The 144,179-nt window shown below is 43.3% G+C and overlaps 3 long non-coding RNA genes and 1 pseudogene across 6 annotated transcripts; 2 read left to right on the top strand and 2 right to left on the bottom strand.

Moving 5' to 3' along the window:
- The first annotated feature begins 1,105 nt into the window (after window positions 1-1,105).
- LOC131514932 (uncharacterized) lies at window positions 1,106-7,505 on the top strand. Of its 2 annotated transcripts, XR_009263352.1 has the most exons (3): window positions 1,106-2,395; window positions 5,262-5,858; window positions 5,982-7,505. It is a non-coding gene; the product is annotated as an uncharacterized LOC131514932 (long non-coding RNA). The 2 variants fall into 2 exon arrangements; XR_009263351.1 differs by lacking the exon at window positions 1,106-2,395 and having other exon boundaries at window positions 2,740-5,858.
- Window positions 7,506-31,727: 24,222 nt separating this feature from the next.
- LOC131514929 (uncharacterized) lies at window positions 31,728-119,271 on the bottom strand. 3 transcript variants are annotated; one of them, XR_009263349.1, is made up of 5 exons: window positions 119,129-119,271; window positions 100,729-100,804; window positions 58,278-58,353; window positions 36,577-36,804; window positions 31,728-31,850 (listed from the first exon to the last, which is right to left on the bottom strand). It is a non-coding gene; the product is annotated as an uncharacterized LOC131514929 (long non-coding RNA). The 3 variants fall into 3 exon arrangements; XR_009263348.1 differs by lacking the exons at window positions 31,728-31,850; window positions 36,577-36,804; window positions 58,278-58,353 and adding an exon at window positions 88,082-88,408 and having other exon boundaries at window positions 119,129-119,241; XR_009263347.1 differs by lacking the exons at window positions 31,728-31,850; window positions 36,577-36,804; window positions 58,278-58,353 and adding an exon at window positions 93,479-93,799 and having other exon boundaries at window positions 119,129-119,241.
- On the top strand, window positions 63,475-108,801 carry LOC131514930 (uncharacterized). Its single transcript, XR_009263350.1, has 3 exons — window positions 63,475-63,576; window positions 65,176-65,329; window positions 108,514-108,801. It is a non-coding gene; the product is annotated as an uncharacterized LOC131514930 (long non-coding RNA).
- On the bottom strand, window positions 112,225-114,051 carry LOC131514928 (protein BEX5-like; annotated as a pseudogene).
- Window positions 119,272-144,179: the final 24,908 nt, after the last annotated feature.

Raw genomic sequence — 144,179 nt, 5'->3', positions numbered from 1 at the left:
TATTTATCAGGTGCATATGATACCTACCATGTGTTTATAACCTTATGCCCATTATTTTATTTAATACTCAAAGCAACCTGTCCAGGCAGATGCTGTGATTATCCCCATGGTAGAGGTGAGATAGCTGGTGCTCTGGAAGAAGTTTCTGAGACACCGTTGTGGAGCCTAGAGGGGCAAGCTAAGTAAGAAAACATAACATAATTATAAGGGGGGATTGAGGCTCCCACTGAAGGCAGACTACGTGAGTTCAAGGTGAAACTCAGTACAATCACTGTGTTCGCTTCAGCCATGCTCTGGCAGCCCGGAGCAGCTGGTGGAGTTTACCTGGTCTTAGAATCTCTGCCGACATTATCCCTCTGGTGTTCCCTTGGACTTCATGGCTAGGAGTCCTCTGATCAAGAGGGGGCAAGCTAATGAAAGGAAATAGAAATAACCGAAACGTGTTCTTCAGCCTGATGGAGACGAGTAATTCTCATTGGCTCTTGAGTAGCCGAGATACTTCAAAGCTTCACCGAAGCTTTCCACCCCACCCTGTCCCGCAGAACTACTTGGCTCCCGGCCTGTATGATCTTAACTCCATTCAGGAAATACCGGTTAAGAAGATTCGGGAGGAGCCCCTGGGAGACGGGTGAACTTGACAACCCAGGCAGCCTGTGTTTTGCGCAGCTCAATTGTTTGCTGACTAACAGGTGGAGGGGGTAGAGGAGGAGAGAGGAATCCTCACCAAAGAACTGGGCCATTTGGGTGGAGTTGCTTGGGTCTTTCATCAAAAACCATCATACCAGCCACCCGTCGTACAACCAGGGCAGGGCAAAGACACTAGCTGTGAAGGTAAAGGCTGCTTGCTCCCTTTGACAAAAGCCAAATCCATCGGAGAAGGCGAGGAGGGCTTGTATGATCTTTCCTAGACAGGGGAAGGGGAAACAGGTGGGGAGGTGCTTACATGGTTGACTTAGGAAATAATAGCTACCTTTTATTTTAATTACTGGAGGAAAGGAAGAAGACGGTGTTCTACCACCTCGAGCTTGCAGTTTTTGCATCCGGTCTACAAAACCAGCTCGTCTAAATTGCGTTGTTGGGACACGTGTCAGGATCTGGGCAGTGGAGCGTTCTGCAAAGAAAGCAGAGAAGGCGGTGGGAAGGTCCAACACGATGTCAGCTCGGAAGCAGGTGGAAGAGACCCATGTTCGTTCGCCTGGCAGGAGAGGGAGGCTCTGGCTCGCTCTCAGCTTGCTCTCTGCCCCCTGACTCTGCCTGTGACCGTGCAAAAAGCCCCCCTCCCCACTCACACCCAAGGAGATACTGAATTACTGATCTGGAAGGCAGTTTGGACGTCAGAAGTTTTAAAATGCTAACGCACAGTCAAGCTGAAACCCCCTGTTCACAGGGCAGCAGGTCTGAGCATGAAACGAGAAGAGGTTTCAGAGGGGAAAGGCTGTTGGTGTCCTCTCTACTGCCACGCAAAGACCTCATGTCAGGAGACAGGTTTCGGCTCAAAGGCAAGAAGAATGAAGGCTTTGAGCAGTCCTGAAAATCAAAGTGGCTTAGCAGTAAACAAGCTTTGACCAGGGGAGCTGACAAAGGAGAAGGTGGGCAGCCACGGACTGGGAATGTCGAACAAGGTCAGTGATGGCCCAGCTGTGCCAGGGCGACCGGAAGCACCGCCAAGCCCCTCACCCTTCCATCAGAGCTGCTCTGCTTTTTCTCGTTTTCTACACTGGGCTTTCCCACGAAGATTTCCTTTGAAGGGGATCTGCTGAAAAAAAAGAAGAAAAGGTTTTAAAACCACTGAGCTAGTTGACCTTTATGGCTATTACGACTCTGAAATTCTATAGTATTAAATCCCGTTTGATGTTTTCTAAGAAAGCAGGCTACCGATTGATGCCTTCTTCCGAAGTCTGAGGTGGGAGGAAGGGGAGTGTGAGAGGCGTGGAAAGTGTGAGTAGAAGAGGGAGGGCTTGTCTCAGGTAGGGGCCAGAGGCAGGAGCCCTCAGCCCTGTCCAGGCTTAGAATGACCTGGGAGCATTTTAATAACTGACCCCTCCCCAAACCAATTAAATCAGAGTCTCTGGGGCTGGTGTTTGGTCCTAGGTATTTATATAGCACAGCAAGGCTGACAGCCAATGGTTAAAAGGTGACCAGTGAGAAACGTTCTGTATACATTGAGGCCAAACATGTTAGACAACCTCAGACACAGTGGTTCTGAAACTTCAGGTGCATCAGAATCTCCTGGAAGACTTGTTGAAACACAGATTGCTGAGCCCCACCCCCAGAGTTTCTGATTCAGTGGGTCTGTGACCACCAGGCGCAAAATTTGCATTTTTAACAAGTTCCAGGTGACACTGATAATTGCTGATCAGGGACCACACTTTGGCAGCCATTGTTCTAACAAAAGGTTATTTATTTTTACTTTGAATTTATTATTATTATTATTATTATTATGCAAAAGGTTTTACTTTAGACATTAAAAAGAACCTCTTGGGGCAGCTGGGTGGCTCAGTCGGTGAAGCATTCGACATTGGCTCAGGTCATGATCTTGCGGTTCATGGGTTCAAGCCCCACGTAGGTAGGGGTCTGGGCTGACAGCTCAGAGCCTGGAGCCTGCTTCTGATTCTGTGTCTCCTTCTCTTTCTGCCCCTCCCCTGCTCATGCTCTGTTTCTCTTTAAATTTTTTTTTTAATTTTTACGTTTATTTATTTTTGAGACAGAGAGAGACAGAGCATGAATGGGGAAGGGTCAGAGAGAGGGAGACACAGAATCTGAAACAGGCTCCGGGCTCTGAGCTGTCAGCACAGGGGCCCGATGCGGGGCTCGAACTCACAGACCGCGAGATCGTGACCTGAGCCGAAGTCGGCGCTCAACCGACTGAGCCACCCAGGCGCCCCGCTCTGTTTCTCTTTAAATAAACATTAAAAAGAATTTAAAGAACCCTCCTGACAGCGCAAGACCATTTGCAGTGTGCACTCTTGCAAAAGTACGTTCACCTAGTCTGATCAAGAAAGAAACATCAAATACCCCCCACTGAGGGACATTCAAGGACACATCTGACCAGTAATCCTCCCAATTGTGAAGGTCATCAGAAACAAGGAAAGCTTGAGAACCTGTCATAGCCAAAAGAAGCATAAGTGGACGTGGATACGAAATGCAGTGTGGTTATCTTGGGTGGGATCCTGGTACAGAAGAAAGACACTGGGGAACAACTGAGAAAAGAATGTATCCATATTGGTTCATTGGCTGTGACAAATGTACCATACTTACGTAATAGGATAACAATAGGGAAACCTGGGTGTGGTGTAGATGGGAATTCTCTATAATATTACTGTGCTAGTTACAATAGTTCTGTAAATCTAAAACTGCTCTAAGATAAACAGAGTTTATTAAAGCAGGGCAGGGAGCGGGTGGAGGGGGGTGGGGGTGCTTCCTGGCTGTTATAATGCAAACCATTCCTGATGGCAGAGTTGTTGTCTCTGAAAAGCACCAAGGAAAAAGAAATAATTTTTAGTTGAATGAATCCCTGTTCTTAATAAATTACGTGACAGATCTTTGCTTCCTTTTATTTATAGTTTTGTGACTTTCAAATGATTTTTAGAGCTGCACTTTAAATATATATGTATATACATATATAAAAATAAACACACACACAACAGCATATTTACAGCTAAAAGACAAGGTAACTGGTTCCTCTTACTTTATTATACTGGAGCCATGCAATGGGAATACAATCCTAGATAAGAAAGTCACCTGTTGTAATGACTTACAATTCTTAATGGAAAATTTTCGACATTTTGGATATAGTTACCTGGACACCATTTCAATGGTTCTCTCTCCCTCTTCCTGGTTTTTTTTTTTGTTGTTTGTTTGTTTTGTTTTGTTTTTTGTTTTTTCTGTTCTAACAGAATCTGCTCAAGGTGGTCTGGATAAAGCAGAGTGCCCCAGGCAATATTTTGCTGCTGGTTTGTAGTTATGGATTACCTTATATCATTGGCTTCAAGAGTGAACTGACTGGGGCACCTGGGCGGCTCACCTCGGGTTATGATCTCATGGTTCCTGAGATGGGACCCCCGTGTTGGGATCTGTGCTGACAGGTCGTGATCTTATGGGTCATGGGTTCGAACCCCGTGCTTGGCTCTGTGCTGACAGTGTAGAGCCTGCTTGGGATCCTCTCTCTCCCTTTGCCTCTGTCCCCTCCTGCTCACACTGCGCTCTCTCTCTCTCTCTCTGGGTCTCTTTAAATAAATTGATTAACATTAAAAAAAGAACCTTATCAAAATCCCCATATTCACTTGAGTTTTCTGTGGGCTCACAGTGTGTGTGTATGTGTGTGTGTGCAGGTGCGTGCTGGGGGAACAACCTGACTGACCACTCTCTGGTTAGGTAAGTATATTAACTTTAATTACCTAATATTGATGTTATTTCCCTAACTTGCCTTTAGGTCTTCTCAGCCTTTATTATCAACTCTTCATGGTCCCGACTGTAGCACCTGGCAAGGTGCTTTCACACCTGGAAATGAAACCATAATAATTCAAGGGCAACCTAAACGCCCCATATGCAGGCACCATTTATCTTTCGGTGTCAGGTTTGGACCATTTATCTTTTCTTATCAAGTGGCTTAACTATACATTTGGGGAAGTTAAGTGAGGAAATGAGAAGCACTCTTCGAGACTGGCAGTGGTCTAAATAATAGCTTTAAAGTGAAAGTTCAGCCACCTGGTTCATCTTCCAACCGGGCAGGGGCTCCTAGGGAATAAGAGGGCAAAGTTAAATGTGAAACTCAAAATCTGAGGCAAAGGACTCTCATCACCTGGACTTTCCTTCTCCCTAAATGGGGCAGCAGTACTGGAAATAGTGGTAATTAAACTTTAGAGAGCTTTTCTGGGGTGCTAGGCACCATTGTAATGAACTCATTTCATCCTCACAGAGGCACAGGGAAGGGAACCACGTTGCCAACATTCACACAGCTGGGAGTAAAGCCAGGATTCTAATCTGGGTGATCTGGCATCAAAGCCCATGTTCTCAACAGGCTCTCCTGCCTCTCTTGGGGAGGACACCACGAGGGGTCCCACTCTTGACTAGACTCGCTAGAGGGCCTCCTCCAGGATCTGGACTGGAACATCCCAGGGACCTCCACAACCGCCTAAGGCCTAGGAAAGAGAATGTCTCATCAGTGAGCTGTATACTTCTGTCCATTCTGGTTCCTCCACAACTGTCACCGTCACCACCAGCAACTAGTAAATATTGATCGAGCTTCTCTTCTATGCCAGGTACTATGGATACCAAAATGAAAAGGAGACTGTGATCCTGCCCTCAATAGACACCTAAGCAAACAAGCCAACAAGATCGCAAACAGCCTCTGGTAACGTCCAAAAGAAAGCCGTGGGAGTCCAGATGGGCGGGGTCCCACCTTGCCTGGATTCGCAGTGCCATGATTTCCTTCCTCTCTCACTGAGTTTCTGTTACTTCCTTGACTTCTTCTACTTACAACTCACAAGCCCAAATGGCACAGATTTGAAGTTCTCTCTACCAGGTGTTGAGCTGTTCAGGAGGAAGATGTTCTGTTCATTTAATAAATAGCTTCTGGATGAATAGAGGCTCCGACTCAGCATATGTTTATCTGCTCACCGCCCCCCCGTCCCAGGAAACAGAGAACATTTATATCTGAGTTCCTCCTTATCCGAGGTTCGCTTTCCAGGGTTTCAGGTGCCTGCAGTCAACTGTGGTCTGGAAACAGATGATCCTCCTGACGTATGATCAGAAGGTCTCTACTAGTCAATACGACGTCACAGTGCCCACGTCATTCACCTCATCTCATCTCATCATACAGGCATTTTATCATCTCACATCATCAGTGAGGAAGAAGGGTGAGTACCGTACGATATTTTGAGAGAGAGACCACATTTACATAAATTTTATGATAGTATGTCATAATTGCTATTTTATTGTTGGTGGTTTTTAAAAAATTTTTTAATGTTTTATTTTTGAAGGAGAAACAGAGAGACAGAGAGAGAGACAGGGCACCAGTAGGGGAGGGACAGAGAGAGAAGGAGACACAGAATCCGAAGCAGGCTCCAGGCTCTGAGCTGTCAGCACAGAGCCCGACGCAGGACCTGAACTCATGAACCTCGAGATCATGACCTGAGCTGAAGTCGGAGCCGAACGTGCCACCCAGGTGCCTCTGTCGGTGTTTGTTGTTAATCTCTTCTGGTGCCTAATTTATAAATTAAACTTTGTCATAGGTATGTGTATAGAGGAAAAACATCATTATGTGTGGGCTTCAGTCCTCTCAGTGGTTTCAGGCATCCACTAGGGGATCTTGGAATGGATCCTCAGTGGACAAGGGGGACGACTGTACTCTCCCTTCTTCCAGGACAGGCACCTTTTCTGTTCCACGTGCAAGCTATGCTAGCAGCCTGGCCCACTCTTTGTATCCCTATCTACCACAATAACAAACAGTGTTGCTGAGGCATTGTTGTTGATGTGTTGCCTTTAAAAAACACCCTCTTGTCATGGGATAAGCCTCTTCCTGACGATGGACCATCCTTATCTGGCCTGCCAAGCAGCCCTGTTGCCATGGAGGGCCGATGGGATGAGGTGTGTTTTTCGCCTGCATCACTCCCACCGGGGTGTAACAAGGACTTTAGTGCACGTCATGCGTGGCTGGCCTGTGGCAGCCCGAGGCCAGGCTCTTCCTGTAGGTAAAACCCAATCAACTGATCAGCTGCAGATAATATCAAGACCTCTGTTTGATACGTTAACAGTGACAGACATGCTTCCACAATTCACAGCCCAGTACCCTTTGGCAACAGAGTCGTTGTGGGTGAAGAAAACACTCTAGTCACCAGCTTTGGGATGAGAGGGCTCGGGTTCATATAAACACAACCTCACGTCAACCCTCGTCACCACAGACTGTTTTGGGTCTTTGCACTCACCCTCTGATCTTGATTTCCTACATGACAATGTTCTCGGTTTATATGCCCTTTGGCAAGTGCAGCAAGCCTGTTTCCTGTTTCTAAACTTGTAGACAGCCATTCATGTGTCTCGCACTTGTCAATTTTAACCAGAAAACACCGGCCCCTTCTTGTCGCATTTTTACCTTTAGCCCAGGTTAAGAGGACCATAGGAGTAAAGCTGTTGATTCATTCGATAGAAAATTCTTAATTAATTTAAATTAACTTCCATAGGACTTGCAATTGCAAGAAGGAAGTAAGGGGAAATACACGCCTCCTTTCCTAAAGCCTAAAAAAATAAGTGGTGACAAGGCTAACGATTTGAAAGCATTGAAACAATACACGATTTAGTTTTTTTCTTCTGTTTGTCAAGAGTGAAGGAAAGAAGAAATGGTCGATGTACTTGTAACTGGCAGATGACCACCAAAATAAGAAAACTCTCAATACAGCAAGTAGGTCATTCGTCAGAATCAACAGGACCCGTGCACGCTTTGTAGGTCCAACACATTTTAATTACCCTAACGATTTGTGTATACCCTTACAATAAAGTTGATTAACCTCCTTCGCTGGTGAATGTTACCTAAGTAGTGCTACTATGTGCGAGACCTTGAACTTTTTCAATCTTAAGAGAATCTTTAAAAAACTCTTTAAAAATCTTTAAAAAAAAAAAAAGCCTAGGCTTTTTCTCTTAAGATGCTAACATTCTGTGGGCACCTGGGTGGCTCAGTCGGTTGAGCATCCCAACTCTTGATTTCGGCTCAGACCATGATCCCAGGGTCATGGGATTGAGCCCTGTGTTGGGCTCCATGCACACTTAAAGATTCTCTCTCCTTCTGCCCCTCTCCCCTGCTCATGCTCTCTCTTTCTAAAAGTAAAAAAAAAAAAAAAAGATGTTAACTTTCTGAAACCTTTGCAATGTACAATAAGCATTTACAAAAGCAAAGTATGCCCATCCAACAATTTGAAAAATACATTAAAGCAGAGGAAAAAAATGTTACTCAGAGGTAACCACCATTAACAGAGTAGGGCATATTCTTGCTTTTTGCTGACTGAGTTTGTGTGGGTGTTTTAAGCAAAGCTGACAATATACCATTTATATAATTATCATTTACTTTTTCTTTTGCTTGGTTTTTGTTTTTTACAAACTCTTCATAAATAAACGTATTGGTTACGTGACAGTTATCTTTTTTTGTAATAAATATTCTTTTTTCCTATAAACATGTTGCATAGATCACAGATTTCTTAATTTCTAAGTCAAAAGTTTGTCTTGACTGCACTAAGATTCTTTGGAAAAGTTAATCTCATTCATGTTTGGGGATGACTCTACCATTCTTCGGGAGATATAAACACATACGCGCGCGCACACACACACACACACACATCCTGGAACCTGACGCTAACTAAAACTGGAGATATGGGGTTCTTCTGGTCTTCCGTCCAACATGACTGCCATGCCCCAAGCTCCCTGCTGTGCCCTTGTGGTGCCTCCAGAAGTAGGGGGGTGATCCTCCTGATGAGCAAGGCTTCCATGTCTTTTCTGGTGAATTCAAGACACGGTACCTAATGTTTAACTTCCCTCAGTTAAGGGAAGAGGAGAGCAGGTGAGGGAGAGGGGGCACACTGGACATTTCCTAACATCTCCCCCCTCCAATTTGGTGCCTGCTAGGTCCTTATCTTCCAGGTAGAGGCTTTGACTCCCTTTATTGCCACTTGGATATACAAAGACACTGTTACTTGAGTTGGGAAGGGTGAGAATTGCCTGAGTGGGGTTAGAAAGCAAAGCCTGGATCTGTGGACTCCCATGTCCTTGAGTAAGTCAAGAGAGTAAAATTACCTTTTTTACTCTTGGGAGTCTCCTCAGATGATAGAACAAAATAGAAACTATTCTCCTAATAGCTTGTGTTTTCATGTAATAGATGTGGCCTAATTTATTAAACCATTGCTCCCAGAGTAAAATCCGAAGTTCTAATACAATGTACAGAGCTGTTCCCCATTTGGCTCCTGTCCCCAGTTGGCTCCTTGCTCCAGCCCTGCTGAACTTCCAAGTTCTCCAGCCGATATTTATCTCCAGGTCTTTGCATGTACTGTTCCTTTTTGCTGGAACACTCTTCCCTTCTGATTAATGTTTTCCCATTTCGGTTTAAACATCACTTCCTTTGATCAGGTTCCCTCTGCCCTTGGTTTCTGTAGCAAATGTCACAATTGCTTGCTTAACTGCTTATCTTCTCCCGAACTGAAAGTTCTGCAAGGGTAAGGATCAGGTCTGTGTCGTATTTGACTTCTGTTCTAGCTCAGTTTTTCACACATAGTAGATACTCAATGAAATATTGAAATGAGTAGTGGACATTTAGGACACATCCCGTTTTTATAAGCAATGCTGAAATGAGCAGATACTATGCATGATTATTTGTCCATATTTTTGGAAATTTTAAATTACTGACAATAAATTCTTGGAAGTAGGATTAGTAGGTCAAAGGATATAAACATCTTTGAGGCCTCTTGAGAAACAACAGATTGCTTTCCAGAAAGTTTTACACTCCTGCCAGCAGTGAATGAGATTTCCTGTTGCATTGTACTCTTATCAGCACTATTAGGAAAAGAAATTATTTTTGCTAACTTGATAGTAAAAAATTTTTCCTTCTGTTTGCCTCAATTTTGCTGTGGTTAAGTGGTGAGATGGATATTTTTCATCTATTTTAAAATTCATTTTTATCTGCTCTATTGTGAATTATCTGGTGTCTTTTGCCCATTCTTATTCTGAAATTTTCATGTTTTTCTAACCAATTTTTATAAGCTCTTTAAGGTTTTTTTAAAAATTTTTTAATGTTTATTTATTTTTGTTTTTTTTTCCAACGTTTTTTTTTTTGGGGGGGGGGGACAGAGAGAGACAGAGCATGAATGGGGGAGGGGCAGAGAGAGAGGGAGACACAGAATCGGAAACAGGCTCCAGGCTCCGAGCCATCAGCCCAGAGCCTGACGCAGGGCTCGAACTCACGGACCGCGAGATCGTGACCTGGCTGAAGTCGGACGCCCAACCGACTGTGCCACCCAGGCGCCCCTGTGTTTATTTATTTTTGATAGAGAGAGAGAGAGAGCGTGAGCAGAGGAGGAGCAGAGAAAGGGGGAGACATAGAATCTGAAGCAGGCTCCAGGCTCTGAGCTGTCAGCACAGAGCCCAATGCGGGGCTTGTACTCACAGACCGTGAGATCAAGACCTGAACTGAAGTGGGATGCTTAACTGACTGGGCTGCCCAGGTGCTCCAAAGCTCTTTATGTTTTAAAGAGGTTAGGTTATGGGGTGTCTGTGTGGCTCAGTCCGTTAAGCGTCCGACTCTTGGTTTCGGCTCAGGGCATGATCTCACGGTTCCGTGAGTTGGAGTCCCTTGTCGGGCTCTGCACTGACAACTGCAGAGCCTCCTTGGGATTCTCTCTCTGCCTCTTTCTCTCTGTCTCAAAATAAATAAATAAACTTAAAAAAAAGATGTTAGGTTATAATCATTATATTCATCATAGACCTTCCTCTGTATTTAAATGTTCATGTTTTCATCTCATATCCTTAAGTTCAGTGTTTTGATGTGCTTGGGCTCTCATCATTTCCCTTGAGATTTCTTACATGACTCCGACTTAGGGTGCCCTTCACCATTAGTGATAAAATAAATATTCTGCTATTTTTTCTTCGCTTGTATGTAGTTAGATTCCTTTGCCTGTGTGTGTAAGTACTTGTGGGTGTGCATTTATGTGCATGTGTTTCACCATTGAGAATTTAATGGGGAGGTGGGAAGGATCTTCTTTTGCCAAAAGGACTCACCAATGGTCTCAACATGATTTGTTAGATAATCTTTTCTTTCCTAATGAGTTAAGGTATCTCTTGTCACTAATTTAAAAACAATTTTACTTAGGGGTGACTGGGTGGCTCAGTCGCTTGAGTGTTTGACTCTTGGTTTCAGCTCAGGCCGTGATTTCAAAGTTTGTGGGTTCAAACCCCACATCGGGCTCTGCTCTGACAGTGTAGAGTCTGCTTGGAATACTCTTTCCCTCCTCTCTCTCTCTCTCTCTCTCTCTGTCCTTCCTGTGTGCTCTCTTCCTCTCTCTCTCTCTCTCTCTCTCTCTCTCTGTCCTTCCTGTGTGCTCTCTTCCTCTCTCTCTCTCTCTCTCTGTTCCTCCTGTGTGCTCTCTTCCTCTCTCTCTCTCTCTCTCTCTCTGTCCTTCCTGTGTGCTCTCTTCCTCTCTCTCTCTCTCTCTCTCTCTCAACAATAATTAAGTAAACTTAAAAAAACCCACCAATTTTATTTCACTTCAGTGTATCTTCCTGTAGTGAGTCGGGTTCTTCTTCACCCTGCTAGGACTCAGAGAGAGACTTTGAGGGGCTGGGTAACCTTCTCCTGCATTTGTTCTCTCCTGGCCATTCTCTCTTGTCTGCCTACTGGGAGCAGACTCACTGAGGCTCGACTCTGAGGCATTTAGGGAAAGTTGGACTCAATATCTGAAACTGGTCAAGGCACAATGCATTGGCATGAAAACCTACCAGGCTAATTTAGTCACATTAATAAATGTCTTTCTAGCATTATCAGAGTATAGCTTTCTTCGGTTTGTCTGGCATTAGATCTAAAAACACACAGCTTCTGAACAGATGCTCACTTAAAAAGTAAATACTCTGACAAGGACAGAATATCTGCAGCCTAGTATCCTAGTATTTAGAGACCTGAGTCTCTATGGTGATGGTTTCTTCTTTTACACAACACCGTGCATTTGTACAAAGGGGGGAATGCCAGTCTTAACTAACTAAGACAAGAGTCGACAAAATGTTTCCTTTACAGGAAGCCACTAGCCACACACTCAGAAAGGTGGTTGGGAGTAGACATCTCTATATTTAGTTAATGTGCTCTTTCTCTCTCTTTCATTCTTTCTTCCTTGCTTTTTTGCTTCCTACCTTTCTTGCTTGTTGGCATTCAACTCAGTTACACAGTGTCATAGTTCTTGCCAGTTGGTCCCTGACAAATTAGTCACAGAATTTAACATCTCAAGTTATGAAGCATTGTCAATATTAATTTTCTGCATTTTCCATAAATTGAGCATTGGAAATAGACACAAGAGATTATTTTTAAATTTTAAGAGGCAATGGGAGGAAAGGACTCTTGCTGCTTCAGGAAAGTATTGTAATTTATACCAAAATGCTGTAGGATTTATGTTTTAAGAGTTTTTTTAATATTTATTTTTGAGAGAGAGAGACGAGCAGGGGAGGGGCAGAGAGAGAGAGAGAGGGAGACACAGAATCCAATGCAGGCTCCAGGCTCTGAGCTGTCCACACAGAGTCCAACGCAGGTTTGAACTCACCAACCATGAAATCATGACCTGAGCTGAAGTAGGATGCTCAACCAACTGAGCCACCCCGGTGCCCCAAAATGCTATGGGATTTAGATGGAAGCATTTAAAGACCTGCTCAAACCCTGCCCAAAAATGTGGTCTGTGTTTTAAAATAAATTAGTTCAATATTTATCCTGAATTCAAATGCAACATTTTTTTCCTCCTTAGGCAAATCAAATTGACATTCCTTTTCTTTGTTATTTATTTATATATTTATGTATGTGTGTATTTTAGTCTATTATAATTTCTGCTTCTGGATGTGTATTTGGATGGTGTGGAGGTGTTACAAATATTCAAAATGTTCTAAAGTGTTGTAGTTTTATTTGCAAGTAGTAGACAGCAAGTAACAGAAAAACCAACTCATACCAGCTTACATGATAGAGAACCTGTTCCCCAGCTCCTACTCCCCCATCCTCTACCTCCTTACCTTGTACTTTTCCTTTTTCCCACAGCACTTATCACTGTCCAACATACTATCACTTTACTTGTTATACTTATTGCCTATTGTTTGTCTCCTTCTCCACAAGGACAGGGGTTTGTGGATTTGTGTTGGTTTCATGCATTAGTGTATTCTAAGGGTCTGGTACTGTGTCTGGCACATAAGTAGATACTCAATAAATATTTGTTGAACTCAATGTCACCAACTGAAATCCCTGAAAGGTCCAGGTGTCTGGTGAGGTGGAGTCCTTTAGCTCAATGATGTCATCCAGGACCTAGTTCTTCATTGTTTTCATGGTCTACTTTGTGTTCCTTAGTGTTGACTCTATCCTAAGTCAGGCTCCTCCTGTGATCCACAGATAGCTCTATCTCCGGGGATTGTCATTCAAATACAGCAAGGGTGTACAGAAAAGGTTTATCTTGCATTCTCAGCAGGAGGCCTGAGAGTCGCTCTGAAGTAACTGGCTTAGGTCACAGTCACAGTGGCCAGGAGAAAAGATGTGCTGATGGCTTAGCATCAGCTACATGTTCCCTCTTTACCACCAAGATGGAATTAGCCTTTCAGGAAACACATGGGTCCCCAAGCAGAGATTGAAGGGCTGCTGGAGAGGGGAAAGTGCAGAATGGATGTCCATGCTAGTCAGCAAGAAGCACGTTAACCAGTAAGGGTTTACCATTACAAGCAAACAGAATTTGGGAAATCCCCTCTCTGTGACTTCTTCTTAGTTTATGTGACCGGAGCTGAGATTAGTCTCAGTTTATGTGGTTAGACTGAGTTTATTTTCTCATTTTTTGGCGAGTTTGAGATTTCCTGAGTTGAAGGAATCTTCTAAAGGGATTCAGGAGAGCGAACAAAAAAAAAGCGCCGACTTTAAGGATTAAAAAAAAATGTTGCTTCTTCATTCTTTCAATTGATAGAACTTGACAGTGTTGTAAAAGAAGCAGTCACGTCACCCCTTTTCATTCTTATTCTTCATTGGCTCACCAGATGCTGGTACTTCTTCTTCTCCATCTTGGATTTATCGTCCAAGTCAGGTAGTGTAGAGAGAGGTCCCAGGTTTGTAGCCAATGGCCATGAAAAGTGTGTCACCCAGAGCTGCTCCTGGCAAGGCCAAACTCATCGCTGCCTGGAGAGGACCAGCTCACTGTGATAATGACTCCTTCCTTACCCTTCTGTGTCCCTGTATTTACTAACTCAGTATCCAACCACAAGTACAATGCTGTTTGATTTGGCTACCCATAATTCTTTAACACAGGTGCAGGTTACTACAGGGAGGTGCCGGATATGGTGTAATTTCCTAAGTTATGTACCAGGTCAGCATATGTGCCAGAAGGTGTAATTCAGTCTCCGGGATCTTGATCTCCTATCTTATTCATGAGGGAATTACCCTCACTTTCTAATACCTCAGCTTACAGAAGTAATATATAGAAATATATATTACAGAAACATTACTTTCTAATACCTCAGCTTACAGAAATAATATATAGAAATATATATTACAGAAATAATATATAGAAAAAAAAAATATATATATATAGAAATAATATAAGTGATCATTGTCTTCATTACTCCAGCTGGCTCCTCAGGACAATATTGTTCCTGTGGAGTAGTGTTAATCAAACATGAATTACGTGAGGACGAAATATGGCCACTTACCTGTGCGTGGTCCAGTCCCTGCCACCCTCGACAACTCCATCTCACGCTGATTTCCCCTTTGTCATTCTATTTCAAACACACTAGCCTTTAAGTTGCTGAAATAATCCAACATCTTTCCTTCTTTAGGGTCTTACACTGCCTGGAGTCAAGTTCTGCCTTCATCACTTGCTAGCTGTGTGATGAAGGTATTATTTATCCTGTCTATGTTTCGTTTTACTCATCTGTGACGTGGAGCTAACAATAGTTCTACTTCACAGGACACTGTGTTAGCATTAAAGGGTATATATGAAGTTCCTAGAATGTTCCTAGTTCATAGTAACTAAAAATGTTAACTCTTCTCCCTCCTCTTCCTATTCCTTCACCATCTTCTCTTTCTTCTAGAAACTCCTTCCCTTCCTTTTTCCAAGTCTGTTTTTTTTTTTATTGAAGTATAGTTGACACAAAATGTTACATTAGTTTCAGGTGTACAACATAATGATTCAACAAGTCTACACGTTATGCTATGCTCACTGCCAGTGTAGCTACTATCTGTCACTGTACAACACTATTATAATACCATTGCCCATATGCCCTATGCTGTGCCTTTAATCTCTGTGCCCAAATCTGGATTTTCAGTGACTTAGTTGTTATATGAACTGTCACTACTTCAGAGGCCTTTTCTGACCACCCCATCAGAAGTGGCTCTTTTGTTCCTTTCTTGCACACCCCTCTGTCTTCACTGCATCTGTTTCAATTTGCAGTTATATATTTATTTGCTTTTATGTACTTGTCTGTTACCTTTCTCCATGAATAGACTGAAAATTCCATGATAGCAGCGTCCTTAGCTGTTTCATTCGTTGCTGCGTATATTACATGTGTCTGCACAGAGCAGGGAGTCAATACATATTTAGAAATGAAAGCCTGATTCCTCTGAATGGTAGAGGAACTGCAAGGGGAAACTGAAATTCTGAATTACGAGTAATTCTGTAATATACTGGGCCAGAAGCCATGCTGCTGAGTAACCTCCATGGGGTTGGGCATGGGGTTGGGGAAAGGAAGCAACCCTCCTATCGAAAATAGAATGCCATGCAGGCTGAACATCTCCAATTTCCAGGGCCTCAGCTGTGGAAGTAGAAGGAAGCGCCAAGCAAGTGACAGTGTGATGGCCAGCAAATGGCCGGGAGAGACCTTAGACTAGCTTCATGCAGGGACCTGATTCACCAACACATGGAAGATATCTTCTAGGGACCTCCAGAAGTATTTGAAAGATGCCTTTCAGGGAGGGTTGAAGGTCTGCTATTCCCAGGCTACAAAAGAGCCAAGGAATTTGAGTTGGTGTTCTCATCTGCACAGTTGGGTAAGACCACAGGAAACTTGAATTATAGTATTAATGTTATCACAGCCAGGACTCATCCCCATGCACAGGATTCAGAGAGAGAAATATTCCAGTAAAGGGCCATAGTTTGTCCACTGAAGAGTGTCACAGTAAGGGAGGAAAGTACACAGTTTTATCAAAACTCCCATATCATCACCTAGGTGACCTTAACAGGCTGTAGAACGTATTGATGGGGAAAATGGATCATTTTCCATTGTACTGAAGCTTTTAAAAAATCACATTTCCAGCATTACCCAACAGAAAAGAATGTGGAATATGTTTATCTTATATTATCTGGACAGCAGGGAAAGGGGCAAGCTGATAAACATTTTTAGTAAGCTGGGAAAAATTTGCCCTGACACTTTTAATGGAGAGGGTGACCACCTGAGAGGAAGTCACACCTGTGCTCTTTTTACCCATTACCAGCTCCACTTTATGTCTATTTATTAAAAAAAATTAAGTTTCTTTCTTTCTTTTTATTTATTTATTTATTTATTTTGAGGGAGAGAGAGAGCACAAGCTGGGGAGGGGCAGAAGGAAGGAGAGACAGAATCCCAAGCAGGCTCCATGCCATCAGTGCAGAGCCTGATGCGGGGCTCGAACTCACCTACTGTGAGATCGTGACCTGAGCTGAGATCAAGAGTCAGATGCTTAACCGACTGCAACACCCAGATGCCCCTTACCAGCTCCATTTTAAAAACTTGCAACAGGAGTGTATAACAAAAAATGTGAACAGCCTTCCTCCTCTGTTGCTTAGCCAATCCTATCCCTTAGAGATAACCACTATTAAGACAGGCTTGTGGACATTCTGTCACTCCTTCCACATATGCAATCACTTACACATGCCCCCATCACTTTGAATGATCAGCTTTTGATTGATAGACGTCCTCTTATTGATAGGCTGTTTCCAGTATTTCTTGACTACAAACAATGCTGTGACGCGAGCACTTGTACAAATATATTTGTATGTATTTTAGAGTATCTGTAAACTAAATTTCTAGATGTGTAATGTCTGTGTCAAAGTTATGGCCATTGAAAATTTCCAGGGCCTAATTTTTTTTTAATTTTTTAAATGTTTATTTATTTTTGAGAGAGAGAGAGACAGAGACAGAGCATGAGCTGGGGAGGGGCAGAGAGAGAGAGAGGGAGACAGAGAATGGGAAGTGGGCTCCAGGCTCCACACTGTCAGCACAGAGCCCGACACGGGGGCTCAAACTCACGAACCATGAGATCGTGACCTGAGCCAAAGTTGGAGGCTGAGGCCTTTTAACCGACTGAGCTACCCAGATGCCCCTCCAGGGCCCAATTCTGACTGGACATCTACTGGTGAACGCTGATGTGGGCACCCTAACTGCTTTGAACTGAGTTTGGACTAGATCTTTAAAAGCCCTTATGGCTCTTAAAATGGTTTCAGTAATGGTTTAGAGCAAATGCAGCTGACAATGAGCTCATGTTTTCCATAAATGTCAAGAGAGGACAAAATTGATTCAGCATGGACTAAATACCCTTAGCTATCACAATAAGATAGAGCTGAAAGGAGGGCTTCTCCCATGAGCAGATAACATAGATGTTTGAACTCAAGAGTCTTGAAATATAAAGAGATTCAATTTCTTTGTACCGAATGGAGGGCATTGCACCAGGATTGGCACCAGCCCAATCCATAACCTTTGAGTTGAAGTCCTCGTGACTGTGTCATCAGCTGGTTTCATAAGAGAACATGGTTCAACCTGCCCAGTCCTTGGCTGAGGATCCTTTTAGGAAAATCCAGCTTACTGCTGAAGTGTCGTAGGTGACTCAGGTAGTAGAATTCTGCCTTTGAGTCAGGACAGAATTTTATCTTTTCCCTGGTGTGGGGGTTTAGTCACTAGAGCTAGGCTCTAAAGTCATATTTCAGGACCTATAAAAATTCCTTACAGAATATGTTATCTTGAAAAGGTGGCCTCATTTTAATCGAAAGATTCATGAACTATTTCCTAAAGATTCTACTTCAAGTCTAGTTTAAGATATTATTCATTTCCTTTCTAGGAATAATACGTTTGACCCTGGAGAATAATCACCATGTTTCCATTGGTAACTCAGATACAACAAGAGTATCCAAACCCTATGACAGAGGTTTTAGGGTGTTCTTAAATAAAAACCAATAGCTAATCTTACAGCAATTATCTCTAGATAACAGGTAAAGCTTCTCCGTATTACAATTTTGAGTTTTTTTCCAATTTAATTGGGTAGCACCAGATCCTCAATCTATATTACTGAATTTTCTTAAATTTTATGAAATGGACAATGGAGGAGTGCTCAAAAATCACCAGATTTTATGGGAAGGAATACAGAAAATTGAACCAATTTATTAAACAAGACATGTAAACATGCATGTAGGTACAGGAGAGAATTTCTCTAAAATAGCACACCAAGAATAACTTCAATGAATGCTCTAAAGATAAGACCCCGACCTGCACACATGTTTTTCTCTTTGGGGATTAAAGGTGCTGCCCCCAAGATGTTAATAGCTACATTTATTTCTCCAACATAAATCTATATTGTTACCAACCAAGAAAGACTGGGATAAAGAAGTAGTTAGATATACACATGATAAGATAGAGCTAATAGATGGTTATGTCCTGTTTAGAATCCCCAAACGATCCCTAAATTATTATATTGAATATAAATTACTATTTCTGTTTCTAGCCAAACTTTCACCCCAACACTGATGACTTTACTAGCATATTACATGGAAGTTTGTAGAGCTTGTTTAAGTGCTAGATCATGCTCTTTGGTTCTGTGGCTGAGATGGCAAATTACTCCCAATATCTAGCTTTGCTCCATCCTCAGTGATGGACTTTTGGCTGGGTCCATGGCTGTGCAGAAAACGACTGCATTTCTTAGGATCCCTTGCAGCTAGGTGTGTCTGAGTGATAAACTTCTGACTAACGGCTTGTAAGGGGAAGTGCCACATCGGTGGTAGCTTCTGGGAACTTTCCCTAGCAGACCAATGATATCTGTGCTCCAAGCCCTTTAGGCTTCTTCTTTCCCCTCTCTTTCTACTGGTAATGCAGGTCTGATAGTGGTACCTCCCTCCTGGACCAGAACTTCAGAACCAAAGCTTTGGGACAGCAGAAGAGAAACCTGAGTGGAACCTGGGCCTCCAAAAAATTTGGGAATGAGAGCTGCCATACCAGACCCAGGTTCCTACCTCCAGACTCTTATATGAGAAGAGCCTTCTATCTTTTCTTAAGCCACTGTTAATTTGTATCCAGTTCCCATTATTCATCACTTATTCCTTTGATGGACATTAGCCTGATTTTCCTCGATAAAAAAACCTGACACATTTTTTTCTGAAGTCAGTATCAGGCTATATGATCCAATGCATGGCCCAGCAAATGGACAAGAATGTTTTGAATTGAGATGATGTTGAATAAGATCCGGAATGGAAGATTGCCATGTGTTTAAACTACATATATGTCAGTAGTTTAGGTGGTGGCATTTTGGTTAGAATGGTTACAAGTAATTTAATCCCTAGTGATACTGAAATATGTAGAATGTTGATGGAACATTTTAGTGGGAGAGGCTTACAGATCTTCCCTTAGCTTTACTATGTCGGGGTCAGTGAGCCTCTCTATTTTAAACCTTAAAAGACCTTGGCTATCCAGTTCCTCTCCACCCCCCATCAAACACACCTCTTGTTAGGAGCTGTGAGAGTATATGTAAACGTATACTCTTTTATCCACATCTCTAATTTATCTGCTTTTTTTTCTTTTCCAAATAGTTTTCATGCCAGAAGTCCTTAGAAAAAAGAAAAGAATGAAACAAAAAGAACAAGGCAATATCTTGGTACTGCTAATGAGCCATATATCTGGATAAATCAGAGGCAATGACAAACGAACTGGATTATTGTTTTACTGGTCTAGTTAGGAAAAGCACATGTTTAATTTATTTACATTTTAATTTATTTACATTATCCCACTACAATCACACTTCGTTGGCTTTTTTTCTAAAGCATCAGATGAGATAAGTTAGTGTCACTGCTCTCTTATCCTCTTTTAATGAGATGGGCCTTATTTTTTATTTTATTGTCATTTTTTTTTTAAATGAGAACGACTTTAAACCTAAAAAGCTAAATAATATGCAAGATATTTGCAGAAGGCAGAAGTGGTCCCCAAATTCCTCTAATAAAACCATAGATTATTCTTATTCTTAAGCCCCCAGCTTCCCCATGATTTTGCTCCAAAAGCTTCCTCAATCCAGGAAGTTTTATTGTTTGATTTCACATCCACCCTATCTACCCTCACAGCTACTTTCCTGTAATTTTGAAATTCCTTTTAAACTCGACTTGCATCATTTCAAATCCCAGAACTAGCCCTTCGGTCATTGCCATTTACCTCACTGAAGACATCCCAGAAATGTGGCTCAAAGGAAGGACCCTCTTGGAGAACGGGGTTGCCCGATAAATGATTCATTCACTCCCGAGGTGGATTTTTTTTAAATGTCATTTTCACTCTGGAAAGTAGGAAACTGGGTTTCCTGTCTTTTGAAGCATCACCACCCAGCCAGAAGCTGAAGAGCAGAGCTCCCAACTGTGGAAGCTTTAAATGACATGGAAAAAGGGTGATCCCAGAGGTTTGAGATCTGAGAAGGAGGTCTGAGAGCTCCCGCCTATCTTTCTCTTTCCCTGCTTGCTGAACATGCAGAAGCAGCCTCACTAACGTGCAGCCGTGATGTGACTCACGGTCAGCTGACAGAGCAGGAAGTCACCTCAAGCTGCACTGACAGATGGGAAAGTCCAGAGTAGATTGAACGTACTTTTTAAGTAAAGGAAATAGGGCACTCTGTAGCTGATGGGCTGTGTCACAAGGTCAGAAAGCCCGATTACATTTGGTAGTGCTGTGCAAGGCAGTAGCCTGGGCATGCATTGATCTGTATATCAAGTCATTACTATACCACTTGCAAGCCGCACATGCATGTTTCAGTCATTAAATACAGAAGAGAACTCTTGCTGGAAGGATGAAATCACCCAGTTTTTACCGGGCTGGATTAAATAAGAAATTAATTGCTGGGGTTGGCGGGGGTGGTCGTAAGCAAAACGTGAAGCGGGACATCAGCTCTCTCGGTGTGGTTGCCTGCTTTTTGGAGTCCTCCTCTTGTCCCAGGGGTCCAGAAATCTCAGGAGGCCCTTTTTCTTTGAATGAGAGGAAGTGAACTGTTTTGTCAATCAACAAATCTGGAAATATATGCAGACCTGTGGTGTGCCAAGTACCCTGCCAGGGAGTATGGAAAGACCAGATCTTTATTTTATTTTATTTTATTTTTTTTAACATTTATTTATTTTTGAGACAGAGGGAGACAGAGCATGAACGGGGGAGGGTCAGAGAGAGGGCGACACAGAATCAGAAGCAGGCTCCAGGCTCTGAGCTGTCAGCACAGAGCCTGACGCGGGGCTCGAACCCACAGACCGTGAGATCATGACCTGAGCCGAAGTCGGCCACTTAACCGACTGAGCCACCCAGGCGCCCCAAGACCAGATCTTTCAAGAGCTCTGTCTAGTTGAGGCAATGAGATGTAAATATATTGATAGATGAGTAGCAGCTAAGAGGTGTTCGAGGAAGTATATGATGAATTACCAAGGCAATGTCAAGAGGACAGATACGCTGTGGGCGTTAATAGGAAGGTGAGGCTGGTGTGGACAAGGTTGGCCAGGGAAGTGTTTGTGCCAACAGTGGATCTGGAACTACACTCCACTTTGAAGTTATAAGTAGGGACGCCTGGGTGGCTCAGTCGGTTGAGTTTCCACTCTTGATTTAGGCTCAGGTCATGATCTCACGGTCTTGAGATTGAGCCCTGCATCAGGCTCCATGCTGAGCACAGAGCCTGCTTAAGACTCTCTCTCCTTCTCCCTCTAGCCAACCCCCCCCCCCCCCGCTCAAAATAAAGAATTTTTTTTTTTTTTTAAGTACAGGTATCGGTAAGTGGCAAAGATCAAATCAGCTCTCCCAGGAATGGCAAAAGACAAGGTAGATATTTGAGTAGAATGCTGGTGCAGGTATGAGAATCTGAAGATCTGGGTTTGTTCTGGTTTGGAAAGACTATTGAACAGAGAAGCTTCTATTTCCTCATCTGTAGAATGGGTGTAATAAAGGCCCTACCTGCCATTCAGATCAAGTGAAATAATGCGAATCATGGTGTAAACTATAACTCATATAATAAACTTAAGTTATTGCTAATGGTGATGATATATGATGAATTTAGGAATATAATTTTGCATATAGAGGTATTGCTTAACTTTAAGGGCTTAAGCGACAATTTAAACATCAATACATAGGTTACAAAGAAGAGTTAGAGGTGTGGAGGGTTAACTGTAGATATGAAATCACAATGAGCACACACATAACCTTGGTTTGAGGTCTTGGGTGAAGGCATTAAAAATATTATGACTAACGCAGATATTATTTTTCTAGGAATATTTCCTTTTTTCCCTAAGAGTGAGGATAATTTGCTCACAATGTCCAAACTAAACATTACATTTTTAATCTGAACTTATAGAGCTTGCACATTGCGTGGTGCATATCAAGAACCCAGTCTATATTGAGTGAGGGAACTTTCTGGATTTAAGATGCAATCTGGTAATCATTGCTTCTAATCTGGGGAATGGGGGGCATTTTTTCCCCTCTTAACCTTGATGGAAAAGTGCTTGGAATATTTGTAGTGGGATCAAAATTCACACAAAATGAATCAGATAGTCATAAAAAGAAAGAGTACATCTTTCTTTCTTTTTCTTTACAAGCTCATCTTGCTCAGAGCTCCTGTTTATCCTGATGAGAAGACGGGCATCTTTTCCTTGACAATTTCTGTTCTCTCCAGGCCAGCAAAGGTTCTGTGGGGTAAATACTGAATCCATTCAAAGTTTAAACCCTCATTCAGGACAGTTTCTCCCCTTTGAAGAACTTCCCTCCCCCTCTTCTCTTGCTCAAGACTGGAGGACTGTGTGGGGATAGAAGGGTGAGAGGGTTCCCAAGCTGCCCTCTGCAGCCCCTATCCTTCTGTTGGGGAGTGGGCTCCCTGAGTTCTGCTGTTCATAGAGGGGTGATTAGCCCCATCCTTCCTGGATATTGTGCTGTTGTTCCTCACTGATGTTCAGGGACCTGCTCACAAGGTCTCCATGGGTCTGTGGATTGTCTACTCTGTCCTCAGGCCTCATCCAGTCAGATAGTCCCCTTGGCATGTATATCCTCCCTTCTCCCCCAGTCACATGTGCTCCTTGCCATCTTAGCACCATGCTGCTGTGTGTGAGCACTCCGGAACCCTGGGCAGCCCCAAGCCAGTCCATTCCTTCAGGTCAAGGGTGCTGGAAGTCTGCAAGAACTGACTGTTCTCCAAGCTCATGCTGTGTTCCCAGGTTCCCCCAAACCTCTCTAGCTGACCCTATGCTCTGGTCCAGCCCTGACCTTTCTCCTGTCCCTCCCATCTGGCCATCCAGTTCCTTTCTGCAGCCCAGGAAGGGTGCTGTGGGATTTAGTGAATTAGTCCCTTCTTGGGGTTAAGAATCACCTGTCTCTCTGTTCTGCCCCAGAACCAGTCCTCCAACATCAAGCCCATCAGACCACACACATTTCCTTTTTAACCCCTCCTTTTTTTTTTTTTTTCTCAGCATGGCTCAGCTTTTGCAAAACAGAAGTGTTTCTTTTAAGACATTTGTCTAACTGTAATCTTTAAAGATCCATTTTCAAACAAAGTGCCGTGGCAGCTCTCATTCTCATTGAATTCTGCCCAGTGGATCCAATGGGCAGAAACTTGTGAGACATTTCCGGAAAAGGAATCACTAGAAACAAAACGATATTGACTCAATGCTTCAAAAATGTTAATTCTGTTACAGAAGTTTAAAGTATTTTGGTAGTTGTGACACTACTATGAAATGAGTTATGGCAACATCAGTCCCCTGGTTGGGACAGACTTGGTCATTCATTCTGCAACTTAAATGTTCCCAGGTTATGAGTCATTCACAAAATATTTGTTCAACAGCTACTTCATTCCCGACGTGGGAGAAGTGGACCATGTTTTGGCAATTGGTTGCTAAACACCAATAGGTAAACCACCCAACATGAAACAATTAATGGGATAGGAATAAAGGTAGAATTTTGGAGGCCCCAAACAGTGGAAAACCCTGGAAAAGTAGTGGAGTAGGACCTTGTCAGAATAGTGCGCCACAGTTTGAAGCCAAAGGTAACCAGAGAAAAGTGCCTTATGCCGTCAGGAACCAGAACAAACCTAAAAGGCTCAGGGGCAATTAGCCATATACAATAAAGGAGCAAGTCCCAGGAGATCCAACCCTGGAGGGAAGGGAGGACAGCAGGGCAAGGAGGGACCTTACCTATTTTGAACCAAAGGATGTAGTAACTGGTCCAATTCAGAGGAGTAGATTTTTCTGCTGACTGATTGGACTCTTACCATTCTGGGTTTCTTCCCCCACCTTACTTTTGGTTTTTACAATTCTTGCTTGCTGAAAGCTTGAAGCCACAGGTGAATGTTCAAAGAGAAATGGGAGTCTCTAGGCCTTCAGTTATTTGTGGTGGCAGCCACCATTTCTATTCAGGATTCCAGGGAGATGTGAACACAGATGTGGAAAAGCTAGGCAGGGTAGGGTTAGGATTGAATGACGGCAGACGCTGTTATCCTTCCTGCTTGGATGACGCAATGCAAGCAATTTTAACAAAAAATCATGCATGTGCTGTGTAAGGTCTGTATGTTTTCTTCCTTATCAACAGCAAAGCTCCATCAGCCCATCACGACCTGACTCTCTGCTGGTAGACGTGACTAATAATGTCATGCGGGCAAAGTGAACCCAATGCTAAGCTGCAGTATGTCACCCACACTAGACTAATATGGGGGAAAGCATTTTTAATTTAAAGTTTGGGGTTTAGAAGTCTTTGGTCCTTAATCTCAAGGAATTGATCTATATAGGCGTGCCCTGTTCACGGGTGTAGTCACTGCCACGTGTGACTCCCTAAACGAATTATAATTAAATAGAACTAAACGTTCAATCATATTAGCCACATTTGTAAGTGCTCAATAGCCACATGTGGCCAGTAGCACGTTATTATATTGGGCATTGCGAATATAGATTTACATCATCACAGAAAATTCTACTGAGCAAGACTAGTACAGACCATAGTGTAATAGTGTGGCAAGAGGAGAACAGAGGTTCAGGACATCTGTTGATAGTGTTGCTTTTTTTTTATTTTTAAGTTTATTTATTTATTTTGAGAGAGTGAGCATGAGTGGGAGAGGGGCAGAGAGAGGGGAGGGGAGAAAGAGAGAATCCCAAGCAGGTTACACACCCACCGTCAAGGCAGAGCCCGACGCACAGCTTGATCTCATGAACGATGAGATCATGACCTGAGCTGAAATCAAGGGTTGGATGCTTAACCAACTGAGCCACCCAGGCCCCGCTGTTGCTTTTTAATAACATGGTGTGGGAGTGGGAGTAGAGATGAAAAGAAGAGAAACCCATCATCATTTTCCTCAGAAATGTGGCCCAGTCGCTCTCTTTACCCCAACTGAAGCTACGTGAAATAGCACTGTGAATTTGGAAACTGAAAAGGAAACTTGGAGAAATCAGCTGTATTTAAACACTCGCAGCCATGACTCAGCCCTTCGGTGCCTGGTTTAGCAAATAGCCACAGCAGGCAGGAAGATCTACAGTGCCCCTCTGTCCTATAATCAGTCCCACTGGGTTCAAGTGCAGTTGCTCCATTCACTAGCTGTCCTCATTGTGGGGCAAATTGGTGCTTTTGATATCTCTGATCTTGAATTGTATATCTTGTAAAGGGAAAATAATTATGCCCATCTACAAGCATTTCAAGCAGAGTCAACGAAAACATATACAAAATATTTGGCACATAGTAGGTAGTCAATAAAAGAAGTTTCCAGTTTGGAAATTTATCTTACTAAGAGAATAAATGTAAACATATTAGATTTTTAGCCTCATGGAAACCCTTAGTTATAAAAAGATCAGACCATAAACATTTTAGAAAGCATGCATGGGACACCTGGGTGGCTCAGTCTGTTAAGCATGGAATCCAGCCCCATGTTGGGTCTAGCTGACAGTGTGGAGCCTGCTTGGGATTCTCCCTCTCACTCTCTCTGCCCTTCTGCTCTCCCTCTCTCTCAAAATAAATAAATGTTTTTAAAAAAGGAAAAGGTACGTAAATATTTACCAGATCTTTGTATGTGGAAGGATCTTTCAAGTTTAAAGGTAATGAGAAACAGAGAACACTGATAAATTTCATAACATAATTTTTTAAACTTCGGTGCAACAAACCAACTACATATACCAAATTAAAAGGTAAATAAACTGGGGAATATATTTTCAACCAACATGACAAACAATTGTTATATTTGATTTTTTCAAAATAAATGATAAAAATCTCTGAGAAAAACTCCAATATAAGGAAAAAATGCAACATTGCATGAAACTAAAAAGAAATAAAAATTGTTAACAAATGAAAAACATTTCGATGTTAGGAATTTAAAATATTGAAATTAAAATAACTGAAGATTACTTTTCTTCTCTCTCTCTCTCTCTCTCTCTTTTTTTGTCTGTAAATGTGGTGATTCAAAAAAATAAATAACGATTACACTTCAGGAGAGGCATATGAAGCAAGCACTCATGCTGTACCTAAAATAATAATTGTGAGATGAGGATCTAAAGTTTTAGATAGTACAGGATGCATTTTTGGGTGGGATATTTACTACTTGCTAGTTGTCTCCTGGTCCCATGTCAAGGGTTGAACCCGGACTCAGACCATACAGTTCCTATCATTGCATAGAAAAGACTTCCTTTGAGCCTATTATAGTTAGACCATATGGTTTTACTACCTTAGGAAGAGGAGGTCCAGCCAAGGAGAGGTGATGTCAAGTCAATGCTTTCCCGCCTAGGGGATTGTGGGAAGGAAAAGGGAATAGGGCAATTATAGAAGTGTATTGTCAGTGTTCTGATTCTCTTGAACTTAGTTTTTTAAGCAGGATTATTTGGGCAGGAGTGAGGTGATATGGTAGAAACTTCAGAAAGGACTAGAGGACCTGGAGAACAGCCATACCGGTAGCAAATATGGCTCTAGAACCGCTTTGTCACAAGTGTTGGTGTTGCCCTGGTAGATGGAATTGTCTAAGCCAGAGGGTCTAAGGTGGTGGCCCTGTTTGCTGACAGTTTGGTAAGGAAATAAAGGAATGGTCTGAGGGCTAATATACCAGAGGCCTGAGGCTGGGGCTTTGGGGCCAGAAGCAAATGACCAGGACTTCAGGGTTGGGTTGGAACACAATACTTGGGGGTTAGGCTGGATAAGAATACAAAATACTTAACACAGCGTTTGACAAATAGGGCATGTTAAATATCATAATAACAAGAATAAAGTCAACTTTTGCATGATATTAACATGTTTATAATGTTTTATCATATGAAGAAGTGTTTATTACATTTTTAAGGAAAGGATGTAGGGTGTTTCCTTAATATTATATATGTACAAAAAAGCCCATAAAGAAACATACCATAGTTTTTACAGTGTATCCCTAAGAGATGAAGTTATATATACTTCATAAATCTACCAATATTTATCCATTTTACTGCTGATGGACATTGGGGTTGTTTTTAGTTTGGGGCTGTTATGAATCACGCTGCTACCAATATTCTTGTGCATGTCTTTTCATTCATTTACAAGGGCACATACGTTTCCGCTGGGTTTGAACCTAGAAGTAGAATATCTGGATCCTCCAGTAGGTACACATTTAGTTGCCTTAGCAGTGATGCCAAACAATTTTCCAAAATGATTGTATGAATTTCCACACTCATCAGCAGCTTAGGAGAGTTCCCATTGTTGCACATTTTAATGAACACTTGGGGTTATCAGTCATTTTAATCTTAGCCCTTTGGGTGGGTGTGGAGTGGTATCTCAGGATGGTTAATTGCATTTCCCTGTCGACTAACGAGCCCCTTTTCATGTGTTGACTGGCCTTTCATGACTGCCTGTTGGAGTGTCTCACCCATTTTCTTCTTTTCTTTTCCCTTTCCTTTCCTTTCCTTTCCTTTCCTTTTGAGAGAAAGAGAGAGAGCAAGTGACTGGGGGAGAGGGACAGAGGGAGAGAGAGAGAGAGAGAAAGAATTTCAAGCAGTCTCCACACCCAGAACAGAGGGTGGGACTCAATCCCATGACCCTGGGATTATGACCTGAGCTGAAATCAAGAGTTGGATGCTCAACCGAGTAAGCCACCCGGTAGTCCCATTTTCTTTTCTTTTCTTTTTCTTTCTTTCTTTCTTTCTTTCTTTCTTTCTTTCTTTCTTTCTTTCATTTTTAATGTTTACTTATTTTTGAGAAAGAGAGAGGCAGAGTGCGAGAGGGGGAGGGGCAGGGAGAGAATGAGACACAGAATCCAAAGCAGGCACCGGGCTCTGAGCTGTCAGCACAGAGCCCGACACAGGGCTCAGTCCCACGAACCACAAGATCATGATCTGAACCTAAGTTGAATGCTTAACCGACTGAGCCACCCAGGTGCCCCTCCCCCCCATTTTCTTTAATAATCTTTATTATTTATAGTATTATTTATAATTTTATTTAATAATACTTTAATAATCATAAAAAGTATTATTTCATGAGTGCCTGCATGGCTCAGTCGGTTAGGCGTCTGACTTTGGCTTAGTCACGATCTCATGGTTCATGAATTAGAGTCCCACATCGCGCTCTCTGATGTTGGCACAGAGCCTGCTTCAGATCCTCTGTCCCTCTCTCTCTTTCTCTCTCCCTGCCCCTTCCCCCCACTCTCTCCCTCTCTCTTTCTCTCTCTCAAAAATAAAATAAACATTAAAAATATATTATTTCAACAAAGAAAGGGAATTAAATCACATTTTTTCCCTGCCCTTAATCACATTTACATAAGCAATCTGACTGAGGGGTAACATCTTACCTGGCTATCCATAAATGGACCACCAACTTCTTGATCTGCAGTCAAATGCTCGACCCCTGAGCTATAACCCCACACACCGGACCACCAACTTTAAACAGACATTGCTTTATCTGTTCTTTCCCAAAAGTGATTATCATTTTATACATCGCTTATTGTTATTTATGTGCTTATCTTATGCCTTCTTCTAGACCATTAACTCTCAAACAATGGCCACTTTTCTGATTCCCTTTTGTGTAATGCACCTAGCACTGAACACTGCCCAAAGTAAAAGCTTTTGGGATGAACAGGAATGCATGGCTTTGAATAGCTTTTTATAGGACCTAAGCACTGGAATGCAAAATTCAAATAATCTAGTCTGCCGTTTCCTTTCAAAGGCAACCAAATTGAGGTCCAGAGACCTGGGTCTGAGAGCAAATGAGCAATGAAATAGGGCAAGTACCTTGATCCCTAGTCTCCCTCTGTTGCCCTTACACTACACTATTTCTAAGAGATTAGAAGGAGATAAACAATGAATTATAGCTCCCTCCAAATGTACATCACAGAAACTCTTCCAACTAAATAATTTTTTAAATTTAAAAGAAAAAAAAATTTTTTTTGAGAGACTGAGACAGAGAGACCTAGAGTGAGCAGGGGAGGGGCAGAGAGAGATGGAGACACAGAATCCAAAGCAGGCTCCCGGTTTTGAGCTGTCAGCACAGAGCCCGACGTGGGGCTCGAACTCACAAACTGTGAGATCATGACCTGAGCTGAAATCGGACACTCAACCGACTGAGCCACCCAGGCGCCCCAAAAAGGAGAATATTCTTATCACTAGAGACAAGAGTTAATGCAGAGATGATTCTGCACAAACAGATCTTATGAAAATAACCCTATCTTCCATTAATTTCACCCATATATTTCCTAGTCACTCCCCGGAAGCCCAAACCCCTTTCCTTCATCTAGTCCCTTTATAATTTAGTGCCCTTAGCTAAAATGGTACATAAGCCTGAGTCTTCTTTGGGGGTTTTCATTTCTTTCCTATGCAGTCCTTCCCCATCAGATTAAAATAGTAACATCCAATAAATTTGTATGCATTTGTCCTGTGAATCTGTCTTCTGTCATGCAGGGGGGACAAAATCTCCTCTAATCTCTTTGGGTGTCTTAAACTGGGCCTAAGAATTAAACTGACATAAGACAGATTAACACCTTCAGGTAAGCCTTCACAAGAGAATGAAGAGCAGGAAGCTGTGATACCTTTTAGATAAAGAAACCATCCACTTGTGAAAAATTGACAAGGCAAAGGGATTGGGCTTTGGGTACTGAGTTGTGATGAAGTAACCAGGAAGATAAGGGTGAGTTTAACAAGGTTTGTTAGTACAGCTTTCTTGGCCCTAAATTCCCTGTCTCTGGTGATAAGCATGCCTGTCTTCCTTCCGCTACAGGGAGGGCATCTTTCATATGGGGGCTTTATCTCCTACTTTCTGGAAGAAAAGGAGGATCAGAGTGTCCCTTTTGTACCTGCTGTTTCTTAAGTGCCTTGAATTCAAAATAACCAATATGCCAAAGTGGCATATTTTGGGCTGACATGTTCTGGTTTCCTTCAGTCAGGTTATTTCACAGCCTCCAGGAAGCAAACACGAGAGCAGAGGAAACGTTATTCCTCTCCTGCACCATACAATGCCCTCTAGTAATGTTGGTTTCGAGAAGTAGAGAGGTCAGGTCAGCCTACCCTTGTATTAATGTTGGTGATGTCATAGTCAGTTTAGCAGGGATTTTCCCAAGGTTAGAAGCTTCCTGATTCCCGTCGTAGAGATTTGGAAGTCAGTCTTCATCCTTGGCGGCCGCGTAGTGGAAAGTACTAGAGGGATCAGGATCAAGGCCCAGCGTTAGGTTTGTAATAGCAGATATAAAATAGGATCTATCAGGCTACCCAGCCAAGGCATGGAGACTAGATACACAGTAGCCTAAGATTAACGTAAGCAAGTCTAGTCTGCAGGCTTAATAACCTCAAACTCAAGCATGGTAAAAATGCGGTAAAAAAATGACTGAGGTTTTCATAAATTTAACATTTGTTGGCGTCTGCATAACTGTGGTTGCTGAAGGGATTTCAGAGAACTTTGGAAAGATCATCAAGTGAAATATAATCTTCCTCAATAGATCTTTATTTTAGTTGAAGCTGTTTTCTTTCAGACAAAAGATGCCTAATGCAACCATAAGGTATCCGAGTATAGAGAAAGAGCCTATGTCCAATTCTAAAACATGAAAGGAATCATTCCCACTTCTGTTTGGTGGAAATACATCAAGCAGCAAGACAACCGTAAACACCTTTTGGTCTCCTTTTACTTATAAACAACAAGCAGTGAGCCCACTTTTGCAACCTATGATGTTTGTGTGTAAAACTCGCAAATTGGAAATGTTTGCAAATGTTATTCCATTTCAGACCCAAAACTGCTTTTTCACAGCAGTGACCTAAACTTGAGAGTAGAGAAACTGGACCTGATGATTCTTTGTTCTTCCTACAGTACCCAGTGAGATAGCAGATCTTTGGTACATACTGATTATTTGCTGACTGCGGGAAAGGAATAGTCCTTCACACAGTTTGGGAGGAAATGGCCACAGAACAAAGACAGCATTGGTTCTGAAGTACATTTAAAGTACAGAATGTTCGGGCAAAAGGTGAAAGCACATTAGGCTGATTTTCAGTTCATAAGTTTTCTTGCTCTGAAATATGTGTATATATATATATATATATATATATACACATATATATATGTTTCTTGTTAGTAGAGGAAAGACACAAAGGTTTGAATGTAGCAGGGAAATAATCCTGAAAAAAAATTTTTTTGATTGTTCCCGGGCTTTAAGTTGAGACTTTTCCAGGCTGAAGTCACTTTTGTGCTGTGGTCTGCAGCTGTATAAAATCTGAAGCTCAGTCTTAGACCAAACTCATTAACATTTTCCCCCCAAAGATCTTTTAGGGGACTTAATGAGACTTTAGTTTTCACTAAAGATAGAGAAATACACAATAACCAGAGCTGCAAACATCTTTGGTAAGGAGAACAGTTTTTATTGTGACTTGCTCTTCTCAGGCATTTCTGCAACCAAACCAGAAAAAAGAATAGGGTGAAGAAATGAGGACACTGCGGCCAACACTGGTCTCTTCTTGTTTCTGAAAGGACAAGATTTACGAGGCTGCAGCCCCAACTACGGGACTAGTGGTCCTCAGCCATTCTGTGGAAGTCAAAGTCAAAGCCTTTCTTCCATGTGTGGTTCCTTCCCTGCTCCTGGCCAAGCACATGGGGTGTGTGTGTGTGTGTGTGTGTGTCCCCTACTTCTTCCACTAAAGGAGTGATTCTCAACCTGGAGTGATTTTGCCCCTAATCCTCCCAAATATTTGGCAATGTCTGGAGACACGTTTGATTTCACAACTGGGTGTGCTACTGGCATCTAGTGGGTAGAGGCCAGGTGTGATGCTAAATATCCTACAATGTACTGGACAGCTTCTACAACAAAGAGTTACGTGGCCTAAATGGTCCATATTTCTAAGGTTGAGGAACCCTGATCTAAAGGATCAGATATGGAGGCCTCATTGGCCATAGAACAGTGTATGGAGAAGCTTTAGCTAAAGAACAGTTAGAAGCCACAAGCTATTGTTGGTAATACAACAGCAAGACAGTGAGGTGGGTAGATATGTAGACTACCGGGGTTCACGATCTAAACTCTGCCGCTCAGCAGTAAGGTGTCCCTGACAGGTTACTTAACTTCTCTGAATCTCTTCCCGACCCTGAAAACATCACTACAAAGGTAGAAAATAAATAGGACAATTTTATTATTGGGTAAACATTAAACCAGAATGTGATACATCAGTTAAAGAGATTGCAAAGACAGAAAGAAATCTCACTGTCATGTAATAAAGGGATCCAACCCATTTCATTAGGTGGATTTTGCAATTTGGAATCAAGTAACCAGTAGGCCCTTCTCTTCCCAGGACATCAGGAGATTAGGTGTTATCTTCCCTGATCATTACCTTTCAAAGAGATGGCCCCCAGTTCTGGAGAAAACATTCCTGAGTTGCTAGAGACTGGCCAGAGATTTGTATTTTTGAAAAGGCCAAAGAAAGAAATTGTGAGAGAAAGGGGAGAGGAGAAAGTGTCTCTTCCCTTGTTTTCAACAGGGGGAATTACACTTCTTAAATTTATTTGCTCTTATACATGCTGTCTATAAAAAGAAGATGGTAATAATAATGATATTTACTCCTTAGAGCTGTTGTAAGGATTATATGGGTTAGAACATGTATACGGTTATTAGATTAATTAAACTGGGGACCGTTAGACTGGTGGCTCTAATGCCATGGTGGCCTGCATAAACACCCCCAAATCTAACCCTGTAAATGCTTCAGGGTTACTAAATGGAAATGCCAAGGACAACCAACCGCAGCCAGTCAGCTGGACTTTAAACTACAGGCAATCAAATAATTTCTTTCTTTCTTTTTTTTTTTTTTCTTTCCTATCTTCTCTACATAAGTCTTTCCCATAGTTCTAGTCCGGAGCATGCTCCTGGACACTTCAGATTTGAGGCTGCCCAGTTGGAATTAGTTTTTGCTTAAACTCTTAAAATTTTCAAATTATGCCCAGTTCATCTTTTACCAAAGTTTAGACCCATGTTCAGCACTCAGTAAATGCTGCTTTAAGACCTTGTGATAGGCAGAAGTTTAAGATGGCCCCAAGATTCCCACCCCTGGTACACACTTCTTGTATAATTCCCTCTCCTTGAGTGTAGGCAGAACCTCTGAACACGAGGGCACATCCCTCTCATGATGAGGTTACTGATCATCTGGCTTTGAGTTAACTAAAAAGGGGATTATTCGGTGGGTCTGACTAAATCACACAGGCCCATTACAACTGGATCTAGATGTCAGAGACAAAAACAAAACAAAACAAAACAAAACAAAACAAAACAAAAAACAACATCAGAACAATTCAAGGTGACAGAGGGCCTATGGAGGAGGCCACATGGCAAAGAACTACAGAGGGCCTCTAGGAGCCAAGAATAACCCTGGCAGACAACCAGCAAGAGAACAGAGGCCTCAGTCCTACAACCATAAGGAACTGAATGTGCCAGCAATCATATCAACTTGGGAAAAAGGACCCTGACCCACAGAAAGAAATGCAGCTTGGCCAATCCTTTGCTTCAGTTTGTGAAACCCTGAGCAGAGAAGACCTAGCTCAGGTGGGCCTGGACTTCTGATCTACAGAGACTGTAGGGGTAATAACTAATTGTTGTTTGAAGCCACTCAATTTGCATAATTTGTTATGAGCAGTAGGAAACTAATACAATCCTCAAAAAAAAAAAAAAAAGTAACATTTCACTCTGATGTCACCGATTTAAGTGTCAGAGGAAGGACCTGACCTAGAGGGCCACCTCTGTCACAAGTTATATGTAAGCAACACCTGAAGTCTGTTTTGGAGGAAGAAAACCTATGAAAAAATTCACTAAACAAACTGACCGGGTGTGAGGCTTTAGGCGAGTCCCTTCAGCTTGGTTTCCCTTCTATAAAGTTTGTTGTAAGTGGAACCAGATGGCTGCTGTGTTTACTGCTCTTCTGAATTCTCTCAGAATTCCAAACAGTGAGTGCAGAAGAAACAGGGGTGGCTTTGTAATAGGAACCATTTCGTGGCTGAGCAAACTGGACTGAACATTCTAGCTCCCTTCTAACAGGTGCGCTTTGAGTTCCTGAGAGTGTAGATGGGGATTCATTGTGGCAAGCCTCCAAACATGTAGTGGGTTTGGCTCAAAAATATCTTATTTATAGACACTTCTTTCTCTTAGAAGTTTAAATTACTTGAAATACATGTAATTAATCTTTGATTCATTCTTAAGAATAAAGAGGAGCTTTACCTGAAGGTTCTGGAAAACTACTGACAGGCCCAGGAACACGCTCGGGTGCTAGCCAACTCCAAGCAGACAGGAGACTCATATGAAGGTCTTTGGTTTTGGTGGGGGCTCTGAATGGGTTAAAATGAAGATAGCCTAATCTCCACTGAGCTTTTCCAAACATTCTGACTGGGAAGGTGCTGGCATGGGTCCCGGGACTTTGTGTTTTTAGCGAGCACCTACAATGATTCTGAAAGCAGATGGTCTGTGGAACACTCAAGGAAGTATCACAAGTAGTAAATTAGAGGTTACTAGAGTATCAGAGAGCAGAATCCAACTCCTGTCACTGAACAAAAAAAAAATTTCAGTGAAGAAATTATGGAGGAATGGGCAGTGTAAGGGAAATGGAAATAAAGGACTCAGAGACTTGCAACAGTGAGAAGCCATCATCACCTACAGGCGGGCTGATGGATCAAGGGGAGTGTCACTAAATCCCACTGCGTGATGGGAGCTGATGAGGAAGCCCCCTCCTCCCCCACCCCGGAGAGGCTGTGGTCAAAGAGGAATGTAGCAACTTGCTAGAGACTCTGCATGGAAGCAAGGAGGGTGCAGGGAGGGAGGATGTGAAATCCAACTGGAAGCCAGCAGCAAGAATCCTGAACGCGTCGTCTCAGGAATTCAAGGGCACGGCACAGGGGAGAGAGGCAGTAAGTGGATAGTATCGGCAGGAGAAGCGATGAAAGATAATCAGCACATTCTAAATCTCAAGGACAAGATCACAGACATGAAGAATGGCTGGACAATTACAGGAGTGAGTAGATCAAAATGAAGCCGTCGATACCACGAAGAGAATCAGTTACAGGAGATGGCCCAGGCCAAGTGCCTGGGACTCATCAGGGGATGTGGAGTAAGAGGAAAGAAGATGGTCTGGCTGGGCTCTGCTGCTTGGGCTCCTGAAAAGTTCATCTGTTGCAGTCAAGACTGAAAACAGCAATAATTACATTTGAATGTACTGGAGCAGCCTTCCAGGGACATTCAGACTGAGTGGCATCATCAGCTTGCAGACTACCATCCAATGTCTTCCTTTGCTAACATTGCCAAAGCTCACTGCTGCCCTCTGGATAAAACAAGTCAATGTAACTCACATTTAGAGCACTCATAAATGGCCTTGTCATCATGATTAATGAATGAGGGATTTTCTATTTTTCTCACTAGGTTATGACCACAATTGAACAAATTAAAAACTATGCGTGTGTGTGTGTGTGTGTGTGTGTGTGTAATTGGACCATATATTTCAGCTCATAGTACAGCTGAGATATACTGAGAGAAAGGAATTTCCTTATCTTCTAATTAGATTGGCACTCTTCCCGAGCCCCCACCCATTGGTAAGTAACTGGGAGAAAAGCTAACTGTTCAATCTGATTTAGAACCCGAGTAATTTAAAGAGTCTCTTAGGCCATCTCAAGTCACTACTGGATAAAGCTGCCCAGTGGCTCGGTTAGCCTGGCTTTCCCCACTGTGTTACAGTCTAGTTGAAATGGAAGAGTCTGGGCGTACTCTTGGAAAAGAGCATGGCTTACTGGTTCCCTGTTGTGTTGCTGGGGTACGGATAGACCCCTGGCCTCCTGAAGGCTCATGAGTCCTACTGGCAGGAATCTGCACATCTCCAGGGGGCAGCCTCTGTCCAGGTAGTTCTGTTGCCCTCCAGAGCTGAAAGCTGCAGCTGGAGAACTCTGGCTCTCTCAAGTTTGTTTTCAAGAATATGTCCTTCCTTCCTTCTTCTTTTCTTTTTCCTGTTTTTTTTTTTATTTTTAAATTTTTTTTTTTTTATTTTGAGAGTGAAGGAGAGAGAGAGAAAGAGAGCACACATGCAAGTGTGAGCGGGGGGGGGGGGGGCAGAGAGAGAAGGAGAGAAAATTCCCAAGCAGGCTCCATGCTGTCAGCACAGAGCCTGACGCCGGGTTTGAACCCACGAAACGTGAGATCGTGGCCTGAGCCAAAATCAAGAGCTGGACACTTACCCGACTAAGCCACTCGGGTGGCTCAGGACTTGCAGACTGAGGAACAGGAACATTTCCTACTCACTGACTCTGCTTCTCTTCAATTCTGAAGAGCTACAGAACCCTGAGTTTCTGCTGTTTTTCCTTAAGCTGCTTGGCCTCGTTGTCTACTTGTAGCCTTTGCTGGAGGGTCACCTTGCTTTGCCACAGCCGGCCTGTGGCAGGTCCTCTGGCTCTAAACTCAACATCCTGTGAGGAAAGAGAAAAGGGAGATTCCAGATTGCCAGCTAGACCTTTCCTGTCTACCCATGACCTTCCCCCCTCGTAAATACCTAGATGACCATGATGTGTCGGCATAGGCCTCCTGTCCTAGGAACTTCTTCAGATCCAAGTGGGCAGGTTGAGCAGCCCCTTACTTGAATGATGCTTTCGACTTATCTAAAATATATGTAGTCCATCCTCATTATTTGCTGCTTTTATATTTGTGAATTTGCCTAATCACTAAAATTTGTTTTAACCCCCAAATCAGCCTCTTACACATCCATGGCTGTTTGCAGAGTGGTGAGAAATTTGCGTTGCCTGTTTTGCCCCTTCTCAGCTGGGGTCAAATAGGGTGACACCCGGTCTTACTTCAGGACTCACACTGTCAGCAAGTATTCCTTACATGACCTATTTGGTGCTCAGCTTTTCGCATTTTCATGCTTTGTGTTGGTGATTTTGCTGTTGACAGTGGCCCCTTGAGTACAGTGTTGACGTGCTGTGGATGGCTCGTAAGAGTGAGAAGGCTGCGAAGTGCCTTATGGAGAAATCATAGGTGACAAGGGCTGAATGTTAGTGCCTTCCAAAAGTTATATGCTGAAGCCCTAATCTCCCGTGTGTCTCTATTTGAAGATGACACATCTAAGAAGGTAATCAAGGTCAAATGAGGTCTTACGGGTGGGCCCTGATTGTTATCAAAAGAGATGAGGGCTTTCTCTTGTGCACTGTACTCGGGCGAAAGGCTAAGTGAGGGCAAGGTGTCCATCTAAAACCAGGAAGAAAGCTTCCACCAGAAACCTACCATAACCTTGGCCTTTGACTTTCCTGCTTCCAGTACCGTGGGAAATTCAATTTCTTTAAGCTACTCAGTCTGTGGTATTTTGTTATGGCAGCCTGAGTAGAAGCCTGGGCACACCAAGACAGCAATGTGTCAGACTAGCTTCCTCCAGGCGTGTTTTACAGAACCGTTGTCTGTGAGTTCAGTGTTAATGAGTCAATGGTGTCTATTAAATAAGGTGTTCTTAAACAAATAGATACACACATGAAACAGGGTTATATGTTGATTATTTAATGAAGTATAAACTTCTGCTCTGTGATAGATGCTGTCAAGAGAATGAGAAGATAAGCCACAAAGTGGGAGAAATATTTGCAAAAGACATTAACTGACAAAGGGCTAATATCCAAAATATACCAACAACTCTTAAAACTCAACGACAAGGGAATGAACAACCTGATTTAAAAATGGACAAAAGACCTGGACACCTCAGCAAAGAAGATATGTGGAGGACAAATTAGCCTATGGAAAGATACTCCACAGGTTATGGCATTAAGGAAATGCAAACCAAAACAACACTGAAGGACTACCGCATGCCTATTAGAATGGCCCAGATACAGGACAGTGACACCATCAAATGCTGGTGTAGATGTGGAGCTATAGGAACTCTCATTCGCTGCTGGTGGAAATGCGAAACGGTGCAGCCGCTGTGGAAGACAGCTTGGCAGTTTCTCATAAAGCTGAAGCTACTCTTACCATATGATCTAGTGGTTACACTCCTTAGCATTTACTCAGATGAGTTGAAAACTTACAGCCACACAAAACCCTGCTCGTTGGCTGTTTATAGCAGCTGTATTCATAATTGCCAAAACTTGGTAACCAAGTTGTCCTTCAGTAGGAGAACAGATACATAAACTGTGTATTCATTAGTCTGCTCCAGCTGCTATCACAAAATACCCCAGACTGGATGGCTTACACACAGATGTTTTTTCCACAGTTCTGGAGGCTAGAAATCCAGGATCAAAGTGCTGGAAAATTTGCTTGCTGGTGAGAGATTTCTTCCTGGCTTGCAGATGGCCAGCTTCTCGTTTTGTCTTCACATGGCTCTTCTTCTGTGTGAGCGTGTCTCTGCTTCTTATAAGGACAGTCCTATCAATTAGGGCCCCACCTTTACGACCTCCTGACCTTGTTTAGCCTTAATTACCTTTGTAACTGGCCGTGTCTCCAAGTGCGGTCATACAGGGGGTTAGAGTTTCAACATATGAATTTCACGGCGGGGGCAGGGGAACATAATTCAGTCCATTACCCTGAGGTATATCCAGACAATAAAATAGTATTCAGCGTTAGAAAGAAATGTGCTATCAAACCAAGAAAAGATAGGGTGGAGGGGAGACTGAAATATATATTACTAAGTGAAAAAAGCCAATCTGAAAAGACTACAGGCTGTATGATTCCAACTATATGAGATTCTGGAAAAGGCAGAACTATGAAGGCAGTGAAAGATTAGTGGTTGCCAGGGGGTCGGGGCAGGGAGATTTTTAGGCAATGAAACTTTCCTGTATGATCCTATAATGGTGGATATGTGTCATTATTTGTCAAAACCCAGGGAATGTACAATACCAGGGGTGAGCTCTAATATAAACTGTGGGCTTCGGATGATTCTGATGTATCAATATAGCTTCATCGATTGTAACAAGTGCACCACTTTGGTGGGGTATGGTCATAGTCCAGGAGACTATGAGTTTGTGGCGGCGGGGGGGGGGGGGGGGATATGGGAGCATTCTGTACTTTCTGCTTTCTGCTCAATTTTGCTGTGCACCTAAAACTGCCCTAAAAGAAACCTATTTGAAAGGAAAAAAGATGTTACCAGAAACCTAACCATGTATGTCCCCAAAGAGCAGTGGTCCAGTATTTGCTAATTCAGTGTTTGTGGTGATGTTATAGAACAGTACAATGAGTGAGGAGAAGTGACTGGACGCAGTCCCACTCCAGGCCCAAAGCCAGGAGGGGCAAATGGGACACTCATCTGGCTATCGACCTCCCACACCTTCCTTCCTCCTTTTCTTCTTCCTACTTCTCTGGGGTCAGAGACAGACCCCTTCCCCACCACACAAACTGGCCTTCGCTAACCAACTTCCTGTTTTTGTACTTTATGTAAAACTCTGGGATCTAGTTGGCCAGGCAGGCTCATTACTAGGCTATCGGGTAAAGACACGGGGACAATCATTTCTCAAAATGTCGGGCAAGTTTATAAAGCTAAGGTTACACGGCAAACCCCTATCATGCAAGGCTGGAAGGTGATTATTATCTCAGCTCTCTTTGAATTCCTTCCCTACTGAACTCCCTAATCTCCTGCCCCTCCCCACTGCCTTCCTCCTCTCTGGATATTCCAGGCCAATGGAGAAAAAACTGACCTACTGAGAAGGCAGAAAGAGCAAAGTTCATTAATCGTTTGTAACAGGTTGTCCCTGTTTCTCTTGAAAGCCTCGTAGCACAGAGCTCTGCACCTTGAACGTGATAGGTGTTCGGTGACAGACGACGCCTGAGTCAGAAGCTGTCAAATAAGAGCCACCGTATGGTTGCCCCACCTTCAGACTGCAGGCATTGATTTATATCGTTTCCCTTCCTTCTTCCTCCTTTGATTGTCACACCTTGGTGATCCTATAACCAATATCCCCTTAAGGATAAAGACCCCCAAATGCACAGCCATCTTGGCAACACCTTTCCTATTTGAATTCTCGGGCACTGCCTCCTTCCGGGAGCTACCAGCTCTCAAGGAGAGCTTTCCATTTTAAGGTTTTCATCAAATATCTTCACATACTTCCTTTCACAATGTGGATGGCACTTCAGTAGGTGCCCCTAACTACTTGAAAGGAGAGCGCCCTGTATGGCTTAAATGAAGGAATGGGCACGCTAGAGGCGCCTGAGGGGCTCAGTCAGTTAGGCATCCAGCTTCGGCTCGGGTCACGATCTCGTGGTCCGTGGGTTTGAGCCCCGCATCAGGCTTTCTGCTGTCAGCACAGAGCCCGCTTCAGGTCCTCTGTCCCCTCTGTGTCTGCCCCTTCCCCAGCGCACGTGCCCGCGCTCTTTATGCTCTCTCTCAAAAATAAACATGACAAAAAAAGAAGGAGAAGAAAGAAAGAAATCAGCACGTCAGACCAGCACAGCCATAGAAAGTAACTCTGTTGAATGCCTACTGATAAACTTAAGGGAAAGTAGAAAAAAGAAATGTCAATGAGGAAAGGCTTCAACCAGCATGGACCCCGAGAAAAAGTAGACTCGCAAAGGCGTGTGTCCCAGAAGAAGGTACTCTCTCCGTGGCTATGTATTTGGTCTGTCTGGCGGGTGTATCTCTGGTATGCAGGTGGGTAAAACAGACTGCAGAACCCAATGCTACTGTGCTCGCATTACGTTGGTTGTTGCCCGTGCCTGCCAAACAGTTTGGTGATAGTATAGCTTGTCAGAAAGGAAAGAGAGGGCTACTCAGGCCACCACGAATACCACACTCTAAATTATCATTCTAGCTTTGTACATCATGTCTTCCAGGCTTTGTTTAAATGAGTCAGCATCTCAAGTCTGGCCAACCCTGGGACAGTTACAAAATCATTTCTGCCCCCCAAGACTGTGAACCAGATTTGGGGAAGTGGTGAGTTCTCCAAGGTCAGTGCTGACTTGTGGGGTCTGTCTGGGGGCCAGTCTCCATCCACATCACTCTCTAGAGATTCTCTACCCTGGGGCGCCTGGGTGGCTCGGTTGATTGAGTGGCTGGCTTCGGCTCAGGTCACCATGTCACGGTTCGGGAGCTCAAGCCCCACGTCGGGCTCCGTGCTGACAGCTCGGAGCCCGGAGCCGGCTTCGGATTCTGTGTCTCCCTCTCTCTCTCTCTGCGCCTCCCCTGCTCACGCTCTGTCTCTCTCAAAAATAAAATGAAAACATTAAAAAGAAAAAAAAAAAGAGTTATCTGTTATAAAGATTCTCTACCCTGCTTCAGCCTGTTTGGGCTAAGCAACAATTCTTGGGTAATGCACGAGAATGATATTTCCTTTGCTAGATGATTAGAGTGCTTCTCACCGCTGGTTGGAAATACCCGGGGGGCCTTGTTATCCCACAATACTGGACACTTCTGCTTCTGGTGAGACAAAGCTCTTAAGAGCAGTGTTTGTAAAACATTGAGTAAATTCATTAAAAATTTACCAATACTATTACAACTTCAGGCCAAAAGTTTCTGGGAAGTTTGGGTTTAAGGGGAACTTCTACCCCCTTGGCACCCCTCCCACCCTGTTTCCCTGTCTAGATCACCCTGGGGGCTGAAGGCTGGTAACGTGGGATTTCTTTTCTAAGTTCTGTTGTTATTACCTTGTACCAAACAGCAGTGGCATTAGTCAAAGGAGTGGGCTGAAGCTGTTTCACTTCGAGAGTTGGCAGAGGCTGCCATTTCTACCATCAAATCGTACCTATTAATGAGTTTAAAATATGCCTGAGGTCTTGGTGGATTGCCTTGGCCCTTTTCTAGCAACTTTTCTTCATTTCTGGACACGTACTAGTGCCCTGCCTACGTTTCCTTTACCCTGGCACCATGAGAACACTCGTACAGAAAGCAGGCTAACTGTTTTTGTTTCCGGAAAAACAGTGCATCATAGCACCATAGCAGCAAAAGTTAACCATGCGCGTTTTAAACAGGATTTGGTTTGGAATGTGACAGTGACCCTATAACAAGCTATCAATACTGTGGGGTCCTTCATTTATTATATAACTCAAGTCTGCCTTCTCCTTTTTTTTTTTTTTTTTTTTGATGTTTATTTATTTTTGAGAGAGAGAGAGAGAGAATCGAGAGCAGACTCCAGACTCTGAGTTGTCAGCACAGAGCCCGACACAGGGCTTGAATCCACAAACTGTGAGACTATGACCTGAGCCAAAGTTGGATGCTTAACCAACTGAACCATCCAGGTGCCCCTCAAGTCAGCCGTATTCTTAATATTATGGCTCTGGTTGTGACGTTCAACCATTCTCCCCAGAGATTTTAGCTGGCCCATTTCTTGTTTTATGCTAGAAATCAGGACCCTATTACATGGATTTCCTTCTGTGATGTAGATGACAATCCAATCCCATGAAAATTGTGAAAACCATTGGAAAAGCTGAATTGTATCTACCTAGCAACTGGCTGTAAACTCTTGTATATTTGTAAACAAAAAGTAGCATTTTCAAGAACATTATGTGACAAGTCCTGGCTAGGAAATTTGACATGGCCTGGAGCCATTTTAATAATGGATGTCCGATGTACTCAAACACATATTTATATGGGTCACCGTTAGCATTTGGTTAATTAAGAAGTTTTGCCTTATCAATCTCTTTGTCACTTCAGTGGGGAGCTGGCACACAGCAACTTCTCTTAGTTCTGGGCTAGTTATTTGTTCATTTTATTCTTGCTGCCAGTACCCCTATTTCAAACTTCGAGGAGGTCTGAAAGATCTACCTGCTATCCAGTTGATAACTGGATTAGATGGGGATTAGAGGGGGGTTCCCTTCCCCTCTCCCTCCACTCCTAATAACCCATCGGTTACTCCAGGACTAGATCCCAGCTCACCGTCAGGGTAATGTTGAAGGTAGTGGTGGTATCGATGCACATCTTATTTTTAAGAAAATGCCGAACATCACTGGGGAAAAAGTAGCCGACAACAACCCTTTTATGTTCACAGCTGCTGCCACCTGCAAATACCATTAATGTTTAGTCTGATAATTTTCCTAGGCAGGGAAAATCACTTGCCTTACTCTTCTGTAAGGCACCTAATGCACTGTGCCGAGAGGAGACGTTTTTTCCTGCTTTATGAAGTGAACGTATTTACTTATTCTTATTTTACGTAGCTTTAAAAGTTCTTTCTCCAGTCTTCATGGGAATATATGTTTATGAGAGATTGGACCTATTTAATTAGCTCATAAAATGATACAGAATTTATCATTTCAAAGCTAAGGTTTCATATCAGATGCCTCCTGAAGATTAAGTAATTTTATGCTTGGTGTATTTAAAAAATAAAACTTTATTTTAGGCAATACAAGGAATTTTTAGAAGACGTAAATGTTTTCAGAACAGGCAAGATTAGATTTTTATCCAATATACGGTCTGACAAATGAAACACCTTACATGTTTTCCTAGCCAAAGGCTTACCCAACAGTATAAGTAAGCAAAACAGTGCATGATACTTTTTTTTTGATAGATAGATTTAAAATTTATTTCTTTTGGTTCAGTTCAGAACATGATCAACATCTTCGGGCCAGCATTTCTAGGCGCAAACTAAATTCTGCTGCAATGAGAGAAAATGAACTTGGGTTTCAGATTAAATTTTATATCTTTGAGTTTTCAGACCGAATGTATGGGTCTAAGAACGAACAGTTCATTTGTCTGCCTCTCTATAACCAGTCTCAAGAAGACCGAGAGGGAGAGGGTGTTGGAAATGATTAAATGGACTCAGTTTTGATTAGTGAGTCAGAGGTCTCAGAAGTCAAATTCAGATCCCCAGCTGAAAGCCATAGGCTGGCGTAGAAGCCAGATCGGATCAGATCAGTCCAGATCTCTGTATTGTTCATCTGGCTGTGTGATAGGCACACTCTCCACCCTTGACTCAGCCTCAGACGGGGAGACTAGTGTTTCTCATAGGACACAATGCTAGCCCAAATTCTGAAACACGGAAAAAAAAAAACAAAAACAAAAACAAACAACTCAATTCATGCCAGTCTGTTTGGTTTGGGGAACCATTATTGAATATTTAGGATTAGGCATGATATGATATTTGAATGATAACATGTTATGGATCAAAGGAGTAGATATAGTCAATATCAGTCTAGTACGCAATCTCTATATAAGTGACAGTTGAAAAAAAACCAAGACGTTCTGTGATTTCTGCCAAGCTCAGTGGTTTGTAACATCTGGCAAGAAGTAGCCCATGTGATTCCAAAACTTGGAATATCACATACGACCACCTAAAAGAAGTAGCTTGTGAAGAAGATGTTTAAGAAGCAGAGGTAGGTAGCTTCTGGGTTCTACAAATAGTTCTACACGGAAGAATGAACAGAAGCAAACCAGAAAGGCTGCTGGTGAGGCAGAGCCCAGGGTAGCTTCTACTGCCTGCATATGTCTGCAGCAACACAGGGCATGAACCAACTTCTACTTGGAGAAGCCCGGCCCTGGCTGCTGTCTTTGGCAGGGAAACTGCCAGAGAGATTCTGCCTAGCCTGCTCCTTGGCATTGGTTTGCTGAGCAAGAGGTTTAGGCTCAGGAGAGATGACCAATGAAATGCAGTAAAGTCTGCGATCTTTCGCCATGGGGCCAATACTCAGAGAAAACAGGGCTGTCTTTCAAAGTAGGAAACTGTCTGGGCACCATCTGGGACCGTTTTTGAGGTCCTTCCGCTCTCCATTCTGGCTTCTGGCTGCTGGTGGCAGCCCTGTGTTCTCTCAGGCTGCAGGCTGCAGAGGAACTGCCAGACATAACTAGTTCAGACTGGGTCTGAATTCCCCCAGGAAGTACAGCATTGAGTGTGTGTGTATGTATGTGTTAGGGGAGGGGTGAGGAGGAAGCAGTTATTACCCATCGATATGCCTGAAAGACCTGGTTCCTGGAAAAAAAAAAAAAAAAGGAATAGGATGGCTTGTCATTTGGGAACTTGGAGAGAGAAATTCTCACTTTGTAGTAAAGCATTGGGCTGTAAATTATGCACGTGTGAGAAATGTGCTTTCCTGCAGCTCTATATGGGTAGTGGTATTTAATGGCGAGAACACAGAAGGCTACATTCTTCTTATTGTTGACTGAATTTCTGTGTTGTAAATATGTAAATATGTACAAATATGTACGTGATGTTGGAAAATAAGCCTTAGCAGAGGAAGTGAAAGTGAAGAAGGGGGTGCTTCCTTTGGAGCAGAATGGTGGGAGGCAGGCAAATGAGCCACCCATCTTCTACCACCATCAACACACTCACACACATGCAAATATAAACACAAACATGCATCATTGTCCAAGTGTCTACCTCCCCTATACCACCATCAACATACTTGGTTCATAAGAACCCAAGATTACATGAATATGTCCTTCAAGCTTACAGTTTAATATTCCTCATGATTATTCATTTTATTTGCAATAAAATTCACACATGTTGAACTCAATGATTTTTGGTAAAAAAAAAAAAGAACTTCCAAGTAACGACCATATCAAGATATAGACCATTTCTATCACCCTGAGAAGTTTTCTATGCTCTCTTGTACTCAGTCTCTCCACCTCACCCCAAGAACCAGGCAGCCATTGATCTATTTTCAGTCCATGTAAATCAGATTTGCTTATTCTCGATTTCCATATAAATAGAATTATACAGTGTGTACCTCTTCATGTCGTTTACATAGCATGATGCTTTCAAAATATTAAGATCCATGTTGCTACTTAAATGAGTAGTTCATTGCTTTTTACTGCAGATTAATACTCCATTGAATGGATATACCACGATTTATCCACTCACCTCTTGATGAACATTTGTGTTGCTTTCAGTTTGGGGCTATTGTGAATGAAGCTTATATGAATATTAGTATTCCAGTGTTGTGTGGACATACATTTTCATTTCTTTTAGATAAATACAAAATAATAATAATAATAATAATAATAATTGTGGGTTATTTGATTTCATTGATTTTACTATGTTGCTTCTGCATTTTCTATTGTGTTAATTTCTGCTCTTTATGATTTCCTTATAATTACTTTGGATTCAATTTACTCTTTGTTTTCTAGCTCACAAGGTAAAAATTTAGAGAACTGAACTTGAGAATTTTCTTATTTTCTACTCCCAAGCTTTCTTAAGATATTATTGATATATAACATTGCAAATTTAAGGTGTACGATGTGATGATTAGATACACGCATATATTGAAAGAATTTTCTTATTTTCTAATGTAAGCAAATAAAACTACAACTTTCCTGTTAGAGACCACTTTGACTTTACCTCGCAAATTTTGATACACAGTGTATACAAAATAGTGAAGGACCATAAAAATGACCATGCAAACTGAAATCCTGCAAAGTGATCTTAAAAATCAATGGAAAAATTCCAACTATTCTGTGACCTTTAAGATTTTTTTGTCATGGCATTAGAAACTCTGCTATAACTGTGTAGGAAAATGAAAAAAAAATAATGAAACGAATATTTATTTAGTACCCTGTAATTTAAACCCTTGGAAGCATTAAACTGTTTATAGTGAAACGCTTTGAGGATTAAAGTGTTTTCCTTCTTTATAAAAAACTTAGGAAGTGGATACAGACTTTCAATTTGGGAAATGAAAAAGTTCTGGAGACGGATGGTGGCCATGGTTGTACAACAATGAGAATGTACCTCATTCCACTGAACTGTCCCCCTGAGGTGAAATAATGAATTTTGTATTATTTATATATTGCTACGATTGACAGAAAAAGCAAATCAAAAGAGTTTGAACAGTGTTTGCTGCCTTGTCGTTGTATAATTTATGATGAGGAGAGATCACTTTTTCTATGCCTCTGTGAATTGTCATTCTCAGAACTTTATAACTTTGATTCAGCTTCCAACATTTGATATTTTGCACATTCAATGGTATGAAATATCCAAGAGTCCTTTAATGTAACATTTTTTGCCAGGATCCCTTCCTCTGGGGCATCTTTATCCTTTCCATTGGAAGTACATTCCTCATTTATGTCACTTTCACTACATTCCCTGGACTATAAATCTAGAATCTCTCAAAAAGCTGCAATATTAAGATTCCCACGTTAGCAATTTCTTCTCTAATCCCATTTGCATTTGATTCAAATTATGCTTCCAACATGATCACATTTTGTTTGTTTGATGTACTTTCATCTCTGTTGGCCAGTTCCTTCTTTGGGTCATCCATTTTTGTAAAATGTCATGTGATTTATCAGGGGGAACCAAGAAGGAAACAGCATTACTCTATGTGTGTGCACTGAGTAATAGAGGCACAGCAATAAATCACCAAAGAATTTCGGAAGAAGTGATGTGATTGGCCACTGATCATTTGCATAGTGATTCATGGACTGATAATCTCACAATGAAGTTTATTGAATTACTTACAGTGAATAAACTATGATAACCGAAATGTGGTAACTGAAATGGGAACCATGTTGATGAGGGACCAGTATTATTTATGGTAGCTGAAATCTGTGCATATTAGAACCTGTGCAATGCAAGGATTGCCTGTACTATGTTCTTTCTTTTGACCCATGAGTTATTCAAAAGTGTGTTTCATTTCCAAATATTTGGAGTATTTTCCAGATATCATTTTATATTGCCTTTTATTTTAATTCCATTTTGAGCAAAGGACATGGTCTATATAATTTAAAACCTTTTAAATGTATTGAGATTTGTTTTATGGCCTAGCATATGGTCTATATTGGCTAATGTTCCTTGTGCACTGGAAAAAACTATGAATTCTGCTGTTATTCAATGTAATGTTCTATTAGGTCAAGTTGGATTATGGCACTGTTAAGGTTTTTAGAACTTTAATGTTTTCTTTTTTTTTTGTTTTTAATTTTTCTTTTTTAAGTTTATTTATTTTTGAGATAGAGAGAGACAAAGCATGAACGGGGGAGGGTCAGAGAGAGGGAGATACAGAATCTGGAACAGGCTCCAGGCTCTGAGCTGTCAGCACAGAGCCCGACGCAGGGCTCGAACTCACGGACCGCGAGATCATGACCTGAGACCAAGTCAGCCGCTTAACCGACTGAGCCACCCAGGTGCCCCGAACTTTAATGTTTTCTATTGACTTTTTCTGTCAAGTGATGAAAGAGAAGTATTGAAATCTTCAACTGTGGATTTGAATGTTTCAATTCTCAGTCCATCAGTTATTCTTTCACATATTTGGAAGCTGTATTGTAAAAGTATGTAGTTTTAGGATTATTAATGCCCTTTTGATGATAAACCCTATCATTGTTATAAAATGACCTTCTTGACCCCTGACAATATGACTTTTCCTGAAGTCTATTTGTCTGACGTTAATACAGTTACTCTAGCTTTATGGTGATTAGCATTGACATAGTATAATTTTTTTCCATCCTTTTGCTTTTAATCTATCCTTGTCTCTATATTTAAGGGTATTTCCTATAGCAGCTTGTAGTGGGTCTTGCTTTGCATCCAGTCTGGCAATCTCTGTAGAATCCAGATGCAAAATAGAGACTCTTAATATTTAGTGTAATTATTGACACCCTCACTGCATTCATATTTTCCTTTAAATATATGAACATATTTAAACTGTTGTTTTAAAATTCTTATATGCTAATTTCATTATCTGTGAGGACTCTTTCCAGTGACTGATTTTCCTCCTGGTTTTAGGTTTTGTTGCTTTGTTTTGCCTATCTAATGACTTTTCATTGAATGCTACACGTTATGAATGTTGTGCTGCTGAGGGTTTAGATTTTGTTGTCTTCCTTTAAAGAATGTTGAATATTATTTAGTAGAAAATTAAGTTATTTGTCATCAATTTGATTTCAGACACTATCTTTGAGCTTTATTAGAAAGGATATAAAGTAGTTTTTAATCTAGAGATAATTAATCTCACTCCTAAGACATGACCGTTCTGTGGTCTCTACTGAATGCACTGGGTATTCAGTGAGGCCTCTTCACCCCAGCTGGTAAGAACTCAACTTTCTCCCAGATCTTTATTAGCTCAGGAAATTGTTCAGCTTATAGTATTCAAGCAGCTGTTCTAATAGCAATCCAACCTACCCTGCATAGATTAGTATTCAGACAAGGGGTGTTAGTATTCAGGCTTAAGGGCATCCTTGAAGCTCTGGTTTAACCTCTTTTTCTCTGGAACTTTGACAGACACCTCAGTCTTCCCAATCTCCTACATCTGTCTCCTCTATTCAGAGAGACCACTGCCTGAATTCCCCCTTCCTGTGGTTTGGAAATTGCTTCCATGCAAAAATCTGGAAGAATCAGAGGGTCACCTGGTTTGTTTCTTTTCTCTCAGTGGCATCTAATATTTATAGGATAAAGTTCTAGCTCCTTTACATAGTGGCATCGTAAGTAGATTTATTTTTCCTCCCCAGTGTTTCAGACTTTTTCCTCAGTAGCCTTTATATTATGAAGACCCAACCCCAGGGAAGAAGAAAACATAAACAGTTGAAGTAAAAAATAAATAACAAATAAAAACTTTGCTCAGCATTGAATTTAGATGCTAAACTTGGTTAGAAGACAAGAGTCTTAGAAATCAGGCTTTCAAGAGACAGAGTTTCCTGAGAAACCCCACAGTTTGCTTTCTACTTGTCAAGAACTAAACTTAGAGGGTTTACTACAAAGTAGATCATAGATCTGGGGAAAATGTGGGATAAGAGGAAGTTCCCTCCTCACAGTAGAAGAAAAGCCCTGATGAGGTTGGGTCGGGGGATAATGGGGAGAAGGCCAGGAAAGAGGAGAATCCTCTGGCTTCTTGCATCAGGGTCAGAACCTGGGGTGGTAGTGGGGGTAAGGGAATGCAGGCAGTTGTGAGGGAACGGGAGAATGTTCTAGAACTTTGTTTTCCTAGGGATACCTAGAGAGAACGCAGTCCTTCCAGACAAGCAGGTAGTGGGACTGATGTTCTACCTGCATGACTGGGTGACTGAGGGAAGGGCGAGGAGAGTGAACCTCATAACAGCCTTACGGAGCTCTGCGCACTTGGGCAAAGTCAGAGAGCACTACCCAGGTTCCGAGATAGAAGAGTGTGAGGTCACCGAACGTGTCGGCTGCTAGAGTCTGATAATGCCCAGGACGTCAGACCCCAATACCTTCATAGATCTTGGCACCCTGTGACAAGGACCGCCACGTTGCCCAGCAGCAAAAGCCACCAGTAAAGAGGTTTACACCTAGACAGGATGCAGGGGAGTCTGCAGTGCGTAGGGGACAGGAGAGTCACCTTCCTTAATACAGGACGACATATGATTCCTGTCCCTCCCCCTAAAAATTAGAAAAGAGTCAACGAAGAGGGATGTGGACAAGAATCTCTCAGTAACCAGGTACTTACTCTTAAGAGGATTATGTCTGAGCAGGACAGTGACGGAGATAAAATATGTGACTTTGGGTGAAAAAACCTTACATTGAGCTGAGGAATGTGGAAAAGGAAAGTCTCTTCCTCCACCCTCTTAGGTTTTTAGCTCTTCTTGCAAATTACACTAACAAAAAACACCAACCAAAGACAAATTAGACTAACAAAAGACACCAACAGTTCATGCAAATTTTACCTGACAGTAGGAGCCTTCCCAGAAGACAAAGACCCAGAGAAATAAATAGGCCCTAGAGCTTACATAACATCTTAACAAAGACCAGTAAAGTGGTGGAGATGGGACAAAACAAAGGAAAGAAGTTTTGGGCTTCTAGGGGTGGTAAATTGTGAGAAAGTGACTAGGAAGTATCTGAGGATAACTAATGGAAAATAAGGTTATTTTAGTTAGGTTTATTTGTACGGACGTATCTTGGCATGGACTCCCCATCTCCAGTCACAAAAATGTTCTCTTCCTGGTACAGCAAGGGTACCTTTTTTGCTGGAAATTTAGACTTGGATTTTAGCCGGGTGAGGCGGGATCAGAGAGTCCTTCCTGTATCTGCTGTTTCTAAATTGCCTTCAGCTCAAAATAGTCACTTTGCCAAAGTGGGATATTTTGGGGTATTCTGATCCCCTTCAGGTACATTGAATATTATGGAACAAAGTCTCTGCTCCAAATCGAATGTGAGATTTATGGCAGCGAGTCAATTTTAGAAATAAAATCAATTATGTTCCTGCACGTATCTGCCTTGTAACTGCTCAGTTTTTACCTGTTACAAAGGTCAAAAATAACACAAGCAAAGCACTCTTTGTGATGTAGTTCTTCTTACGACCTGTCCTTTAGTCTCCAGTATCACTAAACTGCTGCCTACCATTGTCTTTGGTTGACCTGTGTCACCACTCTGTGATCTGCGTCTGCTACCCACAGTAGTAGTCCGTTCTTCAAAGGCTGGAAACAAATCTCATTCACCCTTGCATTCCCAGAACCTAGCACAATGTGTCTGCTGTGTGACTGAAAAAGACCTAAATACCTTCCTCTGGAAACTCGTCCCAGGACCTGAGATTCTTCCACCAGAAACTCTGCGTTGAGTTATAGGACAAACTCCTTAGTGCTCATTATTCCATTGTTAGGTGTGATAGTGCCTTATCACAAATAAATTCAGCTGAGTAGGGGTGGAGACCAGGGCTCCACAGGAAGGAAATAAATGAAAAGGGGCTCTATGGGGCACTGAAAGGAAGCCAGTTTCTCTGGAGCAGCCAGGGTAAGGCTGCTTAAGGAAGCTCAGGGCAGCGTGAAGAAACTGAAGCTACTGGTAGGGAGTGGGAAGTGGGGTAAGGATGGCTTCATGGACACGTGACCAATACATTTGCAGAGGCCCCCACACTTAAGAGACCCCATCTTGCTTTAATCCTTTACTATGTCCATTTCGAAATACCTAATAATTTTTACTTAAAAAAAATTTTTTTTTGACGTATTTTTGAGAGACAGAGACAGAGCACGAGCAGGGGAGGCACAGAGAGAGAAGGAAACACAGAATCCGAAGCAGGCTCCAGGCTCCAAGCTGTCAGCACAGAGCCTGACGCGGGGCTCGAACTCACGAACCGGGAGATCATGACCTGAGCTGAAGTCGGACGCTCAACCGACTGAGCCACCCGGGCGCCCCAATACTTAATGATTTTTAAACAAAGGACACTGTGTTTTCATTTTGCATTGGACCCCCTAAATTACGTATCTGGTCCTGGTTGAGGGATACCAAATGGAAGGAAAGAGCACAGAGAGAGAAGACGAGAAGAGGCATAAGAGGCGTTATTCCACCTTCATGGCCTGAGGTCAAGCTACCAGCCAGTGAGATGGCCAGGAGGGCTGAAGCGGCAGAGAAACTTGAGTGGCCATCCACCAGTGTTTCATGTATCTCATACTTAGAGGTGGGCTTCTGAGCCATCAGAACCCATGGGACTCTCTCACTTGCTTCATTTAGTCCTGGGTTTACAGCCCCTTTTCCTGTGGTGGCACTTCCGTAACACCTTCCAGGTTGTATCACTGGTGGCTCAGGCTTCCTTCCTTTGAAGGACACCCAAGAGTCGGATGTCGTTTGCTGTCATTATCAGTGACCTTAGTGACACTCGAGGAGGTAGCCAGACACAAAGGTTCTAAAGACTGTAGTGTATATCAAGAAACAGTGGCAGGAGTGATGCTGGAGATCATATGATAAATTAATCATTAAGCCGGGCATCTTCATTTTTGTTTGTTTTTTGAATAATCAGTGGTTACAGCCTACTGAGAAAACAGTCACAATCATTACTAGTGTATCTGAGAACCTGTAAAACACCCTCCTGGTTGACACACTATGGTCAGGAGTGGGCCCCTATCCCTTTTGCATAATTTGAAACGAAAGATGACAATCTGATGTATCTAATGCATTTCCTCAGTGAATTCATCATTGGCATTATCATCTTCCTTTCCAGGTAAGAGTTCTTCACGTACAACTCGTCAGACATTTATGTCTTTATGTGTCTTTTTTTCTTTCCTTCAGTACAGCCTGGACCGAAAACTGATTGAATGCCGCATTCTTTATCTATAGCTAGAGTTAAACTAGAAAATGACAAGCCTTGCCCAAAGGAAAGTCCCCTCTTTGTCATTTTTATGAACATCTTTATAAGCCTTTAATGTATTTGGCTTCTGTGCTAGACTTAAAACAAATCTGAAGATAATCCTTGTCCTCAGGGCAGAAATATTATATCTAGAACACACAGGAGAACACACACAAATACCTCCTCACTGCTGAGGGGAAGCTGTCAACTGCAGTTACAGAATACCCGGGAATGGTGTTATAGAAATCTATTACGCTACAAACATAATGCACTGAAGATCAAATGAGCTTTTAGTTTGAATCTGAAGGAGCAAGACAGGGACTGCGATTTTGCTAATGTTCAAATTAACCAACGAGATGTCCGAGTGACCTAAGTGAGAACACAGCACTGATGGCCGAGGGGAACTCCTATTCATTGCTTACGTACTGCTTTGCACTATGTCCTTGCGAACAGTCTCCAATTTAGTCTGTACTAAACAAGTCGCATCACTGGCACTGAATTGATATCTGTTTAATGGTAAAGAATACAAATTTAAATCCTGTGCTCTCAAATAGAAATGTCATTTGGGATATTTTATTTTATTTTTTGTTTATTTTATTTGAAGGAGAGAGAGAGAGAGAGAGAGAGAGAGAGAGAGAGAGAGAGAACATGAGTGGGGGAGAGGGGCAGAGGGAGAAAGAGAGAAAGAATCCTAAGCAGGCTCCATGCCTAGTGCAGAGCCCGACACAGGGCTTGATCCCATGACCCTGGGATCAAAACCTGGGCCAAAATCAAGAGTCTGAAGCTTAATGGACTGAGCCACTCAGGAGCCTCTGGGCTCTTTTAGTCCTGTAGAAATCATTAAGTAAATGTCACCAGAATGAATGATGTCTTCTTTCATCTCCAGTCACTATCTCCCTCTGCTCAGGGTCCCTCCCTTTAGATGGCAAGGGAGGAGGAGTCACTGCAGGGTTGCTCCAACCTGGAGTTGGGTCTTCGTTGTCCAAAGAGGTAACTGGAAACATCAATGCTTAGAAGCTGTTTTATCCATCCTCTCCCACCCCAATAGGATGGTCTTTTAGCTTTGGCTTAAACAGTACAGGAAAAGATAACTCACCATTTCCTGGAATAGCCTATTCAACTTTTGAAATAAACATTTTAAGAGAGTTATTCCATATGTTGAATTAAATATATGTCTCTCTTTTTAATTCCTATACACTGGCTTTCAACTTCTGGAGGGCATTCTATATCCTTTATATCTTTCTCTTATAAACGTTTGTTTATTTGGTGGGGGGGGGGGGGGAGACAGAGAATCCCAAGCAGGCTGTGCACTGTCAGTGCAAAGCACAACATGAGGCTCGATCCCCCAAACTATGAGATCATGACCTGAGTGGAAATCAAGAATCAGATGCTTAACCAACTGGGCTACCCAGGTGCCCCTCTGCTTTATATCTCTAGCCCTGATCACTGGCCTGACAAAAAACAATGTTTGTGGAACAGTGGAAAGCTGGAAAGGGTCCAGGTTATGAATAAGCGGGGAAGTTGGGATGCCGTACCAGTCACAGAGATGATGCTTAGAACAAGAGGTGCAGATTGTGGGGGAGGCTGAAAAGTTTGGGTTTGATAACATTGGTAATCCCAGTTATGAATCACAAACTGGAAAAATCCAGTAGGCTATGAGGACTGAGAAGAAAGGGACAAAAACCAAGGAACAGATTAAATCATTCATGACAAGCCTATAGTGATAGGAGAGAAAAATGAGAGAATTTTAGTCCAACTGCAGTCATGTTAATAGGTTACAAATAAGTTAACAGGGTTATGACATTATATTAGTTAATGAGATAAAGGATATGTAATAAGATGAAGGATGGTGTTATGCTAGCAAATCGGTGAGAAAGAGCTGAAATGTAAAATCTGCATGAATGGCTGATGTGGAAGTAAAATAAGAGCCTAAGTGGGAGGAAGAGTAGGTGTTAGCAGCAGTCGGCCTGAACCTGACGTCTAGCTGCATGATGGACATTAGCAGGTTATGAGATGATGAGAGTTATGTCCTCATATTTCACAGAAGATAATAATTTTCTTGAAGCGAGAGAGAGAGAGAGAGAGAGAGAGAGAGAGAGAGAGAGAGAGAGAGCTGTTAAGGTGGGACTTCTTTGACTCTTGCACTTTATTGCTTCCCTGAGATGTCATGCTATCTTCCTGGAACAGGAGTCAGAACACCCTGGAAAGGCATCAGTTGACAGGATCTAGGAAACGTCTACTGATTTGCAATAAGCCTGGCTTAGTGCCTGCCTGGTATGAACAACTGGAAGACTGGATGGATGGATGGATGGATGGTATCCATCCTTTTAAGGATGTCTTTTAAGGCTTTTAAGATTGTCAAAGAATTAAAATATAGACTTAATGATCATTTCCCATCACTCAGATAGCCCTTTGGACCAAGCCACAGATCTTTAGTAAGCATCCTGGGGAGAGGGACTCCAAATAAAATCTCAAGGACAGTTCTCAAAAATGATGCAGGCCTGGAGAACATGGCTTTGCATCTTTTCATGTGAATGAGGCTGGCACTCAAGTTGGGGAGAAGGGTTTTTCTCATTTTATCAAAGTTCAGACCCTGGCAACTTTGGCTTAGCGTTCCCTGCACACGAACACTGCAGGTTCTTAGAGTCTTTGGCTCAGTTTGTCACCTTTTCTTCTACAGAGCATTGATGAAGGATAAATCAGAGGGCCATTACTGGCAGATGGTCGTAGTGTCTCTGGAAGGTGACTTCACAGAGTTGCAAAATGTACACATTACTTCCAAAATATGCAAAGAACATATAACTTCCATTTCTAGAACTGATTTGAACTTTCACAAGAGTCCCCACTCCTTGGTAGTAGATATCGGGAAAAATTGTGAAAGTCTTTGAAAAGGGCAAAAAAGATAAGTATCCTATTTAGCAAACTCTTCTGGGTTATATCTGCCTTTCGTTGACCTTGAGCTACTTTACAACTCTGGCAAACTGTAGAACACTGATGACAATGCTTATGTTTTTTGCAAGTTGTGTCTGGTGGAGAGGCACTTACCTATTGCCCTGTAGATGTTGACCAATTTTTGGCATTCGTTTCATTCGGTATTCATATTCATCAGTCTTCCTGATGGCCTGTACTTGTGTGTGTGAATTCTCTTTTAAATCAGCTGTAAAATCTTACCAGTTTCCTCATAACCTGAGTTAATAAAATCTTTCACATGGGAGAATCATAGTTTTATCCTTTAAAAATAATCTTTTAACATAAAGGAAAACTGACTAAGCTTGACGTTTTATGACATTGCTATTTCTTCTGGCTTAGGCTGTTTTAGGCAGCTGCTCGGTCTTTTTTTATATCACGTTCCACCTCTTGCTCCTTGCCACCTTGAAAGCGCATCATCTTGATGTGAGGGGGACAAGGCCCATATGACTTGTGGTGGGGGAGGAGAGACAAGATCTGAGGGCCACGTGGTGTCTGTGTGGTCATTTGTCCACCATCCTGTCATCTCTCACAGAATACTGTGGACCCAGTCATATACTCTGTCTTCATCCTTAACGCAGGTCTTTGCATCCCTCTACATGGCACATGGAAACTTCTAGTTGCAGTGCATGTTTGGGTAGTCCGTGAGAAATGTGGAGTGTCATCCTTTATTTATTTGCCAGTTCCGTGGTGTGGTTCCTTCTCCATGCTGACATGACTATATCCCAGACCCAGAATGATCTCAGTCTTTCCTATTCTCATGTGTGTATTTCTACCACTAAAGCATTGACTTCCAAGTCTGAACCTTCTGCCCTTCCTCTGTCTTTCTTCCCCTTCCTATCATCCATGAAGACCAAATGAACAGGCATTCTACTTCCTCTTGCTGTTTGATAGACCCTTCCCCCACACTGTGCCCTCTGAAGGGTCACTCACTCTCCCCCTTTTTCCCCTGAACTGTCATGACAGAATGGTCATTCTATGCATGACATATGGAGAAAGGGAATGAAAAACCCATTGATGTAGTAGCTTCAAACATCATCACTCTTGTATAGGATGTTGGGGTTCTCAAAAGCAGAAGCCATCACTGAAAAACAGAGCCTGCTGAAGAGAGAAAATGTGGAAACCAGAAAATAGATGAGAAGGTTGCTTGAACAAGGACAGCTAAAGCACTCTCTGGACACCACCTGTGAGCTTGAATAATGCAATATCTTTATAAATACATTGGCATAAAAGGCAATCATTTTGAACCACCATCAAAAAAAGTATCACTTTTATTTTGGGACTTTATGCTTCTAAAAACCCATAGTGGCCCCTAGGGATAACTGCATTTAAAAAAATCTGCTTTCAAACCACATGCTTAATAATAGGTTTAGGAAATTTGCCAAGAGTAAACATTAACTCACTCATCTGTATAACTCAGTTTCTACCTTCTCTACATTCAAAAAGAGAAAACACACATTTTAATACTTCAACTTTTTTCAACTCCTCCTATTGCCCCTAACACCAAAAAAAAGTGTGAAACAATAATTTTAATATTATATGGATTCTCAAAAGGCAAATTGTATTCTCAAGAAGTATGAATTTCCATGAGCTTTTGACCACTCAGAAGAAGTATGAATTTAAATGCAATGTGTTGAGAAGGCTCTAGGATCTCTGGAGGGTATCTTTTTCTTTTCCTCTCAAGCCAGGGCAGACATTGTGACCATGGGACAGGAGTTTTTGGCTGTGGGCAGGAGCTATGACAGCACATCCTCAGACAATTCTGTCCGTATGTGCAGGTTAAATAGCTCCTTATAGAATTTGACAGCGAAAAAAAAAAAAAAAAAAAAGGTTGTGACAATGGAAATACATAATTGAGACAGTATATGATTCTTCAGTGTAACATAATCAGTATTAACCCAGATATAATTTCCTATGAATTATGTGACCTTATAAAATAAACTTTTATACACGCACACATACACACTTAGTCATCCTGGAAATAAGTGCTTGGCTGTCTCTTCATGTAGAATATACATGTGGGACTCATTCTCAGAGGAAGTCCGTGGCTAATGGTTCATACCATTTTTTTTTTTTTTTTTATGGTTCTTACCATTAATGGTAGACAGAGACACAAAAGTACTAGTTCCTCAGTAGCTCATGCTGTACCAACAAGCTCAGTCCCGGTCCTATAAAATATATACAAATTTATCTTTATTGATTATATCCACATATGTTCATATATATCACATACACAACTGTCTCTCCATATAAAAACAGTAATTCAGAAATCTTTCTTATTTGAAAACATGGAATATCTGTTGTCATCCTCTAACATTTATGAGAATCCACTCTCTGAGCCAAAGATGGAAAGGAGGGAAACCCCGTGATCCAGGAGAATGTATTCTAGTTGGACATTGGCTTATTCTCATGGAATTTGGGTCAATGCATATTTTTTTTATTTAAAAAAATTTTTTTTTAATGTTTACTTATTTTTGAGAGGGAGAGACAGAGTGCGAGCAGGGGAGGGGCAGAGAGAGAGAGAGGGGGAGATACAGAATCCGAAGCAGGCTCCAGGCTCTGAGCTGTTAGTACAGAGCCCAATGCAGGGCTTGAACTCATGAGCCATGAGATCATGAACTGAGTCAAAGTCGGATGCTTAACAGATTGAGCCACCCAGGCGCCCCTGGGTCAATACATATTTGTAGTTCTTTGACCTCAGATCTCTGATCCACTGCACCAAATACAAAATAATCTCAGCCCATAGGCCCTGGGTGAGCTATGTCTTCTGGAAGCCATGTTGGGATTGCTGATGTTTTGCAGTCATCGTAAATCGCTTTCCTTTTTGAGACACTTTGTCAATTCTGTTGAGTACACTCACTCTTCACAGCTCACTGCTTTGTATGCCAGAGAATGCCGACTCTAATTGTCTGTTCCTCATCCAACGATGTCTTTACAACTTGCCAAACTTAAGAAGTGCTCAATTTGAACTCCCATGAGAACTCTAAATGTCATAATCCTTATTTTCTCAAACACTGAGCTTGCTTCAGTGTCATCTTCAGGGAAACTCTGTGGACTCCCTGCTGATCACAGTGATATTAGTGTTGGTGATATTAGTGGTGGCCACTGTTATGGCTGTTGTTCGGCTGTCATGAGACCAGGGTCCACTGCGGCTGAACACTCCTCCTTAGACAGCCTCATGTTGAATCCACAGGAGATGTAGAAGCAAACAGGTGAAGGAAGCCCCGGATTTGGACACGTATGCTACCGACCTTTGGGACCCATATCACTTCAGGTGTAGGGAGTATCTGTCTCCTGACGATAGTTCAGACCTAGAGTTGTCTTGGATGACTGGTCAACTGTGGTGGAGGGGGAAGAAACAAAACAAAACACCTTTTCTCAGTCCTCCTAGGTTTTCTGGCCCCAACCCTGCAAATTAGAGTGACACTAAGAAAAAAACAGAGTTTATTGAGGTGTGCATGGCACCTACATGTGGGAGCATCAGTGATGGGTCACTCAGAGGGGTGGTTGGAACTGGGGCTTCTCTAGGATCTTCATAAAGAACAATAACTTTGTAGAGAAGAGATAGGCTGAAGGAAAAAGGGTTTAGACGATTAGGGGTGGCAAACTGTGGTGAGGTTAAGTTTTTTCTTGTGTCTGCTTCTTCCCAGCTGCCTTCAGCTTAAAATAGTCCTTATGTCAAAGTGGCAGATTTGGGGACGGCATATTCTGATCTCCTGCACCACCGAGGAGGAGGCAAGCAGCGTAAGAACAGTTCTGTTTTGTTCTGAGTTTTATGCGAGAAGCACAAACTCCAGTGGGAAAGGAAATGAAGGTGTTGCCTTGAAGATTTCTGCTCTTGTGTTGGCAGGCCATGTAGACAGCATGACGCTGACTAGCATTCACCGAACGTTTGCCACTTGCCAGGGCCTGTACTCAGGACTTGATACGCATTAGATCACTTAATCCTCAAAATAACCCTTGAAGGCAGTACTGTTCTCAATTCTTTTTGTGGATGAGCCCCTGGAGCTGCAAATGAATTCATTTGTCCAGGGTCCAGCGTTGGGGATGGTGCTAGGCTTAGAACCCTGATGGTCCCTGCATGAAAGCCCAGGCAGGTAAGGCTCCCAGAGCATGGTGTCACGGGCACTATTACAGCCCCTTTGTGGGCACCGGTCAACAGGGCAAACTTGGAGGACTGTGACCAGTCCCGTGCAGGGAACTGCAGGGTGGAACTCAGGTATGCCAGACTCCAGAACCCGCTTCCTTCTTGTCAGCTCCGCACTGCCCCTCCCTGAGAAGCCTCAGCCCTTCTTGTGGTGATGTCCTTCCAGACTTGGAGACGGCAGCCATCTTAAGCATGATACTACCCCCTTCCTCCTCGCAGCTTAGGAAACTGATGATGTGTTTGCTACGGGATGTTCTCCTTTGCCACCCCTCCCCCCGTTGTCCTCTATACACGATCTGTACTTGCTTGTTTCCATCTTGACATCCTTCCACTGAGCTCCTGACTTAAGCCCTACTGAGTCTTGTGTTCCAGTCGCCTAGCACTGCCTGGCACGGAGCGCGCTCTGAGGACGCGGCTGGTGACCGAGGAAGGAATGACAGTGGATCACGTGTTGCCCTCCCAGATACCGGCCGTGGTCATAAACATGATAAACTAGAGGAGGGACTGAGGGTGATGTGTCGAGGGAAAACCTTGGACCCTGGGCCATCTCCGATCGTCTCCCGCCTCAGAGAGGCATTCTCTAGAAAAGCAGTCAGGAAGCCTCCTTGTAGGGGCCTGACGCTGGTGCAGCCGCGCAAACAGAAGGGGTCTCATGGCTGTTTTGTGTCCCAGAGCGACTCTGGCTGCAGCAACTCCTCCGGCAGGGCAGGTGCCGGCCTTCTCCTGCTCTCTGGCTTCCCCACCACCGTCGGAACCTCTTCCTTCTGTAGAAAGAGCATAATAGTAGGATTCCAGAAAGAAAAGTCTACCCACACACCCCTGGCTCGCCGTGGGAAATTAGAAGTCACTGTGTGCTTCCCTAAGCATTCATTCTGTCACCTCTACAGTGGAAATTGTCGTATACAGCCTGCCTACCCCATCAGGTTCTACAGATGAGAGAAGACTGTAAAAATGAAAGTCCTTTGTAAACCAAAGCGCTCTGCTTGTCTAAGGTATTATCCCCATCTGCACACTCAGTCTTCCCGGGGTGATTTAGGTGCACAGACGCACCTCTGGTACATCTCAGGAGATTCCTGCCAGACCTGGTACTCAGGTGCCATTTACTTGTCCCCGGGTCCTAAGACACCCTAGGAGATTCTCCTTATGTAAAGCCTCTTCTAAAATCTGTCTCTCTGAGGCTTCCAGTTTTTGGCATCCGTAAAATGAGCGTCTGAGGTGCCTCTAGGCCTGTAAGTAAAAACCACATCCCTCTTATCTCTGTTCTGAGAAGGAGGTCAAGTTACAACTCCTGTGAGAAGGGAACTTCTTGGTTCCTGTTCTCGCTGAGGCGTAAACTGCTAAACCACCCCCAGAGCTACATGATGGGGCTAACCAAGGGGGTCACCCCGGTAACACACATGCAAAAGAGCAGGCGGCTGCATTGCCGTTCAGTGATTTGGGAGCAGAGAAAGCAATTCCTTTACGACAGAGCGACAGAGCGGGGCGAAGGGGCCTGGAAGAAAGGGCCCGGGAGGCTGGAGAAGGGGCGGGAAGTGAGAGGAGAGAGAGGACGAGGACGCAGAGCCAGGAGGGAGGCTTGGTGGTGTCGTGGGGCCTGTCTGGGCCGGGATCCTGGGAGCAGTCAGTGTCCGAGAAGGGAGCGTGGTTGCTCGGGTTTTGCTTGTGCCCGTTTTACTCCTGATTCCTGTTAGTAAGGACTTCCTCTCATTGCTTTTTCTGCCTTTAGGTGTCATGTTTCAACCGTATAAAAATTGATATATTTTTTTTTTTGGCTAGTGGGATGGGAGGCAAGCAGAAGCATCCTTGCTCCAAATGGAGGCTCTACTGCGAAGAAGGCTCACGCTGTGTGTTACCACCTTTGGGTTCTCTGGGTGGGGAGAGGTTGTTGGAAGAGCGCTAACTCGTCCAGAAAGTGCAAGCCTCACCGGCTATGTGTTTGACAAGGGCTTTGTTATCCGTCCCCGTCCCTGGGAACCTGAGATTGCACTGTGTTTGGTTCATTATTTCTCCTTGGCCCAGTATAAAGCCCTAGGCTGCGATGAGGTCTCTGACCCTGAAGCCAGTCTGAAGATGTAGAAGAAAAAGAAAAAAAACCCGCTAATATTTCAGTTTTATGAGGGGTTTTGGAAAGTTCTAAACCAACGACTGATTTTTTCTTTTTTTTTTTCACAAAAGGGATTGAATCTCAGAGAAAGGACTGTCACATAAGGCTGAACAGGTTGTTCACTGCTCAGTTCTAGGGTCATTAGAGACTTTTTTTTTCCCCACTGGGGTTAGGACAGTGTCCTGAGGAAGGGAAGCCTCTGCCTGGTGTGCCTGGGGACACTGTGGGGACTAGAAGCTGTGTTGCTCTGGGGGAAGAAAACATCAGTTTATTCAAGTATTAAAAAGACGGGAAACATTCCCTACACACTGCCTTCTTCTTAGCTGGCTGAGGTCGTTCAGACTAGGCTTTAGTAACATTTACTAAGAATTTTCAACATAGGTACCATTGTCATCCCCATTTCACACCTGGGGAAAACAAGATGCAAAGAGACCAAGCAATTTTCTAAAGGTTACGCAGCTAGAAAACGGCAGAACCCTAATTTGAACCTAGGTAGTCTGGCTCGAACGCCTACAGGCTTAATCGCCTGGGTTATCAAGACCGTATCTTTGTCTTAGTAAGGGCATCATTAACCCAGAGGAGCCTCTGGTGAAATAAGTGGGGAGGAATGTGGATAATCCCCGAGGACTCCTGCCTTATTCTAAGTTGTCCGGCAAAGAGAATACAATAAGGAGGCATGTGGGACTGTACCCCTTACCCTCACTGCCTTACTTGTAGCTCCAGACTTGGTCTTGCTTTCATGTTTTGTAAGCACGGCCATAGCATCAGTGAGTATAGAGGTTTCCCCCCTTACACTCAGTTTTCTTACACTGCTAGACACAACAGTTCTGTCTAACTATTGAGTCTCCAAAGTGCCTTCACACTGATTTCCACATTTGAACTTTCATAATAACCTAGGTAAGGAGAGCATTCTTATGCCACATTACAAACAGGAAACTGAAGCTCAGAGAATTTCCAGGGGGACAGAGGTCAAGGTAGTTCTCAGTCCTGGTGTTCTGGTTCTTAATTCTATGTTCTTTATACTATATTCTGTAAGGACATCAATACTGATGGGTATGTGTATACGCAACTATATGAGCCTTTTAAATTTTATTTTGATTGAAAACTGTAGTCTTGAAGAACACAAGTGAGGATCTCTGGGTGAGTTTTGTCATGTTTTGGAGGGTAACGCAGGTCCAGCCTGTGGGGACTTGTTGGTGACACTGGCTTTGGGGTGATTTGACATTGTTGCCATCAGGACCTGCTGGGAAGTGAAATTTCCCACTCCACCTATTCATTGATCTTATGTACTTATGTGACCATTTCCCCCAATTGCAAGGCACATTATTTTGCAGCCCTGGTGGGACCTTTGTGAAATTTCCCCATTTTCTCTCAAGGCATTTCGGGTTAGTCACTACCCTTTGCATTGACTTTTGTGATTGCATATACATTGTTCTCAATAGCACTAAGAGAAATTTCCACAGAGGAAGCCTGCAGCCAGACGGCAAATGCCTGCAATGCCCGGGCATGCGAGTGACTAAGCAGTCAAGATGTGTTTAAAATATAATCTTCAAGCAGGAACTTGAAACTCCCTGGAGACTTCCAAGTCTGTGCTATTTCTGCACACCCCTCCAATTTGCTATGGTCATTTTCATTAAAAAGCTGGAAGGCTTAATATTAGAAAGCACACATATTATTAGGGATGAAAAAGCAAACGTTGTTACCTTCCCAGTTGGGAGTGTCTTGATCATTAACTGATCTTCCCCCTCACCCCCCTCAATTTTATGAAATGCGCTTGGCTGCCTACTTTTTGTCTCACGTCCATCCACATATTCCTGAAAAAACAAACAAACAAAAATGCCATGCAGTCCTTTCGTAACGTCATTTCTTCTCCAAGAATTCATTGGATTGGGGCTCATTTGTACTCCAGTGGAAGATGTCCAAGGAAACTTCCAGAGAATTCAGGAAATGCTGTTTTAGTTACTAAAGAAATACTAATTCAGCATTACGTGTTTTTTGTTTGAAGTGATTTATACATTATTTAGTCACCATAAAAGAGCATGTTTCTTCTCTGACAAGGACGCCTCTTTGTGACCCAGAGTAAATCACTTAAGTTATCTCCCTCCAAAGTCCTCAGCTGCAAAAAAAAAAAAAAAAAAAAAAAAAAAAATGGTGCCAGGCATGTTGAATTGATTATGTGATAAGGAAGGTGACTGAGTTCTTGGGTATAACATATCCTGAATCTCAAAAGCCATATACGTACAACATAATTAGTAATACTCTAGCATTTGGTGTAACCTAGCGAATTAATGACCTTGAATTATTATGACTCATCTGCTGCATTGTTTTCAGTAAAGTCATTCTCAAAAATGAAAGTAACATGAAATAAAGCGTTGGCCCAACATTTTGACCACATAGCAAACTGAAAGAGGACTAAAGGAAAAATCTTCTTCAGTGGTGGATGTGGTTTCAGTAGACACAAAATAACCAAAAGGGCAATAGGCAGGGAAGACATTCTAAGTGCCTCCGAGACTCCACTTCCTCGGAGAGCCCCACTTTGCCCAACTTATGCAAGTTCTATGAGGTGGACCAGCTTATCTGCTCGGACATGCAGAAAACCCTGAGGAGGCATGGGTGGGAAATCTTTGGGGGAGGAGAAGTGCCAGGGACCAGGAAAGGAAATGATTTTAGGAATCCAATATGCTGAGGAGAGGAGCTGATGCCTTAGGGCAAAACTTTTGTTTTGTTTTCTTCCTTCAGAGCTTGATGTATCCATCAAGTTCATCCATCAAGTTCATGAAGAGCAACCCCTGAACTCAGTCGCGTGCCCCATGGACCCGAATATCCTGTACTCTTGCGTCTAGGCAACGATTCTTCAAAAAGGAGATTTAAAACCCAGAACGCATTGAGCATGGTGAGCGAAAACAAACAACACAAAGTGTTCTGTAGCAGCCCTGTGACCCACTGTTAAGGGAACCAAAACCCACAAGCACAAGACACGAGTCATTATGAGGCAAACAACAGTCGGTGACCTCAGAAGCTATTCTTGTGTAGCGGCAGTTGGCCCACTGCCCACTGCTGTGAATGACCCAACATGCTCAGTGTCTGTTCTTGCTTCCCTAGCTCTTGTCATGAATGGGGAAAGCATGTGGGTGTGCACATATGTTTGCTTTGTGTATTAATTCCAATTTCTTCCTCATGTTGTACGTCAGGAATGAGAAATAGTCTAGGAAGGGTTCCTGAAACCCAACTCTGCCCCCCCCCCCACACACATACAGAGTAAATCAAGAGAGACATCAAGTATAAAATATTAATACTTGTTAAAATCCAAGAGACTTGTGTGGAGAAGAATATTCATTACCGTTTGCACTTTGTTGAGGGTCTAATGTATTCATCTTATTTACTTCAAATTAACTTCTTTGTGTTCTTTTTAGAGAGAGAGACTGCAAGTGAGGAGAGAATCTTAAGCTCCAGGCTCAGTGCCCAGCCCAAGGCAGGGCTCGAGGCCATGACCCTGGGATGATGACCTGAGTGGAAATCAAGAGTTGGACACTAGCCACCGACAGAGCCACCCAGGTGCCCCTAAAATTAACAAGTAGCATTCCTTTAAATATTCACATACTGAGGCGCCTGGGTGGCTCAGTCGGTTAAGCATCCGACTTCGGCTCAGGTCACGATCTAGTGGTCTGTGAGTTCGAGCCCCGCGTCGGGCTCTGTGCTGACAGCTTAGGGCCTGGAGCCTGTTTCGGATTCTGTGTCTCCCTCTCTCTCTGGCCCTCCCCCGTTCATGTTCTGTCTCTGTCTCAAAAATAAATAAACGTTAAAAAAATTTTTTAAAAAATATTCACATACTCACTGTCCAAATAAATAAAAATATAACTCCCTCAGCTGTTACACATTGATTATAAGCTTAAATGTATCTAAAATCACATGTCAGGTCTATCAAATTTTCTTAGTAACTCTTTGTAGTAGGCTTATTTTTGACCACCCAAAGATTTCAGGTCCTAATTCCTAGAACCTAAATGTAACCTTGCAAAGAAAAAGGATCTTTGCTGACTTAGTTGAATGTCTTGATACAGGGAGATTATCATGGATTATCTGGCTGGGACTTAATCCAATCACAAGTGTCCTTATAGGGGAAGACAGTGGGAGAGCGGACAGACACACAGAAGAGGAGGAGCCCATGTGACCACAGCGGCAGAGATTGGAGTGATGTGGTCACGTGTCAAGGAATGCCTAGAGCCACCAGAAGCTGGAGGGGGCAAGGGCTACATTGTCTCCTAGAGGTCCTGGAGGCAGCCAGACCTTGATTTCAGACTTCTGTCCTCCTCCAGAACTGTAAGCGAATCCATTTCTATTGTTTTAAGTTTGTGGCGATTTGTCATGCAGACACAGGAAACTAATATACTATTTACCACCTTAGGAAGCAAACAGCACAACACAAAATGTCACTGTGGTTACAAAACTATTTAAAAACCTTCTCGTTATTCCTGATTTAAAAAGTTCAGTAGATTTGATGTTGCTTCTTAATCTTATTATTTAAGGTTTTTAAGAAGTCTGCCTTCCTAGGTTTTCAGCTATTGTACTGTCCCAAAGGTTTTCAGATCAATGGAAAGTTTCTTCACTTGGGTGGGTCCTTGAACCTGGTTGTACAGGCCATGGTGATTCAAACCTGAGCCACTGTTCAGACTGAGATCCTTCTGTGGCAGTGCTCTCTGGTTTCATCCGAGGAGTTTCATCACCTTTCCTATTGAGTTTAGTGGGAGGGGGTTCCTATTCTTTCCTTTCTCTTTCTCTTTTCTCTCTTTCTCTCTTTTTCTTTCTTTCTTTCTTTCCTTCTTTCTTTCTTTCTTTCTTTCTTCTTTCTTTCTTCTTTCTTTCTTTTTTGCAACTTGAGGTCTTTAAATTCTTATTGCCTATAACTATAATATAGTGACATCATCTATAGGATAACTATATATGTCTTACAGGTATTTCATTATACTAGTAAGGAAAATCCAGCAGATTCATTTTCTTGGATAGGCAGTTAGCTCTCTTTTTAATGATCTGAGAATGCCCCTGTTTTTTGCTTTTTGTTTCAACTTTTTTTAATGTTTATTTATTTTTGAGGGAGAGCGAGAGCACGAGCAGGGCAGGGGCAGAGAGAGAGGGAGACACAGAATCCGAAGCAGGCTTCAGGCTTTGAGCTGTCGGCACAGAGGCTGACATGGGGCTCAAACCCATCAACCGTGAGATCATGACCCAAGCTGAAGCCGGACGCTCAGCCCGCTGAGCCACCAGGCACCCCTTGCCCCCTTTGAGATTGCTCCTGAGCTGATTATTATACATGCCTCCTTGCTCTCAACTATTTCTACCTAGTGGTTGGGTGAGACCAGGGGCAGTGAGTGATCCTCTTCCTGTCACTCATACAGCTCCAGGACTCCCTGGAAGGTCTGCAGTTTTATCCTCCTGGTCCTTGTTACCCTCCTACGATGTCACTAAAGATGTAAACATACTCCACTGTATATATGCGCCACCCACAAGGGGCGGGGGGGGATTGGGTCTGTGACTGGAGGCCTTTCTCCTGCTCTGCATTCTCAGTGTGTGGACTCTGCTTGTGGGTCTTGCTTCATGGATTACAGATATCTTGCTCCAGTTGTTGTGCAGGAAGAAGCGCAACGATGGGCAACTGTGCCCTGTGGCTACCCCTCCATCATGAAGGCAAAAGCTTTCCCAAAATGTGCTCCCCCAACAGAGCAGACTTCTGTGTACCTTTCACTGGCCAAAAGTTTGTCATATGACCTGCTGGTTTCAAAGGAGACCGGGCACAGGTGTTTAGAGTTTCTAGTCTCTACTTGAGTGAGGTAAGCGAGGAGGGAAGGGTTGGGAAGCGTGATGGGTTAGCCAGCTTCCCACCTGCCGCACAACTTCTCTGTGCATGTTGGCTTTATCCTTCTCTCTATAGACAGACCTCCTACTTCTGCTTCATCATTTGTTTGGCTAAAAATGTCCACCTTAGCTCTAGAGAAGCCCCCAGCCCAGAGGCCTGCTTCTCAGTTTGTGATCTGTGGCATTCCCATCTTAGACTCACTGGGGATACTTGTTAAAAGTATCCTGTAGGGGCGTCTGGGGGGTTCAGTCGGTTGAGCTTCTGACTCCGGCTCAGGTCACGATCTCGAGGTCCATGAGTTCGAGCCCCGCGTCGGGCTCTGTGCTGATAGCTCAGAGCCTGGAGCCTGCTTCGGATTCTGTGTCTCCCTCTCTCTCTGCCCCTCCCCCCTCTCATGCTCTGTCTCTCTCTGTCTCAAAAATGAATAAACATTAAAAATAAAAAAATTTTTTTAAAAAAGTGTCTTGTGCTTTAAACCTGCTGCAGATACACCCTGAAGATTACAGATCCTGAAGATCAAATATTTTTCAGCTCCAGACCCAAAGATACGGTTTTAGAGCTTGGGAATCTCACATGATTCTTATGTACATTAAACTTTGAGAGCCAATGAACTAGAGTCCTTGTGTCCCAGTTCCAGACCCGTGGGAGAGGGCTCCAGGTTGGCCTGTTTGGGTTCTGTATGTATAACCCTCAGTCCAATCAGTCAAGGGTGCCGTTAGAAGGCAGGCGGGCTCAGGGCCCACGGCACCAACCTCCCATCAGTGACCTTAGGAGTAATCTCTCTAGGGAGCATGGGCGGGGCAAGAAAGGTGACTCTGTGAACTTCTCCACTGTGGGGCTCCCCGTTCCCAGCATGCAATTTCTCCTTTCACAGGAGCCCTCTGCTGACCTCAGGTACGCGTCTCACCCAGCAGGTTTCTGCTTATGCGGCTCTGGCACTGCCTCTGGCCCAGCGTCCCACCCTCCCCTCTCTGCTGTGGCACCTCCCCTCCTCCCTAACCATTGCCTCATCATTCCTGGCCTCACTCGTTGTCGCTCAACTTTGAAATGCCGTGCAGCTTTCAGCCGGTGTATCATAGCTCAGGCCACGCAGCCATTTCCAAATGTACAGCCGCAAATCAAATATGAAGAAGTGTAACATTTTGAATTCTTGTGTGATTAAACTCAGCTCAGTTCCACTTGTCAACTTCATTTGTCCTGATAACTGATAACCTAAAGCTGTTAATAGTTCCACATTAAGGTAGCTCCTTACTTCCAGTTTAAGATGTTGCCACTTTTTGTAAGGAGGCAGTCATAGTCAGAGTTTCCCCCCCTTTTATGCCCTAGGAGTGACCTCAGTGTGTAGGAGGCTTAGAAATAATCTGGGTTTGGGGGTGCCTGGGTGGTGCAGTCGGTTAAGCATCTGACTTCGGCTCAGGTCATGATCTCGCGGTCCGTGAGTTCGACCCCGCGTTGGGCTCTGTGCTGACAGCTCAGAGCCTGGAGCCTGCTTCAGATTCTGGGTCTCCCTCTCTCTCTGTCCCTCCCCCGCTGCTCATGCTCTCTCTGTCTCTCTCGGTCAAAGATAAATAAACATTAAAAGTAATAATAATAGCTGGGAACAGGAAGATGGCGGCGTAGGAGGACGCTGGGCTCACCGCGCGTCCTGCTAATCACTTAGATTCCACCTACACCTGCCTAAAGAACCCAGAAAACCGCCAGAGGATTAGCAGAACAGAGTCTCCGGAGCCAAGCGCAGACGAGAGGCCCACGGAAGAGGGTAGGAAGGGCGGCGAGGCGGTGCGCGCTCCACGGACTGGCGGGAGGGAGCCGGGGCGGAGGGGCGGCTCGCCGGCCAAGCAGAGCCCCCGAGTCGGGCTGGCAAAAGCGGAGGGGCCGGACGGACTGTGTTCTGACAGCAAGCGCGACTTAGCGTCTGGGAGGTCATAAGTTAACAGCTCTGCTCAGAAAGCGGGAAGGCTGGAGGACAAAGGGAGAGAGAGCTGCTGAGCCCCCGGACGGACGGCAGGGCTCAGCTTGGCGGGGAACAAAGGCGCTCGCCAGCGCCATCTCCCCCGCCCATCCCCCAGCCAAAATCCCAAAGAGAACCAGTTCCTGCCAGGGAACTTGCTCGCTCCGCGCAAACACCCAACTCTGTGCTTCTGTGGAGCCAAACCTCCGGCAGCGGATCTGACTCCCTCCCGCTGCCACAGGGCCCCTCCTGAAGTGGATCACCTAAGGAGAAGCGAGCTCAGCCTGCCCCTCCTGCCCCCGTGCACCTTGCCTACCCACCCCAGCTAATACGCCAGCTCCCCAGCACCACAAGCCTGGCAGTGTGCAAGTAGCCCAGACGGGCCACGCCACCCCACAGTGAATCCCGCCCCTAGGAGAGGGGAAGAGAAGGCACTCACCAGTCTGACTGTGGCCCCAGCGGTGGGCTGGGGGCAGACATCAGGTCGGACTGCGGCCCCGCCCACCAACTCCAGTTATACACCACAGCACGGGGGAAGTGCCCTGCGGGTCCTCACCACTCCAGGGACTGTCCAAAATGACCAAACGGAAGAATTCCCCTCAGAAGAATCTCCAGGAAATAACAACAGCTAATGAACTGATCAAAAAGGATTTAAATAATATAACAGAAAGTGAATTTAGAATAATAGTCATAAAATTAATCGCTGGGCTTGAAAACAGTATACAGGACAGCAGAGAATCTCTTGCCACAGAGATCAAGGGACTAAGGAACAGTCACGAGGAGCTGAAAAACGCTTTAAACGAAATGCAAAACAAAATGGAAACCACCACGGCTCGGATTGAAGAGGCAGAGGAGAGAATAGGTGAACTAGAAGATAAAGTTATGGAGAAAGAGGAAGCTGAAAGAAAGAGAGATAAAAAAATCCAGGAGTATGAGGGGAAAATTAGAGAACTAAGCGATACACTAAAAAGAAATAATATACGCATAATTGGTATCCCAGAGGAGGAAGAGAGAGGGAAAGGTGCTGAAGGGGTACTTGAAGAAATTATAGCTGAGAACTTCCCTGAACTGGGGAAGGAAAAAGGCATTGAAATCCAAGAGGCACAGAGAACTCCCTTCAGACGTAACTTGAATCGATCTTCTGCACGACATATCATAGTGAAACTGGCAAAATACAAGGATAAAGAGAAAATTCTGAAAGCAGCAAGGGATAAACGTGCCCTCACATATAAAGGGAGACCTATAAGACTCGTGACTGATCTCTCCTTTGAAACTTGGCAGGCCAGAAAGGCTTGGCACGAGATCTTCAGTGTGCTAAACAGAAAAAATATGCAGCCGAGAATCCTTTATCCAGCAAGTCTGTCATTTAGAATAGAAGGAGAGATAAAGGTCTTCCCAAACAAACAAAAACTGAAGGAATTTGTCACCACGAAACCAGCCCTACAAGAGATCCTAAGGGGGATCCTGTGAGACAAAGTACCAGAGACATCACTACAAGCATAAAACATACAGACATCACAATGACTCTAAACCCGTATCTTTCTATAATAACACTGAATGTAAATGGATTAAATGCGCCAACCAAAAGACATAGGGTATCAGAATGGATAAAAAAACAAGACCCATCTATTTGCTGTCTACAAGAGACTCATTTGAGATCTGAGGACACCTTTAGATTGAGAGTGAGGGGATGGAGAACTATTTATCATGCTACTGGAAGCCAAAAGAAAGCTGGAGTAGCCATACTTATATCAGACAAACTAGACTTTAAATTAAAGGCTGTAACAAGAGATGAAGAAGGGCATTATATAATAATTACAGGGTCTATCCATCAGGAAGAGCTAACAATTATAAATGTCTATGCGCCAAATACCGGAGCCCCCAGATATATAAAACAGTTACTCATAAACATAAGCAACCTTATTGATAAGAATGTGGTCATTGCAGGGGACTTTAACACCCCACTTACAGAAATGGATAGATCATCTAGACACACAGTCAATAAAGAAACAAGGGCCCTGAATGATACATTGGATCAGATGGACTTGACAGATATATTTAGAACTCTGCATCCCAAAGCAACAGAATATACTTTCTTCTCGAGTGCACATGGAACATTCTCCAAGATAGATCATATACTGGGTCACAAAACAGCCCTTCATAAGTTTGCAAGAATTGAAATTATACCATGCATACTCTCAGACCACAATGCTATGAAGCTTGAAATCAACCACAGGAAAAAGTCTGGAAAACCTCCAAAAGCATGGAGGTTAAAGAACACCCTACTAACGAATGAGTGGGTCAACCAGGCAATTAGAGAAGAAATTAAAAAATATATGGAAACAAACGAAAATGAAAATACAACAATCCAAACTCTTTGGGACGCAGCGAAGGCAGTCCTGAGAGGAAAATACATTGCAATCCAGGCCTATCTCAAGAAACAAGAAAAATCCCAAATACAAAATCTAACAGCACACCTAAAGGAAATAGAAGCAGAACAGCAAAGGCAGCCTAAACCCAGCAGAAGAAGAGAAATCATAAAGATCAGAGCAGAAATAAACAATATAGAATCTAAAAAAACGGTAGAGCAGATCAACGAAACCAAGAGTTGGTTTTTTGAAAAAATAAACAAAATTGACAAACCTCTAGCCAGGCTTCTCAAAAAGAAAAGGGAGATGACCCAAATAGATAAAATCATGAATGAAAATGGAATTATTACAACCAATCCCTCAGAGATACAAACAATTATCAGGGAATACTATGAAAAATTATATGCCAACAAATTGGACAACCTTGAAGAAATGGACAAATTCCTAAACACCCACACTCTTCCAAAACTCAATCAGGAGGAAATAGAAAGCTTGAACAGACCCATAACCAGTGAAGAAATTGAATCGGTTGTCAAAAATCTCCCAACAAATAAGAGTCCAGGACCAGATGGCTTCCCAGGGGAGTTCTACCAGACGTTTAAAGCAGAGATAATACCTATCCTTCTCAAGCTATTCCAAGAAATAGAAAGGGAAGGAAAACTTCCAGACTCATTCTATGAAGCCAGTATTACTTTGATTCCTAAACCAGACAGAGACCCAGTAAAAAAAGAGAACTACAGGCCAATATCCCTGATGAATATGGATGCAAAAATTCTCAATAAGATACTAGCAAATCGAATTCAACAGCATATAAAAAGAATTATTCACCATGATCAAGTGGGATTCATTCCTGGGATGCAGGGCTGGTTCAACATTCGCAAATCGATCAACGTGATACATCACATTAACAAAAAAAAAGAGAAGAACCATATGATCCTGTCAATCGATGCAGAAAAGGCCTTTGACAAAATCCAGCACCCTTTCTTAATAAAAACCCTTGAGAAAGTCGGGATAGAAGGAACATACTTAAAGATCATAAAAGCCATTTATGAAAAGCCCACAGCTAACATCATCCTCAATGGGGAAAAACTGAGAGCTTTTTCCCTGAGATCAGGAACACGACAGGGATGCCCACTCTCACCGCTGCTGTTTAATATAGTGCTGGAAGTTCTAGCATCAGCAATCAGACAACAAAAGGAAATCAAAGGCATCAAAATTGGCAAAGATGAAGTCAAGCTTTCGCTTTTTGCAGATGACATGATATTATACATGGAAAATCCGATAGACTCCACCAAAAGTCTGCTAGAACTGATACATGAATTCAGCAAAGTTGCAGGATACAAAATCAATGTACAGAAATCAGTTGCATTCTTATACACTAACAATGAAGCAACAGAAAGACAAATAAAGAAACTGATCCCATTCACAATAGCACCAAGAAGCATAAAATACCTAGGAATAAATCTAACCAAAGATGTAAAAGATCTGTATGCTGAAAACTATAGAAAGCTTATGCAGGTAATTGAAGAAGATATAAAGAAATGGAAAGACATTCCCTGCTCATGGATTGGAAGAATAAATATTGTCAAAATGTCAATACTACCCAAAGCTATCTACACATTCAATGCAATCCCAATCAAAATTGCACCAGCATTCTTCTTGAAACTAGAACAAGCAATCCTAAAATTCATATGGAACCACAAAAGGCCCCGAATAGCCAAAGTAATTTTGAAGAAGAAGACCAAAGCAGGAGGCATCACAATCCCAGACTTTAGCCTCTACTACAAAGCTGTCATCATCAAGACAGCATGGTATTGGCATAAAAACAGACACATAGACCAATGGAATCGAATAGAAACCCCAGAACTAGACCCACAAACGTATGGCCAACTCATTTTTGACAAAGCAGGAAAGAACATCCAATGGAAAAAAGACAGTCTCTTTAACAAATGGTGCTGGGAGAACTGGACAGCAACATGCAGAAGGTTGAAACTAGACCACTTTCTCACACCATTCACAAAAATAAACTCAAAATGGATAAAGGACCTGAATGTGAGACAGGAAACCATCAAAACCTTAGAGGAGAAAGCAGGAAAAGACCTCTCTGACCTCAGCCGTAGCAATCTCTTACTCGGCACATCCCCAAAGGCAAGGGAATTAAAAGCAAAAGTGAATTACTGGGACCTTATGAAGATAAAAAGCTTCTGCACAGCAAAGGAAACAACCAACAAAACTAAAAGGCAACCAACGGAATGGGAAAAGATATTTGCAAATGTCACATCGGACAAAGGGCTAGTATCCAAAATCTATAAAGAGCTCATCAAACTCCACACCCGAAAAACAAATAACCCAGTGAAGAAATGGGCAGAAAACATGAATAGACACTTCTCTAAAGAAGACATCCGGATGGCCAACAGGCACATGAAAAGATGTTCAACGTCGCTCCTCATCAGGGAAATACAAATCAAAACCACACTCAGATACCACCTCACGCCAGTCAGAGTGGCCAAAATGAAGAAATCAGGAGACTATAGATGCTGGAGAGGATGTGGAGAGACGGGAACCCTCTTGCACTGTTGGTGGGAATGCAAATTGGTGCAGCCGCTCTGGAAAGCAGTGTGGAGGTTCCTCAGAAAATTACAAATAGACCTACCCTATGACCCAGCAATAGCACTGCTAGGAATTTATCCAAGGGATACAGGAGTACTGATGCATAGGGGCACTTGTACCCCAATGTTTATAGCAGCACTCTCAACAATAGCCAAATTATGGAAAGAGCCTAAATGTCCATCAACTGATGAATGGATAAAGAAATTGTGGTTTATATACACAATGGAATACTACATGGCAATGAGAAAAAATGAAATATGGCCTTTTGTAGCAACGTGGATGGAACTGGAGAGTGTGATGCTAAGTGAAATAAGCCATACAGAGAAAGACAGATACCATATGGTTTCACTCTTATGTGGATCCTGAGAAACGTAACAGAAACCCATGGGGGAGGGGAAGGGAAAAAAAAAAAAAAAAGAGGTTAGAGTGGGAGAGAGCCAAAGCATAAGAGACTGTTAAAAACTGAGAACAAACTGAGGGTTGATGGGGGGTGGGAGGGAGGGCAGGGTGGGTGATGGGTATTGAGGGGGGCACCTTTTGGGATGAGCACTGGGTGTTGTATGGAAACCAATTTGACAGTAAATTTCATATATTAAAAAATAAATAAATAAAAAAGAATACAAATTTTCCTATAAAAAAAAAAATAAATAAATAAATAAATATTAAAAAAAAAAGTAATAATAATAATAATAATCTAGGATTTTATGCAGTCCTTTGCCTTTGATGGCCACTGTGCGGTCATGCTCTGGGCTCTGGAGAACTATGGCTGGCATCCTTAAGGCATCTCCCCTCCTGCCTGGCCTTTGATGTGAAAGGCTAGCTGTGCTGTTGAGGACTCTGGGCTCTGACCTGGCCCCCATCAACCATGAAACCAACACTGCTGTGTCCTCCTGCCCTGCTCCTAGACCTCTCGTGACTTACCAGCTCCCATACTCCCTCTACACCCCTGCCTGGGTATTCAAAACTCTCAATCGCCTCTCCTTATTCTTCAGTGCCATGCAGGACTTTGCAAGGCTGTGCTAAGGCCTGTCTGCTCAGACACATCCCCCCACCATTGCCAATCTGGATCCAAGAGCCAAACTGCTCCAACATCTTTCAAATTCAAAGCTTTTCTATGAGACTCCCTGTCCTCTTGGGCTCTGCCTTGGAAGGTGCTGTTAGAAGTCTCCTAAACCTAACGAGTGTCTTTACCAGGTTCCACATAAGGTTTGACCGCCAGAGGGACCAGAGTTTGCCATCAGTTACGTTATTCTTATTAAGTACTCTGTCTTAATCATCTCTGAATCTCTTCCTCTGGCTCACTGGTAAATCTTCATTTCCTTTTTGGATGGAAAGGTAGATACATCGACTGGCATTCCTTACTATTCTGTGGAAGTTAGTCCAAACCAAGTGCTCGTTCCACCAAACTTGGTTCTTGATCCCTAAAGCTCAGCTCTTAGAATTCCATGGAACCCATTTGTTTGTTTGTTTGTTTGTTTGTTTGTTTGTTTGTTTGTTTATTTTGAGAAATCTAGTTCTTATAAGTAAGTAGCCCTTTGGCTTTCAGATGATTGTGCATACTCTGCATTTAAGAAACCCAGTTAGAAATTTCACAAACTCCTTTGACTTGGGATGATTTGTTCTCCCCTGAGAGTAGTTCATCTAGAAGGTGTCACCAGTGCTGGCAACATGTAGGAGAAAAGCAACCAAGAGCACAGATCAAAATGCACACACACTGTTGTCCCTTTCACGCAGTCAGTTACATTGCCTTTGCCTGTGACTCATGTGTGTTAAGCGAGTCGCTCATAAACTAGATGCTCCCTCATGGCAGCACCGGGATCCTACCAGAGAAGAACAGAGGAGTCTAACTCAAATCAGTTTGTCATGATGCCTGCCAGACCAGCTTGGATAGCATTGGATGTGTCAAGAAAAATAAAACTCCGTGGGTGTTTCTCTCTCTCTTTTTTCCTTCCAGAAGAAGGGATTTTAACTACACCTATCCCAAGACGTGAACCAGTGAAGCAGCACTTTATCTAGAATCAAGGACACTGTGCTGTATGGGTTTTGTCGGTATGGAAACCATGTTTCTGATACTGCAAAGGAATCATCACTTGCTTCTATCACATTTTGCTGACCACAGGCAAATCATAGTTTTTACTGAGCCAACCCTTGTGTGCCAATAAAAGTAGCTTAAGAGTCAGTTAAATAAAAGTTTTCACGATCTAATTTCCTGAAAACCAGTGAATATCTGTTATTGGGCTCAAACTTTTTTTTCAATTCAGCAAAACTGAATTGGACACTTCACATGATGCACTTTACATTATACCTGATACAAATATTATCTCCCAGGAGTGCTCTTGATCTCCAGCCTGTGTGTCTACCTGTCTGCTTGGCATCTCTACTTACTATTCGACGATCCTGACATCAACCATGCCAACCCTCCTCTTTACTGTCATAATAATGGCATTACTGTTCAGTCTGTGGCTCAAGTTTAGGATCTGGGAATCAACCCAGACCTCTTTCATTCCTTCACATCAATTCCTTGGAAGTCAGCTCTCCCTCCCAAATAGAGCCTTAGTCTAACCATATCTCACCCCCTCTACAGCTACTAGGCTAGTCCAAGAAGCCACTGTGTCTTAACTGAACTGCTCCAATAGCCTCCTAACTGGTCTGCTTGCTTTCACCCTCTCTCCACCCACAGACACTCCCCTTTATTCTTCATACATCATACAGAATCCTCTTTTTAAAGACTGTATTTAATAATATCACTCACCCTCCCATTTAAGTACCGCCCATAATTTCCTACTATAATTAGAATAAAATACAAACTTTGTTAGGGCCCAAGGACTTCCCTGAGATGGTCCTGCCAATATCTTGGATCTAATCTTGTACCCCTTGTCCCATCATTCATTGGCCTTTAATTTGTCTCTGGAAAATGCAAAATTTGTTCTCGTTTCACAGCTTTTCTTTTTGCCATTTCCTTTGGTTGGAATGCTTTTTCTCAAGATCTCAACGCACTCTGGCTTCCTTTTTCATCAGAAAAGACTCAGAGACGATGTGACCTCTTTAGAGAATCCTTCCCTGACTACTTAGCTAGACTAACTACCCTTTGCTGCAAGATACCCTCTATTACTCTGATATTTTTTTAATAGGAAATATCACTCCCTGAATCTCCCTCCTACCTCTCCTACTTCCCTCACTCCTTGTCTTCCTCCCTTCCTTCTTCTCCTACTTCTTCATTGGCTATTTGCCCCCACCACAACGCACATGTCACCAAAACAAAGATCTCTTCCATTCGTCACTGTAATTTTAGCACCTAGAATAGTGTCTGGAGCATTGTAGGTGCTCATTGTAAATACCATTTATTGAGTGACTTCTGTGTACCCAGCACTGTTGTAGTTTCCTTAGACACGTATCCCTATTTCTCAAAGCAAGCTTTCAAAGATTTAAATGTGAATAAGTTGAAGCACAGAGAGGTGATGTGACACAGTTAGTCAGTGTTAAACTAAGTTGAATCCAGGTCTGTCTGATTTCAAACTCCATGCTTTAAAAACAATTTTTTTTAATTCAACATTGCTTCACTCTACTTGATTTTCAGGTTCCACATTGGTGACCAAGCATCCTTGTGTTTGTTTTCATATTTGATTTTGCCAAATGATTGCCTTTATACAGCTACTGATATCTGGTGTCATTTTGGCTAAGATTGATATGAATACATTTGTGCATCTTTTAGATTATTTGCCTTCAAAGGTACAAGACAATTTTTAATCAAATACAATGACACTGATGTTAACTCGTATGGAAATGAATTTTTTTTCTGAGATATTAGTAGATATTAATAATTGTAATTTATCTTCCTTAATCGATTTCTTTGGGGCTGGCTCTTTTACAGAGAGGATATCAGCTTGTATACTTGCTTCCTCCTTTCTCCACGTAGTTTTTAATTTTCAATTTCAATGCATACAGAGCATCAACTTATAGACGTCAGGTCCTTTTTAAAAAAAAAAAAATGGGTGTGGGTAGTGAGAGGAGGTAAGAGTATCAACCAAAATGAGCACATGCATTTGGAAGCATCCTGGCAATCTAGAGATGTCATTCTGAACGTCGTAAAGACAAACAACAAGGGTGGGAGAAATGCCTGTGGTGAGTCAGGAGGACAGCGAGCACAGGGCTGACTGGACCGAGGGCAGGCGTTCCTGACTGGGGGTTCGTGTACCAGGTGTACTTTTACATCCCTACCTGTTGGGGCAAATCCAGATGCTGCCGAGAATGACCCAAGATTGGTGGGGCAAAGTGCAGATTTCGGTCCACAGACCTCCTCCTGCCCCTCTCCCTGTCTTCAAATACCCATAGACTCCCCAGTATCTTCTCAGTTTACTGCTTTCTGCAACAAGCCGGGGGATGATACCCGGGAGCCCGGGTCCCAGCTGCCCAGTGGTGCCTGAATTAGTTGTTGTTATCTCTTGAGGGGAAGGGGGACCAGAAAACATAGAATGAGGAAATATGCAAGACCTAAGGCTCAGTCTTTAGTTTGAATAAAACTATGAGGCCACACCATGGGCTCCTCAGGTACCCCCACTCCAGCTTCTTGACCATACAGCTGACCCATTTCCTTTGCCATCTGTCTTCCTTCTTTAAGGTCATCTTCTTGGGACCAGATCGCAGTCTTTTCCCTGTGCTTCCGGAGGCTCCTGTGAGCTACCCTCGCCCTGTCCCAACCCACCCACCCATCAGCCTGTCCTGACTCTCTCAGGTTCCTGTCGCTTGGGACCTCATATCTCCAGCCTTGTCTCTTTCTGTCAGTGCATGAAAGGAAATCAGCCTGCCCATCTGCACTTTTTCAGTGAAGCCCACCTTCCTTTTACACCATGCCACTCCCATCCTCGCCATTAGGTTTTAAATACATAAAAACTAGTTCCCTACCATCAACAACGCTTACGCACCTCCCCGATCGGCAAATATTAAAGGTCTACTGAAGTGGGGTTTCAGCGCCCTTTGCCAAAGAAATTTTATTTCATGCATAGGGTATGATGCAAAAAGAAAAAAAAAAAAAAAGAGTGTGGGTAGTTCCCTATCTCTACTTTACAGTTTCAAAGCCTCAAGAAGTTAAAATTTACCTATATTTGGTGCTCAGTCTATACTGACAGAAACTCTGCACCATCGAAAAGTGTTCCAAACCGTGAAATTCTGCTCAAAGAGGTTTTTCTTTTTTCCTCCAGGTAGTTAGGTCAGATAATAACCTAACAAAAATATTTAACTACTTTCATTTTTATCTATTGAAAGTAAACGCCCATGTGTATTGATCTGCTGTGTTAAAGAGTGTATGTGAATAATTATAGTTCCTATGTAGTAACTTTAAATTGTATAATTTTTTAGTTCCAAAAGGAAAAAAAAAAAAACAAGTTGTTTAAAAGTTAATAGAAAGGGTAAAATTCACCCTAAGTAAGTTATTTTCAATATTTCTAGACATTTCGGGTGACAGGCTTTTTAAAAAAAATGTCATAAAAGTGTTGTGAAAGAATATTTTTATATTTCATGAATCTCGATTATTTTTACAGTGTAACAGTGTATCATATTGCATGATTGGAAGCAATGTATTTGTTATGTAAAACAAGGCTATATTTTCCAGAGTAATATCTCTATTAAACATAAACATAATTTCCCCCAGCAAGTCCAGAGAACATTCTGGTAGGTTAGTCTGCTTTTTGTCATACATTGATGACTATTTTCCTAGGACAGTAAATATTCCTTGAAAGCCTGATGTGTGATGACTGTATACTATGTGATTAAACACTGTTCCTGATTTTGTTGCTGTCTCATGAGGTTTGGGTTGTTTCTTATCTTTCCATATTAAACAAAATAGCATTATGATTTCTTGAGTTCTTTTTTAACGTTTATATCTTTTTGAGAGACAGAGAGACAGAGCCTGAGCAGGGTGAGGGGCAAAGAAAGGGAGACACAGAATCAGAAGCAGGCTCCAGGCTCTGAGCTGTCAGCACAGAGAGCGACACGGGGCTCGAAGCCACAAACTGCAAGATCTTGACGTGAGCTGAAGTCAGACGTTCAACCCACTGAGCCACTCAGGCGCCCCAAGACCAAGTTTAAATGCTACTGCTAGATGCTTCAGTCCTTTCAGTCAGTGTTTGTCTTCTGGATGGCATGGGGAGTTTGGGGGTTTTAGATTTCCTGACAGATTTAGCCTACTGCTTCTTTTCTTTCTGGCTAAGAGCTGGGCCATCTGACCACAACTGGGTCAGGATGGGTAGAAACAGGAACAGCTGGGCTCTGAGTGGCCAAGGCCAACCTGGAGGGGAGGTCCAGCTAGTTTCCTTGATTATTCTTCAGCTCTGGGCCTTCTTTTCCCATTGGGTAACGATTCTCCCCCTTCTTCCTTAGATCAGTCCTCATCTGGTACCGTTTGATAGTACCAGATGGTTTCTTTTAGTTCCAGTTCTCAAATTTCTCTTCAAGTAGCTGCATAGACAACTGTGATATTGTGATTTATAATAAGAAATGGACATTTAGTCTTTGACCCCATTCCAGACACAGAGCTCATAAAACTCTAGGAATTTTTAAAGGGTGAAAGTGATAGAGTTGTCGTTTGTTATGTTAATGTGGGGGTGTTTGGCAAGCACCTCAGGATGGGAGCAGGTTGCCTGGGGAACAACCAACCTAGCAATGAGAAGTTTGGGACTCAGTCCTATTGGCTCTGACCTCCAGGGAGGGGAGAGAGGCTAGAACCAATGGCCAATGATTTAATCAATCATGCCTTTGTAACGAAGCCTCCATAAAAACCCAAAAGGACATGGCTCAGAGAGTGTCGGTGTTGGTGAACACACATAGATTTGAGGAGAGTGGTGTACCTGGAGAGTTCATGGAAGCTCTATGCCCTTTCCCCATACCTTGCTTTATGCGTCTGTTCCATCTGGCTGTCCCTGAGTTATATTCTTTCATAAGAAACCAGTAGTCTAGTAAGTAAGATATTTCTGAGTTCTGTGACCTGCTCTAGCAAATCAATTGAACCCAAGGATGAGGTTGTTGGAACCCCCAATCTGTGGCCAGGCAGAAGCACAGGTGACAACCTGACTTGCATCTGGCACCCGAGTGGGGATGGGTGGAGTCTTGTAGAACTGAACCTTTAACCTGTGCAATCTGACACCGCTTCCAGGCAGACAGCATCAGACTTGAGTTGAATCGTAGGACACCTAGCTGGTGTCCTACAGAGAACTGCTCGGTGACATGGGGAAGAAAGCCACACGCTAAAATCAGTTGGAATCAGAATCTTAACAACCTAGACTTGTTTCAGCACCACAGTCCATGTTGGGCTTTCACGTTCCACCCCCAGAACTGGATCCTGACCTGGCACCTGGTTCCTGCTCTCTGCCAAGAGCTTCTGGATACCTACTAACCCTGTCTGCCTCCCAGACCTGGGAGTTTCTTCACAGTGCCTCCATCACTGTAATCAACTCCTGTATGCTAGGGTTCCTTCTCCAATTGTCCTTTCTCTGAAAAGCAGAGCTCTCGTCTAGTGTCTGCAACTGTATCCATTCTGTAAGTACTTGCCCCATGCCCGTGATGAGGGCCAGCTCCTCCTGTTAGGAATCATCCCTTCTAATCCTGGCTCCTCGTTACTCTGTTGTCCTGTGACCCTGCCTCTCTGTGCCTCTACTGCATCGTTATGTGGAGATAATAACAGTACTTGCCTCCTAGAGTTAGGAGATGGCAATAAATTAACATGTGCAAACAGCTCAGAAAGTTGTTCTATACTTCAGTGTTTAATGCATCTTAGCTCCATACTTAATTGTTTAATGCATCTTAGCTTTATTATCTTAGCAAATTTCTCTCCAAGCTCTGTTATCACCAGGGATGAAATTCAGGCTGCTCTTTCCTTGAAGTCCCACTACAGGGACAGACAAAGTGAGGCAGGGGAAAGTTCTTGGACTGCTGCTTCTCTTTCTAGGACATCACAAATGGCCCAACAGCCCTCCTGCCAAATTCAGAGCCAGCAGTCAATTGTATTTCCCTTTTATCTTATTTAAAACAAGGTCCTAGGGGCGCCTGGGTGGCTCAGTCGGCTAAACGTCCGACTTAGGCTCAGGTCATGATCTTATCCGTGAGTTCGAGCCCCGCATCGGGCTCTGTTGTTGCCAGCTCAGAGCCTGGAGCCTGCTTCAGATTCTGTGTCTCCCTCTCTCTCTGACCCTCCCCCGTTCACACTCTGTCTCTCTCTGTCTCAAAAATAAATATTAAAAAAAAAATAAAAATAAAAAATAAATGAAACAAGGTCCTAAAAAGAAATATTGACTTCTGAATTGTACACAATAGGACTCTAATGGGTGTTTGTTAAAGGGAGCATTCCATGTGTAGAAAGGGCTTGCTTTGAGCTGTATCTTTTTTAGTCTCATGTTCCAGGCTCAATGTGAGGTAAGATGAGGCTGGGAAAAGTATGTCAAAATTCAGTGTATTATGTAACTCTCAAGAAGTGGACCACAGAAAACTGAATGCTGACAAATTCATAGAAACAGAATAGAATGGTGGTTGCCAGGGCCTGAGGGTGGGGGAAATGGAGAGACATTGGTCAAAGTGTACAAATGTTTAGCTTTAAGATGATTAAGTTCTGGGGCTCAGTATTCATTGTGGTGACTATAGTTAATAATATGTATCGTATACTTGAAAAGTTGCTAAGAGAGATCTTAAACGTTCTTACCACACAGAAAAAAAAAATTATAATACTGTCAGGTGATGGATGTGCTAACTAAATCTTCCTATGGTCGTCATTTTGCAGCATACATGGGTATCAAATCATAATACTGAACACCTTGCACTTACACGTTATATGTCAATTCTATATCTCACGAAAGCTAGGAGATCGAGGAAGGTGTGCTAAGAATGCTTCACAGGTGGGCCAGCAAGTTGTGATCCAATTTCCGAATTTATTGATTGCAAAATCAGTTTCTTTGTGTAACATCTTTTAGCGATTGGTTCTCATTTCTGACTTGTTTCACCTTGGTTAGAAGCCTATGAATCCTTCATATGTGTGCTTAAAGTCTTGTGCTGAATGAGAAAAAAAAAAAAAAAAGCTTGCCGCTGGAAGATTCTAAAAATGGGCAGGAGAGATCCTTCAAGTATATATTAAGCATGATTGGAAGTCCCACAATGCAGGTGACAAGAATTGGAAATAACAAGGAAGCGTGTCAAGTGGAAAAACCATGGGTTAATTCTAATCTTCCCATTGTGCCAGCTCTGAGGCGTCACCAGAAATAGCTGTGGGTCCTGGAAGCTGTGGTCATAGTCTGAATATGCCATGAACACGGGAGGAAACGGGGATGAGGAGGCCGGTTATGCCTCATTCCCTTCCAGCCCCCCTTACGTACACAGGAAGTAATAGCCAGGATTGTCATCTTTTAGGACAAAGGATGATGATGTAAAAACAGTCTGAAACATAAAGATCGCAGATGATCATCCATAAGTCATGTAAACTGACTGCTTGACCCTTCATCTGATTTACTTTTTAAACCTGAACATCTCATTGTGTGATTTCCTTGCCTGTATATCCCCTTCTGTGCCCTGAGAATGAGACACACTCTTTTTCCCCAGCTAGTCTTCGGGGACCCCGAGTTATTTTTGAATGGTTCTAAATCCCGTTCAAACACAGAAAAAGGGAAGGTCTTAGAAAAGAAGTATTTTTGTTTGGTTTCCTTTTTTACAAAAATAGAATATATCAAGGTAAGCTAAACAATGGACTTAAGAGATCCCTTTCAGATCATGTTCATTCTGATAACGTAAAAGTTGGCGACTCTTATGCCCTCACTTTGATGCTGATGTTTGTACATGTAATACATTTAAATAGTTGGTGTTTGTTAGCTATTCTTATGCATAATTTCATCAACCACTTTTTGAAAACATATTTTCCCTTACATTTGGAACATCTTTCACTAACCATCAAGTTAATAAATTGAAGGTTTTGAAGTTTTCTTCATAAATGTCATTAAATGTTAAATAATTGCTTTCATATATACATCCCTTTAGGATTTTCAGAATACTATTAAAATAGTTGGCTTTTGATAGATATCGTATTCAAGGCAGTTGCACCTAACATGTTTTTAACATCTGAATTCTTGCGGAGTAATTTTCTGGATTATTTCCCTTTCATTCCTTTGAGAATTTATACCGGCAACCCGTGCTTTGTACGTGTTGTGTTAACTGAAACTCATTTGTATCGGAACCGTGAGAAGTGAGGGCTGCTTTACGTTTGTTTGTTTGAACCTCATCAGGGTTCAAACATCACTTTTGGGAGACTAGAACACCTTGGTATTCTGATAGTAGTGTCGTTTTTCTCTAAAATTATTGAGAAATTATTGAGATTGCCTTTAACAGACGTATATTTCCTCTGTTAGCACCAGCCGCTGGCGACGCTTCCAGTGCAGGACAAACACAAAAGGATCTCTGTGCAGCTCAATGTTCCCACCAAGTTGTTCGGCTAGAATTCTGGTCCTTGGTCCAGTTCTTCCCAGCGTTCATGAAAAGAGCAAGGAGAATCCTCTAAGTGACCCTTTGTGTCCCACATGGTCTTGGGGGTTCCCAGCCACTGATGTAGCAGCCAACTATTTTCAAGGAGTCTGGTGAACCTGTACCACTGTCCCCAGACCCTCCTTAGCAGTAACCTGACACCCATGTCAGCATGTGCCCCAAACTCACCCATGCTTGACTCTCTAGTTCCCCCATCCCTGGCCCTTGGCAATTGATTCATCTGTACTGAGAAAAATGGAAGATACTATTAGTGTGTACCTCATAGGGTTGTTTCAAGGGGGTAATGAAATGCCTAGAGTGCACTTTGCGTTTTGTAAACACACAGTAATTATTCAGTGTTAGCACTTATTATTGCCCCATAGAGGATAATTCTGAGGCTTGAAGCCCTACTCTTAGGAGACATTAACTTAGACTTTTCAAGAGCCTTTGAAGCCTCCATTCTAATCTGACCTGGGCCACTGTATCAGTTTCCTGCAGCTGCTGTAACAAATTACCATAAATTTGGTGGCTTAAAACAGCATGGATTGATTACCTTATAGTCTGGAGGTCAGAAGTCCTACAATCCAGGTGCCAGTAGGGCTGCGTTCCTCCAGAAGGCTCAAGGGAAGAGCCCATTTCCCTTCCTTGTTCAGCTTCTAGAAGCCGTGATCTTCCTTGGTTTGTGGCCCCTTCCTTCATCTTCAAAGCCAACAGCACAGCATCTTCACATGTCCTCCTTTGTCTCTGTGCACCTGCTACCATGATCCTATCTCTTGACCTATGACCCTGACACTGCTGCTTTTCTCTTCTCAGGAACACTGGACCCACCTTGATAGCATGATAATCACCCCATCTCTCTATCACAAGATCACAGGTTTGGAACATGAGGATGTAGCCATAATTGGGGGTCCATTATTCCACCTACTAGTGCCACTTTTCAGATTTCATCTGATTTCTCATTTTTAATATAACCCAAATACTAGGTGACACTGAAGTGTTGAACTCAGCCAACTCAACTCTCAAAGCCATTCCTTGCTAGGGTTGTTTACACATTATCAGGTATCAGAAAGATCCAGACAAGAACTCTGGCAGATGTTGTGAGTTGGCTGATCCATCACCCATTTCTAACACTTTTCTCCTTTTATTTCTTCTACTCAAAAGTCTAGGGGTACCTGGGTGGCTCAGTTGGTTAAGCATCCAACTCTTAATCTCAGCTCAGGTCATGATCTCATGGTTTGTGAGTTTGAGCCCTGCATCAGACTCTCTGCTGTCAGCATGGAGCCCACTCCATATACTCTGTCCCATTTCATGCTCTCTCTCTCTCTCTCTCTCAAAAATAATAAATAAATATTTTTTAAAAAGTCCATACTTCCTTGGAATGGCCAAGCAGCACAGTTTTTGCCTATCAGATATAAGTAAAAATCTGTTGTGAATTTTGAGAAACTTTGCTTGCATCATTAAAAAGGACAAATATCTTCCCTTTTGGGGGATATAAATCTGATAGTTGGAGCTTCAGCAGCCATATTGTAATCATGAGGAAAAGGCAGGGCTAGGGAATCACAGAGACATTGGCCCTTCCATTGTTGCATTACTGACACAACTTCAGTAACCACACTAGCAACTTCTGTTATGCAAGAATAAGTCAACTCATATTTTGTCTAGCCACTGTATTTAGGTTCTCTGTTACTCGTGGTTGACCAAACATAATACCAGCTTAAAAAAATTACCTAACCTAACCATAAATGCCTCATCCTGCAGAAGCCATATGGAAACCTGACAACAGTGGGAATAAACACTAATAATATTATAATGGATAATGAACTTATGCTATTATATGATAATTTTTAGACTTATTAATGGAAAACCCCTCTTTTGAGTGAAACGAATAACTTCACAGAACCAGAATCAAATTGTTGGCTAATGTAAGCTGGCCAAGGAGACCTTGCCAAGTATTTTTCTTTTCAAAAACATCTCCCATTCTTGCTTTTAATCTTAGCTCCTGCTTGTCCTTAAACTCCTTATTTCTGTAATAAACAATAATTTTCTGCCTCTGTTTATACTAGACTTGGTTTACTTATTTTCTCACTAGTGTTTTTTTTCGGGGGGTCGTTGAATTTTGTTCCTTTCAGTTCTGAAACGTCAAGGTTCTGTATCACTGCAGAAGCAAAAACCTTTGTTTTTAAAGGCTAAAATACTTCTCTCAGAGGGGTTTTTCAGAAGAACTGAGTGGCGTACTCAGGAGTGCAAATTAGAGGGAAACCCCTTAGCTTCTCTCATCCCCCAATGGCAGCCAGTTTCCATGAAGCATTGGTTACAGACTCCATAAAAGTATATGCCCATCTTCTGACCTCTGAAGACACAGACAATAAGCCAGAAGAATGCGTAATCAGCAGCATGTATGTAGGATTATGTGGAATGTGGGATGCTTAGTGAGAACCAGAAAAAGTAGAGAGAAGGTAAGAGAGAGAGGTTCAGTTGTTAGCTGGTCTTAGCACAAGATTTAGTCTTTATAGAAAACTCTACAGTCTTATCTAAAACACATTAGTGGTGCATCTGGATGACTCAGTGGGTCGGGCTCACAACTCTTGATTTCGGCTTGGGCCATGGTCCTAGGATTGTGGGACTGAGTCCCACATAGTGTGGAGCCCTCTTAAGATTCTCTCTTTCTTCCTCTGCCCCTCTCCTCCACTTGTGCTTGGTCTTTATCTTTAAAAAAAAATTAAAAATAAGTAAATAAATAAAGTAAAACACGTTAGTTAAATTATTAGAACTGTTCCCAATGTAATTCTTAAATGCTAGAAAACTCATAGAAAATTCTGTAATTTTAGGTATTTCCACCCTGAAATACATACATATATACATATACATATGTGTGTGTGTGTGTAATTTTAAGATGCTGTAGATTTTATAAAGCACCATCAATTTAAATGCAGCTTTTGTGTGTGTAAGGAAAAAAAGCAAATCACATTGAATGGACAAACCAATTTTTACACAGACTACTTTCAGAGAGACTTAAAGTATGCAAAGCAAAGATTTTGGTCTTTGAAGGAAAGTCATTCTTTTGGCTCCTTCAGGAGAGATCGAAGCTCAGATTCCTCACTTGGAATGTGAGGAATGGTGATGGGGGTGGGGTGTTGGGGGGTTGCTAGGGAGAAAGGCCAGGAGAATTATGAGAAAAAAAGATCAGATCCCAACTTGGTAGATACTTACAACAAATGTAAAACTTGGTTGTCTTCAGAGAACAATAGAATTTCCTGAACAGGTTTTACTTATCCTGGTTCATTTGAAGATGAAACAGGGCCTGCCCTTGGCAATATTGTGAAAAGATGAAGACCTTTTATGGCTCATGGGAAAACACCCAGGAAAATCAGGAATGTAAGTTTGGGTTCTAACTTTACAACTAATTTATGGTGTGACAGGAGCACCTTATTTAAGCTTCCCGGCCTACAGTATTCTTTTGGAAAGTTAACACAATAGACCTTTGGTCTCCCACAAAATATCGGAGCCACCGGGAGCATAGAGATGAATTTCTTCAGGATTATCCAGTGAGTTATGGGCTGGAGTGAGACGGGGGAGGTCCCCCCATTGCAACAGAGTGGCCTCAGGGCCTTGGCTGGTGAAATGCAACTACTGGGGCCAGTGGGCAGCAGGTGCTGGGGGCAGGAGATGGCACCAGACACCCACCACCAATCTTCGAGCTCCTTAAAGACAGCCCACCAGGCAAAGGGGCTGATGAGGAGTGAGGGCAAAACCCCGGGAAGACCATGAAGACTAGCAGAGGCTGGGGGCGCCTGGGCAGCTCAGTTGGTTAAGCATCCGACTCCCGATTTCGGCTCAGGTCACCGTCTCACCACTTGTGAGTTTGAGCCCTGCATGGAGCTCTGCGCTGCCAGCGTGGAGCCTGCTTGGGACACTCTGTCTCCCTTGCTCTCTGCCCCTCGCTCTCTCTCTCTCTCTCTCTCAAAAATAAACATTAAAAGAAAGAAAAAAAAACTAGCAGAGGCTGAAAGTAGTGAAGCACCTCCCTTTCCAAACTGCGTGACAAGAACAGGTGGTGAAAGCCAAGTGGTCAGTTTGTCTCTGCCTTTAGGCCTTAGCTTCCTGCCTATCCTGTCTTCATGGTTTGCTCTGAGGCACCAGTAAGCATGTTAACCTCATTCAGTCTGCTATGTGACAGAGCAGTGGCAAGGAGAGTTTTAAGATTGCAAAGTGGCCGAAATGTGAGAAAATATAACAAACTGAAAGTAGGAGGGGTGTGTGGAATCTACATATGCAAATGGAATGAATCTTAAAATAGCGAAGAGGGGTACCTGTGTGGCTCAGTTAAGCGTCTGACTTTGGCTCAGGTCTGACTTCAGCGCAGATCATGATCTCACAGTTCATGGGTTCGAGCCCTGCATCCGAATGCTGTCAGCACAGAGCCTGCTTCAGATCCTCTGTCCCCTTCTCTCTCTACCCCTTCCCCACTTGTTCTCTCTCTCTCTCTTTCAAAAAATAAATAAACCTTTCAAAAAAAAATACAAGAATTATGGAGAAGAAAGATTTATCATAGAACACAAGCTTATCAGTGTCCCATGCCAAGCAATCAACGGTGATCACATGTTTTCTACTTACAAATAAATAGACTTAAGAAGGATCCTTTAGAACATAATCTAATCATAGAACAGGACCTTTTGTTCTCATTCTAGAATGGTGTTTATTCAAAATATAGGTCACACTCACAAGTGTGTCATAAAATCAATTAGTGGGTCATGCGTAGCAATTTTTCTCTCTGATAAAGTAGAAGATATCAGATTATATCACACAAAGTAAGTTCTGTGAACTTGAGTTTCAGGTGTGTGTGTGTGCTTGCGTGTGCTGGGGCATGATGTAAAATATAGTTTTTACTATGGGAAACTGTCAATAAAAATTAAAAAGAAAAGATCCTGGTGTGACATTACATGAGGCTTCCAGAAATTTGGGGGCAAACTCTGAGTTATGGGTTGAATTGTACTCCTCAAAAATATACATTGAAGCCCTAACCCCCAAGACTTATGAATGTGACCGTATTTATATATAGTGTCTTTGCAGACCTAGTATAGGTTGATACAGTAGGGAACAATTTAAACATAACGGGGATTTCACATTTATGTACAATTTATTCTGGGAGAAACACTAAAAGAGTGCATAAAACTGCACTGGCAGAATCAAACTGCGTAAGAAAACTCAAACTACAGGCACGTACCTCAGACACCTACCTGAGCCACATCAGTTCACTGTGTATCAGGATCCGTCCTCATTCGTGTCTGTCATTACACCTTACCTGACTGATTTCAGAAAACTTTCTTTCTATAACATGACACTAACTGCCAAGCTACAACCCCTTTCACAAGCAAAGTTCATCTTTGTCAATGTAAAGTACCATGTTTATTGTAGTATTCATGCGTGTCTTATCCATTTAACGCGTGTGAAACTGTGCTACTGTTTTTAGCAGGCTCTCCTTTTTGTAAATGCACCAATGACGTGTGTGAGTTTTGTGCTCCAGTCACATCTGTCATTTAAACCCCGTGGTTGTCACTGTGGGATTTTGCAGGGCACGGTGATTTTTAGGAATGCTATGTTGTGTCATAGCAGAACTGAGTGTATGGTATTTAAAACTGTGATAATGGATGAGATCATCCAGTGGGTGAGTAGAGAAGAGGGCAAGGGTTGAGTCCAGGGGCACTCCAGCCTTAACAGATAGAAAGGAGGAGCCAGTGAAGGAACCATTTTGTGAGATAGGAAGAAACTCAAGAGACATGGTGTTCTAGAAGCCAAGTGAAGGCAGTGTTTCAAGGAAAGGTCTAATCAATTGCATCTAGTGCTGCAGAGAAATCAAGAAACAAGAGTACTGACTGAGGGGCACCTGGGTGGCGCAGTCGGTTAAGCGTCCGACTTCAGCCAGGTCACGATCTCGCGGTCCGTGAGTTCGAGCCCCGCGTCAGGCTCTGGGCTGATGGCTCAGAGCCTGGAGCCTGTTTCCGATTCTGTGTCTCCCTCTCTCTCTGCCCCTCCCCTGTTCATGCTCTGTCTCTCTCTGTCCCAAAAATAAATGAAAAACGTTGAAAAAAAAAAAAAAAAAAAAAGAGTACTGACTGAGAAGTCACCACTGAATTTAGTAATTTGGTGGCAGAGTGGGGAAAAGCCTAACTGGAGACAATATATTTCTTGAATAATCATGAAATAAATTTTATTTGATTTTAACACAAGTCTTTTTCAAGTGAGTTCTGCCACTAACATGCACATTTATGTCTTGTATGGTGTCTCATAGATCAAGTTCTGCTTACAATTTTTAGTATCGCTATGGAGTCCCTCCTAAAGGTCTGACAGTGGGGCAGAAGCACTGTTTAAGGGAGCAGATTCTACAATTAAGACAGACTTTGTTGTACATTTCAGTGTCACTACTTACTAGTGATCTGACGTAAGCCTTACTTCAGATTTGCAAAGTGAGGTTCATATCCTACCGTGGTCATTGTCAGGACTGGGTAAGGGAAGTGCTTAGCATGGCATCTGACATAAGGATGGCTCATAAATGCTATTGTTAATGGTTTTTTTTTTTTTTTACAATGATCTATGTAATGTTTGGCCTTGAATTTACAATGAAGTTGGGGGGATAAGACACAAAAAAATTAAATAAGCATAAATGAATAGAACCAAAGTAACCAGGGAAAGTGATACTTCCAACAGGACTGAAAGGAGGAAGAGCGGTGAGAAGGGTCCCCTGGGCTTGCTGTGCACCTGCCACTCTGTGAAACCATAGCTACATGTCTTTGGTTGGTCCTCATACCACACTGTGATGAGGCATTCTCCCCAGCCCAAGGGTGAGAAGACCAACACTCTAGTAGGCTTATACCTTCCTCCAGGTCCCCAGTTAACAGGAGTGAGTGAGCTCATCTCTCAAATCCACGCTTGCGGAGACAGAGTGGAGCAGCAGAGAGGTACGGGGCTACGTCTCCACTCTCCGCCATATGCAAACACTAACAAGACAACAAAACAAAACCTGTGGCAAGCAAAGCTTCATTTTAGCCTGATGTTTCCTCTAAAGAATGACATCTAAGAAACAAACCCAAGGGAAGCCTGTGGCATATTCTTACCCTGGACCTTTTCTTCTTCTGGTAGGGTTAATCATATGGTGGAGCAGAGTTCCAGGGAAGGCACAGAAGGAGGACAGGTGTGGAAATGAGCAGCAAGTGTGTATAAAGGGGTGCTTACAGGAGACAAACACCGTGGTGTCTATTTCCCAACCTGGCTGATCCACACATTTACTCTGCAGTGGACTGTGTACCTGTAGTCTGTGTGGCTCCTGTTGGGGTAACTAATGGGGGGGGGCAGGTATTTGGATTTGAGGATGTCTCCACACTAGTTGAGCCTCTCAACTCAAGCTGCCAGAACAGGGCATACCCTGGTGCCCTGCAGGGTATGTTTCAAGGAGTGTCTTATATCTCTCTCCTCTCATTGGCCATTAAGGGTTCTTAAAGTGCTTCCTTAAGCAGAGAGTAGAGTCTAACTGGAAGAGATAGGCTGTGCCCCTGGGCATCATGTTAGCTAATTGTGAAGCTAGATGCTCAGTCTACCCACGTACTCTCAGTGGGTAAAGGCTATGGCCTTGAAGGATAAACCCATGACAGGTATGTTTTGATGGGCCGAGGGAAAATGGAACATGAAACTTTGTAGAGCTCCGTGGGACTTGGAAGGAGAGCGTTGATCAAGGTGTGTACTGGTTCCCCAAGGCTGTCATAACAAATGACCACAACTGGGTGACCTAACCTACAGAAATTTATTCTCTCACAGTTCTGGAGGAGGCTAGAAATGTGAGATCAGGTGTCGGCAGGGTGGGTTCCTTCTGGGCATTCGGAGAGAGAATCTGTTCCATGCCTCTCTCCTATCTGCTGGTGGATGGCTGGAAATCTTTGGTTTCCCTTGGCTTATAGGCGTATCTCTCTGCCTTCATATTCCAAGGCTGTTTCTCCTGCATCTCTGTGTCTGTGTCATTTCCTCTCTTCTTACAAGGACAACAGCGATATTGGATTAAAGCCCTGTCCTACTCCATAATGATCTCATCTTAACAATGATCTATATCTGCAAAAAAACCTATTTCGAAATAGGGTGACACTCTGAGATTCCAAAAAGAATATAAACGTTCCAGCCCTTACAAGAGGGGAGCATAAAACCATTAGGAGTTACTGTCTGTGAGAGAACAGAGAGGAAAGGAGAGGAAGGCGTCTCTGAAGGCAGGCTTGAAAGGACACAGAATACCAGTGAAGCAGGACAGGGTTATAACAGGAAGCACATGTACCATATGGGGCAGCGGAGATTTTAAAGAAGGAACCATTTACAGTCAGCGGTGGGGTTAAGTAAAAACAAACAAACAAAACAAGAGGGTGACAAAGAGCTCCAGAGCTAGCACAAGCAGGACGCCATTTCCACTAGCCCTCTTGCCCTCCTCCTTCCTCCCACTACCACAGAGAAGGGTTCCATGCGGGCTTCCACCAGCTTCTCTGCCGCCGACCTGCTCTGCGATGCCTCTCTTATCCTGTGCTGGGGTTTCTCTGATGCAGCGGCTGGGCTGCCTGGCACTCAGGTATGCCCTGCCTGGAGATGGGGAGTTAGTGCCAGGGTGCCACCTTTGAGGAGGGGAGAGTGGAAGCCAGTTGATGCCCATTTCCCTATTTCTTCCCTAGCTGACTGCTCTGGGATACATTCCATAAGATTCCTCAGAAGATTCTGAGGGATTGAGCACCAACTGACGACAGCGGTGGCCAATTCAAGAATTCATCCTTGTGTTGGGGTTTACTTCCTTCACCTTCACTCGCCCCACCTCTCACAACTGCCCCCTGAGATACATACCCAAGCAAACACACAGGTACACAGCCTTCATTTCAGGCTCTTCTCTAAGGGAACCCCAGGCTGAGCAACCACTGTCAGCCAGCGAATTCAAGGGGGTTGAGGGATTTCTTGGAAAGAGTGAGAGAAAAGGGGGGTAGGACGGGAGGGAAGGATGGAGAGAGAGAAAGGGAGAACAGAGGAGGAAGAGAGGAAGAGAGAGGAAGGAGGAGGGAGAGGAGAGAGACAGAAAGAGAGCTGAAGCCGAAGAAGGCAAACTGTAGTCCTCTGAGCAGGAATACAGTCTCTGCCAACCCTCAGGCCAGTGGGCAGCTGGGAGGAAAAATACAAAGTACAATCGCCTGCCACCCACTGCCCCCTGCCAGAGACTTCTGTGGCTGAACCAATTCCCAGAGCGGGAGGAAGGGTCAGCCTTCATGCAATTCGTAGAGGTCAGCCTCCCAGGGCACAGAATAGGTGAGAAGGATAAGAGATAGAACTGGAAGCAGACAGAATTGCCAGCACAACCACGTCTGCCCACACCCCAGTTTTCTCTCCTGCTGATCGTGAGCCTTACAGAATTGGCCACAACATCGATATCTTCACAAAGCCGTCTTTTCAAAGTGGTAAATGCTTCTAGGATGAGGTTGCTCTTGCAACCACGCAGAAATAACGTGTTGGCTACACATAATTTTGGTTTATCACCATTGAGCATAATCATCATAATAAACGCAGTCATCATCTGGATTAAGCAGCCTCGTTTGTATGAAGACAAGTGTGGACCTGCATTCAGAACATCCCCTGGTTCAAAGCCCAGCGCTCCTACTAACAAAAATTGGGCCCTGGAACGAGCTTCCTTAACCCTCGGAGTCTCGGTGTTCTCATCTGCAAAATAGGATTAAAATATCTACCCCACCTCACAAAATTTTTGTGGGGATTCAGTGAAAGGAGATATTGCAAATGGTGGCAAATGGACTTCACTTGGGAGCGAAGAAGAAGGGACTTCTTGTCACAGGGCTCATCCTCAGCTGTGTTGAAAAAAAGGTTCCGTGAGAAGCTATGACTTACGTGTTAAGGAAAGAATGTACTCTGTCTCAGGTGTAATTCATCTTGTATCTAAAAATGCATGATTCTGTGAAATACAACATACTTATTTCTCTCTCTCTCTTTTGTCCTTTGAGGAAAGTCTGCCCATTTCTTTTGAAGTAGCACTACTATATAAAGGAAATGCATCTTTCTTGCCTTGTAAACAATTTTTCCCATTATTTTGTTCCTCTTTCCCAAACAGGACTTTTTTAGTGGGAATGAAGATAGAAGAAAAAGAGTTTAATGAAAAGACAAACATGGATACAAATTTATGATCATACTCACCTTTTTTTTAAAAAAAAGGAAAAATAATGAAGTTAAAGCAAATTGGATCACAAAGAAAAAATCAGATGTATTATGAAAATAATAATGTTTATGTTTTCTCTCTGGATTATGTAGTTGTTAAACCATATATTTCATTTGTTGACTATTTTGCGGTTATCACTCTGTTTATAAAAATGATTGCCAATTTCAAGCCTCATTCCGGAGAATGAGCCAGAGGGCATTGGGATAGGTGCGCACTAATCCTAAAATTGTGTTTGAACATGAGAGCTGGTTCTCCTTAGCAGGACTCAGGTGTTACAACCAAGGCTTAAGCCACAACAGAATTAGAAAACTATCCTTACATGGAAATCTTTTCTCAGAAGGCATATATTTTGAATCTGTTTTCAATGAACAGAGCAAGCAGGGGCTGTGAAATGCATTTTCAGTTGGGGAGAGGGAAAGGGGCTTGTGGAAGGTGGCTAGTTAAGGGATGAATTAAATCTTTCTTTTAAAAAAAATAAATCAGAAAATCCATGTTTGGACCAGGCATTAGGAATACTATAGCCTTTGGTTCTTGGTCAATGGGAAATTTTAATAATAGATCCTTGGGAAATTGACCAGACTACTCATTGTCCCACAGTAGATGTCAATTATCTACCTGTCATAGAATTTCCTCCACCTGTTAGAATTTGGATGCCACTCTTTGGGGAGAGGTGGGTCTCAGGTAGCACTCTTTCAGATGGTGCAAGTGCAGGGTGGGTTCTTGGCAGTGAGCATCTCCTTGTATTTTGCCTCTTATGTGCCTGGCTGTCCTCACCCTAGTGTTAGCCCTGAGAGGCACCCAACAAGGTCTGAGGGGTCTGAGAGTTAGTCAATATAACCATTCGGGCATCTCCCAGGCATGTGCAGATCTGGGAGAGCACACTGGCTTGGGTGCTGCAAGAGCTCCAGTAAAGAGAAAATGCTGGTTGCTATGCCTCAACCTCAGCTGTGTAAAGTGACAGTTTACTCCTCTGACCAAAATGTATCTAGAATGTTAGAAAGCGCCTGTGCCTGATGTGTCTCTCAGAGTCAGTCTAGGCTGGTCTGCCTGCCTGCGTGAGTAGCTGAGAATGTATTTTCAAAGCTGTCTAGTGACTATTGCTCAAGTGGCTTACAGATGTCTGGGTTGGTCCTCTGGTAGATTCTCTCTAGAGCATTCTCTCTAATTCTGACCTTCTATCCCTACTCCAGGGATCTTGAGACCCACCTCTCTATTCTGTTTGGGGATGTGGCAATGATGGTTGATATTCTTCTGGTCAGAATGCCCAGATGCTCGTTCTCAGCCGTGTCTTCTCCATTGTTGGGGATGAAATTGTTCCTGGAAGAGTTCCAGGACCTGATGTCCTCACTTATTGGATTTTGCATATTTAGACAAAGCTTTTCCTTATGATTCCCAGATATGGCTCCTTCTCCTCTACTCCCCAAAGCACCTGGCTAATATCTGTTTATTGCTTTCTCTGCCCTGTATCCACAGTGCCTAGTGTATACATCTTGGCCTCACCAGACTATGGGCCCCACAAGTCCAAGGACAATGTCTTATTTAGCTCTGATTCTCCACAGCAGGTAATCCAGCACCTGAGGGTTGAGATGTGTCCCAGAAAGAATTCTTAAATGAATCAATGGGTAAATAATTGAATTTGTTACTCTGGAAGGGAATTCATCAAAAATTTTGCTTCTTTTTAAAGTATTTTAAAAAATTTATTGATTTTTGAGAGAGAGAGTGTGTGAGCAGAGGAAGAGAGAGAGAGGGAGCCACAGAATCTGAAGCAGGTTCCAGGCTCTGAGCTGTCAGCACAGAGTCTGACACGGGGCTCGAACTCAAGAACCGTGAGATCATGACCTGAGCTGAAGTCAGACCTGAGCCACCCAGGCACCCCCAAAATTTTTGCTCCTAATTGGACAGAAAAGTATTCTTCTTGGTGCTCAAGCTTCTCTGTACTCATCAAAGTACTGCATTTGGAAGGTGTTGTGGTAACTGAGTGATGGCCAGAGGAAGCATGAAAACAGATGCTGGAAAGAAACATTACTGTGAGTCAAGCTTAGGTATTTGTTTAGATAATAAGGGGTAATGCCAGAGTTAGTAATGAGGGAGACTAGACACTTTAAAAAGTACAAAATGAAGAAATAATTGCTAGTTGGGATCCTGCTGCTTTAGAATGTCCGTGAAAATGTTAGCAAATTGTAATTTATGTGGGATCAGATCCCTAGACTCTATTATTCCAAATATATTGTAAAATTGTTATGACTCAGGATCGCGTATCCATGTGGTTGATCCAGGAATGTCATGATGTGATAGAATGATTCCTCAACGTGCCCCTCTACCACTGTCTGGTTGGTTGTTTTTGAATGAGGCATTTAAATTATAGATCAATTTTTGTATAGAAAACAAACAGAATAGGCTAAGTGATGTCTATGATCTTTCCAATCGCTAAAAGGTTACAATTTTATACTTTTAGGTCGTTTTGAAAAAGACACAATTATTCAGAGTGCTCTTTATGGGGGAAAAAAAAGATCCATACATACTCTTTTCCGTGAATATAATTTAAATATTTCAATGTAATATGGTATATGTTCAATGATTCATTTGAAAATATTAATATTTTAATAAAGAATATGTTAATGAAATCTCAAAATGTATGAACCGTTTAATTAATTTTTAACCTTTTTTTAAGTTTTTTTTTGAGACGGAATGGGGAGAGAGGCAGAGAGAGGATCTCAAGCAGTCTCTGTGCTGTCAGTGCAGAGCCCGATGTAGGGCCTGATCCCACTAACGGTGAGATCATGACCTGAGCTGAAACCAAAAGTCGGATGCTTAACCGACTAAGCTACCCAGGTACCCAAAAACATGTTTGTTTGTTTTTTTTAATGTTTACCTACTTTTGAGAAAGAGCAGGGGAGGGGCAGAAAGAGAGAGGGAGACACAGGATCTGAAGTAGGGGCTTTGCTGACAGCAGAGAGCCCAGTGAGGGGCTGGAGCCCACGAATTGTGAGACCATGACTTGAGCTGAAGTCAGACGCTTAACCAACTGAGCCACCCAGGCGCCCCTGGACTCTTAATTCTTAACACAATATCTGCATTTTTCTCAAAAACAAAACAAAAATACTTTCTACTTGAAACTCCACATCATGATGATATTCCCCTTACAGTTTGCTGAATGACATTTTGTTAGGGCTGATAGGAGGGGGTTACTCCCACAGTCCTGGAGTCATAGAAGCTGCCTGATGGGAAAAGTGATATGCACGTCACAGAGCATAAGTAGGGAAGGGATGGGAGGGGAAGAGTCATCCCTCATATTTGACTCCTTCCATGGTAATTTTCTTCCTACCACCACTTCTGTGGAGCCAGAGGAAGCACAAACGAGACAGAGTGACTTACTTATGTATTACACACAAATTGGAAACCAATGGTTGCCCTATCCTTTCTGGCTCCAATTATTTCCCCAGCGCTCCCAGCTGTGAAATGGGGTGACCTTACATCAGACACAGAAGAATTTTGGCACCAGCTTAAAGAAAAGCTCCTGATGAAAATAGAATTCTTTTTGCTTTACAAAAGTATATTAATTATGTATATAAAATAATTCTTTATGGTCTGACTTGAGCACTAAATCCCATCGATGCATCACATGCTACATTCTTTGGTTCAGCAAAAGTGTGTTAAAAAATGAGACTTTGCAACTTTCTAAGTGGGTTTAATAATGAGGAAGGTGGTAAGGGCTGGCTTTTCTCTGGTTTAAATTAAAACAGTTTCTGATAAAGACAAACCAAACTTCCCTCCTCCGTGTTTCTCTTCTTTTTTTTTTTTTTTAAGTTTATTTATTTTTGAGAGAGACAGAGACAGCGCAAGTGGGGGAGAGGCAGGGAGAGAAAAAGGCAGAATCCCAAGCAGGCTCCCCACTGTCAGCATGGAGCCTGATATGAGGGCTCAAACTCATGAAACCATGAGATTATGACCTGGGCCGAAACCGAGATTCGAACACTTAACTGACTGAGCCACCCAGGTGCCCCTATGTTTCTCCTCTTTCATAGCTTTGGATCCTTCCAAAATACCTATCATCTCAGAATAGGGTAAGATGCCTTGAGAACGCCCTACACAGAGGAAACCACCTTTTTGGTGGTGCATTCATGATCGCCATGCAAAGATATTTCTATGGGGTGAGGTCTCCTTGATTGAAACCATAATCTTATGTTCTTTCCTATCTCTGATTAGCCACAATTCGTTTCCAGGGAATTGTGCAACCGATCCAGGATTTTATTTCAGAGAGAGCCTGGGCTATGCATATATTCTTTGTGGACACATTGGGCCTGAAATCCCAGAAAGTCCAGAGATGAGTCATCGGCAATACGGTTGCCCTGGTACACGAAACTGTGATCAAACTGGTGTTATCTGGTGTGTTATCAGAGTGTAGATGAGGTGTAGGTGGCAGATGGAGGAAGAAGGCAATTTGACGAATGACAGCTATTAAATTGAAACCAGGGAGGAGCAGCTCTCAACTGTGGGCCAATCTATACCACCATGTGAGGAGGGACGCTGTGTTGGCAGTGACAAGCTGGCAGGGTCAAGGAAATGAATTCCTGTGGAAGTGTCAAGGTTGGCCAGAGTTCCCTCCGAATAATAAAATCTTTACTGCACCGTCAGTGCTCATTGGAGACAGAAAGGAGACGTTGAGTCAGTGTCCAGAGAAAAGCAGAATCAATTCTGTACACACTCTCGGCTAACACAGACCATCCCTGAATGCATAGCCAGCCCCCTGCTTGAGAAAAATCACACCTGCGCCTCTACCTCTCCGACTTACTTGTATCTTCTACCAACTTCATGACGAGTTTGGTTTCTTCGTCTTGTAACACAATGTATTTTTCTCCTTTATTTCTCTGGTGGAGAAAATATGGAGAATTAGAAAGAAAAGGAGTATCTCCACTTTTCCTTCAGATGCAGTCCTAATGCTGCTCTTGAAAAAGGCAAGCGTGGAAAAAAAAAAGTACCCAGCCTGTGCAAGTTTTTGTTTTAGTTTTGTCTTTGTGGATGTGTTTAATAGTGAGGTACTTTGTGCGGGCTTGCAAAGTCACCGTATTGGGCGGAAGGAAACTTGTACTGCTCTTCCCTAGGTTGGTCCTGTCCTGCTGAGGAAGGGCATACTGTTAGGAGAGGCATAATGACACTCACACCTTCTCACACACGAGTTCCATTACTGTCACTAACTACTCCTTCAGCTCTAGGCTATCTTTCAAATGCGTGCTCAAACACAGCCTTCTCAGAAATCCTTCTTTCATACATACTCACTACTGTCCCACCCTCACCCCCAAGGAATCACTTTCCGTGCACTATTTCTAGACTTTGTGCATATCTCACTCTACTGAAACCATTGATCTACCTTGTTTTCATGTCTCTCACACTAGAATGTGAACCCCTACGGAGAATAGATGGTATCTTGCCTAATAGCGAAAGGCAAATAGTAGGGACCAAATAAATGTATGTTTGACTGACTGACTGGCTGCAGTCCTTATCATGGGGCACACAGGCAGGGCAGGAGCTTACTGTTCTCTGAGTACAGGATCTATCACACCAATATTTTACTTATTTTCTGGCTTGGTACATTTCCCTTAAAGCCAGTTCTGGTCTATTGTGAAATGTCTTTCTCATGAGCCGCTTCCCCCTCCATCGTGTTAACACATATACACACATAGTCCAGGCAGAAGGTTTCTTTGTGGATGGGGAAATGAAAATACCATATTGCATTAGTTCTAAAACAGAGATTTTTTTTTTCACCTTTTGAATTGAAATTAGGGAGTTTTTGCCAATCGATGGCATCTTACAGCTATGATTGGCAGTGCTTTTTGGAATCAGACCCAAAATGATGCATCTTTCAATGACGGCTTCTTAGATTTGTTAAAATATTGTACTTATGGAAAAAGCTATACCAGGGGCCAAGCCAGCCAGAATTTATATGGTAAATTCTGGATATGTTCCGAATGCTACATTAAAAACAAACCAAAAACCGACTTTTCCAGAATAAAGTGAGAGGATCAGACTTAAGGATCAGCAAGCAAGGATCATGTGACAGTCATTGTTACACCTCTGGCATCTGATCTAGTACATGCCTGGAACATATACATACTTACTGCATAAAGTTAATTGATAATAGTTTTTGAGTATTCACTCTGTTTTAGTCAGTGGATTTTAAGTGCTTTTTATGTTTAAGCTCATTTAATACTCAGGATATCACTGTGTGGGACTATGATCCCCATTTTTCAGATGCATAGAGTGAGGCTGAGGGCAGGAAGGTAATGTGCCCTATGTGCTATAAAGAGTACGCGGCAAAGCTATGGCTGGACCCCAGCTTCATTTGCCATCAAAAGCCATGCTCTTGTGCTCTATGCAGTGCTTTCGTTCCAGTGAATATTGATTTTGAATAAGTGATATTTCTACTGGTGGTCATTTGCTTGGTCAGTTGTCAGTTCTCAACTTTCTGTCCAAATTGTCCACTTTCCTGGGCCCCATATACTCCACTAGTCATCAAATGACTATCCTGGATCTAACATTTTGATGAATATTGTTTGGTGTAATAAACAGTCCATTGGAAAAATATTTCCTTTATTTAATGATTATAGGCAAAATCCTATCAAAACCCAAATGCTCTAAGAGCCATTTGTGATTATGATGTGGTTGTATTTCACAAACGCAATATTGCGGAGGTAAGATAAATTCATTTTGGGGGCGCCTGGGTGGCTCAGTGGGTTAAGCATCTGACTCTTGATTTCAGCTCTGGTCATGATCTCACAGTTTGTAAGATCAGGCCCCAAGTTGGGCTCTTCATTGACAGTGTGGAGCCTGCTTGGGATTCTCTCTCTCTCTCTCTCTCTCTCTCTCTCTCTCTCTCTCTCTCTCTCTCTCCCCCCACCCCTCTTGCTCATGCTCACTCTCTCTCTCAAATAAATAAACTTAAAAAAATTTTTCAAGAAAAAGTCATTTTGTAAGTAGTAGGAAAAAAAAACCCCACAATCTCTCTTTCGTAGGATTGCCATCCTTGAGGTCGTGTAGAAAAAAATTAAATTCGGTGGCCTTTGATTGATGTCATCTTTAGGGCCTGAGACCTGTTTTTCTGACACCGAGACACTCAAGCATAATATTAAGAAAATCCTGAGGAAATTCACTTCAGGTACAAAAGATTCTGCTAGACCACCGTTTCCTCTTTGTAGTCATTGCAGAGCTCAGAATGAGGGGTGGTGCCCTGGCCACCATGCTGGGCAATGGAAGAAGCACGGGTCTAGGACCAAGCTCGAATGTGCACCCCAGTTTCCTGGAGGGCTTGTTCAAACACAGATTGCTGGACCCACCCCCACAGTCTCTGATCTATCAGGCCTGTGATGAGCCTTGAGAATTTGCATTTAAACAAGTTCCCAGATGGTGCCCATGCTCCCTATCCAGGCAAAACACTCTCTGAACCACTAGCCTCCACATTAGAAGGCCAGAGTCTGGCTCCTGGACTCATTTTCCCAGCTGTGGCTTAGGGATTTTAATGATCTGTTTTGACTCCTTATGAGTAACCTTGACTATAGGCTACCTGTTGTATCCATTTTGTTTGTTTGTTTGTTTTTGAGAGAGAGACAGACAGACAAACAGAGCCTGAGCTGGGGAGGGGCAGAGAGAGAGGGAGACACAGAATCCGAAGCAGGCTCCAGGCTCTCAGCTGGCAGCACAGAGCCCAATATTGGCTCGAACCCACTAATCGTGAGATCATGACCTGAGCCGAAGTCGACACTTAACCCACTGAGCCACCCACGTGCCCCTGTTGTATCCATTTTCTAAGACTTGTGTGAAAAGAAATGAAACTAACATGCTTGCAAATTACTTAAAAACCTACTTTGTTGGTATTACTAATATTATTGTGAAAGAAGCTATAGATTTATGTCACCCCAGACAGCAGCTGGCAGAATTTTTGAGTTACACAAGGCCGAGGGGTAAAAGTTCAGATAATTCAAAATGAATGTTGTGCCCTAAAAGAGCACATAGGGGCCTTGGGAGCCAGCATGGAATATAAGCGGTAGGGACACAGGCTCTGTTCTACTCATGTGTGTTCAAATCCTGTTTCCCGTCTGGAAAATCGGAATGGGAGCAGTTACCTTGCAGGCTTGCCGAGAGGGCTATTCAAGAGAATGCATTTAAAGAAGCAGCACATGGGGCGCCTGGGTGGCTCAGTTGGTTAAGCGTCTGACTTCGGCTCAAGTCATGATCTCACGGCTCATGGGTTCGAGCCCCGCATCTGTCTCTGTGCTGACAGCTCAGGGCCTGGAGCCTGCTTCAGAATCTGTGTCCTCCTCTCTCTGCCCCTCCCCCACTCATGCTCACTCTCTCTCAAAAATAAATAAACATTTAAAAATTAACATTTAAAAATTAAAATAATAATAATAATAAATAAAGAAGCAGCACAGTGCCTGCCTGCCATACAGTAGGCACTCTGTAAATATTGGCCAACATTTAGATTTCAGGTTGGTAACACAGCCATTAAGCTGCTCCATGGAAGCAGCCAGTTCCTTGATCCTGAAAGTCCATATTCTAACTACGCTGCTTTGAACAAGCAGTTGGACTCACTGACCTCTAAGGTTACTTCCAACTAAGACTCTGATGTCAGCACAAAGCAGGCAAATCTGGCCAGTTGCCAGCAACCAGGACTGTTTTCCTCAGTCTATAACCGACAGCTTTACCACTCACGTCTTACCCCTGCCCCACCCCATAATCGTCAAGCAGACTTTCTGGAACTCCCTAGCAGGCAAAGCACTAACAATAGAAAACTTAAAATGACACAAAGACTGGTGTTCAGAGCTCTTCATCCCCCCTCCCCACCCCCCCACCCCCCCCCCCCGGGTTATGTGACAATTGAATCAAGTCTAAACCAGAGAACGTGTGACAGTGCAATGAGCTCTTCACGAACAAATGCCAGATAAGCTTCAGCAATGTGCTCCGGGTGGGTGGAACTTCCAGGCTTGCAAAACCCTGTAGTTGATGGAAGCAACAACTGGAGCACAATTGCTGACCAAGTCGTGGAACCTGATGCCGTGTCATGGGGCTGGAATGCAGCTCGTGGTACCCTGTTGGGCAGACTTTCCTTTTATACCTCAGATTAGAAGTTATTCACTGAGGCTGTGTATCTTCTTGCACAGCACAGGGACCAACACTCTGCCCATTCAACCTGACATCACAAGTGATACGGGCGGGTAGGGCGTCCTTGAACATGCAAGCTCATTTCAGTGATGGCAAGTGACTGATTCAACAAACTTGGGAGATAATTTGCTCAGTTTCCATCACTCTCTTTCTCACTGGGTTTACGGTGACTGGGTGGGTCACGGGACAGGCAAGGAAAGATGACAGTAAGACACTTCAGTTTGATCTGACAGCATTAGTTGCCTCTTCTGACATTCCTTGACAGCAAATACAAAAAATATAATTCTTTACGGGAATGCCTATTTTTAAATCTTTTTCCTAATTTTAAGTTGGGAGTGAGAGCATTTTTTTTTCTTAAGGAAATATTTCATATGATTGACAGATAATGCACTATCCATTTTTTAGACAATTTTTTTTTCCTGACTCCTGGTAAACCTTTAACTTTTCTGTTTCTCTCTGCATCTGGGTCCCAGTTGCCTCCAATTCTGAGAACTTTTTCTCACTTTCTTCAAAGCTCTCAGCCTCTAGAGTACTGACTTCCTTTCCATATGATTCATTGCCAGCCTTCACGGTGACTTCCACATTCATAATCTTCCAGTCAGACGAGCACTGTTTTCATTCTATCTCAGCCACACCCCAGCAAGGCCACGTCTTACACTTGGCCACAACTCAGATATGCTTCACTTCCAGGATGGCAAATTCTGAAATCCCTACTTTTTTCTCAAAGTCCATTCCTTCCTCTCTCCCTCTGCTTTTCCTTTCATCTCCGTTGAGACCTCTAGTTCATGATGCTTACCTACTCTACCTATCCATCACCTGGATTTGGTTTCATTGCAGCAACCTGAACCCATTGGCTTATCACATCAATTCAGCATCACCCATGATTCCCTCTGTGATACCCTTTCCATTCTCGCTGGCTCTCTAGAGAGCACTTGCAGGGATCTCCCACCTGGTCTCTCTTTCTTCCAATCTGCTGTTCTAATCCATATTAGTTACCCCTTCTAAAATGCTCATCCTGATTTTAAAGCCCTGAGAAAACTTGTGTAACTCTTTATCCTCCACAACCTTCTAGTTTTTCTTCCAAATCTTGCTCATGCTCTTTTTTTCATCTCCACCTGAAAGATACCGTCTATTGTATTAAAGTCCATCTCAAATAACACGTCTGATTCTTCCACCTGCATTTGGTTACTTCTTAATGTTATGTTTCTTTGCTAGTGGCAATGGTCTGCATATTTATCTCCTTGCAGTGTGATTCAGGCTAAGGCACATGAGCGCTGGATTTAGAGAGAGAGATCTAGATGAAGACCCCAGCTGTACTATTTACTGTATGTATTAGTTGTAAGATCTTGGGCGAGTCTTTCCATTTGCCAAGACCACACTTCCTCCTCCAAAAAGGGGACAGTACCACCTACTTGGTGGGATGGTTATAATGATTCAATTAGAACAAAAGACTGCCATGTAAAAGTCACTCAAGAAATATTTCTTCCATTCTTCCCCATTCCTTGTGTCTTTGAAGTAGAAGACCACGTCTTACTCATTTTGTTTCCCTTGAAATGTCAACAGAGTTTGGCCTTTCCTGGGCCATAAGTAAATAGTCACTGAATTCCCATGTTTATATCATGCATCCTTTTTTGTTGTGAAGGTTGGAGCTCCAGAGACAATGCATTTTTTTATCTGCATTCCGTTTCCTACTTAATTTTGGTATGTTTGTTTATTTACTTTGTTATTTTTTTAAGTAGGCTCCTTGCCCAGTATGGAGCCCAATGCAGGGCTTGAACTCATGATACTGAGATCAAGACCTGAGCTGAGATCAAGAGTAGGACGCTTAACTGACTGAGCCACCCAGGCACCCCCATTTTCATAGGTTTGAAGCAGAATATTCTTTTTGTCTTAATTTTTAAATGTTTATTTATTTTTGAGAAAGAGAGACAGAGAGTGAGCAGGGGAGGGGCAGAGAGAGAGAGGGAGACACAGAATCTGAAGCAGGTGCCAGGCTCCAAGCTGTCAGCACAGAGCCTGATGCAGGGCTCGAACTCACGAACCGTGAGATCATGCCCTGAGCTGAAGTCAGACGCTTAACCAACTGAGCCACCCAGGTGCCCCTAAAGCAGAATATTCCTTATATGCTGAGCAGACACTTAATTATACCCAATTTCCCTACCGTGGATAATTCTATCTGCTCTATTGAGAAAGACCTGTGGCTAGGTGCCCTATGTCTGGCCTGGAGTAAAGAGACTTTTGTGTTTGTGTGAAGAAAGCTCAGTCATAATAATGATATTTGAGAATCTTCCTCTTGGGGTGATTGACTCAGCATGATCCAGTATGGTTGTGACCCATCATACCCTCTCCCACATGTGGAGCTAATATGAAATGAGTTGGGAAAACTGATTCACATCCTTATATGCAGAGGGACCCTGTTACAAAAATCTAATAATACTACAGAATTCCTGGCAAAATAAGTGCTTCCCTGGGGAAAGCCAAGGCTCCCGGCTCAATGCTTATTAAAGGTATTGTGACGTAGTAGAAAGCTCATTGACCTTGGGTTGGAAAGGCCTTCACTCGATCTCAACTCTACTACATATTAGCTGTGGAACCTCATATAGGTTACTTGGACCTCTCTTGTCTGTAAACGATGACAGCACACTACATCACAAGTTATCGTGAGCACTGAATGACACACCTGGAAGCAAGCACCCAGTGGCATGCACGGCATAACCAGAAAGAACAACTGACAAACGCTAGTAAAAACATCAAAGAGCATAGAGAGATTTTTCATTGAAAAAAGACCTAGCACCATTTGTAGACATAAGTAGTATCTATTGTGCTGTCAGCGACTACCCATGTGCACGGTTCATGTGTCAACTTGGCTGGGCTTTGATGCCGAGACATTAAGCCAAACACCAGTCTAGATGTCACTTCGAAGGTATATTTTAGCTTTTACATCAGTAGACTTGGAGGAAAGCAGATTTACTCCCCATTGTGTGTAGGCGTTGTCCAATCTGTCGAGACCTTAAGAAGAAAAGATTGAGGAATTCTACTGGCAGGCTGCTTTCAGACTAGAGCTCCAATGTCAGTTCTTCCCTGGTCTCCAGCCTGCTGACCTGCTCTGCAGATTTGGGACTTGCCAGACCTCACAACTGTGTGAGCCAGTTCCTTAAAATAAATCTCTATGGAGATACACCTCCTATTGGTTCTATTTCTCTTACACAGCCTGCCCTGCTCACTAGGTGGTCATTAAGTGTCAGGAACTATATCCAACTCATCTTTATATCCTCAGCACCTAGCCCAGTGCCAGATATATGGTAAATATTCATGCTTATTGAGCTGAAAAAGAATAGCTCGCATTCATATACTATTTTGTAAAAATCGTTACACTAATCAATGGCTCTACTTAGTTCTTCATTCTTCAAACATTTTTCAGATGACCACGCTTAACGCTGATGATGCAGAAAGAAAAGACAGAATGGCTCTTCTCTGGCAGTTGTTTAACACTGGGTTGGAGTGAATGGGGCTGGTGCATAAATGGAGGGTAAAACTGGACACTTGGGACCCAGCGTATCCAGGGGAGAGAGCGTGAGCTCCTGGTGCAAAGCAGGGGCAACTGGAAGAAAGAGGAAGGGATGAATTCAAGAGAGAACTAGGATATGAAAATAGTGAGAAACAGGAGAGTAAGGTGTCTCCCATGACTCCCCGGTTTCTGTCTGAGAAGACCTGGGAGGAGCAAAATTTCTCATCAGCTCATCTGATCCTAACATTCCTCAACATCACAAAATACAACCCCTTCCTTTAAGGGATGCAGACACTGAGGCTGAGAGGGAACAGATCAACTGCCCCAAGCCTCATAAATCAGGAGCTGGCAGAGCTGGTATCAGAATCGCAGGCCATACCGTCTGGCTATGATGCCCTCTCTTCAGCTTCCATTGTGCAGCCTGGCAAACCCCCTGGGCAGTGAGGAGTGAGGAAGGGCCTTGGAGCATCCCTGTGACTTCTCTATGGTGTCACCTCACTCCCTTGAGTGGTCAGATAGCAAAGCAGCCTGCCGCCCTATCTGGATGTACAACTGAACTTCATAAACGACCCAGGAGTCATTCATTCACTTCCTTTCCAAGAAGCTACAGAGAGTGAAGCAGATTTGCTGTGCTTTCAGTTGGTTGTCCTAGATGGGAAGAGGAGGGACATTTATTTGCAGTCAGAGAGGGATAATGTTAATTGGTAAAAACGAAAGTACATTTTCCCCCAAAGCGTGAGGTCATCCTCTTCCTATTTTTAATTCAGAAGTGCCCTACATGGAATCAGTGTTCCCTTTCAAGTAAATGACAACATTTGACTTGTTGTCCTTTAAAGCCTGCCCACCCATCCCCTTCCTGCTCTCTCTACTGACCACAGTTGTTAACCCCAGCAGCATGAATCAAGGAATTCTAGCAACCTGAGCCCTCTCCGTAACCTGGCAGTTGTCCATCAACTGGTAAGGAGAGAACTGCTTTCTCTTTCTTGCTCTGAGATGGACCTGGAAGTGGGAACCAGGAACCAGGAACCCAAACCCACCTCTGGTCTCCCACATCATTTTCCAAGTCCCTCTTTGTCCGCCTCTCAGCTCTCATTTGTCTTGACTGTCTTAACATGGCCCCTAAGTTGAGGTGACCCACAGACTGCTAAACCTGTCTTCGAGGGCACCTGTTCACGTAGCTTGACCTTTGCCTGGGTCTCAGTTTCTGATTTTTTTTTTTCTTTTTTGACAATGCTGCTGCCCCCAGACCAGGTGGGCTCATGTTTAATTCATCTCAGGGCTAATTCTAGCCAGGTTAGGGAAGGAGCATGGCACCTTTGGCCTCCCACCCCAGGCCTTCCTGCTGTCATGGTGACTAAGGAATGGTGGGGGACAACGGTTTGTGTCCCCCTCCCTGCCCCAAGTTCGGGGCAGTCATGGCAGCCTCCAGCACCTGTTCCCAAAGAGCATCCTCACAGGACACACTAATGGCAGAAACACAGGTACGAGGCCAGTGGGAAAGAGGCATGGAGATGCCTTGCAAGCAGGGAAGGAGAAACATGCAAGCATCAGGAAGCTCCTTTCCCTCACTTGCAAGGGTCAGGATTGATCCTAATACCTGGTATATGCCGGTTATTCCACTATCTTCCAGGTGGGCATACCAAGACTGACGTCCCACAGCAGAGAGGTCCAGTGCCTCTGAGTCTTCGCTCCTGCTGTTCCCTCCGTGTGATTTGTGCTGCCTTCTTATCATCACCTCAGTTTCTGAATTCTTATCTAAGCCCTCCAGGACACTTATTTTTCTAGCACCTCCCCCCACTCCCTGTCTTGCAGGACTGCCCTCCCGTTAACCACTTAGCACTGTGGCAGAGTGGTTACCAGGTGATTCAAGTGGAATTTAGAGCTCTGCAAAAACACAAGTGCTCAACATGTGTCAGGTCTTTTGACTCCTGCTTGACTCTGAGCCTTGCTCATCCTGGAGGTTTACTTCATGCACCATTTGGGACATCTTCAAACTGGGGTTTCAGGCAGCCCTCGCCATCCTAGAATGAGTCTCGGATGGGGGGCTAAATCTGAGGTCGGTTGGGCTCTGACCCAACACCTGACTTATTCCAGTGGGAGGGTAGTTCTAAGGCCAGGCCTCGGCCCCTACCCCCACGCCAGCCAAGTTCAGCTGTGATTTGAGAATCATGACTTCCTGGGTCTCAAGGGGATGGCAATCAGATCTTTGCCAGATGGCGAGGCAGCTGGATGCTACTTTTGCATAAAATCACTACAGAGTCTGTAACCATTAGAACTACCATTTTCATGGAAGCCAGCTCAACCTTGTTAACTGAGCAAATTTGGAGCAGCTCCAAACATCCATCCAGTTGATGAAATTGGTGCTCTCCAAGCATGCCACATCATTTTGAGTCCAAATTCAAAGTTTAATCTCCATTGGTGGTTTCCTGAGAATTGTCGTCCTGAGCATTGGGAGACGGCACAGGAAATATCGACGATCACCCCTTCATCATCAGATTGTGATTTGTGAACTAACATTCCTGGCCAGAAAAAGTTGGAAGAGGCTAAAACTGTCTCTTAGCTCACATTTTTTTTGCAATTTAAAATCAATGATATAATTAGATTTCCGTATCCTACTGCTTAATCCTTTGTTTAGATTTCATGCTTTCAATTATTCGTATCACCTTGGGTTTCCAGTTTGGGCAATTAAGAGTTGCCACCTTGCAGAGGAGACTCCCGATGTCCCTGGTGGAAGGTCACGGTGATGTCTAGCAGCCTAGGCTGAGTCCCACTCCACTGGCTTCCAGAGCTCTGCTTGCCCTTGGGTGTTTGCTGTCGGCTGGGCTGTGTTGCATAAGGTCAGAGCCTGGAGCTGCCACATCCACAGCTCTGTCCCCAGCACTGACTCAGTGCCTGGCACTCAGAAACTGCAGAATAAATATTTATTGAGTGAATGCCTCGAGAGCAATCAGCGGCTGTGTAATGGAGTTCTTTGTCCTCTTCTACAGCAAATGGATCTCAAAGGTCAGGAATGAGAAGATGAAAACGGAATTGAAGCAGATTAAATCAAGGCACAACATTGTCACCCATGGTACATGTACATCTGCACCCAGGGTTCTGCTCAGAGAACCCTCACAGAGCTTCTTTCTCTCTGCGCCACCTTTTTAAAATCTTTATTTATTTGCGGGGAGGGGGGGCAGAGAGAGAAAGGGGGAGACCCAGAATCCAAAGCAGGCTCCAGGCTCTGAGCTGTCAACACAGAGCCTGATGCAGGGCTTAAACTCATGAATCGCGAGATCATGACCTGAGCCAAAGTCGGCCACTTGACCAACCGAGCCACCCAGGTGCCCCTCTCTCTGCTTTTAAAAGAAAACTGGACAGTCTCCTGCAGTTCCAAAGTAGACTGGAAAAAAAAAAAAAAAAAAGCAGTGGAAAGAGGGGAGTTCAGAAGGAAAAGTCCAAACACCCTCTTCCCTATAGTAATATTAAAAACAGTAAAAACAATAAGGCTAAATTGTATTCAATCACTTTCCATGTGTCAGGAACTGTACCGTACATTTATTATTTTATTAATCTTCGCAACAAGCTTATGAGACTGATATTATTATCATGCCTATTTGTGGATGAAAAATAGGAGCTTGAAGAATTTAAATGATTTGCTGAAGCTGGTAGTTAGGGAAGCTGGAATCCGCCCCAGGTTTGTCTGAGTTTAGCCACAGCCACATAAGTGTTGTGTCTTTGTCCTTTGCTGGTTTCAGTATTTAAGAACAAGGTGCAAGTCTCATGAGTTGTTTCATTCAGAACACCTGGCTCAGGGTCATGCATATCATGTGGAGATAGTAAATATTTGTTGATTTGGAAGTAGAGATAGTCAAAAGGCACTAGGATAGGGTTATCACACTTGAAAATAAGCACACATGAAAGGAAATTCCAAAGCCAACTAAGGGAAAGCAGAGTGGTAAGTGGCCTTGCAGCTCACAAAAGACACAATGTATCATTAAAGGTGTTTGGCATTCTTAGCATTAAGTCAAAAGAGCATTTTAAAGTGGCTCCAACGTGTCTCCCTGCTTAAGTTTTTCTTTCCATTGGTTGTATGGACTGAATTGTGTCCCCGAAATTTATATGTTGAAGTCTCACCCTCAACGTGACTCTATTTGCAAACGGAGAATTCAGGGAGGTAATTCAGGTTCAATAAGATAGAAGGGTGGGACCCTAATGCAGTAAGAAGAGGAAATACACCTCTCTCTCTCTCTCTCTTAGATTGCTTCTTAAACTGCTTTATTACCTTTACAGCATGTAATAAACATCTTTTCCTGCAAGTTGATGAAACTTCCCTGACAGAAAAACTTCCAGAGTAAGGCAAAATGGAATCTCTAATCAGAAAAATGACATAACACCATAGGTTCACATCAAGAAAATGCAACTTCGGGAAGCAGGGGGGTTATTATTACTAATCTCAGCATTGGAGGCATAAGGCAAAACTCATCATGATGGTCACGGTGAGGGGGATCTCCTATAAGAATGGGCAAACTGTACCTCAACTGAAGCCCCCTGATTTCCTCCTTAGCCGCCTCATGTCATCCGTGAAAAGTTCCGTATCATCTGTGTCTCCATCTGTCATGTCAACGTTATTGACAAGCTTGTTGGGCATATCCTCTCTACCATCATGGGCAGGTGGGGCCAAATCCACTCTAATATTTCCTCCAGGCTCCTGGCCTTCACCACCTCCCAAAGGGTGGGCTTCTTCTTCATTCTGCACTGGAGCCTGCCTTTCTCCTTCTCTTTCCCGGAGGACATTTTCCATGTTGAAACTTTTTTCCTGCTTACTTTTCCTGCAGGGATCCAACAGAGTCTTTCTCTCTTAGCCTTGAAATCTGCTGTGCCAATGGACCTGAATTTCTTGAATGCAAATGGACGACTTGCTGGGCAGGGGAGTCAAAACCACTTGCTGGATGGTGACGTGGTTTATTTATAAGGAATTTCAACATGGCTGGGACCCAACAGCTCACCCTCCTTTCTCTGCCCACCATTTTTATCAACACCTCTCTTTTTCTCTCTGCTTAAACACAGAGAAGGACATGTGAGGAGACAGTAAGAAGATTGGTCATCCACAAGAAAAAGCGAGGTCTCACCAGGAACTGAATTTTCTAGCACCTTGATCTTGGACTTTCAGCCTCCAGAATGGTGACAGAATACATTTATGTTGTTGAAGCCTCCCAGTCAGTGGTACTTATTATGACAGTCTAAGCAGACTAATACAACAGACCACCCTACATTGTGTTATCAGAATTATATGCATACAACAATAAACTCATCTCATGCTTTAAAAATCTTCAAGGTCCCCCACTGACTTGTAAGTCCAAACTCTTTAGCTTGGAACCTGAGGCCATCCTCCGTGTCACTCTTGTAGCAGCCTGCCCAGGCTGCAGTCCTTTACCACCTTGTTTTTAGCAAACATTCAGCGATCTTGCTGTTCTCAAGACACATCTGGCATTTTCTGAAGATGCAGTGAAGAAGCCTGGTGCCTTGGGGGGCGGGGGGCACATGAGTTGCATGTTAGGGGACAGCAGGATGTGACGGAGAGGAGCCATGTTGCAGACACGGTTACTGCCTGCCTTTCTTCCTTGTCAACAGTCCTCACTGAGTTTGGGAGACATGATAGGCCCAGGTGCTGAGTGAATACTAATGCATAAGCTAGGAGTTAGCAAGCTTGTTTCATAAAGGGCAGGTGAAGGTAAACATTTTAGGCTTTATGGGCCATCTGGTCTTTGTTACAGCTCAGCCTTTCTAGCATGAAAGAGGTCATACGTCCTACATAAACAAATGAGCATGGCTGTGTTCCAATAAAACTTTATTTCTAATAGCCAGTGGGTTAGATTTGGCCTGTGGGCCATGGTTTTTCAGCCAGTTCCCGATGTGCCAATCCCTGAGCACTGACATTGTTGATCTGAGTCAAATCTGGAACTACTTTCAGATTTTCCTGTGATATGAAAGAGGGAAAATTGCATTCTTTAAAAGTCTTGCTGTTGAAATTGTAGGTTTTAAACCAATAGAATCAGCACCACCTGGGAGCTTGTTAGAAATGCAGAATCTGAGCCTGGGTGGCTCAGTCGGTTAAGTGTCCAGCTTCAGCTCAGGTCATGATCTCATGGTTCATGGGTGTGATATCCACATTGGGCTGTGTGCTGACAGAGCAGAGCCTGGCACCTGCTTTGGATTCTGTGTCTCCCTCTCTCTCTCTGCTCCTCCCCCGCTTGTGCCCTGTCTCACACACTCGTTCTCTCTCTCAAAACCAAATAAACTTAAAAAAAATGCAGAATCTCAGGCCTCACTTCAGACCTCCTAAATCAGAATGTGCATTTTAATAAGAAGCTCCGCTGACTGGAAGATACATCACAGCTTGAGAAGCGCTGGTTGAAGCCACTGCTGATGGAACGTTCTATTCCTTGCAGCTGAAAGCATTCCTAACTTACACCAACAAGCAGGAACCACATCATGAACAATCTTACATACTTTGCTAAGCACTTTGATGTTTTAAGCAGGGAGTGAGAGGATACATTTTTTGGGCATATGTCTTCTTTCTTACGGAACAATGAACTCCTAAAAGATACAGCGTGTACCAAAGAAACAACTCCTGTAACTGATTCTACACTACAAAGCCCACCAGGTAGGGCCTCCACCACTGGCACACCGTCTGATGGAATTCAAAAGCAGTTTCTTCTGTAAGACCTGTTCTCCTGTCTATAACCCACTGCTCTGGGACCTGGAAGGATGCTCTGCTTCTGGTACATTGTTAGGGCTCAAAAGTGGCTGTGGGCTGTAACTCTGGGATTACAGTTTGGAACCTGAGTCTGACCTGCAGTTATTTACATTCAACACTGCCACCACTCAGCTTGGTTCATTTACTTTCTGAATGTGTACTCACCTCTTCCCTAAGACTATAAGCTACTTCACCAGAGGCTATCGTATTTTAGGATTTTTGCATTCCTTCCACAAGTGAAAAATGAGAGTCAAAGATCTAAATATTATCAAGTCTTCTGCAAGCTAAGTCTTATTTATATTCTTTATGTTGAAGCTCCAGCGCAACCCACGAATTCTTTGAGAAAGAATTAAGTACAAACATTTGCTTTTAGGGCTGCCCCATTTATCAAGTCACTACATCCTCCTGTGGTTTGTTTATGAAGCGCTACAATCCAAACACACACCACCTACAGCCCACTTGCGCAGTATGTGTGCTTGTGCTAACACGTGAATAGCACGTCATAGTCAGATTTGTATAAACAGCACCTCACTTCATCCACAAAAGACCCTAGGAATGGGTAAATTAATATCCCCATATTACTGATAAGGAAACTGAGGTACAAAGTATGGATGCACGTAGCGTAAGATCACACAGCTAGAAATCTGGTGGCAGTAGGAGAGGGGTGAGAATCCAAACCCAGAGTCTGTGCTCTGAACTGCTAAGCATTGTTCCCATGAACAGAGCTGTGGTAAATCAAAAGCCAACGTCTCATTGCCTTATTTTCTTTCCACCTGCAGGCATCTTCAGCTAGGATTTACACGTGACAAATAATTTATCCTAAGCCCAGAGACAATGAAGATAAAGTGTTAGAGCCACTGACTCCACGGTCAGGTTCGGTGAATGGCAATGTCCATATTTACCCTTCCTCAGTAGGAGCTAATGAGTTCATCTATCAGTATTAAATCTGAGGACGTACATTTATTTATTTATTTATTTCTCTATCTATCTATTTATTTATTTATTTATTTATTTATATTTTTGAGAGAGAGCAGGGGAGAGTGTGTGAGTGTGAGCAGGGGAGGGGTAGACAGAGGGAGACAGAGGATCCGAAGTAGGCTCCGTGCTGTGAGCTCAGAGCCCGATGCGGGGCTCAAACTCACGACCCTGAGATCAGGACCTGAGCCGAAATCAACAGTTGGCCGCTTAACCAAATAAGCCAGCCAGGTGCCTCAATCCCCATAACTGGGGAAATACCTTGAACATCAAGTTAAGAGGGATTACTTTTTCTTTCTCTTAGCAGTTAAGTTAGAGTAGAAAGTTTTTCGCCATCACTTAAGAGTCTACAGGAAAGATTGTGGTAGGAGTGCCTGCAAATACAATCTTATTAATCTGTCTAAATTCCAGAGGCTTTCTGGCAAAGCCTGTGACCACATCCAAACAGTTAAAGTAAAGCACAGAACATGAAGCCTAGAGGTGGTGGTTTATCTCCGGATTATTCTGATCATTGGTCCCAATTCGTGTAAGAATTCAGCTCGTGGTTTCCCCTGGCTCTGCCATTTTCTAAATCAATATGACCTCAGAAAAGGCACGGATCATCTCCAACAAAGGCTTTTCCTCTCCAAGAGATCAGAGCAATGACTTTGTGCCGAGCAAGTTAACACCAAAGGATGTGTGCCTTATGTGTGCCTTAAGATTTCATAATTGTTCCTAAAGATTGCTTTCTTCACTCCTGACATCCGTTTTGGCCTCTTCCCCACTCTTTCTCTTGTCTCTCTTCCTTTTCCTGTCTTTTGTTCCTCATCTGCCATCACCCAGTTGCTCAGACTGGGAACCCGGAACTATTTTTTTTCTGAATGCAATGAATAACCAGTCCTGCAGATTAGACCTCCAAAGTAGATTTCACAGCTACTTCCCTTCTTCTTTACGACTTTCCTCCAGTCCAGCCATCGTCATTTCTCCATGTGAATGTCAACCCCTGGAGACACCTGGTGATACCACCTGGACTGCTGCAGGGCCTTTCATTCAACTCCTGCCGCTCACTCCTGCTCGGCCATCCTTTCCTCATACAAAGTCAAAGTGGCATGCACCACTCCATTGTCTGGTTGGCCTCAGAATACCATCCAAATCCATGTGGGATCTGGCTTTTCTCCAGCCTCAATGAGACCTCTCACTGCACACTAGCCAGACCGAGCTTCCAACTGTTCTTGCAGTGGGCCAAGTTCTTCTCCATTTCACAGACTTCTCTTCTGTTTTCGGCTCTGCAAGAAATCCTCCCACTTACCTACACACCCATCACATCCTTTAGGTCTTTGCTCAAATATGACTTCCTCAAGAGGCCTTTCTAAACTTACACGCTAGCTTCCTATGCTCTTCACCCTTGTTTCCCTAAAATTCTTCGTAGAATTCCTTTGTGTTTGTACATTTATGTATTTATCTCTGGCCTTTCGCGATAGATTGTAACCACCATGAGGTCATGGACCATAACCTTTTGGTTGATGACTCAGCATTGGGTCAGGTCTATGGTAGGTAAGGCCTTGGTTATTATTTGTCGAGTAAGCAAATCAACATAATCTGCAATACATGCACATCTCATGAACTACAAAATGGGTGTGTCTCTGGAAAACAAAAGAAGTTCATGGGTTCTCAAAGATAAATGATAATTTAGTGGTGAGCTCTGGTGGGCCACCCACACATTAATATAAGACTTGTTGCTGTGAAATGAATAATAGTAATGGAAATATTAGTATGTTTGAGGAAGCATGTGGGAAAATCACTTTAAAAAAGATGTCGAGGGGCACCTGGGTGGCTCAGTTGGTTAAGTGTCTGACTTCAGCTCAGGTCATGATCTCACAGTTCGTGGGTTCGAGCCCCGTGCTGGGCTCTGTGCTGACAGCTCATAGTCTAGAGCCTGCTTCGGATTCTGTCTCTCCTTGTCTCTCTGCCCCTCTCTCTCTCTCTCTAAAATAATTAATAAAACACTTTTGAAAAAAGAAAAGAAGATGTTGACGTATATACCAATATCTAGCACAAATACAAACATGTTTATGATGATTTGCTCCAGCAATGTCACATGTGTGCATTCCAGTGACATAATCCAACTTCCTCCATGCTACTAGTGGAGCAGAAGCAAGTGTGAGATATCGACCCTCCCAGACCTACGACATGCGATTTTTCTAGCCTAGGATAATTGCCCACATGTCAGGGGTACTCTTATATACGCAGCCATTATAGCCAGAACATTGGACATCTCTTCCTCTGGGTACCAGTGTCTGGAACAAAACAGTTTAAGGCACGAAGCTAACGTTAATTTTACCTACTTGTTCACATATAGACATGTTAGTGGTTAAAGAGAAGAATATGAAAATCCTAGACTTAAGATTAACCCTTTACTACCAAGTAACATTTCCCATAGCATTCCTCAATAATGTTATTTTTCAATGCATAGCCCATTTTCTAAGTACTTTTATATCTAATGTAATCTGATTCTGGCCGGAGACTCTGGAAACCGTATTTTCCCTGTGTCACCTTCCTGTAGGGTTCTGCCCAAAGGGATCCTGGAGAGAGGCAGGAAGGCAGGAGCGGGGCGAAGGGACTTGGTTCCCCCCCCCCCCCCGTTTGCTTCTTGCCCCTGGCAGCACCAGCAGCTCTTCACTCAGGCAGTGGCCCTTGGTTCCAGCCTCCAGCATCTTCCACTGCCCCACGCAGCCTCGTTGCTCCCACCCAGGAACGTCAGCAGGGTACGGGCAGTGCTCCCTCTTCGAGGGTTTTAAATGCCACTTTATAACCCCACAAAGCTGTCTTACTCACTTGAAGATAGGGTCATACTGCAGCAATTTTACGAGGTGCAGAGAGCGGGTATCTAATCCAGGGACTGCTAGAAGCAGGAACGAAACATGGTTTCCAACTGCGCAATGCGCGTGCGCAGAGAGGGCCCCGCTACGTCCGTCCGCCCGCAACGTGACCACGGAGAGGCCTCAGCATTTCCAACTACGCAATGCGCATGCGCAGAGATGGACGCGCGCCGCCCGTCTGCCCGCAACGTGACCGCGGAGCGGCTGCAGCGTTTCCCACTACGCAATGCGCATGCGCAGAGATGGACCCGCGATGCCAGTCTGCCCACAACGTGACCACGGAGCTGCCTGGGGAGCTGCCTGCCGGCCAGACTTGGCTTCAGAGCCCAGCGCGCCTGTCCCATGGTGAGCTGCAGGTGCCACAAATCTCCCGCCGCGCTTCTCCGCAAAAACTACTGGGAGATTTTGCAAGTGCAGCACACGAGTGTGCGTGAGGGTACCGGACTAGCATAGCCGAAGTCAGTTTTTAAGGCGGTTATCCAGATGATTCCAGATGAACTGACAAGAGCACGGAGTTCAGGGGGAGATATACAAGACAATTGTGGATTCTGGGAAATAGGGCCGTAGGACCTCTAAGGGTTTGTGAACCCCAATTGTATTTATTAAGTGCTTGTGCAGCGCTTACCCTGTCAGCACTGCCCTGAGCACTTTACAACTCTTGGCTTAGTTATCCTCCTAAGCGTGTCATGAGGTGGGTACCCGCTGGCATCCCCCTCCCCACGCGTCCTTCCCTTCCGCCCCCCCCCTCGTGCGGCCCACTCCCCACACCCCCTCTTCACACGCTCTTCCCCGTGCGCCCCCACCCGGTGTACGCCCCTTTCCCATGCCCCCTTCTCCCTCCACCCCCTCCCTCCGCGCGCCCCCCTCCCTATATACTCCTCTCTGTAAATTCTTGTCAGGGGGTGAAAGAAACAGCGTCAGCTTAGAAACATGACCTAGCTTCAAGTGATTCCTGGCTGGAACAGCTCACTTCCCGTGTGACTTCGGCAGGTTATTGAAGTTTCAGCCCCTTCCTTAGTAAAATGATAACTACTCCCCAGTTTTCTGCTCCCACAGCTAATGGCATCTCCATCCCAGGGACCGAGGCCTAAAGCCTGGGATTCAAGAAGGACTCCTCTCTTTCTCACTCCCACCCCCAATCCAGTACCAAACCCTGTCGGTTCTACTTCCAAAACGTCTAGAATCTCCTCACTTCTCATTACCTCTGCGGCTACCTCCTTGTGGGAGCCACCGTCATTTTTGCCTGGGTCACTGCAGTTCTCTCCCAACCGGCTGCCATGCTCTGTCCCTGTTCCTGTCCACTCGGTGCAGCCAGACTGATCCTGTGAAAATGTTCATTGAACCACTCCCGTATCCAAAAATCTCCAATGGAAAGCATTTTAGACTGAAAGCCAACGGTGTTACAAGGACATGGCAGGCCTTGTAGGGATGCCCCTGCGACCTGTCACCTTGTCTCCCACAGGCCACCTCACTCCTGGCTGGCCACACCTGCCTCCTTGCTGTTTGGCTGCTCCTGTTTCCAGAGCTTGCCAATAAAGCTCGCGGCTGGACTCCTTGCACGTCTGGTTCCCGTGTCTGCAATCGGCTTCCTCAGGATTTCTGCCTGTCTTGCTCTCCTGAGTCCTTCAAGTCTTTGCTCCGCTGTCGCATTCTCACCCAGACCTTTCCTGATCGGTGTATTTGAAGTCCTCCCCCTCCCCTCTTTGCTCTATTTCTGATGCTGTAGCACTTTTCATCCTTGTCACATGGGAAATTATTTCATGGCCACGACAGCCTCTAAGTCCACAACTAGGCAAGCTCTCCTGGAAAGGCTCGCAGATCAGTTAGGATGATTGAATCACATGGTTTATTAAATCAATTGAAACTCACACAAAGAATGATGGGGTTCCTTTACATGCTTCACACAGCACATGGTTAGAAAAACCATAGTACCTGGGTCCACAGCGACACCGATACTCAAGATGTCTGTTTCTCTCTCTCCCACACCACCGTACCCTGATAGTTACCAGGACCAGAGTTGACTTTGATCATGGGGTCTCAGCAGACAGACAGGGTGTTTGGGAGTATTACATGGCCCTGGCTGTTGCTTGTCAACCAGCCTTCTGAGCAGCAAGGATTTTGTGTTCTTTGGGCAAAGGTCACTTAGGGCCAGAACACGTTACCTAGCTGTGTGGCCAAATTAAGAACTCACGAATACTGAGTATCGTTCGCGTATTTTAGTATCGTGACTGTCAGGTATCCTGGCCCTGCTGTTTCTTCCTATCTGTGTTCTACTTCATCTTTCTAACACACCTCGCTTACCACTAATTTTCTTATTTATATATGCTCACATATGAGTTCCCTCCGTATCAGTTGTTTTCTTCTACTGCTGAATTGAATATCCTAAACAACATGGCAGATGCACCTTACAGCCTTCTAATGGGTCTCATGGTTTGGCTCTTTATTTTGCTTATCGTCTGTCTCACCCAACTGGGACAGACGTGCCATGAACAGAGAATTTGTCATCTGTGTTTCTCAACCAATGTGTCTCAGCACCTGCACGTGCACCTGGTACAAAGTAAAGACTTAAAAACTGAAGGTGGAAATACGGATACAATTCTGAAAACCATGACAATAAAGTGAAACAAGGTGTGAACTGCACTAGAACGGGAGGGACAGTGAGTTGGAACAGGAAGACATGAAGAAAGTGAAAGCCCGGTCCCGCAGCCCCTGTCCTGCCGGATGCCAATCCCTCTCCTGGCCGGGGTGTGGGCGTCGTCGTGCTTATTCTGAAACTGGGGACATCGCCTCCCCTGGAAACGGTCACATTTATTTCTTTGCTCTCCAAGTGGCTTTTCCTTTGCCCACCTCACTCTCAGTCACACTAGCTGTAATCATGCATCTTGAAGTAATTCAATGAAGCAACTGTCCCGGTTGTCCTGAGAGTTCAAAGCCATTGTGAGGACTGGTACTTAAAGCGACTTCAGGTGTTGCAGCCTCGAGCGCCCAGGGCCATAGGCCTTGTGTTAGAATGTTCTGCCGTTATAACAAAATACTACAGACTGGGTGGCTTAAGCAAGAGACGTTTGTTCCTCACGGTTCTGGAGGCTGGGAGGTTCAAGATCAGGGTGCTGACTGATACGGTTCTGGTGAGGACTCTCTTCCCAGTGTGTGCTCCTCGATGTGTGCTCACATGGTCTTTCCTCTGTGTGTGCAGGGGGGAGCTCTCTCCCTCTTCCTATAAGGCCATCAGCCCTGTTGGATTAGGGCCCCATCCATATGACCTCATTTCATCTTAATCACCTCCTAAAGACTCTGTCTCCAAATACAGTCACATTGGGAGTCAAGACTAAAGCATAGGAATTTGTGGGGGCACTGAGTTCAGGCCATAAAAGGCCTGATTTCTGCTGAGCAAAATATCTTTTTTGATGTTACGTATCAACTTAAAAATTATACATTTCCTATGAAATCCACAGTTAATCCTTTGCAACTCCTGTCCTGCTTCACCCATTTGATTGCCTACCTCCTTTAGAGATTTAAGTTTTGATCCTTTGCCTATAGGTTTAGCCAGCAGCTAGATTTTCCCAGAATGAAATTTAGGACATACGACATCACGAGTATGAATGTGCTTATAGATGAATAGGACAAAATGCCTGAGGTTAGGATTGTTCTGGAAAAGCATGGATATATGTATAACAGTGATGATAAATGATAAATGACAATTCTCTGTTTCTATACCCCAGTGGTTTGGGGAGAGCTTAATTTAGCTTGCTGTTTAATGCCTCTCACATTCAACCAAAATCTACTTGTTAAATTAAATTTTTGGATAGCGAGGAGCTTGTCGGTGTTGGACTATAGAAAATACACAGGTTGACAGCTGACACAGCTTTCCGCGGCAGAATTTGGCAAGTTTTCTTTGGCCATGATCCAAAGCAAGAAATTTAACCTTAGAACTCTGTACACAGAGATGCACCCTGATCTATTCTAATTCTAATTCTCTTCTCTTCTCTTTTCTATTCTGTTCTTCTACAATGCCTGTTATGGCTTACCTAGTTGGTTTCCAAAACAGGAGTCAATTGCAACTGGTATTTTGAAAAACACTGTCCTAGTGGACCAGTCTACTAGGCTTTAGTTTCCTTTTTGCTAAGAAATATTTTGGTTAACCTGAAGGTTTTTTCTGTGTTTTTTTTTTTTTTTTTTTTTTTTTTTTTTTGCTGTTGTTGTTGTTAAAATACATATAGATACTAGTCTTGGCTAGAATCTGGAGAAAATGATTTCATCCTCTTGGACACTTATCTCCTGAAACTTTTTTGGCCACAGATCAGAAATTTTCGGAACTGGAAGTGGTCAGGTCAGTATGCATCACTCGAATTCTTGTGCTCATGTGAAAGCTCCCAGTGTCTGGTAATAGGGACCCTATCTCTAGGGTTTTTCTGACTTTCGACTTTTCTGAACATAACTAGTCTTCAACTTAGTTTGCTAACAGCCTACTTGCCAAGATCTCATTCTCCCTTAAAAAGCTCACAGTGCGGTTTTTGTTTTATTTTGTCTCTCATTTCCTCCCCGTTTTTTCCAGGTCACAGTACCACCGTTGACTTGGTGATTGTGGTTTGAGGTCACCAAGAAGCTTAATCTAGTGAGGGAAGACAAAAACCCCAAGATTTTATTGCACACTCAAATCTCCATCTGATGACAAGGAAAGCTTCAGAGGAGCTCGAGAACTAGTAGAATTTTCAGTGGACTTACCTAGAGAAAATAAAGGTTGAATCCGCTAGTTGGTGAAGAAAGGTGGATCACGTGCTGCCATCTATGGGCGATACTGTGAAACAGCACAGTTTAAGTGTTGGCAATTTTTAACGCCACTTGTTTTTACAAAATCTTGTTTTGGAGGGGACTATAATTAGTTTCACTTATTTTCCAATATTTTATTTCCCAGGCAGCCTGGATTCAAGCTAAAGCATCTGTAGATGGGAATGACCCATCTTTCACCCTCATGAAGCTCGCCTGTAAAGTAGACCAGAGGGAAGGGGGAGTTCCCAGTCCGTCTCATTACTGTCCAAGTCGCCACACTTCCCCTTCAGGACGGTTTGAGGGGAGGCGAGACTGTCTGCTTCTGTCAGAGAGATTTCAAAGAACATACTGTTCCCGTGCTTTAGATCTTTCTGATTGCTTCATGGGTCTCCTGAGATGACCAAATGTTATGTGCAAAAGGCAGCTTTAAAGCAAAACAAAATATTCCTGCCCTCTTTGGAAGCGTGTTGATTCTAAATACTGCACCATTGTGAATAGGTTTATTTATTAGTGAGGGAAACCAGACATCAGGGCCCTGCTGCTTCCATATTTAAAGGGTCCCTGTTCATTAAAAAAAAAAAAAATGAAGACATACCTAAGTACAGTTAACAAAATTGTACATCCGGAATGTTTACACTGGAATATCATTATCATTCTTACGGAAAAACGCAATGCAATTTGTGTTAACCATTACGTAAGTGTAAGATTTATTTCCAATATTAATTCATAAAGCACTATAGCAATAGAATGAATTGCTATTGCCATGGAATGCAAATTTAAAGCAGAGTGCTAAGCCCTCAACTCAATACAAGGATACATCAGTGAACAAAGCACACTAAAATCCCTGACTCTAGAGCATACATGCTAGTGGAGAGGGAGGGGATACACAGTGGATAGATTAAGTTAATTGTGTATATAGCATGGGAAATAAGTGCTATAGAAAAAATAGGGTGCAAGGAATGGAGATCGGGAATGTGTGTGGGGTTGAAGGTTGTAGTTTTGAGTTGGGCGGTCATGGTACACCTTGTGGAGCTGGCATTTGAGCAGGGACTTACAGTTCCTGATGAGTTAGCCATGTGGGTATAAGAAGGAGCATTCCAGACAGGGGAAATGAGCAGCTTATGCAAAGGCCCTGAGGCAGTATTCTGAGGCGTGTGTGTGTGTGTGTGTGTGTGTGTGGGGTGGGGGAATGGGGACTAAGAGGAAATGAAGTTGGAGAGAAATGCTGGGAGGGTGGCTTGGGGGTGGCTCGTGGGCTTTTACTTTTTTACTTTGGCTTTTATTCTTGAGTGCAATGGAGAATCACTGAAGGCTTTGAGCAAATGAGGAATATAATCTGATATAGCTTTTAGAAGAATTATGCTAGCTGCTAGTTTGGAAATAGGCCATTGGGAGCGAGGGCAGACACCAGGCATGGTTAAGAGATGAGTGGAGTAGCCCAGGAGGGGGATTCTGGGGCTCACACTGGGCTCACAGGGGAGGTGATAAGAAGACACCTGATTCTGGATATAATCTGAAGATGGAACCAACAAGGTTTATGGATGTAGATCTGTTGTGAGAAGTGAGAAACGGAGGGGCAAGGATGACCCAAGGCTGTGGGCCTGAGTACTGGAAGTTTGAGCTGGCGTCAACGAAAATGGGGAGGACTGAGCATAAAGTAAGTTTCCGGGAACATATCACAGCTTCTCTTGGTCCTTTCAGGGGGTTTTGGGGATATATGAACAGCCTCACTGGGTCATACAATCAACAGTCTAAATTTACAGCTTTTTGGGACACCTAGATGGCTTAGTGGGTTAAGTGGCTGACTCCTGATTGCAGCTTAGGTCATGATTTCACCGTTCGTAAGAGCCAGCGCCCTGTCCGTGAGATCGTGCCCCGCGTCAGACTCTGTGCTGACAGCATGGAGCCTCCTTGGGATTATCTCTCTCTCTCTGCCCCTCCTCCCGCTCCTGCATGAGCTCTCTCTCTCAAAATAAATAAATAAACATTTTTTTAAAGTTTTTTTTTTTTTTTTAAATAAATCGACAGCTTTTTGGCTGCAAAACCTTCCTCTGTGAGAAGGCCTTCCTAACCCCATCTTCACAGAAAGTCTCCCCGGTTCCATCGTGACTAGCAGGTGTCCTTCGTAGACTCCTTCACACTTTGTACTTCTTCACAGTGTACACTGTAGTTATGATTTTATATTTGTGATTATTTGCTTAATTTCTATTTCCCTTACAAGGCTCTAAGTGCCATGCGTATGGGGAGTGTGTCTGTTTCTCCTTACAGTCCCATTCCCGCCTGTTCAACAGGCCTGGCACATGATAATCTTCCAAGAAATATTAGTTGAAGAAAGGATAGATCACAGTGAGATTTTAGGGGCCTTACAAGACCCTCAGGAGCCCAGAATTTTTAAGCCCTCGGAACTGTCCAACTACCCTCAGTTTATTTAACTACCCGGACTGCTTTAGGTCATGGACTTTTAGGTGCTAAACACAGGCAGTAGTGGAGTGGGCCCTGTTCTAAGAGGCGGCTGTTCTGGGAGGGGGAAGGCACAGGGCCTGGGTACGTGCATCCTGAAGGAACAAATTTGCTTTGCCTACCTTGCCTCTGTGCCCCAGCCATTTGCTCTCGTTCCTTCCCCCACGGCATGGTCTGGATAGTTTGCTCACCAACGATTCCACTGTTGGAGGTGTCAAGGGGGAAGGGCATGAGCTGACTCTGCCCCCCACCCCCACTCCATGGTCCTGCTCCCAGGGCAACATGGACCTGGCCTGGGCTCTGGGCCACTTATGCTTCTTCCCATGGATTTTGGAGCCAGAGAGAAGATGGGAGGTCCATAGACTCCCAATAAGGAACATACCTCCTCGCTCTCCTCTGTCTCAAAGTTCACACCTTCCTTATTTTCCACACTGTATGTTACAGGTCCTCTGGCTCTTAATTTCCTTCTCACTCCCAGATTTACTCTAAGGCAGGGTTTTTGAACTTCAACACTATCGACATCTGGGGCTGGATAAGTCTTTATTGTGGCTTGGGGGACAGTTGTGTGGTGTACAATGTTTAGCAGCATCTCTGGCCTTTATGCTACAGGTGTCAACAACACTTTCTTTCTCAGTTGTGACAGCCAAAAATGTCTCCGGACATTGCTAACTGTCACCTGGGGGGGTAACATTAACCCCAGTAGACAGCACCGGTCTAATGTGTGGCTATATTTTGTAGAATGCCTTGTGACCCCCTGCTCTGGAAGGCCTCGCTGCTCTTGCCCTCCCTTGACCCATCTCCTCAAGTAATCCTGTTCTGTCGACGATGCTTGATCAGAAGGGTGGTTCTGGCCTCTCTCTCCACCAACCACTTCAACCTGCAGCCCTCAGAGCTGCCCTTATAATCTTCCGCATCCCAGCTTTCTGATGGGTTTTGGAAGCGAGGGTAGTGCTGCTCTTTTAGACGTTGTCTGAACCTTCACCCCTGTAATAATCATGTTTTTTATTGTCTGTATTCAGTATTTCCCTTGTTAACTTAAGAAATGCTTTTTTGTTGATTATAATACTGATGATGGAAAGCTCAGAAAAGTTGTTAGATGCCAAAATAATCTTTGGCAGAAAAGCCTGGGAAACTCCCGAGTCAGTGGGAAAATTACTGGGTTTTGTACGATATGACAAGCCATCACGAATCCTGGGAAGGGGGTTGTTAGCTGGTCTGCAAATGGGGAAACTGATGAAACACAATTTGTTATGAACAGTTACATGAAATGTGTGGTTTGGTAGAGATAGAAACAGATCTCAGCTTTCCAGACTATAATCGGAGAAAGAGGAGCTCGGAGAAACTTAGAGCCCAAAGGCCCTCCAGAAATCAACAAAAGTCCCTCATTCAGGAAATAACAGAACATCGGGCCAAGAGAAGAATTGCTTTGCCCAAGGGATGTAAATAGCACTGGAGTCTAGATTTGAACTCAGATCTCTCAGTTCTCTGTTCTGAATTGTTGTGATGTTTCCTCAATCCACAGCAAAATGAGAAAAGTCAGGACAAGTTAGAAAGGTTTTGTAAATTACTTAGATTCTAAAAACTGTCCTTTATCTTGAGATGTATGCCCTTTAGGCCCTTCTACGTGTGTGTGTGTGCGTGTGTGTGTGTGTGTGTGAGAGAGAGAGAGAGAGAGAGAGAGAGAGAGAGAGAGAATGTTGTCTCTACTAATAAATAGTAGCTCTAGATGTATTTGGAGTTTTGGGGGTTTTCTTAATTCCCTTATTCTGGCAATTCCAAAGCAATTTACCATACCACCCCTTTAAAACAACAACAACAAAAATCTGGGAAGCACTGACATAGAGTCCTTGTATCCAGAGAACAGTAGAGTTTCTTAGGTTTTCCTAGTGTGCAGGGCAGGGTATACAGGCCTATTGGGTGAAAGAAGATGAAGCCCCCCAGGTGGGCAATCCCTATAAACAATGCTGTCCAACAACCCAGACCTGGCCTTCTCTGGAATCACCCTTCTTCCTTCCCTTCACCCCCTCTCAGTGGATCAGAACTTTTTGGAGTCCTTCAGCAAGACTCCTGACATGGCGCCCCTCTGGGCCACCAAGATGGCTGTATCAGGTCTGACCAGACTCTTCCGTGTATCTGGCTGGAGTGTGTGTGCTTTGGACTCTGGGCCACCCCTTGTTCTTTCTGGCTGTGACTTCCTCTAGAATGCAAAAGGTTTAGGATATTAGTTCTCCAACTTTCTTAAGCCCTCTGCTTGAGAAAAGACTACCAAAATCCAGGGAAAAACTTTGTGATCTTTCTAGAAGTCGTACAATAACTGCTCCTTTGTATCCTTCACCTCTAGCTCGTTCCTGCCCCCGGGAAATGGGGTGGGGGGGGCGGGGAAAGTTACCAGAAAAGCTTCATCAGACTTGACTCCCCACCAAAATGTCCTGGCGTACCAGGTTGACCCGACTATTCAGATTCCACATTTACATCTTAACAGAGGTTTCTGAAAATGCCAAACAATTATTCTCAAGAGGTGAATGAAATGGCAGGCTGGCCGCCCACCCCCCACCAGGCCACAGTTAGCTGGGGGTCAGCGCACCATAAGCCTGTGAGTGTCCTTCAAATCATGCGGCCTCAGCCGCTGCCAACCAGCACAGAAGGAAGGATATGAAGGGTTTTAAAAGAGGAAGGTGAAGGCGGCATGTCTCTGAGATCTGCAAGTTTTCAAAGGAAAAGGAAACCGAAAAAGGAAAGAAATACGTGGTCACCATTTATCTCTATAGCCTCATCGTCGAGTTGAATTTCTATCCACCCATCCCACTGTGTAAGGGGCCAGATAGCTCTTCCCTGGGTAGACTGTTCTAGTAAACTGACATCTGGGCAAGGATGAAGCTGCCTTTGTAGATCGGCTATTACTTAGACTGTTGCAGGTGGTCTCACATGCCCCCCCCCCCCAGGAAAACAATTGCAAACCCCAGGAAGCAGCAGCTTTGAGAGGGGAGAAGGGAGCTAGCAATTATGGAGCAGCTTCGTGAGGGAGGCCACACTGAGGAGCTGTGCATGTGCTTTTCTCATTTTATCTTCCTGGCAATCTCACGGCGGGAGTATGATTACTCTCACTTCACACGTGAGGGGATGGCTGCATAGAGAAGTTAGGTAACTTGCCCCATCACAGGGCTCAAGGAGGACAGAACCCACGTGCAGACCCAGACCTTCCTGTCTCCAATCTTCGCCCAAGATGTGGGGCATCTGGTCATCCAATGCATTGGAGAAATGGGGAAGGGGACTGTGGTTTCTGAGCCACGTTGGGACACAGAGAGATTCAGGATGGAAATGCTCCACTGGAGCCCATGCAAAGGTGGACGTTTGATGAGTGTGTATTTCTAACAGTTCCTGGAGTCAAGAAACATGTAAAATTGTTTGCATGATGTCTTTGTTACAGAACTACTCCCCAGTTGCCTCATAATTCCATCTCAGATCGTTAATATCAACTAGTGTCAGAGATATACACGTTTAAAGGTAGAAAAAAGTAATCTCGACATTTTTAAAAAGACATCAAATCTTCAGGAGCCAACATGGGCCATTTTGTGACAGCTCAGGAAATCTGCTGGCTTCTGCTTCGGATCTGAAGATTGTTTACATTCCAGTGGAATTCCTGGGAAAGTCCAGACCTCTCGGTGTTTTGAAAACAATGGCTTATGGAGATCAACCTCCCAGCTGCAGCCTCTGGGCAGGAGGGAAGGGCCAAGAGGGTCCCTCTGGGCGGTGGATGGCAAGTTTGCCTCTGGTAGGCAGACTCCTGCCCGTTGAGCCACAGCTGGGTTCAGAAGATCATTGCTACACCCCTGGTCCCCAATGGCCATAAGTGCTGATAATTCCTACACGTTTCCAGAGTCTCAGCCTTTTCCTGGACAGACTAAATACTTCTAAGGTGCGGCTACCTTTTGTTCCCTAAGTGGTCCTGGAATTAGAACCAACCGTAGTTTGCCTTCAGTGACACTAAATCCTTCCTTCTACAGAAGAGGAAACTGAGGCCCTGAGGAATGTAATACATTTGTTAAAAATTATATCGTTGGAGCCTAGCTTTATTTGTTTATGCACCACATATTAATCAAACTCTGTACTATGTGTAGGGAAAGCAACATCTAAACTCACAGTGTCTGTTAGTAAAGGAGGGATGGAGAAGGTCTATGCTGCAGTTTTGTTTAGTTATTCTGTATTTATATAGTGAGGGGAACCTGATCATCCATGTCATGTTAATTGTAACTATGAGAGGCCAAATAGGAAATATCGTCCCTTGTGCCAGGGTTGATTTACGGATGGTCTGGTCAAGCGGATGTGAAGGGAAATTTGCTGTGCGGCTTGGAAATATTTCTGGGAACGATTTTTCTTCCCCAAAGGTTGTCATCTGTGGATGCAAAGCATTGAACCAGGGGCCAGCCTCTTGACACACAGTGGCCAGCAGAGAAGAGAGGTGGAGAAAAAAAAAAACAAAAACAAAAACCTAAGACCCTGAGGACATCATGGGGCTACTGAAAAACAAACTGGGAGGCCCCGCAACGTTTGGTGATGTGTGAGCTAATAAAATTATTGATGAAAGCCGTTGAATTGGATTTTCTCCTACTTGCAACTGAAAGCATCCTTCAACAATACTTGAAGTTTTAGGGGCCAGGTCATGACTAGAGTTTCCATCTAAGGAGTTTTGTTTTCTCTTAAGGCAGTGGGGGGATGGGAGATTTGAAGACGGTGAAGAATCTGAAAGCAGCGCCTTAAGGAAAATCAGAAGGACGCTAAGGGACCTGAGACATGACGGCAGCAACCTCCCCACTCAGGTCACCTCTCCCCAGCTGTGCTCAGCAGCCCCAAAACAGCCCGGGAGAAGACAGGTCATTACAGGCAGCGGGGTTTGGGGTTTTTCCAGGTGGGTGCTTCTCCTTGCCTTCCTCTTTATTATCTTCCAGACATCAGTTCAGCTCAATATTAACACATGTCTACCATGTACGAGTCACTCCTAAGTTTCCATAAAACTAGAAGAATATTCTTGTGACTTCCAGGTTGGCCCAGATAAATTCAGAAGCTCTCACCCCAGATCTCTGACTTCATGGCATTAAATGACCTTCAACTGGGGCGCCTGGGTGGCTCAGTCGGTTGAGCATCCGACTTCAGCTCAGGTCATGATCTCACGGTCCATGAGTTTGAGCCCTGCATCGGGCTCTGTGCTGACAACTCAGAGCCTGGAGCCTGCTTCAGATTCTGTGTCTCCTCTCTCTGCACCTCCCCTGCTCACACTCTGTCTCTCTCTCTCTCAAAAATAAATAAACATTAAAAAAAATTTTTTTTAAATGATCTTTGACTGTGAGATTATATATTGTCAGAATGGAAAAAAAAAAAGAAAAAAGTCACATGAAAAAGAAAATGTCTCTGCAGGCTATTTTTAAATGTCTTTGGGTTAAAAACAAAGGCAAATGGTGATCAGATGCCTTAGGTTTACTTTAAAAACACAAGACCGCCCAGTGTGGATACACTCATTCATTTATTCCGTACTCCAGCACTGAGTGTCCCCCAGGAAATGAGTTTGGGTGTCAGGAACACCAGCTTGCTTTTTTGGAAGTCAAATGGAGGAAACAGTTAAAAGCTAATATTTACAGCAAAATCCAGAATTTACTCATGGCAAAGGGAGTCGTAAGGGGAGTGCCAGCTCCTCTTTGGATTAGAGGTGGGATAGGTCTGGTATATGGCCAGGGAGGTTTGTACAGGAGTCCCAGTAGACATTCTATAGGTGGGGAGGGTCAGCGGCACATTTTGTGCGGCAGAAGCCTGCCTGAAGGCCAGGGACCCGGAGAAGCCTGGCCTGTTTGGGGGCTGCTAGTAGTGTTCTGGTGCTGGAACCGGGAGGGGAGTTTAGGAGGACGAAGATCAGGGTCATTTGAGAAGCTTAGATTCTGCTGGAAAGAGGGAGCCACTGAGGGGCTAAGGATGGCAGGTAATGCCGTCAGATTTATTTCTGGGGAAAGCAACCTGTGATAGCACAGAGGCTGAAGGGGGCACAGGGTCTGAAGAGTAAGGGAAAAACAGGCAAGTGTTTCGACTCATGAGATAGGCATTATAACAGGAATAGAATTCCAATTTTAAAACAGAATAGAGCCTGGCGTTTAAGGAACAGAGTCTATAGACCATCACATTTGGATTTACAAGTTCAAAGCTTATTTCCGAATCCTTTGTCAAGTTGGAATAGGCTTTGTGCTTTCTTGGACTGCTTATGCCTCGCAGACATACAGTCCAGTGACCAAAAGAAATTTTTGAATAAGATTACGTTAATCCTTGAGTTAAGTGATTTAAGCCACGCACCCCCCCCCCCAACAACAGCAAAAAACCTGTGAAAAGGATCCAAATGCACAACCAAAACCACTCATACAACAGTTTCCTTTCGTCTGAAACATGCTTCCCACACACTCCATCTGCCTCCAGCATGTGCTAAATCTCTCCGTCCTCAGCCCCAAGTGGCTCGTCTCTCTTGACCATTCCACGCCCTCCCTCTGCATCTGCTTCTATCACGTCTCCTATCAGAGAGACCCCATCTTTGAGGGGTTGGGAAAGCTGGAGAGGGAGGGGATAGCATCGGTGATGAATAGATCCTGGGAGAACAGGAGAAGGCTGGGGTTACTCCCACGTTCATGATTTTTGAGCCAGCATGGTACTTTCTGTCTTTAAACTTGTATTGTTTAGTCAGGCGTCAGTCATCAATATGAAATAAAAATTGAGACAATTATCTGGATAATTCTGAAAAAGGGAAGAGAGTTCAGCTTGAATCATTCATTGATATTTTTCTTCTTCTTCTTCTTCTTTTTAATAGACTTTATTTTCTAGAGCAGCTTTAAGTTCACAGCACATTTATTTTAACAGAGCAGAAACGAGCACTCAACGTTCAGGAAAGTTCTGACTTAAGCAGAACCTTGCTACAAAAGATTTTATGGGTCATAAAATTTCCTCGGAAACAAACTGTGAAATGGCCTTAATGCTACCCTATGGGCTTCATTGGATTCATTGACCTGATGATTATAGTGCAGCTTGAAGCTAAGATTCATTGAGCTTTAAGTCTGTGCCAGGCCAGTTCTGAGGGCTCTACTTGTATTAATTCACTTACTTCTCACAACCACCCAAGTATTGTCATTTTGTAGCTGAAAACCTAGGGAACTCAGCTAGTAAGTGGTAGAGCGAGTGAGGGCTCAAATCCAAGGCTCTGAGCTGTCAGCACAGAGCCCGATGCGGGGCTTGAACTCACAAACCGCGAGATCATGACCTGAGCCGAAGTTGGACGCTTAACCGACTCAGCCACCCAGATGCCCCCAAAGCCCAATTTTAACCACTAATTTCGCTGGTCTTGTGCAGGAATGTTGAACTTGTATTTATCCCTGGGACGTGCTCTCTTGGGTAGAAGGATAAGGAATATGGGGTCTGCGTGCTAAGGTGCTGTGTAACTCAGGAGGTTAAGCCATGAGATATGAAGGGAAGGAGATTGGAGGTCCTGGATGGTAAATGCAGCTTATGAATCCCATTATCTAGAGTCAGAGCATTTCTGTCTTATATTACTTCTGTTAAGTACTCTTCTAGGAGAGTTTGAGGCACTAGGCCCTGTTTTCTGCATAAACAAGAATGTAAAGGAGAGAACAATGCTGCCAGAGGCTATTGCTGCCAGAGGCTATTGTGGTGATCCAGTGAGGATTAAAAGAAACTTCCCAAGAAGAGGAACAAGTCAGAGCTGGAGCCCAGTTGTGTCTTTGGATGTAGGATGTTTATTCCACTGCTAATATTAGAACGTCTGGATATATTCTTATAACATGACTGGGGATGGGGGATGGGGGGTAAGCAAGTTGGTTTTTTCTTTTGTTTTTTGATTTTTTTCAAAAGGCACAGTATAGCCACCAGAAACTAAAAAGGATTTTGTGCAATGAAAAACAAGGCCTAAAGCTGCTAAGCTATGAGACTCTGTATTTCCTCCACTCACTACCTATCTCTCTTCAGCGCTCTCATGTTAATATTAATATTCACATTACTGCTCTCAATGTCTTCTGTTTGTCTTTCCTTTCCTGAGTCACTGGTCCCATGCATCACTAAACTCTCCAGTTTAGTGGCCCTTGGGTATGCACGGCTGGTCATAAACTTCCCATCAGCCTGATATAAAGTAAATACTCCATAAAAGTCAATAAATTCATAAGCAACATCAAAACGACATGAGACAGAAAGAATGAACATTGAACAATCAGCTCAAAATGGCTTCCCCAAAGTTTTTCTAAGTATCCTAAAAATATCAGGGGGTGGGGAAAATTGTTTCCTGTCTTTCTCATCGCCAAGGGATTTTCTCTCATACGCAGCTCATTGGCAGCGGCTTCCCCGAGTTTCTGAGACCAAGTAGCAGCAAGAGTAGACCAAAGAGCATACACTGAAGGTAAGAGACAACTTTAATCAGGCGTAGGCAGTCCCAGAGTCTTCTCTCAGTAGGGATAAAGAGACTGAAAGCATCTCCGCTCCAACTCCAAGGCATTCCCCTCTGCCTTCATATTTCTTGGAGCGGAGTTTCTCAGGCATATTTTCACCCACACAAAGATACTGACGTTTGTTCTTGACCTTTCTACTTCAGTTCTTTCCAAGTGAGTTTCCACATTTTTACTGCTGTGAGATACTGGGCTTATCATTCTGCTTCCATCTATTCTGGTCACCACTTGGCATGGGATGGTGGGGAGTTCCATGCCCGTTTCCTACAAGGCTCTGGTATGTTGCCACCTCAGTTCAACTGATGTAGCCCTTGAACAAAACATTCCATCCAGCTTTGACCTTTGTCCACTGATTCAGTGTGCCTTCCTCTACCTCCTAAAATTTGAGCATGGAACTATTTCCTTGTTTTGTAGACATTCGAGCCACCACAGATGAAAGGTCTGTCTCCACATCTGTGCTGCCAAATAAATATGGAGTTCTAATATGCCGTTATTGATACCTTCCAAACAACACATGAGCTTGGCCGTCTAGTGTTGTGGGGGAAAAGCCCCCCAAACACAAAATATGACTCAAAGAGACTGAAGAGTGAATGAAAACGAGGAAGGCACTCTGATGTGGAAGATAGTTTCGTCAGTAGAAATGGGATTCACACTTTAAAAATACAATGGACCCTGGTATTTTGGAAACAGAGAATGTATAGAGCGTTACATTTCAAATTGCAAACTCCAGAAGTCACTTCTGGATCCCTGACCAAACTGGAGTCCGTTTTGTGTCTTCTGGGAAGGGTGACATTGTTGCCGAAATACAGTCTAGTGACCAAGACTTTTTGAAACTGTGCTTAAAACTATAAATTGAGGGAGCGCCTGGGTGGCTCAGTCAGTTAAGCGGCTGACTTCGGCTCAGGTCATGATCTCGCGGTCCATGAGTTCGAGCCCCACGTCGGGCTGTGTGCTGACAGCTCAGAGCCTGGAGCCTGTTTCAGATTCTGTGTCTCCCTCTCTCTGACCCTCCCCCATTCATGCTCTGTCTCTCTCTGTCTCAAAAATAAATACACGTTAAAAAAAATTTTTTTAATAAATAAATAAAAATATAAAACAAATTCCAGAGAAACAAACTTGGGTTAATAATGAAGTTTAGAGTGGCCTTATTTCAACAGGCTGTCCCTCAAGACTGAAGAACTTGCTGAGTGATGGGAGCATGTGCTCCCCACCTGTATTTCCTACTTCCTTCCCTGTCACCTGGGTGAGGCACACTCAGGCCGGAAATGGATGAGAATATTTTGCCCAATGGGGAGGTTTAGTTCAAGGCATCTTAAGAGAGGTGGCCTAAGCTGTCCAGATCAGCCCCACCTTAAAGAAGACACAGCAGTAGGTAGAAAATGAACCAGAGAATGAGTAAAGACAAAGTGAGATATGTAGTAATGGATATTTAATGCAAATGGTTATCCCCATTCAAACCCAAAAGTATAGACATTTTTAACTGGAGGAAGTAAGGGAAGTCAAAGAAGCATTTGAGGAAGTGAAAGGTTTTGGCTTAGCCCTGAATCTGGAAATGAAGGAGCACTAGCGATTATGAGGAGTCCAACCCAAAATTGCCGCCCTCAAATTGGTCCCTCTTTATTCCAGACATTGTTGAAGGAACCCTGGTTTAGCTTCTCCATTACAGTTTTCCATCCAGATTCCTCAGAGTTCTCCAGAATGAGAAAAAAATTACGCCTGTCGTGTAAAAGATGATGTTGCAGCACGGGAAGATAAACATAAGAAGAGCTAAATACAAGGAGCTGAAAATGTTTTCCATTTTCTTTTTTTCAAGTGTTAATAGTGATGAACACCTGACCAGATGGAGAAAATGACCCAGGTGGCAAAAGCAGCCGAGGCAAGATGTGGCAAGGATGGGGGATTTCTACTATACAGACAGCTAGATTCAACCAAGCTAAAAGCCAAGCCTGGTAAGTCTTTGACTTACCTGGCTGGACGTTGAGTCCAAGCCAAAGGAACAGAAAACTAGGAGAGGAACTTCTACCTTGAATGAATTATGAAAAACGAGTGAGAACAGGTTAGTGAACTGAAGTAAGAAGGGTAAGAGCAAAGAGCACACACATCTTCTGAGTTCACAAGACACTTAAAATATATCATCTCATTTATCCATCTTGCTGACTGTAAGATGTAATGTGGCCTCATGAGGTAAAGCGTGAGTATCTCCACTTGGCCTCAGAGAGATTAAGGAACTGGCCCGTGGTCATCCAGTTAGTTTGAGTGGGTGCAAGCATGGAGTAGAGCCCTGACTCAGAGTTCAAGCCTCCTCCACTGTCACAATGTTTCCTTGAGAATCTTGAGAAAAAATATCCAAGTCCCCTGAAGAGTGTCAGGCATCTGAACTACATCTGGGAAAACACTTCAGAAAGAAGTCAGTTAAAGGCTGGTGTGGGCCTATGACTTCAATCACAAACACGAAAGGACATAAGATGTTTGGGTGACAAACAATCTCTGCAAATAACCCAGCCTGAGTAAAGCTGGAGAGGTCAGCAAAGGATTGATGTGACTCTCAAGGAGCTCAGCTCAGATTTTAGAAAGATACAGAGAAAAGGTAGAAAAGCTCCCAGTTAGGGAGAGACACACAAGTGAGGTTACATCCAGCATCTGGAATACCGAAGTTTGGCAAGAACTTAGTCTGGCGAAAAGTGCTGAATTGCAAAGTGGGGGGGGGGGGGGGCGCATCTGGGGCTGTACTCAAAGCAGGAAGTAGGACAAGGAAGGCAAAAACCTGTTCCAGAAGCAGATGGTGCAGTGTCAATAGGAAACGCGGAGAAAAACAAACTGTTCTACCCCTATTTCACTTCCATTGTCTTCATCAACGAGAATAATCTTCAGACCTGCCATGTTGAACCAAACTCTGGTAAAAGACTTGAAACCCAGCTGCCTTAAGTAAGCTTAAGTCTCTTGGCTTAGATTAAAGAACTGCCTGAGAGAAGTCGCCAGAAAGATCACACTGCTATATTAATCTGAGACAGTGAAGAAATAGCACAGGCCTCACAAAAGTGGGGTTCAGCATATGCAATTTTGATCTTCAAACAGGAGGAAGGTGAAGTCCATGAACCATTATCTGGAAAGCTTGCCCAGGACAGATCAGGAATCAGTGTAGATTCACCACAAATGAGCCATGCTGGACTCACTTCACTTATTCGTAGAGTTCTTACTTGAATGGACCAATTGAAGGCTGTTGGCAAAGAATATAATAGTCTTTAATACCCTTGAAGATGAAAAGGAAAATTGGGGGCTAGAATATTATCAATTAAGTACATTTCTAACTGATAAGGGGCCATAGCCAGGGAAATGCTGCTCATAAAACCGTGTAATCCTGGAGAGAGGTCTCCAGGAGCTTTCATCCACCACCTTATCCTACTATGCATTTCTGTTTCAATTAATATGGGTTCAGCTGGCCTCTTAAGTAAAGTTGCAGACGACTGAAGATTGAGAAGGATGACAAACACTAGATGTCCGATTAGAGTTCAGAAAGAACTTGACGGGCTAGAACAATGAATCCAACAAAGAAACATGCAAATATGGTTAACACTTGGATTCCAAGGTGAGCTTCACAGATGTGCAAGTCCAAACAGTAGCATATGCAAAGAATACCTCTGGGGATTTTGTCGACTCAAAATGAATGAAGAGTATGAAGGAGGTGCCAAAACTTGGACTGTCATCTTTGGTTGCATTAATAGAATACAGTCCCTAGGACGATGAAGTTAACAGTCTCTCTGTTCTGCTCAGGTTTGACTGCACTGCACGAAGGGTGTTCAGTTCTGGGTGCACTCTCCAAAAAGGATAGCGACTATTGGGAGCATGGCCAGAAAAGAGGAATGGAGATAGGAAATGAGAAACAATTCAAGGAACCGAAAATTTGGCCTATTCTTTATCAAGAATAGGGTTTCTTCTCTATAGTCCTAGAAGGTAGAACCAAGGCCAGCTACGTAGACTTTGGGCAAATTGTCAGGAAAAATGTTCTAATAACTATAAATGCTCAGCACACAAGTGGTCTGGCTCACAAAGCTGGGTGCTTCCCCTCACTCTTACTCTTGAAATACAGGTTGGACAACCACTTGCCGAGGAGGAGGAGACAAGAGATTCTTGTCTGAAGGTTACATCAGCCCTGGTGGCTGCTCATCTAGCAGCCACCAGGGCTGATGTAACCTTCAGACAAGAATCTTGAACACTTCTTGGGAGAGATCACCGCCTAATGATATCGCCTAAACATTTAAATAAAAGCTTATTAAATATTGCTTTCACTTTTTAGATTACTACAGATCCTCAATAACTGCTATAATGCTTTTCAGAATTTGGAAATGTCCCTTGGATTGGATCTAGGATGAATTCCTCCCTCCATTTTTTGCTGCAGCTCCTCACTCACCCCATCATCTCTTGCCCAGAATTCAGCAATTCTTTCTTGAATATACTCTCCCAGACTTTATTTTTATGTCCCCTTCAATGTTCACTCCCCACGCTGTCCACCGTATTCCTTCTTAAAAATGTATTTTTTCAAGTCAGTACCATCTGTAAGATCTTTCATGATGCATTTTCTTCAACAAATTCCTGGCATAATAAGGTGAGGTAGAAGGGAAGGGAGATGATTGGCTACTGTGTAATCAAAGAGACTTAAAAGGCCTAACCACAAAATGCAGGATTTGGACTTTGCTTAGAAATTGATTGGTACACAACTACTCCAGATGTTTTTATACGTCATGATAGAAATCTTTGGATTCATTTCTTAAGCTCCCCCCCCCCCACCACCACCACACAAGAAACCATCCCATTTTACCTTTCCCAATAAGCAATCTAACACACATAGTCCCTATCTTTATAAAGAGATGCAGACTGGAAGCACTAATCGAACTCATCCATCTGACTGATCACTTGAGAACACAGTGGAAGAGGTGACCATCTGCATGGGCCATTGCTCTATGGTGATCTATCCCAATTAAGACACAGTCTTTTAGTAGAGAAGTGGTATGGTCCACTGTTGGTTATCTGCTAATAGATGGAAGCTGATGCAAATGTAATTAATTGATGAATACTTCGCCTAGTGTGTTCTACTCTCTTAACAATGTCTAAAGACCTGGCTATAAAAGAGTCTTACACAGCAGGGAGATAAGAAGCAGGCTTTGAGAAATGTCTGGGAGAAGATTTGGTGGTGAACTTGGAATCTTGAATTCTTTTTCTTTTGACAACTGTTCCTAAATTACTTCTTTTAAATTATTTATCCTGAGCTAATAGCTTTATCCTGCCCCCCCCCCCCCAGGAAGGTTTATATTGGAATTTTCTCTCTACAGGTGACTGAAATTATGATGTTTAAGTTCTGGAGCTGTGGGATGGCTCTCCAAGTACCCAAGAGGCAGAAGAGACTATAAAGCAGGTGGCTTGAGAGAAGCAGAGGGAGATATGGAAAGAGAAGCCTTGGGGCTTTCCTAACCTTGTTATGGTGGCTTCCAGAAGCCTGGTTGCCTCTTGGAGTTCTTAAGATACACCTTTATTCTTATAATAAACTCTCCCTTATTGGCAATAGAAACTAAAAGAAAAACTAAAATGAGACCCGATCATTAACATCTTCCAAGCTCTTACTTCTATGAAAACTCTCCTGATTACATTAGCCTGAGCAAAGCTATCTCCCCAATCCATACGGATATTTATCATCTCCTCCACTCACTGAACTTTTCCGTGAACTGCTTGAATTGTAAGTTATACCTATATATCCGCAAGTAGGATAGACATTATTTGAGCGAAGGAATTAATGTCTTTTGCTCTTTTGTATTCCCCACTGCACTAAGCAAAGCTTATGGTAGACCCCCCAATAAGTATTTATTGATTTATGAGACTCATTCATCCCCAGCAGTTCAAACTCTCCTGTTATCAAGTAATTGAAATCACCCTGACTTGGGATAAAACAATAGAGTTTACATAGGCAAAAAAAAAATGTTAAAAAGGGGACACTTAGTAAAATAACTGCAGGGGGATCCTAGATTACATGCCATTTTAGGAACAGTTTTAAAAGACCCCCAAAAGAGTGTGTAAGCCTGGATTGGTCACCCTAAGATGTTAAAATAGTAGGCCAGCTTAACAAATGTAATTAGTTCGGGCTCACTCACGCGTGCTATATAATTTGCCTAGTGAGTTGCCTTATTTTCATGTGTTGACAGTTATCTATGCTGAGCTTTTCCCTATTTACATCACCCAGAAAAATAAAGAACTTACTGTACGAGGACAGGTTTGGGGAAGTCTTGACTTGGCAGGCAGTCTTCTGTTGTGAAAAAGATCTAGGGGCTTTAACTGAGTTCACGCTTAATGTGAGTCAAGGGCTTGCTTTAATTCTTTAAAAGACTCGTGCAATCCTAGACCAACCTAGGCAAAGAATCACATTAACTGGGAGTCGGGTATTTTGGTTATCTAGAAGCCCAATCTCTTGCATGGTGTTGGATTTTTGCTATCTCAAATCATCCAAGGTCTCTCCTTTGACCCCATTAGTGACCCCTTAAATAGTCCCTTCCACATAGCACAGCTCACTCATTAGGAAATTCTTTAGTATTTTAGCTTTATCTACTATCTATTTTTCTGGCACTTCCACCTATAGAGCTTAATTCTACCCAGTGACTCACAAAAACCAAATCTCACTCTCCTCCTTCATTGTAATGGGAACATGTCTATCATACCCCCCCACACACACCCCCAGCTCTGGATTTAACATCTCCCCTGTTCTCTCTTTTTCTTTAAGATGTTATTTTTTGGAGCAGTTTTAGGTTTACAACAAAATTGAGAGGACAGCACAGAGATTTCTTATATACTCTTGCCCCTGACACATGAATAGCCTCCCCCACTGGTGGAATCAACATTCCCCACCAGAGAGGTACATCTGTTATAACTGATGAACCTACACTGACACATCAGAATCATCCAAGGTCCATAGTTTACTTTGAGTCCACTGTTGTTGTTATACAATCTATAGGTTTGGACAAACACATGTCCATCAGGTAATGGATATCATAATACCATCCAGAATATTTTCACTGCTCTAAAAATCCTCTGTGTTCTGCCTACTCATCTCCCCTCTGCCCCTTCCCTCCCAACCCCCAGAAATTACCAATCTTTTTTACTGTCTCCATAATTTTGTCTTTTCTAGAATGTAGTATATAGTTGGGATAATGAAGTATGTAGTCTTTCCACTTAGTTATATGCATTTAAGCCTCATCCCTGTCTTTTCATGGCTTGATAGCCCATTTCTTTTTAGTGTTAACTAACATTCCATTGTTTGGAGGTACCACAGATTATGTATCCATTTACCTTCAGAAATACATCTTGGTCGCTTCTAAGTTAGGAATAAAGCTGCTATAAAAATCCATATGCAGGTGCTTGCGTGGATATGTTTTTTAACTCCTGTGAGTGAATACCAAGGAGTATGATGGCTAGATCGTATGGTAAGAGTATGTTCCCTCTTGTGACAGACCACCAAACTATGCTCCAAAGTGGCTGTATCATTTTTCATTCCCAGCAGCAATGCACGAGACTTTCTATCGTTCCGCATCCTTGCCAGCACTTGGTGGTGTTGTTGGTCTCGACTTCAGCCATTTTATTTTATTTTATTTATTTTTTAATTGATTGTCAAGTTGGCTAACATAGAGTGTATACAGAGCGCTCTTGGTCTTGGGAGTAGATTCCTGTGGTTCATCGCTTACATACGATACCCAGTGCTCATCCCAACAAGCTCCCTCCTCAATGCCCATCACCCATTTTCCCCTCCCCCCTGGCCCCACCTCCCTCAACCCTCAGTTTGTTCTTTGTATTTAAGAGTCTCTTATGGTTTGCCTCTCTCCTTCTCTGTTTGTAACTATTTTTTCCCCTTCCCTTCCCCCATGGTCATTTTAATAGGTGTGTGGTAGTATTCCAGTTCTCCTAAAGAATTCTCTAAGCCAGGCAGTTTCCAGGTCCCCCACTGTTCTGCTTGCCATTCTTACAAAGCTCTATGTTATGAAGAAACTGAGGTTCAGAGAAATGTTATTTGCTCAAAATAAAAAAAAAAAAACTGGTCAGCATCAGAGCTGAAATTTGTACTCATTGTTATTTGCAATTAATTGAATCACACTGTAGTGATTTTTTGTTTTACTGTGAATGGTGCTATACTGTAAAACATCAGGAATTACAGTCTATAGAAAGAATGTCAGACAATGTCTAAAATTTCTGTATCATTCAGATGAAAGCATACCTGCCATTAGACCAAAAGGACTGAACAGATTTGAAAGGAATCAGTATTGTTTCTGTTTTTAAGTTAATGAAAATGATTGTTTTTGAAGAATATGTTAAGTTTATGCTAAGCATAAGAATGGAATATGCTTCTCTTATGCTAAAATATGCTGAGCTTTCCCAGAGTTAAGAAATCCAAAGCAGATAATAAGCATATCAAATTTTTAACATCTGATGCTCAGATTTAAGATGATCATACATATCCCCTGTATACTTGGTAACTTGTTTTTTTATCTGAACTTTCTCAAGAATATAAACAATGTGTACAGTCCTGAGAAATAGCTTCATACTATACTTCATTTTTATTTAAGAGAGCAAGATGAGTGTAGTGATCGACACTTGTGTTTATTGTAACCGTTAAGCTTTATGAATCGTCAAGTAAACTTTACCAAGAATCCTGGAAATGAGTGATTCTGATTTGACTGATTTCTCCCTGAGGTTAGTTCTAGGTCACTGTATTCTGAGCCTTTATGCCACTTAGTCATGATGGGAATTATAGTTGACCTGGATTTCCCCATTGACATTTCCACTCGATTAGCCCTGAAATATAAAGTGTATGAATTCTGTTTCATTCTAAACTTAAGTAGCAGGAAACTTCTGCTTTTCTTCCCAAACACTCCTTCAAATTTATAGAAGTCAGAAGTCCCAGTAGAATCACACAACAGATGTTTCTGGCATATGATTCATTCACCCATAGGGGCTCTGTGGCCACCAGGATAGGAATTTTTCATAGGTTGCCCAGTACGGCTTAACAAGCTAGAGCCACTAACTAATTCAAACTAATTGGACAAAGAACAGTCTGAATTAATACAATCTTTTAATCATATAGTTAAGAAAACTTTTTAACTGTGATAATTTCACACTTGGAGAAAAATTATAAGAATAATTCATGAAAATTCACATATATTTTTAGCCAGATTTCCAAATTGTTTATATTTGTGCCATATTTGTTTTATCATTCTATTTGTGCATGTTTTTATCCTTTATTTTTCTTCCTGAGCATTTTGAGGGGTT

This window comes from Neofelis nebulosa, chromosome 6 (assembly GCF_028018385.1).
Source record: "Neofelis nebulosa isolate mNeoNeb1 chromosome 6, mNeoNeb1.pri, whole genome shotgun sequence".
Lineage (NCBI taxonomy): Eukaryota > Metazoa > Chordata > Mammalia > Carnivora > Felidae > Neofelis > Neofelis nebulosa.
This window is presented reverse-complemented; position numbering and strand designations above follow the sequence as displayed.